This window comes from Zootoca vivipara, chromosome 3, assembly GCF_965207765.1.
Source record: "Zootoca vivipara chromosome 3, rZooViv2.hap1.1, whole genome shotgun sequence".
NCBI lineage: Eukaryota > Metazoa > Chordata > Lepidosauria > Squamata > Lacertidae > Zootoca > Zootoca vivipara.
In genome coordinates, this window is record NC_142586.1 from 87,452,297 (window position 1) to 87,565,601 (window position 113,305).

At 42.3% G+C, this 113,305-nt stretch overlaps 1 protein-coding gene and 1 long non-coding RNA gene across 3 annotated transcripts; both read left to right on the forward strand.

Moving 5' to 3' along the window:
- The first annotated feature begins 10,359 nt into the window (after nucleotides 1-10,359).
- LCLAT1 (lysocardiolipin acyltransferase 1) lies at nucleotides 10,360-97,023 on the forward strand. Of its 2 annotated transcripts, XM_088666615.1 has the most exons (7): nucleotides 10,360-10,582; nucleotides 11,494-11,564; nucleotides 38,357-38,525; nucleotides 43,274-43,472; nucleotides 48,922-49,068; nucleotides 54,283-54,399; nucleotides 94,007-97,023. In XM_088666615.1, exons 3-7 carry the CDS (start codon nucleotides 38,361-38,363, stop codon nucleotides 94,501-94,503), a joined length of 1,125 nt encoding a protein of 374 aa, XP_088522741.1. In that variant the 5' UTR covers nucleotides 10,360-10,582; nucleotides 11,494-11,564; nucleotides 38,357-38,360; the 3' UTR covers nucleotides 94,504-97,023. The 2 variants fall into 2 exon arrangements, with proteins under 2 accessions (XP_088522741.1, XP_034967375.1); XM_035111484.3 differs by lacking the exon at nucleotides 11,494-11,564.
- Nucleotides 97,024-104,424: 7,401 nt separating this feature from the next.
- Nucleotides 104,425-110,950, forward strand: LOC132591831 (uncharacterized). Its single transcript, XR_015949118.1, has 3 exons — nucleotides 104,425-105,067; nucleotides 108,021-108,111; nucleotides 110,046-110,950. It is a non-coding gene; the product is annotated as an uncharacterized LOC132591831 (long non-coding RNA).
- Nucleotides 110,951-113,305: the final 2,355 nt, after the last annotated feature.

The following is a 113,305-nucleotide window of genomic DNA, read 5'->3' on the forward strand; positions in this document are numbered from 1 at the left end:
CTCAGTAACTTTTTGATATTACATGAATGATGGCTAACTTTGATCTTCCTCTTCAGCAAAATGCAGCCATCTGTCCCAGTTGTGTTGTTTTAAGAAAAATAGCATTCACTTCCATTATTTGGAAGTGTTTCAAAAATAATAATAATGAAATTCCAGTATTCAGCTAAGGCTAATGTTACCTTGGGGCATTTTTGGCATGCTTCTGATGTAAATGCATTGTACATGTGGCCAGGAAGAACAACATCTTGTTGCATCATGTAAAAAGAAAACACTGTTTCTTCCCTGATCGCTCATTTCCAATATATATAAGCAGATGGTTGAACAAAGAAGAAAGACCTGACTTGGAACAAAATAATTAAACCCACAAAACAGTGACATGCATGAGACCCAACTTAAAAGCACAAGGTCAAATCATTCTACGATTCCCCTCTTTTAAAATTAAACTCTATATATTATATTTCACTCTTAGAAACCTGACAATATTTTCCTTTTCTTGGATGACCCCAAGTTTTATTTGCGATATACAGTTGTGTTTTCGTCCAGGATTTAGAAAATGTCATTAAATGTCATTTGTATTTTTATTCTTGTTCGGTAAACTGCATACAGATTTTAACTAAGCTGCACGGAAACTGTATAACTTAGCTAAAAAGAAAAAGAAAAGAAATAAGAGGCTAGGCTGGCATGTAACAGCAGCACTGCTTCCTACTTGGTGGAGTGTTGCTTTATTTATTTATTTCACAAAATTTATACACCCCTTACTAGAACAAAAGTCTTCTCAGTTTCCAGTAGACAGTCTAAAATAATCAAAAACACGTTACATAACGTTTTGAAAATATCAAATAAAATCAGTCATATCATGTGCTAAAATTACAGGCCTGGGTAGTCTTGCTGGAATAAAATGGTTCTTAGCCAGCACCGAAAACAATACAGCGAAGGCTTTCTCCATAATCCAGTTAGAACTGGCTAGGGTGTGTTAGTCTGCATGCCTAGTGAGCACGAGCTATGTGGTTTTGTTGGTGTCTGTTGTTCTTGCATGAAGAAAATTGAATAAAGAACATTAACCGTTACTCCTGTTGTTTATTGGCTTTGAGGAGGCTAGTTGGAAGGTCATCTCACAACAGAGAGCGCTCTCCTCCATGCCCAATGGTGAAGATACACGGGCCTGAGGATTGCTCCTGCAGTCTGGCAGAAAACACCCATGGCAAAGCTCTGTGTTTTTCTCCATCCCTGCCCTGACATGGCTGGGAGCCCCAAGCAAGAAACCTTTTGTGGTCCTTCCTCCTGACCAAGAGGGCCCAAGGGCTTGCTTGGGTGGCTGGAGACAGTCCAGAGGAGCCTGGGAGTACACGAGACCATCACTTTACTTACACTATCACAACCTCATACCTTCCAAGCGCCCTGGGGAAAAAGGGACACCCCATTATTATTTTTTGCACGAGATCTTGGCAGCCTTGGTAATCTGCACTGGGGAAGGTGAACATAGGAAGTTGACTTATAACTAGTCAGTCCATTCATTGATCCATTATGATCAGCACTGTCAACAATGACTGGCAGCAGCTTGTAGGCAAGAATCTCCAAGCCCTTCCCAGAGACACCGGGGATTGAACCTGGGACCTTTTCCATGCAAAACATGTGCATCTGCTGCAACGCCCGTCAACTCTTCCTGACTTACCCACTTGAGTGGAAGAGGCAGTGTGGCACCACTGGAACCTTGATGACATTGCCACACACATGTTGACTGATGCCTTTCATTAAGGCTGGCATAAAGGTGTCATTGGCAAGTGACCTTGTGAGCTACTAGGGAGCTACACTGTGGAAGTAGTTGCACGTGCTGCTACATTAGCACAGGTTTCTGCAGCTGTTGAACTTCTGGCTTTGTTGCTGCCCCACCTACACTATACATTTAAAGCAGTGCGATGCCACTTTAAACAGCCATGGCTTCCCCCTAAAGAATCATGAGAATTGTAATTTGTTAAGGGTGTTGTCAGGAGACGCCTATCCCCCCCCCAGAGCTACAATTCCCGAATTCCCTGGTGTTATGTACTGAGCTGAATCCTAGAACAATAGGATTCAGAATCAGCGGGAGCTACCCAATCCAACTCCAGGTGGAAGTGACTCCGCAACCTGATTGGCCTGCTGGAGCAGCCAATCAGGCGGCTGGCAGAAGTGAATCTGCTACCTGATTGGCCTGTAGGAGCAGCCAATCAGGCTGCAGGCAGAAGTCAATCCACAATATAATTGGCCCACAGGTGTAGCCCTGAAGTAGCCAATCACGCAAGGCCCATTGTGTAAATAATGTATATAAGCAGATGGTTTTGGGAAAAGAGCCATTCGTCTTCTCTTCTCCTCCTTGATGACTATGAGCTGAATAAAGAGCATGAAATTCACTCTCGACTCCGAGTATATTTCACTGGCGACGAAGGTGGGATCCTGCTGAGCTGACCGCCACCACGCACAGCACCGCCGCACCGCCACCTGCTGCACCGCTGCATCGCACCGTGCATCCAGGCTTCAGCTCCAGGACCCAAGGAACCCAGAATGGCAACCGACAGCAGCTTCTCGCCATTCAAACCAGCATCAGGAGACTGGGAAGGGTACGCCGCCCGTTTCAACTTCCTCCTGCAAGCGAAAGAAGTCACCAACGATGCCATGAAGAGGGCGACATTCTTCAGCGTCTGTGGAGAGGAGACGTTTGAAATCGCCCGGGCTCTCCTTGCACCTAGAGATGTCGCTACCGTCTCTTACAAAACAATAATGGAACGGCTGAAGGAGCACTTCTCACCACAGCCCTCGGTGGTAGCTTGCCGAAATGCCTTCTACGCAAAGCGGCAAGCCCCAGGGGAAACCATAACTGGGTTTGTGACCTCCCTCCGCCAAGCCGCCCGGTTATGCAACTTCTCAGAGTTGGAGAACATGCTTCGTGACCGCCTCGTCGGTGGCCTGAGGGACGAGATGTTGCAACGACGCCTCTACGCCAAAAAAGACCTCACGTTCCAGATTGCTCTGGAGGAAGCCCTGGCAACCGAAGCCGCCGAGAGGTCAACGCAAGAGGCACGACCGGCCCCGCCATCCCAACCGAGGGTCTACCACGAAGACCTCACCGACGAATCCGAATCTGACAGGGAGGAAGTACACCGAGTACAGCGGCGCACTCAAGCAGCACACACACCACAGCAGCCTCGACGAGAAGGAGGGAACTGTGCAAGCTGCGGGGAGAACCACGAGAGGAGGACCTGTCGTTTCCGCAACGCAGAGTGCAGGCAGTGCAGAAAATTGGGACACATCGCCCGGGTGTGTCGGGCTCGACTCACCCGTCGACAAGCATCAGATGACCGACCCAGGAGCCCCAGGTCACACGGCACCATGCACCAAGGCAACTCGACGGAGATCACGGACTACCAGGTATTCCAGTTGCCCCATCCCAGCACAGAGAAAATTTATATAGAGGTACAGATAGAGGGAGCCCCATGCCGCATGGAGCTGGACACGGGTTCAACTCTATCCATAATCTCGGCCCGAACATTAAGGGAACTGTGCCCTAATGGGGGTCCCAAACTAAGGCCGGCCCCATTCACCCTCCGGGACTTCCAGAAACGTAAGGTCCCTACAATGGGGGTGGGGACCTTCAGGGTGCAATATCGAGGGCGAAAGCAACAATTGGACTTGCTGGTAGTTAAGGGCCCCTACGTTAGCTTACTGGGACTGGCATGGTTTGGACCTCTGGGGCTAGCCGTTACCGGGGTGAACCGCACTAGCTTACAAGTGGACGTGGACGCCATATGCAAAGAGTTTCCAGGGGTTTTCGATGGGGCATTGGGACGATATACAGGACCCCCCATTGCCCTACAGCTAGACCCCGCTGTACGACCCATCAGGCACAAGGCCCGCCGGGTCCCGTTCGCCCTGAAACCCCGCATAGACGAGGAATTGGACCGGCTCGTGGAGCAAGGAGTGCTGGAGCCGGTGCCCAACGCCCCCTGGGAAACTCCAATTGTCACACCCGTCAAGCCTAACGGTTCGGTCCGCATCTGTGCAGACTACAAATGCACCATAAACAAGGCTCTCACGGCCCATGCATACCCAGTGCCAGTGGTCAGCCATGTCCTCGCCACCCTGGCTGGGTCAAAAATCTTTGGCAAACTGGACTTGGCCCAAGCGTATCAACAGTTGCCTGTGGACGAAGCCACAGCAGAGGCTCAGACGATTGTGACGCACAGAGGGGCATTCAGAGTAAAGCGGCTGCAATTTGGCGTTAGCGTGGCACCAGGCATATTCCAGAATCTAATGGACTCTCTCCTTAAAGGGATTCCTGGCGTCACCCCCTTCTTCGATGATGTACTGATCGCCGGGCCCACACCAGAGGAATTTGAGGACCGCCTCCGCTCCGTCCTGCACCGTTTCCAGACGGCGGGCCTCAAGGTGAAGCGGGAAAAGTGTTTACTGGGAGTGCCGCAGGTGGACTTTCTGGGATTTAAGGTGGATGCAGAAGGGGTCCATCCAACCGGTGACAAGGTACGGGCCATTTGTGAGGCCCCAGCGCCCAAGAGCAAGCCCGAACTTCAGTCATTCTTGGGACTATTGAACTTTTACCATGCCTTCCTTCCCCATAAGGCAGCGGTAGCGGAGCCCCTACACAGACTCCTAGATAAAAGGGCCCCTTGGGTGTGGGGCCAGCGACAAAGGGCCGCATTCCAGGCAGTCAAGGACTTGCTCGTCTCGAACTCGGTCTTGGCACACTTCGACGAGAGGCTGCCAGTGGTGCTGGCATGCGACGCCTCTCCCTATGGCATCGGCGCTGTCCTGGGACACCAACTCCCGGATGGAAGAGAGGTGCCGGTGGCATACTTCTCCCAGACGCTTGCTGCAGCCGAACGAAACTACTCACAGATTGACAAGGAGGGTCTGGCAATCGTGAAGGGCGTAAAAAAATTCCATGATTTCTTGTACGGGCGGCCCTTTACCATAGTGACTGACCACAAGCCGTTGCTTGGCCTGTTTGCCCCCGAGAAGCAGACCCCCCAAGTGTTGTCTCCACGTGTCCTCAGGTGGTCAATTTTCCTTGCCGGCTACCAGTATGCACTAATCCACCGCCCTGGGAAGGCGATGGGCCACGCAGACGCACTCAGCAGGCTACCACTACCAGAAACAGGCCCCGACCCAGCGCCTGCGCAAGAGGTTATGACCCTGGAGCTGCTTCCCGACCGACCCATTCAGGCACAAGAAGTTGCGCACCATTCCACAAAAGATAGGGTCATCTCCCGGGGCCTGGACTGGGTGTGGCGAGGATGGCCCAGCAGCAGCCCCGGGCCAGAATTCGCTGGCTACACAAACCGCAAACATGAACTGTCGGCCCACAAGGGGTGCCTGTTATGGGGAAGCAGGGTCGTTGTTCCCCAGCCCCTCCGCAAAAGGGTCCTCACAGCCCTACACGAGACACACCCAGGGGTAGTGAGGATGAAGGCCCTTGCCAGGAGTTATGTGTGGTGGCCGGGGATGGACAGAGAGATAGAGGCCTGGGTCCAACACTGCCAGACCTGCCAAGAATCCCGCCCGGATCCCCCAAGGGCCCCAGTCCAGCCCTGGGAGTCCGCCCGACATCCATGGTCACGCTTGCACGTGGACTTCGCTGGCCCCTTCCAGGGAAAAACATTCTTCATAGTGGTGGATTCCTACACCAAATGGCTGGAGGTCGCACTGGTACCGTCCACTTCTACGGCGGCAGCCATCCGGGTACTACGTAAGCTGTTTGCAACCCACGGGCTCCCTGACACCCTCGTCTCGGACAATGGAACCGCATTCACGTCAGAGGAGTTCCAGACCTTCACAGCGCAGAACGCCATCCGCCACATCCGCTCAGCACCATTCCACCCTGCCACCAATGGCCAAGCGGAGCGCATGGTGCGGACCACCAAGGACAGCCTCCGCCGCATAACACAAGGGGACTGGGAATACCGCCTTGCCGCATTTCTTCTAGCACAGCACAGCACCCCAAGCACAACGATGGGCCGGAGCCCAGCTGAACTACTCATGGGCCGGCGCCTTGCAACTAGACTGGACCGACTTCACCCCGACAGAGCTCAGGATGAGGTAGTGGAGGGGAAAGGCAGGAACCCCCGGACATTTGTGGCCCAGGACCCAGTGTATGCAAAGAATTTTGGGGCAGGCCCAGCATGGGTACCCGCCACAGTCACCAAGGTGACCGGTCCCGTGTCGTACGAGGTACTAACGGAAGGGGGCCAATGTTGGCGCCGCCACTGCGACCAGCTACGGCGACGATTCCCAGGAGGAACCCGGGAGGAGAGCGGGACAGAGGGGTCCCAAGGGGACAGCAGGGCAGTGAGGCCTGTAGAGCGAGAGGGGTGGGCAGGGGAAGCAGAAGCAGTAGGCACAGAGGGGCGCCCCGAGGCTGGAAGGACACCGGAACCAGAGTCACAACCTAGTGGTTCAGTGGCGCCAGACCAGACAGCCCCGGCACAGCCAGCAGCCTCGGAACACGAGCCAGAACCAGAACCCCTGACCAAGGAACACCCCAGGCCACAACGCACACGGAGGCGGCCAGCAGACCTTGGGGACTACGAATGCAACTTCCCGGGCAGGACTGGAACTTAGAGGGGAGGGGTGTTATGTACTGAGCTGAATCCTAGAACAATAGGATTCAGAATCAGCGGGAGCTACCCAATCCAACTCCAGGTGGAAGTGAATCCGCAACCTGATTGGCCTGCTGGAGCAGCCAATCAGGCGGCTGGCAGAAGTGAATCTGCTACCTGATTGGCCTGTAGGAGCAGCCAATCAGGCTGCAGGCAGAAGTCAATCCACAATATAATTGGCCCACAGGTGTAGCCCTGAAGTAGCCAATCACGCAAGGCCCATTGTGTAAATAATGTATATAAGCAGATGGTTTTGGGAAAAGAGCCATTCGTCTTCTCTTCTCCTCCTTGATGACTATGAGCTGAATAAAGAGCATGAAATTCACTCTCGACTCCGAGTATATTTCACCTGGGAAGAGGGACTCATTCATAGCTGTTAAGTATTCCCTTTTCTCGCAAGGAAGCCTATTCAGCATAAGGGAATTTCTCTTTAAAAAAAGGAGAATGTGACAGCTATGGACTGATTGTTAAACCACTCTGGAAACTGTGGCTCATAGCAATCGTCATTTTAGTTGACCCATCGGTTGAAAGCTACCTTATACATCAATATGTATGAATGAAATTGGAACTGCCACAGCTTCTATTCTTTAAATAAAACAAACCAATATTTTGTTTTGAATGCGTATTTCTTTAAACACATTCTATTGTGTCTTTCAATGACAAAAGTCTTTAAAAACTGGTGTTACCTACCATCTCCCCCCACATTCTTCTTTAACCTTTTTGGGATGAAGTCTTCATCCTTAGTATTAGTATAACAAAGCCTTAAGAATTGCACATAAATTCCCAGTCTATCACATCCTTCCTTTTGCTGAATACTGAACATTCTTTTCTTGCCCTAGCTGTTGTCTTTGGCTATAAAAACCGGTCTTTCCATTTTTAAAAAAAATCATGGAGGCTTTAATAGTGTATATATAGTTTCTGAATAAACATTTGCTTTCTATCAAAACAGCTGTTCTCAGTCACTCTACTAATTATTTCAAACTGATTAGTTTATAATCAGTTTTCCAGTATATGTATATGAGTGTTTAACACTCTCCCCAGTACAGATTCAATTAAAAACCAGATTTCCAAAGTATTGTGTAAATAACCTTCAGTGTTAAAATTGTAGTATACTCTGGGCTGAACCTACTATTAGGCAGGCTTAGATAACCTGCCCTGGATGCCAGATTTTGAAGAACCATCCAAGCACAGCAAATAGTCAATAATTGGGTTTAATATAATATATTTTGCCACCATGAGAGAACCTTTTTATTTTCTTCTTTGGGCTCCAAAGTGCCTCAAGCCATTTGTATGATGCCAAGTCAGAGGTGTCTGCATTTCAACTAGTAGGTAAGATAGTTTCTATTTTCACAGTTTTGAACCAGGACTCCCAAATTCCAGCACATTACTTCCTTGGGCCACCAAAACTCTCATTTCTGTAATAAGCCTGCTAGGTAGTGTTCTGGACTCCAAGAGTAACTCCTAGGATCAATTCTGGTGCACTATAAAGCCCTGGTCTCAAAGGGTGCTCCATCACAAAGCTTAGAGTGTGAGGAGTAGGCAGTCAAGCTGGTTTGAAAAATGAAGTATAAACAACTCAGATAAATACTTTAAAACTTCCAAAACCAGGTTTCTCACAATACTGTTTCAACGCGGGAAATTCTACCCAAGCAATCAATGTAACGGATAGTCACCATATCAAAAATTACCACATTAATTAGCTGGGGAGGAATTTTCTACCCCACTCTTCATCTTCCAATTTCAACATTTGATTCTTAAGTGGGAATTTGGAGACAAGCCTCCCGACCCTGCCAAAAGCAGAAATAACATGGCATATATGATGCTCCTCTGGTTAAACAGACTTCACTGGCTATTGCAGAGGCCCCCTTAGAAGGGAAAATTGAAACCAGAAACACAAATCCAGCCATCATGTGGGAGGTGATTAACAGTTTAAATAACCCAGCTGTACATGACCTGTTCAATATGCCAGACACTGTATGAATGTGAATTGGACTCACTGCATTACGACTTCAAAAGTACGGTAGACACTGACCACACTTACAGCCCTCCTGATTCAATCTAGTGATGTCATGAAGGAGGAGGCATATATCCAGGGGACAGCATATAATTGTCCCTATGCTACACTCTACTGAAGATCCAGCAACAAAAGACACCATTTGTTATGCAGCATATCCAATGAACAAGCTAGGTGGTAATGAAAAGAACAGACGTTAGGAGCAATTTGAGTCTAGTGAGCTGCTCATGCTTTCAGATTGGAAACGGCAGGTATGCGTGGGAAGGACAGGACAATAAAATGAACAAATATTTAAAAACAGATGTTAAGGGAATATGGACACCACTCAGGAACACTTACGCTTTGGTTGCTGTAAGAACTATGGATGAATCCGAGTAAAGGCAATGAAGTACCGGATTACTGTTCTTTTATAGTACAAAGGCTGTGTACTGCAGCCCCTTCCCATGTTATTAATCTGGCTCCTCTCTGGTTACAAATGCAAAAACATTCCAGTCAACATGAATCACAGTGTGCAGAAATGGAAAAGGCCTAGCAAGCCTATCACTTAAGCAAAGTAGCATTGCTCTTTGCATGGCTGCACACATGCTCTACAGAATAAATGTTATTGTGTTGCTGTTTTTAATCTTGAACGCTTTAGCATGGGAACCCAAAGTCTATACTCAAAATAGCCATGCAGCTGCCAGTTCAATTGTATAGTCTGCTGCGCAAGCAAAAAAAGAGGACAGCTTCAAGCTCAAGAGTCATAGCACCAGTGTCTGTTGAAGCAGAACATAGAAAACACCGTCCTGGTTTTATATATCAGGGCAAGTGACCAGTGGCATGGCCAAAAGCATGATGATGGTGATCACAATTAATTTATTAATCACCTTCCAAACCACTGTCTCAAAGCAATTTACCCACCAACTAATTAAAAGCAGTTAAAATGCAAAAAACAAATAAATTTAAAACAAGACTTAAACTAGTTGCCACATTTCAATAAATTAAAATCCGGCATAGTTGCTCAGCTATGGGTAATCACCCAAAGTTGTCCACCTTTTCTAGGGTGATAGGCAAGTGCTCTAAGCAATGTGGGGGGCATGTTAACTCTCCACTGGGGTTCTCTCACCAAAGAGTACTTGCCCCAAACTTGGGTCTCGGCTTCCAGGATTTCCAACATGTTGTAAGTTGGACAGCGTTCGCAGATGTCTATCTGAAGGCTAGTTACAAAATTTGGGCCTTTTTCATTTCGAAAAATGTAAGAGGCGGCTTGATAAAATTGTCGAAAGTGTTTTTATTTAATTAAGAAAAACACACCAGTTAAAACAACAACTATTTTTGTGCTGGAGCTTCTCCAGACATTCATACTTCATCCCCTCACACCATTCTCCAGGGATCACCTCTGATCTCTCTCATCCCTATATGTTTCAGGGCATATAAAGTCACAACATTAAAACAGGTAATTTCACGGCACGGGAAAAATCCTTGTTCTTAATAATAACAACAGAGTGCCATGCTTGGGTGGCTAGAGTTTCAGTCGTAAATTGAGCGAGGGAAGGAAAAAGAAAGAAGGTTGGTCCCTTGTCCTTTCATACAGAAGGCAGGCGTTGCTCAAAAAGGGCGCTATCTCTTTAAGAGAATTCGATTTCCCACGCGGGAGCGCGGAGATCACCTTGGCAACCAAAGCTCAGGCGACAGCGGACCGGAAGTGACCCGAGGGGGGGAGTTCGAAGGTCGAAGGTGGCGGCGGGAGAAAGATGGCGCCGGCGAGGGACTTGCCTTTGCATCTTAGCGGCTGGGACCCGCTGATGGGGGTCCTCGGCAGCCTGAGCCGGGGCTGAGGTGCCCGTTGCTGGTGACGCTTCGGAGCGTCGTGAAGGAGCCGCGAGGGCTGAGGCCTCCTCTTCCTCCTCCTCCAGCTGACGCTTCTGGGTCCGCGCATCAGGTGAGCGGAGTGCGGCTGGAGGCGGAGAGGGCTGATCTAGGCTGGGCAACGGCACACCCTGCGGACGGGGGCGGGTCGAAGTGGGGTTGGTGGAGGCGCCGATGCGTGCTCTAAATTTATCCCCTTCCCCGGTACAAAACGGCATTCGTCATTTTCCTACTTCGGTTCCATCTCTTCCTTTTGCTCTCTTGATAGCTCGGTATTGCGCACGTGTGACGTGTTTTCCTTTCCTCAAACCTATAGAAAGTGACGTTTACTTGCATGCTGACGTGTGGGCATAGTGGTGGATTATGGGAAGGGAAATCCAATTCAACCCGTTGGCCGGCTATGACTTCCTGGGGTAGCTTGGCCGCAATTGTCTTCTTGCAGCCCAGTCTGTTTCTTAGTGTGGTTGTGAAATGGAAATGCCAGCTTGAGATCTTTGGAGGAAGGGCGATGAATATAGGTGGGATTAAAATATGTGCTAGTTTTGAGTCCTTCTCTTTCAATTCCAGGTTACAATGGTGTGCTTTAATTATTAAGAAAATTGGGAGGGGTGCCTCATTATGTATGCACTGAGACTCATGCTATACATAATACGTATAGCATTTATAGCATTCTTTAATTAAACTGCCACCTGCCTCAGTTTTCTTACTAATAATGTTTAGCTCAGTTATGACACTGCTTTTGCTGGATGAAGTAGACTGTTGATACTGAGGAAACTAGTCTTTCAGAAGTTTTTGGACCAATTTCCATCAGCCTCAGCTAGGCTGCTCCGATGGTCAGGGACAACACCTGGAGGCCCACAGGTTCTCCAACTCTGCTGTATATTTCTGCTGATGTGCTAAAGTAGCACTCGCTCCCCCATGTACACCTGTGTAAACTCAAGCTCTTACTGATCAGTGTATACTTTTGGATGCTTTTTCTTCTAGGTCCTTAAGTTCCAGCTTATAAAGAAGATGTGTATTCAGAAATAAGTCCTACTGAGTTCTTACTCGAGCAAGTATGTTAGAATTGTTGGTAGCAGTATATAATTAGCTAAAAGGAACTTTCCTGCTTAATGTCTTGAATACTAATGTATATCCATCACTCCCTTCAAAGAGTTCAAGATAGGATATATGGTTCTCCTCCTCATTTTATACTTACTGACATACTGTGTGGTATGTTAAACTGCAAGACTGACTAACCCAAGGTCCTCAAATGAGCTTCATGGTTGAATGGGGGTTCAAACCCCAGGTCCTAAGTCCAACACTCTAGCTATTAGGCTACACTTACTCTCTTTAGGCTCACTTCTTCTGTGATGCCCTTAGCTACCAATCTTTATTAAGCACAGATAAGATGACAGTGTCAAAGGAAAGCATGAAACACTAAAAACATCCCTATCCAGGGCTGTCTTCAGATGTCTTCTAAAAGTCAGTTGTAACTTGTATGATTTCAAAGAGAGGATTTTGTCAATGTGTAAAGTCTGTTCTGTTGAACATACAATTTAATGTTTTTGTAAGGACATACTCAAAATAGAGCTTAATATTGGCTTTCTCACTTTTAACTTGTTAAACTTGTTTAAAATTTGTCTAATTCAAAATCTGATTGTGATTCAATTGAAAGAGTGCATAAAGCAACTATGTATTGTCATTATTAATGTGTTCCATATCATTATCTAAAACTTGCTAGATTCATATCCAGTGGCATGGAATGTTCTTACCTTGATCTTGTTTTGCTGGAAAAGCCTTTGCTAATCTGGTGCCCTCCAGGTGTGCTGTACTACAGCCCATCCCAGATGCTATGCCTGATGTGAATTTTACTTGAAAACATCTATAGGGCACCAGGTTGGCAAAGGTGGTGCTTGAGAGTTTGTGTGCCAGCAAGTGGGTGGTCCCTATTTTATATCTTGATTCTGATGCATCACAGTACTGAGATCATGAGATAAAGCTGGCAGGCCACTTCACAGGCTGGATCTGAGCTGTCAGAGGAATACCAGTTTGTTACTTTTGCTATTCCATTTCAACATTAGATTATAAACAAACCACTTCTGCATATTGCCTTAGGCTTATTAGTATGTCTTCACATTCTGCCCAAGATCCAAAGTCTGTCTATTGGTTAACAAGACATTCTTACTAACTCAACTATGCTTCTCTTCTTTGTTCATTAGCAGTCCATGTGTCAAGGTCTCGTCCAAAGGCAGTTTTTGTTTTGTTTTTACTTTGGGAGAGGACCCAGGTGGCGCTGTGGGTTAAACCACAGAGCCTAGGGCTTGCCGATCAGAAGGTCAGCGGTTCGAATCCCTGCAATGGGGTGAGCTCCCGTTGCTCGGTCCCAGCTCCTGCCAACCTAGCTGTTCGAAAGCACGTCAAAATGCAAGTAGATAAATAGAAACCGCTACAGCGGGAAGGTAAACGGCGTTTCCGTGTGCTGCTCTGGTTCGCCAGAAGTGGCTTTGTCATGCTGGCCACATGACCTGGAAGCTGTACGCCGGCTCCCTCGGCCATTAATGCGAGATGAGCGCGCAACCCCAGAGTCGGTCACGACTGGACCTAATGGTCAGGGGTCCCTTTACCCTTTACCTTTGGAACCTCGGTTTATGAACACCTCGGTTTATGAATTTTCGGTTTATGAACACCGCGGACCCATCTGGAACGGATTAATTCCTTTTCCATTACTTTCAATGGGAAAGTTCGCTTCAGTTTATGAACGCTTCAGTTTATGAACAGACTTCCCCAACCAATTACGCCCATGCTTCAGTTTATGAACGCTTCAGTTTAAGTACTCCGCGGACCCATCTGGAACGGATTAATCCACTTTCCATTACTTTCAATGGGAAAGTTCGCTTCAGTTTATGAACACTTCAGTTTAAGTACCCCGTGGACCGTCTGGAACAGATTAATCCACTTTCCATTACTTTCAATGGGAAAGTTCGCTTCAGTTTATGAACGCTTCAGTTTATGAACAGACTTCCGGAACCAATTGTGTTCATAAACCGAGGTACCACTGTACACACAAATTTACTTTTCCACTGCTTCCATCGATCATAGTTCATCATGGCTACCCCAGAAATTGGGCTTGGGAGTATTGGATTAACAATGGTCACCCTCCCAATGATGCCCTCATTGACATGTAGAAGTTGGTACAGGTCATGGCAAGCCCCATTTGCCTTTGGACTTCTAGCGCTTGTGGATTTGTGGGTACCCTTGTGGTCTTCTACATCCTTGTGGACTAGGTCTGCACCAACTGATGAGACTTTAAATACCTAGATGTCTGCACCACATCTTAAGGTATCAATTTTGTACAGGAGTGATGAGGGAAAATTAAACTACCTCATTTGTCCATCTAGCTTGGTATGAACTTCCACTTGCTACCTAATCCTTTTAAACTACATAGATGCATTGAGGTTTGCAACAGAGACCTGTATACAAAAAAAACATGACCTTGATACAAAGCATCAGTTTTAGAAGCTTGAGAGACCAGGCGTCTAGGTTTGTTTCTTTCAGCTCTGATTATAGTATTTAAGGATCTAAGCACACGTTCTTTCTTAGGGGAATGGTGTTTCAAATAAGATTTCCTATCTGAGTTATGTATTTCCCCAAAATATGCGTGTCTCAATCTTGTCTTTTTCTTGTCAAGCTTTTCAGTTGGGTTTATTATAGCTGTCTGTTGCTGTTTAAAACAGCTGTTTCACATTGCTTCATTGTAACTGTTTTTTAGCATTGTTTTCAAAGTGTTGCTGCTAACATACAGTGGACCCTCGGGTTATGTTACATTTGGGTAACGTATTTTTGCCACATGCGCATGCTCAGAAGCGCTCTGCGTGTGCAGAAGCGCTCTAATGCACCGCGTGTGTGCGCAGAAGTGGTGCCTCTTCTTATGAAATTTTTGGGGTGCGCACAGACCCCTGGAACGAAGTAAATTCATATTCGGAGGGGCCACTGTATTAAGGTAAGGCGGTAATGTAGATGTAGTTATGGGATGAGTGCATTTATAGTTTTGTGTCTTTTCCGATTACTCTCGAATTCCTCTGTTACGGATGTTATATTGCATGTTGTAATCATGTGATTCATACCTAGAAAAATAGTACTAACTTGTTTGTAGGGTTTAGTGTGTATGGTTTGAGAAGTCCAAAAGATACAGGTTGTAACCTAGTATGGAGTTGCATATGTTGCTTAAACTGGACTTAAATGCACATCTTTAGATTGGTATAAACCTATTACCGGTACTCTTTGACTTAAATGAATGACAGTGAGTGATGGCAATACATGGACACATGGTGCTTCCATCTTCTTCACACGTATGAGAAGTTAAATCTGCGTTCACTTTAGAACACTGGTGGCTAACCTGTGACCCTCCAGATGTTGGACTCAACTCCTATCAGCCCCAACCCACATGGCTGGTGTTTAGGGATGAGGCAAGTTGGGGCCTAAGATTAGCCACTGCTGCTTTAGAACCAACCACAGTTCCCATTGCAAACAACCTAAGAAAACAACAAAAACTGGCTTGAGATCCTGGTTTGTCCTCTGCATTTGTACATGACATGGAACTGTGGTTTGATCTTAATTAAAAAGGAAAGCTTTCACTTCTCCTCTTGCACATGGCAGATGAGCTGGGAAAGTTGTTTGTTTTAACATCTTTATATTACTTAATAGAATAATATTTTAAGCACTTTACATAAAAATGGGTTAGTCCCAATGGAAGTAAACCCATTGCAATTAATTGACAAGACTAACTTAGGTCCATTAATTTCAGTGCTCTACTCTGCATGGAATTTAGTTGGATACAGCCCAATTGAAATACAACATGGAATAATATTGTAAAACATAACATTGCATAACACAAAAACTAGTTAAAATGAGATTAAAAACTTAACACAACTGTATACCACATACAAAAACAAATAGTGTTGAAAAGAAAATTAAAGTTCCCAAGTACAGTAGAGCTTGGATAAAAAAGTTTTTAAGGGGTACCTGGCTCAAGAATTCCCTGAGGGAGGGTATTTTGAGGGTGGGTGTGATCACTGAGAAGGCTTGCTTCTGCTTTGTCACCAAGTGGCAATTGACTGATCATGGCATTGATTGGCTGATCTGTTTTCAAGTTGTTGAAGCAGAGGCAGATTTAGGGGAGCGCTATTGGTTCAGTCGCACTGGGCGCAGAGCCTTGGGGGCGCTGCAAATATGATGTAGAATGGAAGGTGAGAGGGAGCCCTGCCCCCCAATTTTGGCATCACACAGGGCGCCACTGAAATTTGAGACTCCAAAGTTTGCCACTGGTTAAGACTTTAAATGTCAACAACCAAACCTTGAATTTGCCTTGGTAGCTAACAGCCAGCCAGTGTAGATTTTTCAGCACCAGTGTTATATATGTGTAAAGCTTGTTAGATTATTCATTCCACTTAGATGCTTATATCTTGGGATGATTTCTGTAGGATATTTATATCAGTCAAGAATTGCAGTCTAAAATAATTCACGGAAAGGATCCATTCTATGTACAAGCAATGTAGAGCTGAAAAAGATAATTGCATATCAGTGCCAGTTTCATCTTGAAGTATTTAGAAATCAATTTTGGTTTCTCATAATTACAGTGTTTGAAGAATCAGGCATCTAAATGGAGGGCAGCATTTTGGAAGACATGTACTTGTTTTTCTAAAGTAGACCGTTTCTGTGGTGACATTTTCCATTCATTTTATAAATAGATGTAAATTTGTAGGAAAACTTTTTTTAAACATGTTCAGATGAGTTTCAGGAACATGCACTGCCAACAGAATCTTGCACATCTCCATGTGTGGAAGAAAGCAGTAAAGAAACTCAATCCCAAAGATACAGAAACACTGTGGGTGGACGGTTCTCATGTTTGGAGAGGTTTTATTCAGGGCTTTTTTTTCAGCCGGAAATTGTCGGAATTCAATTCCAGCACCTGTTAGGTGGGTGCCATTGCCATTCTAAGAGAACAAGGGAGGCATTCGTGGTGAGTTCCAACACCTCTTTTTCTAGAAAAATAGCATTGGAATAATTCATTCATTTATTCATTACATTTACAGTAGAACCTCTACTTACAACTGCCTCCACTTGCTGATGTTCCAAGTTGCAACCATGGCAAACCCGGACGTAAGCGGTGGGTTTGCCACCGTTCGCGCCTGCGCAGAAGTGGCAATCGGTGTTCGCACATGCGCAGACGCAGGCAATCGCAACCTGTGCCTGTGCACAATGGCACCTATCCCAGCGACCCGTTTCGCCATAAGGACAGGCCCCCGGAACGGATTGTCGTCATGAGTAGAGGTTCCACTATATATACAACCTTGATCTTCAAAGGATCTCAAGGTGGTACCCATCTTTCTCCTCCCCACTTCATCCTCATAACAACCCTGTGAGGTGGGTTAGGCTAAGAGAAAATAGTAAATGCTCCCTGGAAAATAGTAAATGCTCTGCAATAATAAACTGAAGGTAGGAATTTGGGGAAGACGTGCAAGAAAATCGTCCAAAACAGTAGGCACAATCCAGAGAGCTTTGTTGGACCCAAGGGAGCTTAATGTTTTTTCTTCTCAAATACCAACCCCCATATAGATTTCTATAGCATTTTGTGCTGTGCAATTGGCTGTTAACAGGGAAAAATCCAACAGACCCCTTGCATAGAGATAATTAGTTGTTTGGATTTTGGTGTATGTGGGTATTTGCAATGTGTTCATGCATATATTGGGCTAGATCCAGAGTTGCTCCTGATGGTGTTCAGATTGTACTGCAGGAAAGGGGCAGCCCAGAAGTTTTCACCAGTTTCTCCTTTGCCCTGCAGGGCTGCTCTGTGGGATTGAAGGACTCTCATGCAGCATGGGGCGTGGTGCTGGGGGCTGCGGAGGGGGGGGGAGAGGAATTGACTAAAATTGCCAACCCACTCCCCCCAGTGGGAAGCCTTCACTGGATCCTACTTCACTCTGTGAATGGAAAGAACCCTTTGTTTGTGAAGGGCAAGAATAGTTCCAGTCCATTCACTGTAACAAAATGCTCAGTTGATAAATATAAATACACTGAACAAATAAAGTAACATGCCTTTCAGGGCTATGGCTTCCCTCCCACACATTATGTCCGGATCTTGAATCCTATTTTCCATTGAAACGTATTTCCTTCTGGTCTCCTGAATTTTGCACTGTGCACCTATCTGAGGAGTTCCTGACCTTGTTGAATATAATGTGATTATGGAAAATAAATGACTGTGAAATATGATATGTGCATGGAAAATGTTTTTTGCATGGTGCCTTAAATGCCAATAATTTGTTTCATTTTTAGGGTGTGGGTTTTGTTTGCAATTTGGTACATTCTTGAATTTTTCATTTTGAATGTTTGAAAATTAGTTTACTAATGAAAAGCAGCATACCCAAAAGATACACTGATAATAGAATCGTAGAATTGTAGAGTTGGAAGGGCCCCCAATAATCATCTAGTGAACCCTCTGCAATGCAGGAATCTCAACTAAAGCATCCATGACAGATAGCCATGCAACCTCTGCTTAAAAACTTCTAATAAAGGAGAGTCCACTACCTTCTGAGAGAATCCCTTCCACTGTCAAACAGATCTTCCTGATGTTTATTCAAAATCTCTTTTGTCTTCTGGGTTTCTAGGGGTTTTCCTGTTGTTATTCTGTCTCTAGAACAGGCATCCCCAAACTTCGGCCCTCCAGATGTTTTGGACTACAATTCCCATCTGCCCCGACCACTGGTCCTCTTAGCTAGGGATCATGGGAGTTGTAGGCCAAAACATCTGGAGGGCCGCAGTTTGGGGATGCCTGCTCTAGAAGCTACAATAAACCTACCATTAAAATTGTGGACTGGTCATTTCTTCATCAGATGGCAAACGGGCAAATTTAGCCCGGGATCAAATACTTTCCCCCCTCACTGTAAGCCATCTACATTCTTGGGAAAAGCCATAATTGAAAAAGTGGTTTAAAGTCCTGTTTGAAAGCATGTACTACACAAACAAAGTGTAAAACATTTAGAAGCCACCACAGAAGTCCAGCTGCAAGCAACACACTTCAAATCATAAAAATAAATGAAAGATTGGAACCAAAATAGAATGTACTGTGGAGTAACAGATGCTGTGGGCATTCTGGAGGCTCCAACTTCCTTATTTGAAAGCATAGCTACCCACTGTTTGGTGTTTTACAAAGCAAATTGTGTACTTGTGGAAGTTCTTCCACATGAACGCTTTACGTTCATTTTTGTTGAGTTTGATCTTATTGTACTTTTCAAATTTATTGAAGGACAATCCGAACATGATGTAACATATTCATTCTTAGGGTCTCCCATGGCTTTTGCATTGCTGTTTAGCAGCTCTGTGTGCTCTTCCCAATTCTCCCCAAAGCTAATGGCATATTTGGAGGGGCATTTGCATTGGAGAAAGGTTAAATGCTCTCTGATAGAGCTGCATACCCTTAATCTTCAAAGCAGCTCCATGGGGCTATTGATTAGCACAGTGGTTTTCAAAGGGTGTGTTGTGCCACACTGGTGTGGCAGCAAGGGATGGCAAGTGTGGCAGTAGGATTCAAGAGCAATCAAAGAAACATTTAAGCATTTCAGTGTAATATAGTATCAAAATAAAAGTATCTGCAGAATATGGATAGATAGCTTTTCAAAATGAGAGCAAGAGCAAGGCTTCTTTGTGTTGATGAGATTTGAGTTGTTTGTCTCTAGTTAGACTTAATATAAATGATAACCCAGCAAAAGCAAGTTCACAAATCTTATTGAGTTTGTGTGTGTGTGTGTGTGTGTGTATGTGTGTATGTGTATGTATGTGTGTGTATATATATGATAAAGTAGTTATGTTCTATGTTATAAATCAAGTAGCGCTAGGAATTGTTTCTTTTTGTTTTCCAATGTGTTTCTTGTTGATTAAAAGTTGGTATGGCACAAGCAAATTTTTATTCTGAAAGTGTGACCCAGAAGAAAAAAGATTGAGAACCACTGGATTGGCAACAGAAAATTGGTATGGCTCCCAGATCGCATTAAATGCTTTTAAAGCTTTGCTCATGCCATGGAATCATTCGTCAGTACATAGTGTTGACTGTAGAAAACAAACAAAAAATGATTTGCATCTATTGTTGTATTGACCCAACACCCAAAGCTAGCCTGTGAATAGCTTAAACACAGATCTCCTTTAGGTCATGCATGAATCTAGACCTAGCCCTTGGTGGTCACAGGATTGTTCAGTCTTATGCTTGGGATTGGCACCACTGCTTGATTCCTGTAACACTGGTTCTGGCACTTGTTTGGGAATATGTTCCAGTCCATTTTGCATATGTTACTATGTGGTAAGGGCTTTGTTCAGCTAGTAATGAGCTCTGGAATTTCAGATGAATATCTTGATATTATGGAAACAACCACATCTTGGCAAAACAGTATGCCTTTGACTGATTCAAATAAAAAGTACAAAATACTGCATTAAGCTCTAGTTTGAAATATGAAGTGCTTCAGCTAAACACTTAAAATGCAAAATATATGTAACATATGTAATATGACCATAGGAAGCGGCCTCATGCCAAGTCAGATTATTTAGTCCTCTAACTCAGCACTGTCTGCACTGACTGGCAGCAACTCTCCAGGGTTTGCAGGCAAGAATCTTTCCCAAGCTTTCTTGGAGAAGTCAGGGATTGGAAATGGAACCTACTGTATGCAAAGCATTCTACCCTGTTATGACCCTTCCCGAATGCATTTCTGAAATAAAATACTGTCGTAATCCTGGAATGGTATGTTTAATTGAATCTTCAGATTGTATTGAAATTCATAGTTTAACAAGCACTTAAAAACAGGGTTTCAGAAAATTGTGGTTGGCCTTGGTAGCCTATCCCCTTTCCTTCCTTCCTTCCTTCCTTTCTTCCTTCCTTTCTTTCTTTCTTTCTTTCTTTCTTTCTTTCTTTCTTTCTTTCTTTCTTTCTTTCTTTCTTTCTTTCTTTCTTTCTTTTTTGAATAGCCAGTGCTGTTTCAGGGCTTTATCTTGGTCAATGAACAACTGAAATTCTTGGGTGATCTCCAGTAGAGTCCATCTGCGAGCAGAATGGACTTCTTGCTTGTGCAGTCCGACTGCTTCTTCCTTTCTTTCCCCTACATGCCCCAAAATTTCTTCCAGACAGCTCTTCAATCCTCTGGAACACATTTTGGAAGCGTTTAGGGAGCTGGAGGTGGGGGGGGGGGAGAGGAGAGAAGACTATTTTCTGAGTGGATTTCATCTCCATCCCCAATTTTTTAAGCTGTCATTAATTTTGTAACTTGGCAGTTTTGCCTTTTTCATTTTTTGCAATAAATCTAATAAAAGCTCAAAAGTATACAACATCTTACATTTTTTGGTATAAAACCTCCAAATGTGGAAAAGTTATGGAGTTGGCCCTTAACTTGCCTCTTTGTAAACGCTTGCTTACAAAAATTAGATTGTAAAAGTGGAGGGGAAACTCCTAAGCTTGCAGAGCTTCTATTATTCAATGTTCTCCAGTTCCTTTCTTTAAAAGATTACCTCTCCTACTACATGCTCTGCTCACTTGCCTGCTGCAGCACTGGAATTTACTAAAATATCAGAGAAATATCTGCCTTATGCAGGACGGGTGGACAGGAAAGCAGTTGCTCTCTCATGCTGCAATAAACATGTTGCAGGAAGACTGCCATTTACAATACTATGTATCATTTTTTTAAAAAAAAAGTGAATGAGAGGGAGATCTGTGCTCTAGTGGTTGAGAGCACTGGCAGGTTGCAGAGGCATTTTAAAAAATGTGGTGTTGTAGCAAAATAAAAATAAAAAATCCTTCCAGTAGCACCTTAGAGACCAACTAAGTTTGTCATAGGTATGAGCTTTCGTGTGCATGCACACTTCTGCATGCACACGGAAGCCCTATGACAAACTTAGTTGGTCTCTAAGGTGCTACTGGAAGGATTTTTATTTTTATTTTGACTGCGTCAGACCAACACGGCTACCTACCTGTGTTGTAGCAAGTATTTCTTTCTATTTTCCTCTCTTCTTGCTGAGAATAAAGAAGTTTGGTATTCTCTCTTCTCGGTAACTCAACCAGACTTCATCATGCCATATAGTTGCTCATTTAAAATTGCACTAGACTTCACTACTCTCCCCTTTGAAATGTCAAGAGATACATTGGGTTTGTTTGGCGATCATCTGTTTGCCTTCTTGAGTACAGAAAATGAGAAGCTGTCTTGAGGTCTCCCTCTTACTGCTATTAAGCTGGTAAATATTTGTGTATCCGTTGCCTAAAAGTAAAAGAAATGAAGCAGATGCAGTGTTAATATACTTGAAAGATTTCAAATACAGGTGACTCCCCACTTATGTGTGGGTTACGTTCTGGGCCCATGTGCACATGTTGTTGTTGTTTAGTCGTTTAGTTGTGTCCGACTTTGTGACCCCATTGACCAGAGCATGCCAGGCACTCCTGTTTTCCACTGTGTCCCCTAGTTTGGTCAAACTCGTGTTGGTAGCTTTGAGAACATTTCCACATACAGTAAGTGAAATGCACGTGAGTGGGGAGACTTATGAGAGCGGGGAAATAGGGTGATTTCTTCTTTTACAACAAAAAAGTTCAGAGCTATTTGGAACTCTTAATAACAAAAACCAACCCATACTGTACCTTTGCCTACAGATTGCCAGAAAGGGCAGAGAACAATATGTCTGAAGCCTGTGGCAGTACAGCTTCCTGCCAGACAGCTGTTGAGAGGGGCAGACGACAGCAGGGCAGCAGTGAGAGCTCCCTCACGCCATTTTAGATCCCATAGGTCCTTCCTTCCTTAAAAAAAAAGCCTTTAAAACATATTTGGGCTCTGGGGAGGATCTCCTTGCAAGCTATGAGGACTTTCCAGCTCTCTCCTATCATTTCCAGCTTTTGTTGTTGTTTAGTCGTTTAGTCGTGTCCGACTCTTCGTGACCCTATGGACCAGAGCACGCCAGGCACTCCTGTCTTCCACTGCCTCCAGCTTTGAATTGATATAAATTGTTAGATTGATTTCCCACTGCTGCACGTTTATGTGGTCACACACGTGTCGATCGCGTGTAAGTCGAAGGATGTCCGTACATGAATTTTCGATACTGTGCAGCTCTAGAAACAATATTTCAGTGGCTTATGCAGATATCAACCTTTTCCCACTTGGTGGTCCAAATGTAGTATGTCCTCCTGTCCACCTAGAATGGGGAGACTTGTGAGTGGTAGAGGAAATCATTTTGTTTCTATCGGGGATTGCAATTTACAGCTTTTTAAAAAGGACTTAAAAGGTGCTGCTGTTCTTTAGTGGTACATTCAGCTACAAATGAATCCTTGTGTATAAACAAAAATTTATAAAGCTTCTTTTAAAAGTCTTGCAATAGACCAGGCCTATGAGGAGGCAGTTGCCGCACTACTAGTTCCATCAAGGGCATTCTTCAATAGGAGCAGTGAGGTGACCACATTCCAAACAGCATTCACAATTGTAATTGTTCACTCACTGAGGATCCTATTTTTCCTGGGGATGTAATTGTTCCTATGCTGAATTTTTCATGGCATTGGGCCTACTGTTTCAACTTGCTATCTCTAGAAAAGCACTTCAGTTTTTGCACTATGTTATCTTGGAAAGAACTCTTTGTGAGTTGCAATAAGTTTCTAAAAAAAATATGTCTAATGATTGCAAGTGACAAGAGGATGGCTTTCTCACAAAAACTTGATTTTCAGAGAACAGAGTGTTGAGCTGTTGAGAACATAAGGTTTAGATTTATTTGCCTTCGAATAAAAGTTTCAAAGAAAACTTGACAAGTATCCACTGTTTCCAATGTTTATATCTGGCAACATTTTCATGCCAGAATGGACATTTCAATTTATAATTTTGTTATCCCACATCAGTGGTTATATCTTGGGTTTCAGGTCCCAAAGCTTAACCTTAAAAATACCTGTTTAAGTAGGAACTCAAGCTAGGCATGGAGCCCTTTCATATGAAAATTGTTTCATTCCTTCATTTAACACTGCAAGGTGGCTCAACACAGAACCTATGCTGAGTACAAATTCTTGTTTTTTCCCAAGGGTTGACTCTTATTAAATGTATATAAACTTCGGTCAAAGCAGAAATGAGATTGAATGAAGACATCAACCTGTTAATGAAATGGATGTGTGCTCATTCATTAGTTTTTGTCGTGTTAGCAATTTGTTGTGATGGTTCATAAAATGGCAAGTACTTATCAGTACTGTAGAATGTTAAATAACTGTCAAATATACTAATAGAAAACTTGACTCTCCAAATGTCACTGCCCAAGGGGGAGGTATTAGCAAGGAATTAGCATGCTCAGAGTACCAACCCCCCAACCCCTTTATGAGGGGGCGGGCGGGCACACTTTTAGTGGCAAGAGACGAAGCCGTAAGTGCCCCATTCAGCATGCTCATTGACAATGCTGACTGGGAGGAACAGGGGGGGGGAAGGAAAGCTAGGGTTGGGGAGAAAAGTAGCCTATAACTGCCTGGAACACAGGAGCACTCTCTGCTGCAACATTTTGTTGCAGACCCCACTTGTCTTACCTGTTCAAACACATCAAAGGAGCCTGAGTTCATCTCTAAATCAGAGGAAAGAATTCTGCTTTCGGTGCATAAGGGGAAAAGTAGCCTAACTGATGCAAAATATGCCTGGCTCTTGAACAGTCCTTTCTATTCATTTTTTCCTTATCAGCGAGGTGAGGTGGTAAAAAATCTCCCTGCTGTTATTTTCATGGAAGATTTTCCATGTCTCAAAATACATTTAAAAAAAAAGCAATGAGCAACATAATGAATGGATGCAGCACCAGGTGGAGAATTTCAAAGTAGTAATTACCCTTTTTTCACGTTAGTAGAGCAAATTGTCCCCTGTAATAGCTAAAATGAGAGCTGGTTCATTCACATCCTGGTGTGCAGATTATGTACACAGGTGCAGGACAAACTCTTAGACTGCAGTCTTTTGCCCACTTACCTGGGAGTAAACTGTATTGACTTCATTTGGACTTAAACCTGTGCAGGATTTCATCTTCTCTGCTTGTAGAGTGTGTGGTGTGATTGAGTGCATACCTGCACACATACTTAACCAATGTGATCTGACTTCTTAGTTGACCTTTTATGGGACTCTGCTTCATGAAGTTATTACAAGACCTCTAGATGCCCCAAACTAGGTATTTAAGAGCATATGGGAAGCAAAGGCAGGAAAAATCAGGCTTTGTAGTTTGGCTGAACTGTGTCGTTCTATTTATGTCGGTTCCAGCTGCATAATTCTTTGGAATATAGTGACGTCAGGAAATTATGACTTTAAAGTAATGACTGGCATTTAATTCTTTAGAATTAACAATTATGTACTTAAAATGTCATGTTTTATATTGAAATAAAAATACATAACATCAGATGTTTGTTCCATACAGTTTTACACTAGAACTTCTACAGGAAATAGTTTTCTGTTCCCCCCAAATAGAACTTTAGCCAACATTATATCTTCAAAAAAGTCAGTGGGATATTATAAAATAACATTTTAGAGCTAGTGTATCCCTCAAGACTAGAATTCCTGCACACTTTTAGTGCCTTAACATCTTACACTGAAAGGAAATTAATTCTTGAAAGAATGCTGTGCACAATCCATTTGAGATAGTTTTGTTAAAGAAATACAAGCAGTCAAGAAAGCTGCAGCCAATGTTGAATTATTACAATAACATTTTAAAGGAAGTTTTCATTATGGGAATTCAAAGTAATGTTTCCAGAACTGGGTTGCAGATTTGATTGGAATGCATCATCATTTGGTAGGCTAAGAGTCTTGCGTTAAATTAAAGGACACTAGATGATCAAAATGTATGAAGGTAGCATGCAGACATCTTTCATTCAAAGCTTTAGCTGGCATTAAAGTCAATGGTGGGAAAGCTTTAGCTCCTGAACTTCTGTGTATCATAGTACGGTTTAAAAGCACAGCAGGCAACCTATGAGTAAATTCCATAAAGATCATTGTTGCAAGTGAAAACTCAATAGACTGGATGTAAATCAAATTACAGTTGTTGCATTTAGATCCCATTGAAATCTGCAAACTTGGTTACCTCACTACACTGCTGAAATAACTGCACAGGCTGCCAGCTAGCTACTAAGCCAGGCATGTCCAAAGTCCATTTCGGGGGCCTAATCCGGCCCGCCAGTCCGTTGGCAGTTAATTTCCTGGGGTAAAATCCTAAAAAACCCTCAACCACTTCAATCCTAAAAAAAGCTCAACAACTTTGGTTGGCCCTTTGGTCGGCCCTCATGGCCCTTCATTTCATTAAATCTGGCCCTCTTTGAAGAAAGTTTGGACACCACTGTAAGCTAAGCTCAACTTTTGTTTTGAGGTACAAAGCCCATTGATGGTAACTGAAAGGACTAAGAGGACTGGCTAGGCTCCATCTTTGTTTCCTGGGCAGCATAAGACTGTACTAGCAAGGTTCTGGTTTCAACCCTGCAAAGTATTCTACATCCCGCTCCTAGTTCACTGTTTGGTGTATGTCAGAAGAAGTGAAACAACTATATCCTATATTAGGCATATAACTAGACGCATCACTGGTTGGAGACAAAGCACGGCCTTTATTTCTTTTACTGACATTTTCTCCCTTCTCTACACGCATGCTCTCTGTTAAAAATAAGTTGTTTCGGAGTTTCAGCATCTATGCTTTTATCTCCTGAGGCAGTCTTTCAACTCCTCTGAGTCCAGGCAGCCTGGGAAATGGTCCTCAAGTTATTCCTCCCCTCTGTTTGTTGTTCAGAATGAAAAATGTCAGTAACATGAACCAAAATAACAAAACGACAAGAAGGTATGCTCAGTCATTGCCAGGGTTTACTGAACAAAAATCCCTTCCTGCCCTCCCCCACCATCAACCATTCTGTAAAAACCGAACAACTTTTCTCTGTCTTCAAAATGTGTTTACTAAGGGTCCTTTCATACATTTACCTTTTAATGAGGAAATAAGTGTAACCAAGCCGCCCTCTGTACCTGTTGGCTTCTGGAAGCAAAGTTTATTTTCCTTTCCAGCTAATACCAGAAGTGCCCCTGAGCACTTCTTTCCCCAACCTTGCCTGATGCTCCTAGAATGAGAGGGTTTCTTAGACTTTCTCCCTCTCACACTCATCCCATATTGGAACTGTTCCCTTCCAATTTCCTGTGGTGGCAACAACAGCTTTTGAGATTAGGCCGACGGGTATGTTTTACCTGTACACAGTTATCTGTGACTGACATCTGTCTGGCATTTCAAGGAATTGTCAAGGAAATAAGATACTACACACTCAGGCAAATGTTTTCCATCACCAGTGTTTTCCACTTACCATTAGGAGGTTTTCTTTTCTGATGTCTAATCTCACTTTACCTTTTCATAGTTTTAAAACAATTTCTTCTTGGTCCATTTTCTGTACTGTTGAATAACTGTTTTGCCCATTTTTTAAAGGAAATATTTAGAGATGCTAAAGACACACTCTTTCTCTTAGAAGTAATTGGAGTTCACCAGGGGATGGAGCAGCCAAAAATACTCCATTCCCTATAATCTGAAGTGGTAGAATCCTGTTTAATGCTGTTTAATGTGCCATTTGGCTCTCATATGAACATTTAAGTATATTAAGCTCTCTACTGAGGGGAGCAGCTTTTACAAAATTTTGTGATCTTCCTGTACAAGTGGCTGTAGCTATATGATGACTTCTTTCCATTATGCCAAGTTCTTGTAAATGTAAATAGGAGGTAAGGTAAAGGTAAAGGGACCCCTGACCATTAGGTCCAGTCGTGACCGACTCTGGGGTTGCGCGCTCATCTCGCATTATTGGCCGAGGGAGCCGGCGTATAGCTTCCAGGTCATGTGGCCAGCATGACAAAGCCGCTTCTGGCAAACCAGAGCAGCACATGGAAACGCTGTTTACCTTCCCGCTGTAGCGGTTCCTATTTATCTACTTGCATTTTGACGTGCTTTCGAACTGCTAGGTTGGCAGGAGCTGTAATAGTCCTCAAAAATCCCTAGTTAAGTTTGATGAGCTAGCTTTCCCAGCTCTTGCAGGTGCCTTTGAGCTGAGGTCATTGTTTTTCCTAGGCATTGGACATTCCAAATTCTCCAAAATTAAATAAATGCACTTTTTCCTGAAAGTGGAACAAGTGATGTCACAAATGCAATGCTCGTGAAATAGAAGATGTTAGTGACCTGCTGGTTCAACATTTTATTGAGGAAAATGCCAAATCTCTAATTGAGGATTGAGCTAAAAAGATGGTTCAATTAAAAATATGGTTATTTTAAACACCAGTTAAGGACAAAACCTTATCCACACCCCATTTAAGAAGACTGTATACTTATATACACTTCATTGCTTATTTTTTTCTTCACTCCAAAGTTGCTGGTTTTTAATGGTGGTTTTTAATTGATTCTTAACCCACTCTTTATGGAATGTTTTAAAAATACAAGATACTTTTCACAATGAATTGGCACTTCAGTTTATCCCTGTTGTTTTTCTCTCCAAGATCATTACAGACAGAGCTGACAGGGAGATATGAAGTGATTTGATTTTTAATGCCGCAGAAATAGACATTGATATTGTTTTCAATTTAAGCTGTGAAGAGATCAAAACCATACCCATATAGTTTAAAAATAACATCCTACTAACCAGGGTTGCCAGGATGCAACCTGTGGAGCAAACATTTAAGTACATTTAATATGCATTTATAAAACAGGAGATGAGCTAAGTACTGGAATTGATGGGAACCACTGAAGGAAACCTGGGGCGCAGGTGGCGCTGTGGATTAAACCACTGAGCCAAGGGCTTGCCAATCAGAAGGTTGGCGGTTCAAATCCCTGTGACGGGGTGAGCTCCCGTTGCTCGGTCCCAGCTCCTGCCAACCTAGCAGTTCGAAAGCACATCAAAGTGCAAGTAGATAAATAGGTACTGCTACAGCGGGAAGGTAAACGGCATTTCTGTGTGCTGCTCTGGTTCGCCAGAAGCGGCTTTGTCATGCTGGCTACATGACCCGGAAGCTGTATGCCGGCTCCCTCGGCCAATAACGCGAGATGAGCACCGCAACCCCAGAGTCGGTCACGACTGGACCTAATGGTCAGGGGTCCCTTTAGCTTTACCTTTACTGAAGGAAACAGACATTAAAAGAAGAAGAAGACAGAATCAGTAACTATGGCTGAGGGTTTTGTTTTTTTAACACCCCCCTCCCCAAATCTTATTTTTTTAAAAGTAAACTTCTCAAATTGTTGCATTTGGAAACAAAATTGCTAGAAAGCATAAAAAGGTTTCTTGTGTCTGTTTAAAAAGGAGCTGCGTTCTTTTCATAGCAAATATGATTGCTGCATGTAAACTAGTGTTACACTAGTGTTTCCCAAGCAAAGCATGTAAGGCACCTGAGGCCCATGTGCAAATTCTGGAACCCTGATAATGCCAGCATCTGTGTGCTTTCTGTGATTCATAAATTTTGCTGTGGAAAAGGCCAAGGTAACACTGGTGTCTTATGTGCCAAACACGTTTGGTGCTTAAAGTTTGGAGCTCCTATCATGCGTGGAAGCATGAAATGTTTAAAAAGGCCCTCTCAAAATAGAGGACGCAATCCATTTCTTCTTTGTAAAATTATCAGTGGAAATTTTACAAATAAACCTTGCATTCCATTACAGATGTTTGTGGTTGTGACTATCCCAACATAATTAAAAACAAAAACAAAACAAAACTGAATCCCTTGGGAGGTAGTATAGTTGCTCTTTTTTGACCAAAGAGCTATTGCATTTATTGCTGTTGAAATGAGCACCATGAGATGGTAGAAATGTAAAGAATAAGTTGAACAGGTTTGTGTCTAGAAAGCTGTGAAGCAGTTACATGGAATTGTTCACACACACACACACACACACACACGAGTAATTAACAAACAGGAACAGTTTTGATGGGAAAGCTACAAGCTGTGGTTGATTAGTTATTCCTCTCTGGACAATTCTTGCTCCTGCTGCTCAAGTCCAGATTGTGTTAGATTTCATGAATAGAAATACAGCTGAGAATAAAAATGAGGCTTCTTTCCATCACTCTATTTATGGAGCAGCTGCTTCACTGTTTGACACCCCTTTTACAGCCATTTCCAAATAACTTACCTGGTGTTCTCAATATGGCTTTTTGGTTTAACACTGAGTTCACTAAGGTCAAATGAGAAGAGGGAGGGAATATTGAGCCATTCATTGTCTTTCTGTGATTTCCTTCCCTTTCAATGTGGGCATTTTGACACTGGAAAAATCAGGTTCCCTACAAAAAAACTTATGACCTTCTTGATCTGTCCTTGGTATTTGAGAATATAATTAATATTTTCTTATATTTTGGGGGGGAAACTCTCTGAAGTAGTTAACAATGTTTTTAATAGAAACACAAATGAAAGGACATAATCCTAAAACAACAACAACCCACTAAAACATCTGTCAAATCTGTCCAACATAATATATAAAACAAGGCAAGAACCAGCTTAACAGCATAAAAATCAATGTTAAGCTACTGCCTGGGGGTGTTGGAAGTATGTACCAAGGGTGCTTTAAGGTCATATTTGTTTTTTTTCTTCCAGAAATCAAGATGCTCCTTCCTTCTTACATGTGTCTTAATAAAACACTTCCTGATTTCCTCAAACTGTTGTTTGCCATGACATCCAAACTGGCAAAACTGTGTGTGACTATCCCTCCAAACCAAGATTACAAATCAGACTCACATTCTAAATCTAGCAGTACGTGCATCACTTCTGTACGAATGATATAAATCAGGGGTCAGCAACCTTTTTCAGCCGTGGGCTGGTCCACCATCCCTCAGACCTTGTGAGCCGAACTATATTTTGAAGGGGGGGGGGGAAACGAACAAATTCCTATGCCCCACAAATAACCCGGAGATGCATTTTAAATAAAAGGACACATTCTACCCATGTAGAAACATGTGATTCCCAGACCGTCCGCAGGCCGGATTGAGAAGGCGATTGGGCCGCATCTGGCCCCCAGGCCTTAGGTTGCCTACCCCGATATAAATCCAGTGACCCATTCCCTTTTTGTCACCACAATTTAATATTTGAAGAACTTGAATGGAAGGGGGAGAGAATTCTGCCCAAATCCTGCTGGGATTGTGATGGGAAGTGATGAAGGCAAAAAAAAGGAATAACGGTCTATGCCCGAATAGATACCGGTACTGTATAAGTTGAGACCAACAGATCAGCAAACTGGTAGTGAAATGACTGTACGTGGATGAAGATAAGTAAAACAAAGAATTAGTGTAACACGATTGTCAGAAAATATAAACTATATTCCATGTCACTAGCATAATTTTTACCCCAAATGTTCAATTCAGGATGTGTCTCACATCTTTCATTGTCTTGCATAATAAGGCAATTAACTATATGAAAACAGTATTTGTCCTAAGTTTCAGAACTGATTTGTCATGTTCACAAAGTTCATAAACCTCAGAAAAGATCATGGGATTAAGTGAACATAAATTTATGCCAAAATAAATCTTGTTACTCTTTTAAGATATCACAAGACTCCTTTGTTCGTTCGTTTAGATGCCGGTTTAGTTCTTGATATCCAGAGAAGCCCAGAAGGGTAAAAAAAACTTCAGCATCTGCTGAGGGGAGTGGATTGAGAGATAACATAGCAAAGTATAAAGAAAGCTGCCTAATGATTATTTCAGTTTTTTAGATACTTAGTGGAGAAAGGTGTGTACAGTATTTGTATTCCTTTGATGATGGTGAGGCCTGAGGTTTTTTTGGGGGGGAGGGTGGAGGTGGGGATTGCAGCTGATTTGAAATTAGGCTTCTAAATTGGATCGATGGTTCTGAAGATTTTTCAGAAGCTGAAAATGGCACTTGAAGGTAGAGGTCAGATTTTGGCTTCTGTGCAGCTGCTTGGACATTTCTTAATTTTAGAAACAGTTAAGACACTTATTTTTAACCAGAAGATAGAAATAAATTTCATATTGTTTCATGTCTTTCATGTGATGCAATTCTTCATGCTTGCATTCTAGTTTACTGTAGAGGCCAAGATCTTGATTAAAAGGTTTTGATTTAGTCCCACTAAACTTTAGAATATGGGAAGAAATCATTTTTGCCACAAACTCACAATAATACTTCTCCATGAATAGTAGTAGTAAAAATAAATATCTGAATATTCTCAAGCTAAAAGAATGGAAAATAGATCATCACAAAGACTAGCACTAGTGAAAATTAGGAATAAGAAATTAATGTCACAGGAAACATTGAGATTACCGGTATGCATATCTTTTGTATATAGAAACCTACCCAGAGAAGATTTGCAAAAAGTTTGAAGTGAAACTTTAAGCATGTGATAAAAGTTAAGTTGACATTAAGGAATTAAAGGATTAGTTTAAGCAGCTACATGGGCGTACCCAGGATCAAAGCTGGGGGGGGCACACCAGCCACGCCCCCAGCCACCTGATTGGCTAGCTGGCAATGATGTGGCCAGGATCCCCCCAGGAGGCATGGTCAACGTCCACGCCCCCCAGAGAAAAGGGGGCCGTTTGCAAGGCAGCACATGGAGCCACCTGCGCTTGCACTCCTGCGTCGCTCACTCCTTTAATGGCAGCGGTGACTAAAATGAGGCAGCAGCAGCAAAGCTGCCTCCGTTGAAGAAAACCTGGACCTGGACCTGGGCTAACTTCAGCCCACACTCTTTTAAGTCACAGCGAGAACAGCACAGAAAGTCCTGTCCCACAATGCTCCACGGCACTTCATTTGCATGTATGCAGCTGCCCCCCCTGCCCCATGCTGGGTACGCCCATGAGCAGCTAGGAACAATGGTGTACTGGTAAATTTTGATGTGTAGGACTTAGAGAGGAAGCTGCTTTATACTGAGTCAAACCATTAGTCCATCTAGCTCAGTATTATCTACACTGATTGGCAGCGGCTTCCATTCCTTAACAGCACAGCCTGGAGATAGATGCCAAGGATTGCACCTGGGTTCCTCTGCATTTAAGAGACATGCATGGTCTACAACTGCTGTTCTACACGTCCCCAAAGGCTCTTTCTAAATATGACAGTCCCATAGCCCATATTCCTAGAGGGAACTGATATACCCTCCACAAGACTTTGAATCAGCTGGCACTCATAGAATACCAAGCTGCAAAAGGTGGGTTTTGTTAGTATGTTGGAATTTGTCTGGGAAGATAAGAACTCAGATCAATGATCAGCCAAGTGACATGACTGCAATCCTGTGCACAGGTATCTGAAAAGCATGTTGAGTTTTAACAAAAGAGCTTGAGTCAGCGGCAATGCAGCCTTTAGCTTTTAATTGGAAATGCAAAGAAAGACAGCTTGCCTTTTCAACTGCTAGAATAAAGTATCCAGCCCCTGCTTGATTATTTTCCTCAGGCTCTGACTTGTTCTGTGCTTATCTGGCACAAATAACAGCAAAACTAAAAGCCTCATTATCACATTGTTCACTTCCCAGAACCAGGGGGGCCTGTTAATTACCCAGGCATTCTAACGGAGTTATTTTTCCCATGTTAGTTTGACTGTAAACACAGGATGCATGAAAGAGCCAATCAGAGAAAGGAACATTGTGATGTATGGAATCATGACATCCATACTGCACACAACATGTTCCCACTAGGTAGATCTGGAGAATGGAAATGAGAATTTCTGTCATCTAATCAGAAATTCTTATAAAATCATTGCAAAATGGTAATTGACACTCTGGAAACTTAAGAAATGGTTAGACTCCTCTGTCTAATTGCTTGTGATGTGAAACCATGACAGTTAATTTGATGCACGTATTGTGAAATGTCTTTTGCATTATTTTTAAAAAGAAAAATACAAGAAATAACAGGTTATACTGATGAATGCAGTAGCATTTGTTTTAGGACACTGGAAGGTTTTTGCACAAACAGGAGCCACGATTGCTATTTCACTTGTTTAAAATCTACCAAAAAATTTCTTTCTCAGTTTTAGAAGACAATGGAGATACTGTTTATTGAATTATAATAAACAAAAATTAAAATGATTTGTTTTGAAGAGATGGGAAAGTACAAACCTGAAATTTGGAGTTGCTGAATGACTAGGGCTGCAGTCCAAACCCCACTAATATGGGAGTAAGTCTTATTTAATTCAGGAGGACTAAGTGGACATGGTTAGGATTGCACTGTCTGGCTGCATTCTTATACTCACCTAGGAGCACACCTCATTGAAATCAAGTAGGCATGTTTAACATTGTACTGTACTGTTAATAGCCTGCTTTGGAAGCTCAGTTCCCAGCTTCCCAATTCATAGTTTAGCAGCCAGGTTAGCAAAGTGTTGTTAAATCAAGGCATCCCATTTCAAATGTAATGACAAACTGCAGTTTCATTAAACCAAGATGCAAGTACTGAGGAAGGAGGTAAAGGACTACAGTACATGCTATTGCAACTTAGGAACTGATACTGACTAGATCTAACAATTTGTTGAAGTTATTTTTGGAAGGTCAATAAATAGTGTAGAATGATTTGGGAATATTTGTACATTAGGGTTTCTATATAGATTAGTATGCTTTTGATGTTCTTAGGAGTTTTGGTTTGAAATATTTTTGTTTCTTTTATGGGATTTTGTTATGTGTGTTTTGTATGTTTATTATAATAATAAACACTGGAATAAAAACGCAACTGTTTTGGAAAGTTACTTTCTATTCTTAGCCAAGAATGTTTAAAATTAACTGAAAAATAAAACAAAATATTTTAGGATTTACTGTCCCCTGTTACCTGGAAACAGAAAATGTTTTTCTCTTGCTATGGCAGCAAGAAAATGTGAATGTACGATAAACCAATAACTTGGAGTTCTGCCACAAAATAGATGAGAAATCTGTTTAGTGCTGCAGTAGAGTTGTATCTCAGAATTTCCAGCCTCTACTTTGACCTAATTCTTCCCCACACTTGATCTTTTTGTAGAAGTGGAAAATTACTTGGAATAAAGCTTTTATATGGTATTTTAGAAGGTTTGCGAACATGTTCCTCTTATAGGAAAAGATGGCTGTTGAGTGCAGGAAAAAAATGTTTCCCTAAGCTGATTAACAAAATAGACCATATTGGGATGGAGTTGCTTTTGTTTTGTTTGGACAAAGTAGTAGCAATGGATTGAATTCAGATTTTGAATGACTACTTCTATTGTGTCATTTAGGAGTGGACATATATTTTTTAATTCCTAAGTAGCCTTAGATTTTGAGAAGCAAGGAGTGGATCATGGAGAACTTTGGGCAACCAAGTATCTGGGTTGAAGCTTTTTATTTAATTCACAGACAGAGACAAAATGACAAAGAGGATGGTAATTTAGTATTTTTCGGTGACAGGAAGGTTTTAAGAATTTATGCTGAAAGCTCACTGAGAGTTTGCACTGTTCCCCAAGTTTACTGAATACATTTTAAGTTGACATGAACCTAAGAAGACTGAGATAATGAAGAGCAGCTACTTTCAACCCAACTGTTGGTGCTTAAAGTTCCTTGTTGTTGTTGTTGGCATCTGTCCCGAGAGACAATGCAGTGCGCCTCCAGGGGTGATTATTCTTACTTGGAGAAGGTGAAATGAGACAGAGTGACTTACTCAGGATCTCACCCTGGCTGTATTCAGAGGCCATGCTTTTACTTCTGAACCTTTGTCAGCTCGCAAACCATCATTTAGGAGGGGCTTGCTTGAAAATTACAGTTTGTGCCAGCTGCTTGCTGTCATACTGTATATTTACTCACCCCACCGCACTATACAGCTCACCCAAAATGGAGATAAATAGAGAAAGAAAGGAGAATGAAGTCCACACAACTACCTTTCTTCTTTTCATTGGAGCATTACAATGGACAAGTACCAATATAGTATGGGATGACTACCAAATTGCAAACCATAAGGTGCTGGTGCGCCACAGAGGTGGGAGTTGCTGCACTTCAAAATATTAAGCATAGTGCTGAGCAGATGGATAATGAAAGTGGCAAGCAACTCTGAACCATGGATTGCCTATTATGCATTTGGAAGCATAAGCCATGATGTCGGTTCTTAACTGATCTTTTGATAAACGGTAGTATATAAATTGAAATGATGATGATGGAAGTGCAAGCCCCCTTGCATCCAGGAGGAGGACTCCTGCCAAGTTTAGTTTCAGCTTCAGATAATCTTGGCTTTGTATTACTGTACTTGTGAACCAGTACTGGTAATTCTGGCTTAAAGCAAACAGTGGTTAGTTTCTAAAACAAGCGAACCTCAAACCATGGGTTAGCTGGAATGTTTTAACTGCTGATTGTGCTTGCACATACAATCACACCTCGGTTTTAGTATGCTTCGGTTTGAGTACTTTCAGTTTAAGTACTTCGCAGACCCATCTGGAACGGATTAATCCACTTCCCATTATTTTCAATGGGAAAGTTCGCTTCAGGTTAAGTACGCTTCAGGTTAAGTACAGACTTCTGGAACCAATTGTGTACTTAAACTGAGGTACCACTGTAATGCTAAGCCATCATGCTTGGCAGAGGAGGACAAGGAAAGTAACATGTGAGCCTGATGCTTTGTTGAGACTTGTCTCCATAATGCTGAACCATGATTTAGTGTTACTGTGTGCATGGACAATAAACTTGTGCATTTCTACCTCCAGTGCAGCTGAGAAGAGGATATCAGAAACTTTTGCTTCCATCTTCCATTTTCAACTATCCATGTCTTCTTGTTATGGCTGAATCTGGAGAAACTGTAGTTAGAGTTAAAGGTAAAGGGACCCCTGACCATTAGGTCCAGTCGTGACCGACTATGGGGTTGCAGCGCTCATCTCGTATTATTGGCCGAGGGAGCCGGCCTCCAGCTTCCAGGTCATGTGGCCAGCATGACAAAGCCACTTCTGGCGAACCAGAGCAGCACACGGAAATGCCGTTTACCTTCCCACTGTAAAAAGGTAAAGGGACCCCTGACCATTAGGTCCAGTCATGACCGACTCTGGGGTTGCACGCTCATCTCGCATTATTGGCCGAGGGAGCCGGCGTATAGCTTCCAGGTCATGTGGCCAGCATGACAAAGCTGCTTCTGGCAAACCAGAGTAGCACATGGAAACGCCATTTACCTTCCCGCTGTAGCGGTTCCTATTTATCTACTTGCATTTTGACGTGCTTTCGAACTGCTAGGTTGGCAGGAGCTGGGACCAAGCAACGGGAGCTCACCCCGTCACAGGGATTCGAACCGCCGACCTTCTGATCAGCAAGCCCTAGGCTCAGTGGTTTAACCACAGCGCCACCTGGGTCCCACAGCGCCACCTGGGTCCCATTCAAAGCGCCAAACTTTGAAATAAGCAAAGTTCAAACCATGATTAAGGACCCTGATCTGTTTAATAAACCATAGTTAGCACTGTGCACAAAAAGCTAAACCACAGTTCAGCATTATGTGTGAACCAAGATGAAGTGGCAGAGGTGGAACTTCATGCTAGTCCTCCCAAATGCAAATTAGGTGGATTGGATAATATTTCCTGTATTGCTTACTAAAAATATTCTCTGGCATTCTGAATGAAAAGCTTGATAGACATAAAGACCCTCTCCTTTATAAGTAGTATGTTTGTGTTTTTTTCTTGCTCTGTTATTTACCCAAACCAAAAGTCACAATTTTAGAAATTTTGTGCTTGTTTGACACAATGTATTTGTTAGATAATTCAGTCACCACTCCTTTGTACTCGTATCTTGATTTGCTGGAGAGAGCCAGGTTTTGCATGTTCATGCTTTCCTGGAACTTGAAAATATATGGGCTCCAATGGCTTTGTGTAATGGGTTGCTTTTCCACTGCTATTCCTCCCCACCTCCACCAAACTGAAAGCACTAGTTTCCTGTCTTGTGTGATTTCTTGCATGTAATTTTAAAGCTGCCTTTTAGAGAGCTCTTCAGAGTTGTGAACAAGAAAAGCCTGTGCTAAGCTCATCTTCTAAACAACCAATTTAATCCTAAATAATGGAAAACTGGCTATTTGCAGATTCTAATTTAGAAAATTAGTGTTTCCATATTTGCTTAATGATAACAAGGTGTCTGCTATGATGGAAAGTTTCCTAGACAATAATTAGTTACTCTTTGGTCCACATTTGCCCAGCAACATTTCTTATTGTATCTAGCACAGTCAATAACAGATCTACATTATGGCTCCAACTGACAGTAGAGCTACTTTGATATTCTTTTCATAATTTATTTTATCTTAATCATATTTATAATTTTATTCTGATTATATCTTAATAGAGATTAGTGATGTATTGTATTCATCCCAGAGTCTGTTGCAATGGTGACTTGGGAATTGATGTAGCATTTTTTCTTATAGAGGGGTCAGTTCTGCAGTAACATGTTCTGCAGTAGAAGGTGAGAAAATGTTAGAGTAAACACAGACAGGGAGATATGCTCCCTTGGACACCCTATTTTGAATTCCCATTAGGCTGAAGGCCAAACTAAATGTTATGCTACCGGTAGTGCCGTACATGATTTATTCAAAAGCTGACTTGGGGGCCAGAGCTGGACCGGTACCTGGAGGGAGCAGGCTTTAACCCCTTGCCTCTGGTATGGCCTCATTCAGAATCGCATATTCTCACCCCCACCTCAGCGTTTCATGTTCCTTTGCTTTTTGAAGTAATTGTTTTATTTAATTATTTTAATTCAATAATTTATACACAGCTTAGCAGCGTAGTTTCTAAGCAGTGTACAGTGAGGTTACAAAGGAGATGCAACTTAAACAAGTTAAAATTTTACCAAAAAAGTTTCCTTTTGTTCTCAAAGTGCCTGTAGTTCAGGGAGGCAGTTTTGAGTACCCTCAATTGAAAAGCTTGGAGAGGAACCAATTCAGGAAGGCATCAACATTGAAGCTGTTTCCATAAACACTTTTCTTTCTCTTTTTCAGAGCCATGGTGTCATGGAAAGGGATTTATTTTGTACTTGCACTATTCTTGGGAAGTTTTTTCGGAAGCATTTTCATGCTTGGCCCCTTGCTGCCATTGATGTTTTTCTCCCCATCTTGGTATCGCTGGATCACTGATCGCGTTGTGGCTACTTGGCTTACACTTCCAGTGGTAAGTTGCTTATATCTGACGTCTTATGAAAAGTCCCAACTGATCAAACCACCCAGTCTTAAAATGCCAAACTTTTTATATTCAATAATTGGACTTAGTTTCAGGTATAGGATTGCAGCCATGCATCACAACCCTGCTCTGTTCAGTAGACCTTATTATCCTAAGTGTACCTACGATTGCAGACATAATCTTCTATGTGCTGTCAGGATAAGCTTCAGAGCTAATGGCAGAGGGTGATGGACAACTGTGTCTAAACTTGAGACAGAGATGGGAGGTGTCTGGACTGGAAAGACTTTGGCAGATGGCCAAAATGACAAACTATAGAGGGGCTAAGGAAGAACAGCTATCAGATAAGTTAACAGTACTCCTTGTTCTGTTCTGGAATGGAAAATTCAATTATAATATTCAGCAGTCTGCTTTATTGTAATGTATCTTTGTTTCTCCATTCTTTGAATGATCCACCTTTAATTATTCATCAACAAGTGGTCATGTTTTTTCCCTTCTTTTCCATGTAAAATATAGTAATTTATTTGAGAGAGAGAAAAAAAGATAGGATTTCCTGGTAAGAATGGTTTGAGATGAACTGCTATGCTTAATAGCTGTAACTCTCAGGTCACTTCTTTCTAGCACATAGTGTCCTCAGCCTAGCAAAGTCACCACCTATTAATCCTAATATATCAGTGTAGTGACAGTGAAGAGTCTTTTAAAAATAATTTGTAAGCTTTAGGTGGTTAGCAGACCAGTAATACATTTTTTTACAAAAATCCCCAGACCTCTTAAATGTTACCTGTATGTTGGTTTCATTGTACTGATGGTGATGGGTTTGTTGTTTTTCTGCTTTTTTAACTGTGGCTTAACAACAACTTTGTTGTTGTTGATTGTCATGATTTTTGTTTGTAAGCTTACTTGAGGGGTAAGGTAACAAGGCAGAGTAGCCATCAAAGCAGTTTCACTGGGAGAATGAATGTGAATGAAGCTTGATTATGGTTGCAGGCCTATCTTACAATATGCAAAATGCTGGCTGACTGTTGAAGGAAGGGAAAACCAGAGGGAATGGAACAGAGTGTCCTGGAAGATCCTGGTTGGCCAGCTGGAACCCTGAACAGGAACACTTCACACTGCAACATTTTGTTGCAGGTCCCACTTGGATTTTAGCGTAACGCTGAAATCAGAATGGAAGAAAATGTATATTTAGGTCTGAAGTGCTCTAGTTCAGCCATCTCATCCCCAGCACTATGTTTATGAACTGTAGTCTCACAGGAACACACGAACACTGCCGTTCAGTGTTTAAAAAACAACAGTGGGGAGTTATAATTGTGGCCTGAGACTGCAGCCCAAAGAATATTAATTTGAAGCCAGCTCCATTGAACTCAGTGGGAACTTGGTGAGACTTTGGAAATAAATCAATGCAGGAACAAACTGTTTTCTTCTGATCATGTATTTGATTCATTTCCTGAATTATCGTAATGCCAGCATTTTTAGATAATCTACCAGGTGTGCCTCCCTCCTGTACAATTCTATGATTCCTACCTTCTTAAAATGGATTTCAAATATCTAATAATACTTCACAGAGGCTATGCATTTAGAGGTTTACATATATTTAGAATCCGTAAATAATCTGTACCATCTAGTAATCACTTTGTTTTCTCTGAGCAGAGCTCTGAAATAAAAATTCTGGCTAAATAAGAAGTAAAATTCAAAAATGTTCATTCTTTTGTTCAAGGCTGATAGCATAATAAAAACCTGTTTTTAATAAGGAACAACCTATTGGCTGATAGTAGAAGTAGTGGAACTTACAAATATGTTCCATGGTATATGTTTCTTTGTCTGCTTTGTCATGTATAAGCCCTGAAGTGACTAATTCTCTAGTTCTCATTTTTTTCATAAGATGATGATGATCTCATTTATATCCCACCTTTCCCCCAAAGAACTCAAGGTGGCGTAAATGTATAGAATTTTAGGTATAGAAACATTGATTTGTACAGTTGGAAGGGACCCTGATGGTCATCTAGTCCAACCCACTGCAATGCAGGAATCTCAACTAGATCACACATGACCACCCAATCTCTGCTTAAAAGCCCCTAAGGAAGGAGAGTCCACCACCTCTCGTGGGAGTCTGTTCCAGTCTCAAACAGCTCTGACTTGAGTCATTTTATCCTCACAACAACCGTGTGAGGTTAATGAGGCTGAGAGGCAGTGAATTGCCCAAGGCCACCCAGTGAGCTTCATGACTGAATGGCTCAGTCCCTAATGCAGCATTCTAATCACAACACCACACAGGTATTACGTATAGACCGATGACACCCGAAAATGCCTCCTGTACCCTGTCTGATCCACTTCCTGTACCCCATGTGATCCAACCATTGGAGGACAAAAGTGGCTTCACATGGGATGGAAAACTCTCCTTTTGTGAAATTCCTAAAGATGCCTTATTTTAAGATTTAAGCTATAGAGTCCAGCAATCTTACCTGTAGCAATGCACAACCTCTATCTATCTATCTATCTATCTATCTATCTATCTATCTATCTATCTATCTATCATCTATCTATCTATCATCTATCTTACTACATTTATGTATTGCAAGAAGCTCAGGGTATGTGGCTCTTCACCCTCTTCATTTATTAGTGTAACAACCCTTTGGGGTAGATTGGATTGAGAGAGAATGGCAGACTGGGGATTTGAATCTGTGTCTCCTCAGTCCTAGTCCATCTGTTGTACCACGATGACCCCACGATGCCTTTAGAATTAGCTTACAGGTGGGGGGCATGAGGGCCACAGTATCCACTGTTTTCCTCTTTGGAGATATACTGCTTCTGGACATGGGGGCTCCAGTTATTACTGATAGGGAAGACTTCCATGGGCAAAAGTGAGGTTGAGAAAGTAGGAATGGTTTTGATGGATGAAGTTGAGCTGGGGAACACTTGCGGTACACACACTTATTGGAGGCACCAGCTACCACTGTGTGTTAATAGTTAATAGTTAAACGTGTTAATGAGCAAAACTATCTCTCTCCCGCCTCGATAGATGGTCAGTCTGAATAGCAGTGCAGAGTTTGCTATGCTTTTATAATGGTTCATTTTTAACCTTGATCAATAATAACATGCCAGTACTGCAGTTAGCTGAGTCATCCATTAATGCTTTATGCTCTTTATATAGTTCATTTCACACAGGGAACTAAAAGCCCTTCACAGAGGTAAGTGACATCTCTGTTGATTAGATGAGACATTGTCTGTCTTATTTCCTTGTTCCTTCATCTTTTCTAATTCTAATGCTGTTTTATATTCCAAACGTCAAGGTTTATTTTGGGTTAGAAGGCTTCACTTTTCCCCTTGGGTAGTTCAGGGAGGAAAATTGGTGTTTTGATTCTATTGTGGGTCTGGGTGCCTCCGTCACCTTTTCTGCCATTGCAATTGGTTGTTTTTAATCATCATCTTTGTATCCCAACCTTTCTCTGAAAGGCTCAGGATTGCATGTCCATAGTTACTTTACTTTATTCTCAAAGCAACTCTGTGATCAGTTAGACAGGAAGAAAGTTATTTCCTCTATAATTTGAAGCTGGATAACCTTAACTGTTCAAATAGTGTAAATACTATTCACTTGCATAGTAATTTTAAAATGTCTTTTCTAAAAACAATTCAAGCTGATGTGCAACTTTTTATATAAAAAAGTCATAACTCATACAAATTATAACAATACAGATAAATAATGTCAGGGGTAGGGAACCTCTGAGTTACAAGCCAATATTGGCCTGTCCCAAAGCCACTTTCCCAAAGCCACTTCCACCCATCCACTGATGACATCATCTGATGGATGGGAAGCTATGGTTAAATGTTGGCTGCATTCCTGTTCCAAGCAAGGAACAGGGGAGCAGCACAGCCGAAGCAGCAGGATTTGACCTCCATGCTTGTGGGCTGATAAATCCTGCTTGGTTTGGCTGGATTCCATGCAGCACCTTCCTGATTGAGAAAGGGGGCTGTGTGGAAACTCCTGCTGAAATGGAGGGGGGCACTGGCCTTGCAAGGTGCTTTGAAGTCCTGACTTTGGGACTACGAAGCACCCTGCAGCTGACATAATAGGGAAGTCAGGTGATTGACAGGTGGGTTGTCCTGCGATGCGTATCATGATCCGCCCATGGAGCCGAAAAGGTTTCCCACGGCTGAGTTAAATGATTCTGTCGTGCAGCAAACCACAACCTGACCAGTCTATGGACAGAAAGAGCAGTGTCGGAAAAAGGCATAAAGAGATTGGTGTGGTATGAGGCTTCCCAGAAGGAGTTATCCAAAGGGTAGATGCTATCAGGCAGGAGATCCCACAGCACAGGCAAATCTTGCTTCATGCATGGAAGGATGAAGGTGTTCATTGTTTGGGGAGATAAATATGACTGCCTTGAATTAAAGTGTCCATTTTCTGCTGCCTTCACCACAACCATAATGGTTCTTCTGAATCATGTGGTTATTTGACACTGCTTCCTATGAGTATGCAAGGTCCACATTTTTTATCCTGCAGTGGTTGCTCTGTAATAGTCCCATTGGTACTGTACAGTTGAATAGTATGCTACTCCTCAAATGCTTTCCCCAAACCATTCTGCTAAATAATTTTTAAAAACTTGGTACATCTCAGAGACATGCACTGGCTACTATAAACCTTTGGTGCAAGATAATGTCTTGATTTATAACATTGTAAATTATTTGTGCTCAGATATTTGCATGTTTTCAAAGTTATGATAAAATCAAATTATTTCTCTTAGGCCTTACTGGAGATTGTATTTGGTGCAAAAGTGGTTATAACAGGTGATGGATTCATCCCCGGAGAAAGAAGTGTCATTATCATGAACCACCGAACGCGAATGGATTGGATGTTCCTATGGAACTGCCTGCTGAGATATAGCTACCTCAGACTTGAAAAAATATGTCTCAAATCTAGCCTCAAAGGCATTCCAGGATTTGGTAGGTCCCCAACATGATAAAAACTTGCTTTTTCGTTTAGCTTTATATGTTGTTGTAATATTTGCTACCTTATACGGTAGTTCAGAATATTTGATTTTAGCTCTGCTGTTTTTATAATGATGGGTTTCATTGTTGTATTTATTATTTTTCGACATTATTGTTAGCTGTCTTAAGGGATCTGTGGAGCCAAGCAGAAAGAGAAAAAAATCCAAAATCTAAATGTAAAACTTTCTATCTGTTAAGCATGTAAACTGCTTTCCAACTCACATAGTCTAAATTAATTTGTTTTCAAAATGTGTCTTAAAATATTACTCTCTTCAAATTAGATGCATATTTGTTTGTGCTGTCTTGTTTTGATGCACAGTAGTCAAACTCTTAGAAGACAAATCCCATTTCTTTTTCTGATAGACATACAAGTTTGGTGGATCAGGGAATGCTGTGGACATAGTGTATTTTGATTTCAGTAAGGCTTTTGACAAAGTCTCCCATGATTCTTGCCGAGAAGCTGGTAAAATGTGGTCTGGATGAGGTAACTGTTAGGTGGATTTGTTGGTCAGCTTGATGACCTTCAGCATACAAATAGACAGGGCCCAGACTAACAAAATAAATTTCAATAGGTTCTATACTTCGGCAGGAAGAACAGCTGCACAAATATACAGTGAGGGACACATGGATTGCCAGTAGTACATGTGAGAAGGTCTCTTGGTGGACCAGAAGCTTAACATGAATCAACAGTGTGATGCAGCAGCAAAAAAGGCTAATGTTTTTCTAGGCTGCATCAACAGAAGTATAGTGTTCTTATCAAGGGAAGTAATAGTACTGCTGTATTCTGCCTTGGTGAGACCCACCTGGAGTAGTGTCTAGTTCTGGGTGCCACAATTTAAGAAGGATATTGACAAGCTAGAACATTTGCAGAGGAGGGCAACCAAGATGATCAAGGGTCTGGAAACCAAGCTGTATGAGGAACAGTTGAAGGAGCTGGGTATGTTTAGCCTGGAAAAGAGGAGGCATAAGAAGTGCTCTGTTGGATCAGACCAAAGGCTGCTTATTTTTTAGCATCCTGTTTCCCATGGTGCCTTTGGAGAAGCTTGTAAGCAAGACCTTTGGGCAGTAGCCTTCTCCCTCTTCCCCCCAGCAACTGTTATTCTGGGGCATGCTCCCTCTCTACCTGGAGGCAGCATATAGCTATCATGAGTAGTCGTCATTTATAACACTATCCTTTTAATTCTTGGTTTAAAAACTTACTAAGAACTTTTATTCTTACCTACTCAGTGCTGAAGATTCTGCTGTTCACAGCTGTGTTCTTTGATGAAATGTGACAGAAAGGAAATAACAAAGAGCCCATTCAGTTGTAAGGAACCATCACCTTTAAAGCCAACAATGCACGCTGGGCTTGGAGCTCTCCTCTCCCTTTTAAACAAACCACAATAGAATCTCTGAAGCTGATGTGTGCCATAATAAACGAAGGTTTATTAGGCCAAGTTCATTACGTCGCAACTGGCCTGTGGAGTGTTCTGCGCTTTCCTTTTGCATTTAGAAGGGGCAGAAAATAAACAGCAACTCTTCAAATGTAGCCATGGCACTGTCAGCCTCAATCAACATGAGAAGTCTCAAGGCATTGTTTGTATTCTCTTTATCTTATATACAGTATATCCTAGTGTGGTGATAATAGATAGTGTGGTACACATACCAATTTTGTAAGGGGCTACGCATGTAGCCTGTGTTGAAACTTTCTAAGCACACAACTGTAGCCCTCCTGGATCAGCTCCAAAGACCTATCTAGTCCAGCCTTCTGTTCCTCATAGTGGCCAGCCCAGGCGCCTATTATGGGAAGCCCACAAGCAAAGATGTTCATTTAGCAAAAGCCGCTCACTTCACTGGTTCACAAAAATATACTTTGTTTTATGTGTACACTTGTAAAAATTAAGTTAACTGGCCACCCTCCTCTATTTAGAGTTTGCCCTTTCAGAAAAGTTCTGATTGTATTTATTGCTTTCACTGACTATTCTACTATTACTTTGATTTCTCAGCTGATACCATCAGAAACTGTTAAGGTACTGGTTGCATTGTGCATACGAATCTTCAGTTTTGTTCTGTTGAATGTATATGCTCTAACAAGCTTTCACTTCTCAAACAAAATTTTCATCAGTTTAATCATACCCCTTTATTGCTAGGTCATCTTTACTCTTTCACCAATTCACCAACTTGTGAAATGTATGGTATGGTACAGTTCACTTACCACTGGTATAACTGTAAGAATGAACAAAGAGTACCTTGGAGAACATTTGCCTTTTTTTCTTTTAATTACTTACCATTCTTAAAACTTAAATTACCCACTAGGGCTTCTGCAAGTAATAAGCGAATACAGTATCAGCAAGGACAGCTTGATGATGATAACTTCAATTTGTTTTGCCAAAATCCTGGAGTTGTATTCAATGCTGCTGCAGTGGATTTCCTCCACTTGTGCATACAAGTGGAGCTTTCTTTTTATGTCCTATCCTTTCCAGCCCCCCTTCTCACATTCTTATAATCAGCTCCAAAGGTTTGGGGATTTCTTCAGAGAAGATTTTGGGGGTGACAGGGAAAGAGAGGAAACAGAGGTACCATTGCACCTCTGAAACTGCACACGGAGAGTTCATTTTCATTCATTCATTCATTCATTCATTCGTTCAATCAGTCAGTCAGTCAGTCAGTCAATCAGCTATTAAATCCTATGTTTGGGGATATAAATCCTTCCAAAAATACATTAACAACATCACAATAACATTAAAATGTAACATTTTATCAGTATCCTTCTCAGTTGGCAATTGATGCTAGATGACTCTGTATGAGGAATGGGAAGATCCAGATTGAGCAAGCTCTTAAGTTGGTCTTTGCCTGCCACTCTCTCTCTTCCTCTCCTGGTGTTCTTTCCACAGCAAAGTGGGAGGTTATACAGTATTAGGGTTTGTGGGTCACAGCTCCTTTCTGTGCAAGTGAAACGCGAGGTTACCAGAGCATGTCCCACTGTGGCCAGTGCAGGAATGGCCACAGCTGATGGGTACTTTTCACCACCAAATTCACCTGAGCCTCAAGTGGTGATAGCACTGGATTTAGGAGTATCCCCAGACTCTGAACCTGCTGCTTATGGATGAATGCAACTCTGGGAATCACTTACCAACAGCACCACCATCTTGTCAAGATTCAACCTCAGTTTATTGCCCCTCATGCATCCCACTGCTGCCTCCAGACACTGGACTACCACCATAGCAGTTTCACCTGGTTTAGATGGTATGGAGAAACACACCTGGGTGTCATTAATGACACTGAGCCCCCGATCCTGTGGTAACCCCACTCAACTTCATATAGATGCTAGATAGCACCAGGGACCAGATGGAACTTTGTCAAACCCCACAGCACAATTGCCAAAGGGCTGAACAGAAGTCACCCAGTGCTACACGCTGGAAGCAGCCCTGAAGGTTGCAGTGGAATCATTATAATATTATGCCTCCATCTCCCAACCACAGAGAGGGTACCATGGCTGATGGCATCAAAACCTGCTGAGAGATTCAGGAGAATCCAGGAGTTGTTCGAGGTGGAAGGCTATGGTGGGATAACTTTTCCAGAAACCTTTCAGTGTTTGCTATTCCCTGATGGCTGCTTCCCTTGAAAAAAAATTAAGATAATAAAATTATCATGTAGTGACGTTGGCAGGTTATTTTTGAATTGGGTTTTTGGTGTACCACACATGTGGAAATACCATGGCATGGCATTAGCTGCATCAGAAAATTGTATGGTTAGACCTTGGTCCTTGCATAATACAGTAATAAAATTGTGGAAAGGGTCAAGTCCACAGCTCCTCCACAGGGAGGCCACCTCTTTCTTTTGAAAGATAGTATTTGAGTAGGGTCAAAGGTTTCTGTTAAGCATAGGCCTTCCATTATCTAAGTGCTGTATAAATAGCTTGTGGTTTGCTTTGTGGACTGGAGGCAATGGACTCTTTAAGTGAGAGTCTGAGCAACAGTGACATGTGATATCTTCCAGCAATTTCATCAAGGGCTGTCAGACTTAATTACTTTAGAGTTATTTATATTATGAGGTAGCTTCGGGAGCATATGTTGGAAAGTGTTCTTTGTAGTGTTATCACTCTTGTAGAATTGTTTACACCAGAAAGATGCATGCCAGATTTATTATTATTATTCTTATTATTTTGGAAGTTTGAGCATTAACCCTGCTCTAAATTCGTGCTGGGAAAGGGGAATAAAATGACTTGTAATAGCTTGTAATCCTGCTTTTTATGCTTTAAATAAGTCTGGTCTCATAAAGGTCTGTGTTGTATGGGAACATTTTGTGAAAAGCGATGGCTTGGAATAATAATTTGAAGGGATCAAAACACAAAGGCCAAAAGTTCAGTTAAAAAAGTGTTCACCTCATCTCCCACAGGTAAACTCAATTCAGGCCAGTGTGTTAAAATCACTAAAATCAACTAATTTGCATATTTTTGCCTGCTAAGCAAATGTGCCAGATGACTCAAGTAAGCAAATCATTTAGTATAAAAATTTTGTTTATACAAAATAGGGGTGGGAGGAAGAAATAATATGTTCCGATTCACATGAAATGTCCATACCTTCCATTTCAAGCTTCAGAAACATCTTAATATAGAGGGGCAAGGAGCTAATGTACTACCTGATTAACTAGAGAGTGGGGTCTTGTCGTCTGGGCAGCCCAGGACCTCCATGCACACAGCCCAGGCTTGTACCCCGGGAGGTCACTTTGGTGCCAGTAATGACTTCACCCTCAGAGACACATTCCATTGTCTCCTGAAGCAGATGGATGCCAACAGCCTTATAGACTGAGAATAAGTAGGCAGACTTGAGGTTGCATGTCAAGTGATGAGACGAGCATCTGGATTAGAGGCGATACTGCATAGCAGAGTTCAAAGAAATAATAGATGCATATTCAACTGAGGTTTTGTTTTGCTGCAACAGTCCTTACTGATGATTAAACTGAACCTTATCTGCATGCAAGTCTTCCTCCATTCATTCATGTCGTTTTTGTTGGATCCTGGCTGTAGAGAAAGGATCAAACAAGGAAGCACTCGCTTTTCCAGAGATGGCTGGTGATGAAAGATGCTAGTGTCCATGGACATAAAGTAGAATTGCAGAGGGATGCTATTGCAATTTTTTTAAAAATAAGATCAAAGCTGTAGCTTTTGTGATAATTTCATCCTTGTCTTCTATCTCGAACTAGTGTTATTTGTTCTGTTACACCATTGTTCACTACGGCATATGCCCTGTTCTTCAAGTATAATTGATTTATTAATCGTTTTCTAAATCCTAAACTTTCTCTAATCCTTTTTAACACAGTGTTACAAAATTTATGTTTGATAATTTGAGAACTTAAGTTATGGATAGGCACAAGCAAGAAATTTCCACCACAGTATTTAAAAGACTCTTCAAAATTGTTCTAGGCTGGGCCATGCAGGTTGCTGCCTTCATTTTTATTCATAGAAGATGGGAAGAAGACAAAAATCATTTTGAAAATATGCTGGATTACTTCTGTGACATTAACGAACCACTGCAGCTTCTCATCTTTCCCGAAGGAACAGATCTGACAGGTACTTTAATTCAGTTCTCTCCCCACCAGTCTTCTCAGGGTAGAAAAAAATTGTGTCACAATTATGTCATTTAAAATGTTACAATTTAAAATGCAAGTTTGACCTGCCACATGTTCAGTGGTGTTTTATCTTGAAAAGTTATGCTTTATGAGACTTTTACAAGTGTTGCTAGTACCCATAGGGTAAGGAGCGTGAGAGCAAATACTGCACATAGTCTGAAGTGGGTTCAAAACGGCCACAACCTTTTTGGGTGTGGCATAGGGCACAGATCAACTGTGGATCATCCTTACTACTACTGTATTTGATAGTATAGCCACCCAGCCCACATTGATCGGGAGTAGCAGAAATTTGAGAAATTTCTAAGGTGTGAACCAGTACGGTTGGCGGTTCTACGACCTGGATGTTGGATGGGTATGGCAGCCCCCAACCCCGACTGGGTTATGAAGTGACATCCAAAGTTTCCTTAAGTGGATTAACTGTTTTTAATGATCTTATGTGTAAGTTGCCTTGAAACAACAGTCTCCCAGTGGAGAGCAGGGAATCCCACAAATGCTTATCTCTGCTATATATCCAGCCCAGTGCTTCCAATGTGTCTATAATGAGACATTGGCCTGGTTTGCATGTCACATGAAGGCCAAGCCATGGTTTAGCACAAATGCACAAGTGTGGAGGTTCACTGATCATTTTGATGCTGTATCATACTGTCTCTGCACTTTCTTCTTATGTAAATCAAATAAAAGTGATTTTTTGTCACTTTCCCCATGTGGAGTGGCCTTCAAAAAGGGAAAAAATGCCATTGCTTTGGGTATAGCCACTGCTTCCTGTTGCTGGTCTGTGGCTCAAAAGTGCACTTTTGGAATGCATTTTATAAATGTCTTTGAAGTGCTGAATGCTTCCGAGTCACATTTATACAATCTGAACATTACTACATTAAATTCAAAATTGTGGAATGCTTTCTCCAAGGTGGCTTGTTTGGTGCCTTCTTCACATATATTTAGGCTCCAGGCAAAAACATTCCTGTACTCTCAGCCCTTTAGCTAAACTAGGGTTGCCATATTTCAAAAAGTGAAAATCTGGGCAGAAATGTTGTTGAGGTTTTTTGGGGGTTTTTTGGCAAAAAAATTGAGCTGACATGGGCTGCCGATTTTCAGAAATTCTGCCTGGACTTTTAAGCTCTCTCTCTCTCTCTCCCCCTCTCCGTGTGTATGTGTGTGTGTGAGAGAGGGAGAGAATACGTGGGTATTGTTTTATATTTTATTATGTTTTGCATTTTTGTGTTTTTATATTGTAAACTGGCCTTTGATCCTCGGATCAAAGGCGGTTTAGAAATGTAATAAATAATGAATAATATTTTCTTAAGGGGTGAACAGACTTACAGCTTTGTTTTTCATTAGAACTCCTAGATCTACCAGCCAGAGTTAGCTGTAATAATAATAATAATAATAATAATAATAATAATAATAATAATATAGTATAGTATGAAATTAAAGAATGTGGTGTCTACGAATGTGGTCAGCAGCAGAAAAGTTACAATTCAGTTTTAGCAGCCTTATTTAGGAAAAGTTACTTTTTTACTATTGTTAAACAACAGGAAATAAAGAAATTCTTGTCAATCTACCACAGAGATGTCCCAGTATACTCCTGTTCATCTAGAGCAGTGGTTCCCAACAGGTGGTCCGGGGACCCCCAGGGGTCCGCGAGCTATGCCAGAGGGGTCCGCAAGATGCTATTAGAATAAAAAATATATTAAATATATTTCGTATGATAACAGATTTTTTGTTTTGGCCGCTTCCTGCATGAGCAGAGTCTAGCGCAAAACTAGAATTAGATAGAGGCAGTAGTTCTGCTGTATGCAGTTAGGTGGCACTTTACAAACACTACTGTTTTGCAAAGAGGCAGTGCGCGCATTCTACTAACGCTCACCTCCCCAAGATGCTTTGCGCGCGTCGGCTTCATTTGTGTGCTACTACACAGGTATCCTGTCTTCTCCATTCCCCTCCCTCCTCCCTGGTGCGCGCTGCCTCTTTGCAAAACAGTAGTGTTTGTAAACAAAGCGTTGTTTTTCGCGGAAACTACAGTTCGCTTAGCTAAAAATGGACCGTTGGTTAAAAAGTGGTTCGTTAAAACGACAAAGGCCTACAGATGAAGAGGAAGATAATGCATTTGATGTTCAAGCAAGTAAGTCAGTGACTCTCGAACCGATCTTGACAGTGTCCATTGAACCTAAATCGTCGGCGTCCCTTGAACCTAACCCTTCCAAGATCAGTGTTAAGCTTACTGGAAAAATCAGATTAGGAATTAGGAATTAGATTTAGGATTAGGAATTAATGGGGGTCCTTGTCACAATAGTGGCTCGATGAGGGGTCCTCGAGAAAATTTTGTTGGGAACCCCTGATCTAGAGATGTCCCAGTATACTCACATTCATTCCTTTGAGGATTTAGTATTGTAGTATTGTCAGTGAACATGGCAAAGAAATATAAGCAAAATTAACAACATGCTGCCCCAAAGAACTTACAGTAAGTTTGACAGTAGGGAAGGGAGCACAAGCTGGAGGGATGGGAGAGGATAATAAAAGAATGGCAGCAGGAAAGAAGGGGCAGACATGCTTGAGAGAGCAGAGCGTATTCCAAGGAACTGAGGGCAAAATTAGAAGAGCAAAAGTCTTGGGGATATACCTGGTGCATTTTAAAAATCAGGTCACAGAGTTTGCGTTAGTGTGAATGAAAATGGGTAGCATCAAGATTGGCATGGTCCGCACAACTAGAAAGAAATTATTTGTCAGCAGAGTTCTGGATAGAAGAGATTGACAGGGGAAAGGGAGGAATTTAACAGTAGTTCAATATGAGAAATTGGATAGAGAAGACACACTTTTGCCAGAAGAAATGGCATTACTTGGTGATAAATTAAATAAAAGCAACAAGAGGAAAGATAACAGAAGAGAGTAAGACCTGAAAAGAAAGATGAGAAGTGCAATCATCTACATACTGAGTTTGGGGTGGCAATATAGGAATAATTTTTTCGCTGCAAGTATTTCTCTCTATGCGTCCTATTCTAGCACTGAAATAGTTGTTTATATACCAAGTGGGGGGTCCTGATGTCCCAGAATTAATCAAGCTGTGAAATAGTTCCAGAAGTTGGTCAGGTTGCTAGGTACTTAAAGACATTTTTTTCTCTTATGTGTCTGAGAGTCACAAAGTTTGATTATTCTTAGATTGTGTTGCCAGGCAAAGTAGTGCTGTGTGACAGCAGGTAACAAGTGGCCTTTCTTCTTCTGTGCGCTCCATCATAAATAGAATGAATAATAAACCAAATGCAAATGTTTGCTCTTTCATATAGCAGCTAGGTTTACACAGGAAGTAAACTGAAATGTGTTCCTGTAAGAAAGACAGCACAGACAGAATACTTTCGAATGACAAAGAATATCATATTCTGGTCAGGTTGTTTTTATTATGAAGTTTCACACTATCCCCTTGCCCCCGGAATGTCAGGATTTTTTGTCACCACTATATATTTCTGTGAAGTTTAAACTCAGTACATTTGAAACATTAAAGATGCAAAAGCATTTCAGTACTCTCCTCCCAGATTTTAATTATTTTGTACATTTTCTTTTTCTTTTATACCATTATTTCAGCAGAACCAAGTATTTTTATGGGCTAATAAAAATATTCATTATTTATTTTATTACTATTTCATAAACTGTATACAACACTTGAATGTTAAAAAACAACAACTCAAAAGCGTTTACAAAGAGAATAAAACAATAAACTTATCAGTAAAAAATCATAAAACAACTCTGTAAATCATTCAAAACATAAAATCAACAATAAACTAAAAAGGTTCAAATATATATCTGCATATTACATGTCTGCGTAAGCTTGGGTAAGAAGAGTGTTTTTAGCAGGGATTGAAAAGCGTACAGAGATGGTGCTTGCCTGAAGTAAATAGGCAGGAAGTTCCCGATTGGAGGCACTGCCACACCAAAATATTTATTTCTTACAAATGCAGAACAGGTATCATGTGGTAACTGTAACAGCGCCAGTTCTGTGAATCAAAGTGGTCAAATATGGGGTATGGTGATCTTGCAGGTAAAATAGCCCCAAGATGTTAACGGCTGTAACTTGTAGTAATTTATTGAACTTGGCCCGGTAGCAAATCGGCAACCCATGCAGATCTCTGGGCACAGGTGTCATTTACTGACAAGGCCTCACTCCTGCCAGCAGCCATGCTGCAACATTCTGCACTAACTGCAACTTCTGGATCGAGTGCAAAGGAATCCCTGCATCATATGACCTCTGTACTCTCTGGAAAAAGGAAGGTAGCGTGATGTGTCCAAAAGGGTATCAAATATGGTTAGGGATGTCGGAGATTTCTAACCCCCCCCCCGACGCGCACACACACAAAATATATGGTTAGACCTAGGAAGAACCTGGTGGAGCTTCATGTGGCAAGAAAGTGAAGACTTCCTGTGTGCACCAGTTTTCAAAGATATAGTGTGTGGTACCTGATCTTTCTCCTAATGCTGTTACCTCTGGCTGCCAGGCATGCTAAATACCCCTAATATTGCCCATCTGCTAGCAGCTCAAACTGGCATACTGTCAAATCTTGGTGCCTGAGAAGGATTTTTTTTTCCTGATCTTGTTGGTTCTAATGCCTTAGCCCCACCTGATTGGTGACCAGTTGCAGCCTGATTGACTATTGATGAAGCCATCTGGAGCAACCAGTGTCTCTTGGGAAATGGAAGCTGCTGGCTAAGGTTACACTTTTTGTGTGTGTTTTTGTCTGACTCTTTATCCACACCTTCCTGTTTTTCTACCTGTTTGCCCCTCCCTCCACGGGAGAACTGAAATAATGTCAAATTGACAGAATGTTTGCCTCTAGTTCCTAGGGCATCATTCTGCAAAAGCCTTCAGATTTGCCCTGAGTTCTGTTATTTGAGGCTGAGTCCTACAGCTCATGGAGGTGCTTGGGGCTAGCTTTGACTCAAAGCTTGGCATCAGCCAACTTTCCCTGACTCTCTGCATAATAAGAACTGAACACGGGGGGGGGGGATACATGTTTATGTAAGAAAGCAAAACAAGAATCATTTCCTGGTGTTATTAATCTCTTATAATCTCCTTTATCCCTTGCTCCACTGATGTGCTCTATGATGCTAAAATGTTCTAAAGCTTAGTCACTACACTGATTTTAGTCAATGTTTTTCATGCTCTTTATAGACTACACCAAAGCCCGCAGTAATGAATTTGCTGAAAAGAATGGACTTCAGAAATACGAGTATGTCTTGCATCCAAGAACTACAGGCTTCACTTTTATAGTGGAACGACTAAGAGACGGTAATGGATCTTTGGATATGCTTTTCTTTTCTTGTCATCTCAAAATAAATAACATTTGGGGAGGAATGTAGCTGAGAACCAATTGCTTTGAGAAGGTTTCTCCCCAAAAAAGAGAGATTTTTTAAAATGGATTCTACAGTCCAAAGAAGAAGAAAATTTGTTACATATTCTGAGTATTGGCCACATTTCTAGTGTATTTAAAAATGAAATAATTTGATGAATGAAGGCATAGGTATTATAGCAAATTAAATTGCTTCCATTCTATACAGTGAATTTTGTATGCTGGTATTGGGAAGCACTTAGATGAGGTTGGCCTTGGGGCAAACTATATATTGCATGAAAATGTTTGTAATGAGGTCCCAACTTCAAGAATTACTATTAATGAAAAACAACCTTAGAGCACTGTGATTTTGAAGGGTGAAGGGGAAGCTTAATGCTCTCCCTTGGGGCAGTTTTTCTACTCAAAATAGCACTGAAGCAGCTGCTTTTCCATGTGGGGTTTGCAAATACATGAGTTTGTCAGCAGTCATCTAACTTGTTTTGTATCAACTGTTAAAGCTCAGTGGATCAATGTATCGTCTGCTTTAACAGTATGCCAGACTCAGGGTTAGAATGACATTGTGTTTCCATTGTCAGGGGAAAATGTGGGATATTAATACATACTATAATCATAATAATCATAACTACTACTACTACTACTACAATTATGGTGTTTTGTTGCACTGAACATTGCAAGAGTTTCAGTTAGCCCACTTTCAGTTAGCCCACTCTTGTGGTTTTTCAGAAAAAGTAAAAGGAAAGAAATTTCAACAGTCAGGCACTGAAAAGCTGATCTTTGTATGTTCTCCGATGCAAATATCAGGGAGGAGTATATCAGTGTTCTTGTGTCCCCTGTCTTACTATTTCATTCTATCTGGTGTGAAATTCAGTCCTAGCATCTTCATGATGAAATGACGCATTTGTCATTCATGGCACTACTTTTTTTTGAAGTGATTCCAGCCTACATAACACATGGAAAGGTTCTGGTTACAGGAAGGCACCACATTGAGCCGCATGAAATGGAAGTCCATCAACCTCACCAAGAAACTTGCCCAGGTACAAACTGACATCCTCTTTCTATCTAAATGCAAAAACCTGGACATTGTACCTAAGGGTCTTAGAATTAAGAACCCTCTTCAATCAACTTATCCCACAGAATATGCCAGAAAACTATGCCACACTTTATCTAAGAAACTGCTGAAACATCTTATCGGCGTTCTGTATTCCAAACAGAAGTTAATAAAGGAGGAACTCTCTGCACTGGAGAACTCCATCAGGAATCACCCGGCCTGGCAGAAGTTCCACAAGGAAAAACAAACCATTTACCACTCTCAACTGGAGTTACTGAAGAACCAGAAAAATAAAAAACTCTGCAACCTTTCCAACCTACAGGCCACCAATCAAAACAAGATCAACAACATTGTCAATCTTTCACAGCAAACACTCAGCCCAGCTGAGGAATCCGTCCTTTCACGGGGACTATCATTCTGCCCTGCCAAATCCCAACACATGATTCAGTTCTGCGGGGACCTGGAAGCATTTTTCCGCCGTTTACGCCTGAAGGAGTATTTTCATCACACACAAGAACAAGACAAAGTAGAACAAACTACATCCCCACAACACAACACCTCTCAACTTACTGGGGAACAACCATCACCCTCCAAACGCATCAATGAACAGAACATTGACCACCAACTACCACCGAAAAGAAGTTACACAAAAAGGGACTCCACATGGACCCCTCCTGATGGACGCAATACCACACTAGATCTGTACATCGAATGCTTCCGCCACAGAATCCAAACGGATGTGACCAGAAAACACCATCGCTTACAACAAAATCTAAACCATGCTGAAAGGAGAGCCATAGAAAATCTCAGGAACAACCCAGACATTATAATTAAAGAGGCAGACAAGGGTGGAGCTGTCGTCATCATGAACAAAACTGATTACATCCAGGAGGCCCACAGACAACTTTCCAATACTGCCTTTTACATGAAATTGGACTCAGACCCCACACAAGCATACAAAAAAGAACTGAACAAGATTATTAAGGAGCTACCCCTACACATCCAAGAACAGATCCTCACAAACACACCAGCGGAACCTCGGCCAGGAACTTTCTATCTTCTACCCAAAATACACAAACCAGGAAACCCAGGACGCCCCATCATCTCAGGTATTGGCACCATTACAGTGGGTGTTTCCGGCTATATGGACTCTGTTCTGAAACCATATGCTATCAGTGCTCCCAGCTACGTACGTGACACCACAGATTTTCTGAGGAAAATACAATATTTGAACAATCTTCCTAACAATACTATACTAGCCACTATGGATGTGGAATCTCTATATACCAACATCCCACACAATGATGGTTTACAAGCCATAAGGAACACCATTTCAGATAAAACCACAGCGGACTTTGCTACCAAACTCTGCCACTTTGTCCTTACCCACAACCACTTCAAATTTGGTGATGACCTGTTCCTCCAGATCAGCGGCACAGCCATGGGCACCCGCATGGCCCCACAGTATGCCAACATCTTCATGGCAGATTTAGAACAACGTTTCCTTAACTCCTACCCACTCAAACCTCTCCTGTACCTGCGATACATTGACGATATTTTTATTATCTGGACACATGGACAACAGACCCTGGAAACCTTCCACCAGACATTCAATGACTTTCACCCCACCATCAACCTAACAATGAACCAATCTATGCAAGAAATACATTTTTTGGACACTACTATAAAAATACAGGATGGACGTATAGACACCACCTTATACAGAAAACCAACTGACCGACAAACATATCTACATGCTTCTAGCTACCATCCCAAACATACCAAACAATCCATCGTATACAGCCAGGCCTTACGTTACAACCGCATCTGTTCCAACTCTACAGACAGAGAATCTCACCTAAGAGATCTACAGCAAACCTTTTTAGAACTAAAATATCCACCTGATGAAGTTAAACAACAGATCAACAGAGCCAGACAGATACCTAGAGAGAACCTGCTGCAAGACAGACCCAAAAAAGAAAATAACAGAACACCACTAGTCATCACATACAGCTCCCAAGCTAAAACAGTACAACGCATCATCAGAGATCTACAGCCTCTCCTGGACAATGACCGCTCCCTTTCTCAAGCTCTGGGAGGAAGACCTTTCATTGCCTACAGACAGCCACCCAATCTTAAACAACTCCTCACCCACAATAATACAACCACCAGACTTAACATGGACACTGGTACCAGAGCCTGCAATAAACCCAGATGCCAACTTTGCTGCCACATACACCCAGACAACACCATTACTGGCCCCAACAACATCCAACATACCATCTCAGGACTATTTAATTGCTCATCCTCTAACATTGTGTATGCCATCAAATGCCAACAGTGCCCTTCAGCTCTCTATATTGGACAAACAGGCCAAACCCTACGCCAAAGGATAAATGGACATAAATCTGACATCAGGAACCAGAAGACAGAAAAACCAGTAGGAGAACACTTCAATCTCCCAGGACATTCTATACAAGATCTCAAAGTAGCTGTCTTACTACAAAAGAATTTCAGAAATAAACTGGAAAGAGAAGTTGCTGAATTGCAACTTATCACCAAGCTCAAAACCATGGAGGGACCTGGTTTGAACAGAGATATCGGGTTCTTATCTCATTATACATGATAAGCGATCTTCAGCCATCTCAACCCTTGCTTTTTCATGCAAAACCATTTGCAGTCGTTTGCGGTCATCAACAGCTATCAGTCAGTCAATCACCCATTTCCACCACCCTTCTGAGTGATCCCCCATCCCCATCCCCACCCCTCCCCACCCCTTCTCTACATAAGTGCCTGGAAACTTCCATTTCACTGTATCTGAAGAAGTGTGCATGCACACGAAAGCTCATACCAAAATAAAAACTTAGTTGGTCTTTAAGGTGCTACTGAAGGAATTTTTTTATTTTACATGGAAAGGTTAATTTTTCTGGCAATAAATCTGTGAGCAAAACCTGACAGGGATAATAAATAGGATGCTATTATAATGCTGGAGGGAGCAAGTGAGCACCAAATAGGATTTGATCTAAAATGCAGACACAGCCTGAGAATGGGGCCTAGTCAGACAACTACTTGGCAGACCATATATTCAGGTCATTTTGTTCAGCCAGTGGGTCTTTTTGCTTTTTTTTAAAGTCCCGGAAGATTATTTTTGTTGAGAGGTTAAATGTATGCATAATAAAGGAATCTTCTGACTGCTTGGCTATGATCACAGATTTCTTTCTACTGCACTATAACAAATAAACTTCAGCAGCTTTTGTAGTGTTGTTGTCAAAAGACACCTGTTCTTATGGTGGACCTCTTGAATTGCCTTTTCACTAGAGGTACGTACTAATTGCATACAGATGACAACAGCAAAAACTAGTGCAATTTGAAATTAAAACCCCTTAACAGCTTTGTTATTTGCATCAAAATGAAAAAAAATAACATTGATGCTACAATAACAAATTCCTCCACTTCCTTGTGTGTGGGGTTTTTTTTTTTTTTGCTTTGTTTTTTTTTGCAGCAAATTCATTTGCTGCCCTTGAAGGTATCTGCTATCACTCACACCTGTCTGAAAGTTGACAGGATTAAGAACATGGGGAAAGTTAATTTTCAGGTTGTTATGGTGAAGTCTTCAATATCATGCCTACATCTTCGCAGACTGTTTTTCCCTTGTGCATGGATGACAACCTTAAATGCCTCATACTTTTCTGTGAATAAATTTTTGGCTCATGGCAGTTTTCCATTCCTCAGGCTGAAATGCATTCCCTTCAGGCATAAGTACATTATTTAGCTCCAAAAATAGGTCAGTGGCGAAGGGGGGAAATGTCATGAGAAGTTTAATTGCTTTTTTAACTTTGCAGAAATTAATTTCATTTGTCAAGAACCTTGATTAATCTGTATTGCAGGCTGTCGTATGAATGAATTACCTGTTATATTATAAATGCCACTGTTATATGAACCGTAAAAATACTATGGAAGAATCTGAATTAATAACCTTCAGAAGAGTGTTGCTCTTTCCTTTTTGTATTAAGCACTGGCAACGGTAAAATGACTGAACCTTACTAGGTCTTTATTTGCTGTGGTTTACATCAGTCTCAAAACCACACTAATATATATTTTCCCTCAGCATAGCTGTCTCTATTTATAAATGCATGACCTCTATAATCAATCACAGCTAAACTTTTGCTGCTGAAGTTTTGATTTCTTGCAGGTATTAGTGGAATTCACAACAAGTACATTCTCGAGGGGGACTGCTCTTGAAGCCACAGCTGCTCCTCCACGTCTGCTTCCAGACATCTTTCCTGTTTGGGTTCCAACACTTTTCTTTTCTTTTTACTACCAATCTCATAGTTCAGAGCTTGTGGACCCTTTACAGTTCTGCAGCTTTTGTCCTGGGTTAAATTAGTTTTCACCTGAGGCAGTTGCAATCTGTGTACAGAATGCTAGAGCTACATCTAGTAGATTCTCACTTGCCCCGTGTGAATTGCTTTTATCCACTGCTTGCTTACAGCAAAAAGTAGAGGAATTGCTTTCCAGAGCTTGTGTGTGTGTGTGTGGTTGTGTGTGTGTGTGTACTCAACTCTTAGCCATTCTCAAATATACTCAGATTTGGATCGCTAGGATGATATGAGAGAACTGGCACCTTTCCATAAATTGGTGATACGACATCTCCTGTGATGGTCTGGGCAACTACAGTGGTTTATTTAGGTGACTGAATTACCTAAGAATGCTGAAGCACACCTGAGATGGTTGTTTGTTCTCAGAGAGCAAACTTTTGTAATTCTGTATGTAAACTGAACCTGTTTTCCTATCTTGAGGATAAACTTAAATATCTTATTAATAGAACTCTAGAAGTGGCTGCTGAATCAGACCATAAGGATTCTGTTTTCACAGTGGCCAAGCAGATGCCTAAAACTAGAGCACAATGGTGCTTTCCCACCTCTGATCTCCAGCAGCCACTATTCAGAGGCACTATCTATTTATAGATAATAACATTTCTATTGGTTTCCTGCTTCTTAATCTAATACTGTAACAGGTTTCTCAAAGCAGCTAACAAAACCAGTTAAGCACATCAAACATTTTAAATACAAAACTCTTTTTAAAAAAGCATCTGAAATAACAAAAAAGTAAGTACAATAGGCCTCTTGTTCTGTCCAAAAGGTAGTGAATAGAACTGGCAATGTACATCTCCTTGTGCAGGGAGTTTGAGGTCCAGATTTTTACTAAAGAAGAGGCCTAGGATTTACATAGCTGCAAGCATGACCATTGAAAGGAGGGGATGATAATCTGGGCCTCCTCTTGACGATCGAGGGCATTGAGAGCATATAGTACCCAAGTCTTGGAGCTTTAAAAGTTTAGCAGCGTCAACCGAGCACAGAAACAATTCAGTCTGTAACACAACTACCCAAGAATAGGTTCTTTGCAAGTCCTTTGGCTTGCCTGCTTCAAAAATCTATGTGCAGCCTCGCTCAGTTGGCTTTCCAAGTGTAGAAGGGGGAAAGATGTTCCCTGGCCAGTAGGCACTGTCTGAAAAAGAAAGTGCAGCATGGGGTCCAGTTAGCACCTCTGAATTGCAAACCTGTTCCTTTAAAATGAGTGTATACCCAGTCCTTTGTCACCTGGCCTACTCCACAACTCTGTTATCTCAGGGTTGAGTTTGTTTATTAGTCCAGTCATCACTTGTTCAGGGGTTCCACTGCTTCACTCTAGTTTGGGGATAGTTAAGTTTTTTATTTATACCCCGCCCTCCCTGGTCAAGACTGGGCTCAGGGCAGCTAACATCAAATATCAAATACATTAAAACACAATCAAACAATTGATTAAAATACATCTTAAAAATTAGAATCAGGATAAAATTAAATGACTGCCCACAAATAACAACCATAGGGGTCAGGAACCTCAAGTATTCATCAGGGCCAGCTATCACATGAGCTGATAAAAGGGCCAAAGAGGTAACTTACAGGGTCCCATAGAGGGGGTCAAAACTGGGCCTTGACCGAAGGCCAGGCAGAACAGCTTCGTCTTGCAGGCCCTGCGGAAGCATGCCAAGTCCTGCAGGGCCCTGGTCTCCTGCGATCCACCTGGTCTCCTGCGATCCACCAGGCTGGGGCCAAAGCCGAAAAGGCCCAGGCCCTGGTTGAGATCAGTTTAACCTTCTTGAGGCCCAGGGCCTCCAAGATATTATTTGCAGACCATAAGGTCCTCTGCGGGGCATACCAGGAGAGGCGGTCCCGTAAGTACAAGGGTCCTAGGCCGTATAGGGCTTTAAAGGTTAAAACCTGCACTTGATCAGAGTCATTGGTTTGGGGATAGTTTGGGGATAGTTAAATGACAGAACCAGGCAGAGGGCCTTCTCGGTAGTGGCACCTGCCCTATGGTACGCCCTTCCAACAGATGTCAAGGCAATAAGCAACTATCTTACTTTTAAAAGACAGCCCTGAAAGCAGCCCTGTTTAGGGAAGTTCTTAAAGGTTTAATGCTGTATTGTATTTTTAATATTCGGCTGGAAGCCGCCCAGAGTGGCTGGGGAAACTCAGCCAGGTGGGTGAGGTATAAATAATAAATTATTATTATTATTATTATTATTATTATTATTATTATTATTATTATTAGTGTTGTTGATGAAAGTAGTTTAAAACGAGCTAAATTTAACTTTTGATTCCTCGGTAATGGCCCAAGACATTTTTTTTGTAAACTGATTCTAAAGGGTTTTTTTAGGTTGTCCTTTAGTAAAACTGTTAGGGTGTCATATTAAGAAAGTGGAAGATAAATCCAAAATTATGCATGGGCTGCAACAGGTAACTAAAGGGCTTAGAGCTAATGAGACATTGGCAGAGATCTGAAGTAACTTTGCCAATACACCTTGCATGGTACTGCTTTGCCTCATATGAACGACTGGACCTGCCTTATTGCAGGGAGAAAAAGGACATGAAGTATGCTTTGCGACATGGCTAGAAGTCCTTTTATCCTGTCCTGCTCTTTTCTTCTACTGTTTACAGCACAAGGAACAGATTTGTGTAAAGAGGAACCATAAAGCAAGGAAGGTAGCAGTCCTAGATTTGGATTCGTTTAGGGATGGATTGTTGAAAATGCTACTTTTACAGCTGATCCCAATAGGCTCAGTGTATGCCGAACCAGAGCTCTTAATAGCATTCTACTTTCCATATAATCATGGAACGAATTGGCTCTGCAGACTGTGCTATTACCAGTGCGCTGGAATTGGTGGTTTGGCACACCACTGCAGTGAAGTAATGCCTTATATTCCATTATGTTATTTAAAGAAACTGAATTACTTGGTATTTACTTGGTATGATATGCCCCGATGAAGACATTTTAGCCATCACAGGTCAATCTGAATGTGACATATGTGGTATGTGACAGTAAAACAAACCAGTCCCACTTAGCGCTTTCTTAGAATGAATGTAATTTAAAGAATTTTGCCCAGGTACTCAGAAATGAGTACGGACTTGTTCTCATAACTCAGTGGTCCTAGTAACTTGCAGAAGAATTTTATTTTCTGTGGTTGCAGGACAGGGTTTATATATAGCAGGAAAGAATGTACTTGTTTTGCCAACGGTTTGAAAACATCTGTTAAAAACTTCCATATGAAAAAACCAGAGAAAAGGGGTTGCATTTTTGTGTGTGTATGTGTGCTTTGCTACAGCATGGAATTTTTGCGCTATTCAGAAAATTGGAGCAATGGGGAAAAGAGGATGCAGCTACAGATAAAGTTAATGCAGCATTCATAGTTACACATCCAAACATATGAAGTAGCTTTTTACAGTGCTGTCAGCACAGACTCACAGCAGCATCCAGGGTTTCAGACAAGGCTCCCTGCCAGCCCTACCGAGAGATGCCTGTAGTTCGATGTGAGGCCTTCTGCTTGCGAAGCAGATGCCCTGCCACTGAGCAACTCTCCCCTTAAACCAGGCTTCCTCAAACTCAGCCCTCCAGATGTTTTGAGACTACAATTCCCATCATCCCTGACCACTGATCCTGCTAGCTAGGGACCATGGGAGTTGTTGGCCAGAAACATATGGAGGGCCGAGTTTGAGGAAGCCTTACTTAAACAAGCCATCCACTAGTCTTCGAATACTGTATTATGAAGAAGTTAGGGGTCATCTCCCTTGTCATTAGTGGCAGGATAAGGGAGGGGGGGCGTTGTTAATGTACAGGGGGGGAGTTTTATACAACTTTCTGTCTGGGTGCAACAGGCTTTGCAATCTTCTCTTACGATAGTAGGGAGATAACGAAAAGATGGTTGGTTGATGTGTTACATTCTCTTGGAGGTGGCTGCAGCTGTAAAAGTTCACTATGCCCAGATTACTGTGGAAATTCAGTGTGTGAAATTTTGAATTTCTTCCCTGCCTGTCTGTGAGCTCTGTAGTCAGTCTTGAAAGATTTCCTTGCATGGGTTGTTAGCAGAGTGATTTACACATACTGCAGATCCAAAGGAACTTTTCACAGAGGATACCTTGTGCCTGCAATCTGAAACTGTGAATTAGGAGCTGTGAACTCTGCTTTCGGAAGATGACTAAAGTTGAATGGTCTCTTCTTAAGTGTAGAGTAGCCAGATGAAAAATGGTACATGTCCCAGATTTAAGGCCATTGTTGTTTTATTCAGAGGAATAGTGGTGTGGCCTTTACTTCAATAAAACAACACTGGCCCCTAGAGGACAATCATGTTAATTTGATATGGTTTTGCTGATACAGTATAGATGCTCAGTATGTGGTCCTCTATAGAGAGTTTGCTCTCTTGTTAATTGGCATAATTCTGAAATGTCAGATTTAAATCTTTTCTTCCCTACATGAGCATTCTCTATATTTTCTGCACATATCCTGAATCTCTAGTTGTTGTTGTTTTGTTATTTATACTGAAACTGATTATAATTAACTTATTATCTCAGCTTCCAGTAGTTGCCTTGTGTCTGCTCTGTATGAGGACTCATTTTCTTCAGCTCTGTTTTTTATTCCCAGAGTTACATATTTTGACCTGTTGTTTTGAGGTGACTCACATTTTTTGGTCTTGATAGTCAATTGCTGGTTTTTACTGAAAAGCTCTTGAAAGCATGGGCATATTTATTTTGGCTGTTGAATGTTGCCATGGGTACTGAAGTTGAAATGTCAAAACACAGGGCAGAGATGCTTGGGAAAAAGTTATAGTGGAGTCAGGACTCCTCTTTAAACAATATATTTACTGAAAAACACAAACAGAAATTCATTACTTTGCCCCTTACAAAACTGTCATATTATTAGAAGCATCATTCTTTTTCCAGACTTATTTTTACCACTCTTGCTAAGATACGTGCAGGCAGGCACACAGGCCCAGACCTAGCCAGTTGCCTTGCTGAATGAACTGAGCTTGTGCAGGAGAGTGCTCTGTACATTGGGGTCCTTGGCAGGATTGGTGTTGTGTGGTCATTTCCTCAGACAGAATCAGTATTATTGGTTGGGGCATTGACAATCGTTTTTTCCTACTAGCATGAAGAGCTGATGAACTGTTAGAGCCCCTAGACTTTGACACTGCAGGCAGGACCACCATATACTGTATTGTGTGCCTTCCCTATAGAAAAGCTTGCATTACTGTCCTTAGTTTGCCAGTGTAATAGGCTAAGATGATGGTCAGGTTGATGGTAACATCCCCCAGTTGAGCAGGTAAGCATAAAATAGCAGCCCTGCTGGATCAGGCCCACGGCCCATCTAGCCCAGCATCCTGTTCTCACAATGGCCAACCAGATGCCCGTGGGAGGCCAGCAAACAGGATTCGAACACAAGTGCACATGGAGAATCTTGCTCCATCCGTGAGTATCAAGCATGTTGCGTGCAAGTACTCTGATAGACAGGCTGACGGTGTCCACCTCTGAATCTTTACCATCCCATTTCTCCCTATCTTTCAGAAAAGGGGAGGCCCGTATCTGACTAGTCAAGCATATATATTTTTTGCAGGCATAAGGTCCCAGGTTCAATCGTGTGTACCTTTGGTTAAAGAATCTCAAGCAGCAGGGCTGCCAAAAACCTCAGCCTGAGGCCTTGGAAGGCCATTACCATTCAGTATATCCAGCTAGATGGACCCAAGTCTCACTTTAGTGTAAGGCAGTTTTATATGCTTAGCAACTTCTTTAAAACGAAACTGTGTAGCACAGAATGTTCTACACCAGGGGTTGTCAACCTGGTCCCTACCTCCCCCTAGTGGGCGTTTCAGGATTCTAGGTGGGCGGTAGAGGGTTCTACGGCACAAGCTGAATCCTCCTTCCATCGAGCACTGGTGGGCGGTAAAAGATGCATTAGTGGGCGGTAGGTATAAAAAGGTTGACTACCCCTGCTCTCTACATCATCAGCACCACAGAAAGCCAACTTTAAGTGGTTTACTTGAATGGATTAAAAATAACACACTGTATTAAAATTGTAGCAGAATGCTTTCCCATAATTAATGCCATGATGTCTCCTTCCTAGAATTAGTAAAAATGTGAAAGTGCTCCTCAGGGCAATTGGAGCTGTGCATTCCAGCTTTAGATTGTCACAATACAGTGGTACCTCCGGTTATGAACTTTATTCATTCTGGAGGTCCGTTCTTAACCCGAAACTGTTCTTAACCTGAGGCGCACTTTTGCTAATAGGGCCTCCCGCCACCAACATGCCGCTGGCGCGTGACTTCTGCTTGCATCCCGGGGCAAAGTTCGCTACCCGGAACACCTACTTCCGGGTTAGCGGAGCTCGTTATCCGAAGCGTTCATAAGGAGGACGGTACGTAACCCGAGGTTTGACTGTACTACAAAATAGGCATGGATCAGAAACATTTCAGCTCTGTACAACCATATAAACGATCACCACAGCTTTGTGGTATTCCCCACTGACATTGCATTTAGCAATCCCATCTTTAAGTTATTTTTTAATTAACTTAAAAAATAGTAGCATAATCGAGAAGCCTATAAAGGCCCTCTTAAAGTAAGTTTAATTTTGTCATGGTATATGCATTCTGCTGGCCCAATGTAAAAAATCCAGTCCACTGTGAAATTGAATAATAATGGCATAGCAATATTTTTAAATAAGCCATGAATAGTAGACCCGGTTGGTTGGAGGACGCTAGAGACAATAAGTGAGCTAAGCCTTCAACTGAGCTTTAAGAAGACTTAATATTGTAGTGATCACCATGGGAGGCAGAGAATGCCAGTCCCGCCGCAAGTAGGAATATCGTCTTACAGAATATATCATATTAAAAGAGGTTTGGTGAGTTGGCTCCCTTCTAATCAATAAACAAAGGGCCCCGCCCCAAAGAGCTTGGCTGCCAGAGACAATAATTCCATCCTCTCCATCTTAGTGTCTAATTCTGTCCGTTAATTATCATCATGGGTATACTGCATTCAGGGAGTCGAGTTCTGTAGCTCATTAGCCTGCCAAGAACCACCAGCTTCTGCAAAACCACATTGCTTTCGTCTGCTTTCTGCATAGCTGACAAAGCAGAATGTATTTGCTGGAACCAACCAAGTTTATCCACATAATTGTGAGAAGCCGAGCTGGTGTTAACAGGCCCACCTCATTTGTTCAAACTTTCCAAGAAAGCAGATCATTACGGAAAAATAAGAAGAGCCAAATCATCTCGGATCTTTGTCAGTATTTTAAGTCTCCTGAAATTTTATAATCCCTCTAGCTAATGCTTTAAAAAAAAACAAAAACACCAGCCCCCAAAGAAGCAGCTTACATTTAGCTAAAACCAACTAGTTGAGTATAACTTTCTGGTTCAGAACATATTTTTGAATAAGAGTGCTAAAAATAATCCATTGTAAACTGCATCCACTTGAGAGGGCTCGTTTATCCTTACAGCACAGAATAAAAAAGTGGGGCATTAACAGCCATAGACTTCTTAGCCTGTAAATATGATGAAATGTTAAAAGCAACCAATTATTTTCTAACCACCATGTATATTCTTAGTTGTGAGCAACATTCATTGTAATGCTAATGAAAACCTTTTTTCTTTAACTAAAGTACTTGGAGGATATCCTGCCTCTGTTGCATTATTAATACTGCCAAACCACTGGAAAACTAAGTGCAAATGCCAATCCACTTAGTGCTATCATTCGGCTCAAAAAAACTTTCCATTTTAAACTATATAGCATGTGTAGAAAAGCAAAAGCAGAATGAAATATACATGTACTTTTTCAGTAGCTCGTTGTCAGTCTTGGAGGAAAAGAGTGCAGTCAACATGCTCACATTTAACATTGTTTCCTCTTAATATAGTTTTTTTTAAAAAAAAAATAAGACAATACTGGCAAAATAGCCTTAAAAAAATTATAGCAGTTGTATATTCTGCCGGTTTTACACATGATTTTCAACACAAACAAATTATAATCCCTCTAATACCAAATTTAGGTAATCTGATACCACTCACTTTAAATACAAGATAGTGATGTTTGCATATTTAAGAGATTCCATGTTGAACAGAAGTATATTTGTTTGTTTTAATTTTGTTTCGTTCTACAAACAAATATAGCTATACAGTGACTTACACTGGCTTCCCAGAACACTGGGGATTTTCTACCATGAAATATTAAGGGTGTCAGTTTTGGGAGGGGGAATTGAGAGAAGATGGAATTGACCTATTTGAGTCACTCACAGCTTATTGTTAGGGGTCTGGGTGTGTCTTCTTCTTCTTTGGCGATCACTCGTAGCCGAGTAAGATTGTCTTCCATAAACACGGTTTTAACAATGGGTCCGTAAGTGACTGTGGAGGCCAATTCTGGACCCACATGTCCTTCCACCATGGGGACATTGGTTTCCAGGCAGAAGTTGATCACAGTGTGGATTTGCCAAGTGTGCCTTCCTCTTTTCCTCTTAGCACGTTTCTCCATTGCATCCTGAGATTGAGTTTCTTCAAAGCCCATGACACCTTTGGTAAAGGCTGTTCTCCAACTGGAGCACTCGCAGGCCAGGGTTTCCCAGTTGTCAGTGTTTATACTACATTTTTTAAGATTTGCCTTGAGACAGTCTTTAAACCTCTTTTGTTGACCACCAGCATTACGCTTTCCATTTTTAAGTTCGGAGTAGAGTAGTTGCTTTGGAAGACGATCATCAGGCATCCGCACAACATGACCAGTCCAACGAAGTTGGTGTTGGAAGAATCATTGCTTCAACACTTCTTCCAGTACACTGATATTAGTTCGCCTGTCTTCCCAAGTGATGTGTAAATTTTTCCGGAGACACCGCTGATGGAATCTTTCGAGGAGTTGGAGATGGCGTTTATAAGTGGTCCATGTTTCACAAGCATATAGTAAGGTTGGTAGTACAATAGCTTTGTAAACAAGCATTTTGGTTTCCCTGTGGATGTCCCGGTCCTCAAACGCTCTGCACTTCAATGTGTACCATGATGTTAAAAACAAAACAAAACCCTCCTCTCCCTGTCTTATGTAGGGATGTTTCTGGAGGAAGAAAGGGAAAAGAAGGGGACTGCTCTTCCCCAGTCTTTATATAACTAAAGTACAGGATCTGTGCCTGTAGGCAACCACAGACTTAATTCATTTCCTGTTGGGGTCCTAGGGGCACCCTGGTGTCCGCCAAGGTACGGCCTACCCAATTTTTAATTTTTTTAAAAAATAATAATTTTGAAGGGTTGCTTGCACTTTATTTGTTTATTCAGGGTGCTTTGTCAGACTGGGGTCTGACCATTCATTGCCAGTCCTCCTGTGAATTTGGGGTTTTGTGGTGCCCACAACAATTTCTTACATTTTCATAAAGGATGAGAGTCATATAGTGTCACCTACTGGAAAAAATTACACGAAAGGCATAAGTCTTAGCTGTTTGTGCATTGGTGTCCTTCGCAGCCCTTGATGGCAGGGACATTGTGTAACTGTTTCTGTAACAATGAAATGTACCTTTCTATTTACTTTAAGTGTGTTGCTTAGGAAAAGTACAGTATATCAAAACAGGAGAAGGCAGAAGAAGAATTGCATCTCACCTATTAAATGGAAACTTGCCGTTATATACGATCATCTTCAGTTTCACTGCTTGAGCTCAGTAAGAGTTCCAGGAACTAATTATTCAGCTATGGCTGGTGACATGGAAATATATTAAATATACATAGATGGTTACCCATGAATACTTTATTTATACTAAAGGGACATCATAGTTTATTTTTATGAGCACTGCACAGGGTTTATAGTGGAAAAATAATACACAAAAGTGAATTGCAAAGCCGTCCTATATTTTTACATGATTCAAAGGAACCAGTATGTCCAAATATGAGGCTTAGGATACTTTACTTTTGCTTTATACATTTTATTTCAGACTTGGTTTTTTGTTATGTTATGCATATGTATTAAGGTAAGACACAAGTGACTTGTAATTTGCTTAGATTCAAATTCATCCTACATAGTGGGTTTCAAGGCAGAAGGAGTAAAATGGTGAAAAATGCCTCCCTGCCCCCTTCCAGAATCCCAACTAGATCAGCCCTTTGATTTTTAGAAGACATCTGAAGGCAGCCCTGTTTAGGGAAGTTTTTTAATGTTTGATGTTTTATTGTGTTTTTAATATTCTGTTGGAAGCCATCAGCTGAGTATGTCTAAATCTGGTCAGTGCCAGAATTGGGGACCACCTTTGCATGCCATCATGAGCTCTGGGATGTAATAAGGTGGGATATAAATGTACTAAATATATTTTAAGCATAAATTTTGATTACAGGGTCAGGGAGCCAGTGCATTCAAATGACTTCAGTGTGTCCCCCTTTGGCTCTGTCTTCTGCATTCTGAGCACGAGAAGTATATGACCCTGAGACCTGTTCCTGATCTCACAATACTTTATAGCTATGAAGTTTGCTGTATGGGCATTGAGGAAAAACCCTGATTGGGAGAAAAACTGGTGAGCTTTGTTGCAGGAACCAAATTTCTCTCTGAAGCTCCTTTTATCTGGTTTTAACTGCAGCTACCCACATTGTTGGCATTCAGCAACTGCTCTGGCATGCTGAGCGAGCTTGCCAGGAATCCAAACATTTATAGTGTGGTAGGAGAAAATAATACTTTTTTTTACACTGGAATTAAATAATAGGCTTCAAACTTTGCTATTTCTAAATTGCTAGTACCATGTCAGTATAATTTATTATAAATATACAACATGAGGCTGTTGAATATAGCTTTCTTTCCTTCTCTTTATCAAATCAGCTTCTTTTATAGCCTCCCACTTAAGAAAAACATCACGCTGACCTTAGCCTTACTGTGATGTAAATGTTATGATTCTTAAAATTCTTTAGGTTCAGACTGTTCAGGCTTATTCCTTAATCTCCGCTTGAGGTTGCTCTCAGGAATAGCACATGTTGCGTAAGCTACTTTTTCCTGCATTTGTTCTATTAAAACCGATGGCCTTTAGGTCACTTGTGTTTTTCATTCATGGTGTGTTATATCATATAGTAATGTTAAGTGTGCCCTAAGAAATATGTGCTATGGAAGTGAGAAAATAGCAGCAGTAATGCCTGGGGAGGAGGGTGCTGCTGAGAATGAAGGCAACATGTGCTGCCTTTGGACGAGAAAAGAGCCATTCAAAGGAGTTGTCGGTGGAACTGTAAGGTAAGTTGGTGTTATGGATATAACCTTCAGCTACGTGGCAAATTTTCAGTCTCAATAAATGTTCAGCTGTTTATTTAGGAAGCAGTGCTGTAAGCCACTCGTGCTCTTAAGAACCATTAAAATGTCTTGAAGTTATTGCCGTAGCTCTTAGGAGAATTACATCCCCCATGGCAGTACAGATGTGGGGAGGGAACTTATAGCCCAGAAGTTATTGAGCCAGAAGTGGCCTGTGAAATCTTCCGAAGCCCCACCCTACCAAAGAGCCTCTTGTTCACTTCTCATCAGTTTCCAACCTATCAGCTGTGTTTCGTCGCAAACACGCCCTCAGCTGATCAGAGAAAAACGGTAGAGGAAAGGCAGGTACAGCTGCAGAGTCCCATTGGACAGCTGTATCTGTCTTCCTCATCTGCTGCAGCAGCAGCTCTGTCCCACCTCCACCACCTCATCCACACATCCTTTATGAACAGTTAGGGAGAGGAGACTCCTGCAAGCTGGCATCTCAGAATGAGAGACCAAAAGATTTGGGAGTGGGAGGGTTGTAAATGTCACAGCACCTGCAAGTCCTGGAAATGCGGGGAGGGTAGATTCATAAAGGCTGAAGTGAGAGAGACTAAAGCTTTTAAACAATAGCATAATTTAAGGAACCTTTAAAAATGTAGATTACCACCCCAATTGGCATGTGGATGTGCTGCACACTTCTGTGGATGTTGGTTTTAAAACCATTTTTAATAATATCAACTTTCCTTCTACTTTGCTTTGTTCAGAATTAATTCTGGCTTTTTGGAGTGTGTTTTCCCCTCTATGTGGTTGAGAACAGTTGAAAGGAGCAGTATTTTTCATTCATAGTGTGCAATATCATGTTGCATTGTTAAGCAGAGATCTCAGGTGTGACCCTTTCTCCCTGCCACCTGTTCCCTTTGAATGCCTACAAAGCCTCCTTATAGCTTGGTATAATGGGCTTGTGCATGAGATGGACACCAGCACTGGAGACAGAATGAGCTATTAACCAAGATTACCTATTAAAGGGATCTTTCCACAAGGGACTACTGATAGGCTATGATCTGGACCAATGGAATCAAGAAAGGAGATTCTGATGAAACATCAGGAAGAACTTTCTGACAGCATGAGCGATTCAACAGTGGAGCACACTCCCTTGGGAGGTGGTAGACTCTCCTTCCTTAGAGGTTTTTAAGCAGAGGTTGGATAGCCATCTATCATGGATGCTTTAGTTGAGATTCCTGCATTGCAGGGGATCAGACTAGATGACCCTCAGGGTCCCTTCCCACTCTACAGGTCTATGATTCTCTCCCTCTCCCCTTTCAGAACCTTTCTCGAAGCAGCTGCCACTACATAGGCCTACCACAGAACAGTACAAGGTCTCCAACAGTTAGGGTCTTTGACAGTTAATGTTCTGGCATCAACAGAGGTCACGAAAATATTTGGCAATGCGCAAAAGTTAAACAGGCAGACACAGACAGACAGACAGACAGAGAGCTTTTCTCCACAGGTTGTTTTGGCAAAAATTGAAGCAGGGTAGTTTTTATTCTGAATCACTTAACCCAGAACATTTTTGGCTCTAGCCCCTTTTGGTTCCAGTGCTACCTACCGCTGGCATGCAGGCTCAGAAACGTTACTCTCAGAGGTAACTCTAAAGCTGTGGAAACAGTTCCCTCTCCCTGCTGCAGTTTTTGAGCCCCAGTGAACTGATAATCAGCACATCAGAAAAGGGAGGAAGGAACAGAGAATCTTATATTCACACCACTTTTTACCAGAGATAAAAAAAATTTTTGGAGAGCTGCAGAGACAGGGGGAGGGAAACAATGAATTATTCTCCAGCTTGGTTTTTGATCCAAACCACAGAATAATTCAGGGTTTCTAAAAGCTCACTTTTCATTAAGTCCAAAGTTTGTCTGAGCCAGGTTTGGGAGAACATTCCCACTAACACTGCTATACTTTTCATAGTGAGCTTCATGCAGCCCCAAACAGACTGATTACTTATTTAAACTAGTGTACACATCTAAGAAACTCACCAGTGAAACATTGCCAGGGGTGAATAACTGTGGAGCTGAATAGGAAGCAAGATTGAAAGTTCAAGAAATGTTATTTCTTGTAGTTGAGGAAGTACTCTCAGGGCTGAGTCCGTACCGGGAAAGACTGCAGGTGTATATTACCTTTTCATTTCAAATGTAGAAAGCTGAAGGCAGTGATCAAACTTAAAACATTTGAAAGTTTTAATGAGAATGATTTCAAAATAAAGAGTAACACATTTATGGGCAGGAAAGAATTTTTGAATATAACAATGCTTATATATTGTGAGAAGTATTGTATAATGAAAGAAATGATCTATGGAAGTTGGAATTCCTGGTTAATGAAGCCTTTAGAAACAGTGTCACTAAATACTTAACAGGAATAAAATAAAATAAAAAAATCCTTCCAGTAGCACCGTATGGTTGGCAAGGGGTAATGATCTCTAAAGTGCCTTCCTACTGATTCAGTTGTGTGCCAGCACAAAAGAGTAAAATAAATCAAATGTTCTGTTCTCTGGGACTATTATCCAGCCATTTAAAAACATTTAGACCAGAAGTAATAAGCAAACAACACATTTCAAAGGATACTTGTTAATTAAGTGCTGTGTACTGGGCGTGAACATGAACACAGAGGCACTTCTGATAATAGATTGATTTGTACTGCAAGGTACTTCACAAACACCACACAATCTTTTTCAAGAAAAAGGGAGATGTTTGATCTTCACGGTCTGTCTGAACTGAGTTTTTACTATGTATGAATATGTATGAATACTGAATACATATTGAGTTTTCAGTATGTATTAATTTAACACTTTTCATACACAGAAGAGTGCTCCAAAGCAACTTAAGGCATGAAATACATTAAAACTCAATATAAAGTAATAAAACACAATACATAAATGTGCCTCCACCGGAATATTTATAAAAGGACAAATTTTACCCACCCAACTCAAAGTCAAGTAGTATAAATAGTCAAGGGTATTTTTTAGCCTGGTACCTAGATGCACAATCGTGATTACTGGAAATTGTTTAAACTGAAGGATCAGACTGATTTTAAAAATGGCTTGGAACCAAGTGGCAGAACTGTGACCTGACCAGTCAGCCACTTGTACTGAAAGAAATAAACGATAATGGAGAGAAATAAGGGATCATGGGTTAAAAGCGATAGTAGGACAAAAGTATTGTGCCTCTCACAAATATGTAAGCCCGCGGGGAAGAGATGAAATTTAAGCTATTTTGTTTTCTACACCTTGCTTTGCTTAGTTCTTATTTACATCCTTCTAAGAAAACGTGGGTGGCGCTGTGCGTTAAACCACAAAGTGCAAGTAGATAAATAGGTACTACTCCAGTGGGAAGGTAAACGGTGTTTCCGTGCGCTGCTCTGGTTTGCCAGAAGCGGCTTAGTCATGCTGGCGACATGACCCAGAAGCTGTATGCCGGCTTCCTCAGCCAATAAAGTGAGATGAGCACCGCAAACCCAGAGTTGTCCATGACTGGACCTAATGGTCAGGGGTCCCTTTACCTTTAAGAAAACTACAGAGCTTGTGCATTATGTATGTCTTCTCTGATTTTTTATACCTTAAAAGGCTTTTTTTTCCCATTCAACCATTGCTTGCTTCATTTGGACTGATTCCTACAGGATTACACTTTGAGCCTTCTCACTGCATTGACAAATTGGAAAATACTGCCCTAGAACATAGGTTACCAAAAAAGGGTTTTGTTGACAGAGCCAAGGGGGTAAAATTAGCACATGTTCGTTTTATTAAATTTATGGCTTCAAAATACTCAACTTAGTATTTTGCAGGAAAGCCAACTGACCCCCATCTTGCTTGTGCTGATGGGTTTTAGAATGCATGCCAAATACTTTCAGAATTACATATTTCAGGAACTGTTACTGCCTTTTAGAAACTTGAAAATGGCTTTCTCGTTTTCTACTTTTTCTCCAGCATCTTGGTTTGGTCTGTGATTCACTAAAAAAGTTTCCTTTAATCACTTCAGTTACTTTGAAAGTGGTATTTCCTATACATATGATTAATTTCTTCAGTGTGGCCTTACATTCTTTATTAGTAAAATACCTGGTTTTATTTTTAAACCAACCTTTATTTAATAAAACTGGGTGGTTTTAGAACCATAGAAAATATTGATATTATTCCTTCTATAATGGCAGAAATATCTTTAGGGGTGAAAGAATGTAAAATGTTTGTTTTCAGAATACAATCCTGCTGATTTAGTAACAGTTTTTGTTCTGTACAGAGTGGGAAAAATAGCTTCCAAGAGAGAGATGATGTCATTCTTCTCTGTAGGAATTTTAACCGTATTAAATATTAAACTTAGCTTCAGTATTTCATCCTCTGAATATCAACAGTGTTTGTAATTTTGGTGAATCATTCTTAACACCGACATTCTGCAGGGTAATGTTATCATCCAAATTTGTTTACAAAGTCTAAATTTATGATCCCGAGAGGTTTACTTTCTGTATTCTAATTTATGGGTAAATTGCTTTGTAGTTTAAAAATGCTGTGATTAAAAAAAGCAGCTATGTTTTCAGATGGGCTAATAGTATTTTCTCACAGCTTATACTAGTGTTGCTGAAAACTCATGCCTTATACTGTTAAGTGGATCTAGTCCAATGCTGTCTACCTTTGGGTGGCAGAGGATTCTTACAGAGGTCTTACTGTATTTGCTCTTTGAGATCCTTTTAAAGTGGAGGTGCAGGGAATTGGAAACACACACAAAAGGATATGACCCCAACTTCTGAAGATGAACTGAAATGCTGAGTTGGGTGAGAACAAAAAAATAATAGTAAATACTCCCAAATAGCATGAGAAAATAAAACACAACTTTAATCCCACAAAAGCATGTTGAAATGTAAGAAGGGTACAAATAAAAATGCTGTCCAGGTCAAGGCCTGACCAATGTGACTTACAATAAATAAATTAAGCCTATGTCTGAGGTCTCCCTCAGTGATCAAAATATTTTTAACAATGCCTTTCCTTCCCTCAGAGACCACCTTCCCAGTGATTCCCCAGCCCCATTGCCTTAAAAGCACAAACTTTTAATGAAAAACATTTGGGGAAAGCCGCCTTGTCCCTACTGACTCAGCCATAGACCAATGCACACCCTAAATTGTTGTTTTTAATTCCCTAATGGCTTCTTTAATAACCAGTACAGTGTAGTGGCATCAATGCCACATGATCTTAATTTTGGTCTAAGGTAGCCTTTGCCAACTTGTAGCTCCAAACATCTGGAGGGCACCAACACCCAGCATTTCTGACTACTGGCCACTGATGGGAACTGTAGTCCAAAATGTCTTAATTTGCTAGGGCACCAAGTTGGCAAAAGCTATTATAGCACGATAACCACTTTCCAGACAGCTGCTGCCGTTGAGTTAATCAAATCAAATGTGTGAGTAAGAATGCAGAGACTTCGGTATTTCACATTGCATACAATTCTCTCTTAGCCTGGGTCTACTGCTTCATTTGAATGTATGAAGTTATCTCGAATACTACCAGGCCATCAGTCCATGTAGCCCAGCTTTCCCCAACTTTGTGGCCCAATATACTACTAGATTGCAACCCCATCACTCCAGCCAACATGGCCAGTCATTGGGGTGATTCACAACATAAAAATACAAGATAAAAAGCACGAAATACATAACAAACCAACAAACCAGTATCCCTCCCTCTTCCCACTCAACCCCCCTCAAACACATTAAAAACACGTAATCTGAGAGGGCCAAGGTTGGGTAATAATAATCTAGTTTATCAGAGTCTACTTAGAGTAGCAGTACTTCTCAAAAATCTTAGGAAGAGGTCTCTCTCAGCCTTGTTGAGATCTTTTAGCCCAGGCATCCCCAAACTGCGGCCCTCCAGATGTTTTGGCCTACAACTCCCATGATCCCTAGCTAACAGGACCAGTGGTCAGGGATGATGGGAATTGTAGTCCAAAACCTCTGGAGGGCCGAAGTTTGGGATGCCTGTTTTAGCCTGAGATCCTAGAGACTGAAACAACAGGGAGTAGTCACTGAGTTATACATACTTTCCTTTATAGGTAAGTAAGAAGTTGGCCACTATATATAAGAACAAATAGATTGAGATGAATTTGTGTTTAGGGATGCTGAGATGGTCTGGTACACATACTGCTGTATAACATTTCTGTACATTTTTAAAGTATAAAAATGTGGGGCTGGTGTGAGGGGAAGAAAGCCCTGTCGTTTCCTTGTTGCTTTCTGTGCCGAAGTATTTTAAATCAAGCTTTTTATTGTGCTTACGTTTGAACAGGCTACTAACCAGCCTAGGCATGTTTGCACACAGCAGTGTCTTCTCATTTAAATTCAATCACAGTCACAAAACAAGCCTGGCTTAGACTAGCTGAGGATATAAACTTCATTTTCATCTCATTAGGCCACCTGGAAGCAGCAATCAGTGAGTAGTCCTGACGTCAATGGTCTCTCTGCTTCATTAAAATGTTAATTTCATGGCTTTAATTCCTTTTGTAAAACGTGCTGCTGTGGGACACTCTGATGATTCTCCCCTCAACCCCCAACTAGACTGATCTCCATGCCATATTTCTTTTTATTGCCGATGGGATTTTTCCTCCTGCTATATTTTTTTAGTTCTCTAAGAGGACATTGAGGACATTGGGCACATGTAAATATTTCTTGAAACAAGGAGTCCGTTTAAAAGCTTAAGAAGCTCATGAATTAATCATGTCATAGCTATCTAGGTTATATTGTTCTTTCACTATTTTGAAATGATCACAACTTTGATAAGTATTTTACCCAGCATTGGATCACTGAAATAAATTTACTATAAAAAGATCCTATGTGAACCATTTCTATACCAAGAATATTATTGGAAACCTTCTCTATGTGTGCATTGTTTGTTACTACCTCTAAAAGGTAAAGGGACCCCCTAACCGTTAGGTCCAGTTGCGAACGACTTTGGGGTTGCGGCGCTCATCTCGCTTTACTGGCTGAGGGAGCCGGCGTACTTCCGGGTCATGTGGCCAGCATAACTAAGCCGCTTCTGGTGATCCAGAGCAGTGCACAAAAACGGTATTTACCTTCCTGCCAGAGCGGTACCTATTTATCTACTTGCACTTTGACGTGCTTTTGAACTGCTAGGTTGACAGCAGCAGGGACCGAGCAATGGGAGCACACCCCATCGCGGGGATTCGAACCGCCGACCTTCTGATCGGCAAGCCCAAGAGGCTCTGTGGTTTAACCCACAGACCTCTAAACTCACACAAATATTATCAAAATTCTGTTTTAATGTCATCAGGTGTAAAGTGCAAAGCAGCCATGAGTGTTTCATGGTCCAGGAGCATTTCTCAAACACCTCTTAAAATGTATAACCACCTAGTGGTGATTCTAGAAAGGTATATTATTAAGAAAGGTTAGAATATAGAAACATAGAATCTTAGAGTTAGAAGAGACCCCAAGGGTGATCTAGTCCAACCCCCTGCAATGTAGGGATCTCAGCTAAAGCATCCATGACAGACAGCTATCCAACCTCTGTTTAAAAACCTCCAAGGACTCTACCACCTCTCATCAGACTCTGTTCCACTGCTGAGCAGCTCATACTCTCAGAAAGCTTTTCCAAATGTTGTTGTTGGTGTTCATTGTTGGTGAACCTGCCGACACTTCTCACACCTTAATGCAGAAAGTATTTTTTATTTTCTTAAGTATAAATTATCAGCATAAAAAAGAGTTGTAATTGTGGGGGCTTTGTGGAGATTTTATAAAACTATGATTTTAACATCAATTTTTACCTTTCATTCTGGAGTGAATATTCTCCCTTTCATTTAAGGCTTCATTTGCTTCTGTAGTAGTTTCTTCAGAAAATAAAACTTTTCCCAGTTCTTGATCAAACCAACCATGGAAAAATTTAGCTGGAAAATGATGTGAAGGCACTTTTGAACCTACTCTAAATGAAACCACCGAAATATCATGAGGAAAGTCATATGAATATGACTTTAGTGAAACTGACTTCCTGTATAAAAGAAGGGATTTTTTAAAGCCAGGATTTGCGTTTTTGTGTGTGTTTTGTTTTAAGATTGGACTGGAATCTGACCAACTTTATTTCACCTTGGGAGGTTGTTGTTTTTGATGATGATGATGAGAATCATCATCATCATCACATGTCCATTATGCTTATATGCACAAGTATGTAACTTTTTCATATTCCCTCCTCTCTTGTTCCATGTTTACAGTCCTACTGTGTTTGGAATTCTACACATTCTAATAATACATTAATTGAATGAATGGGCATTCATGATAAAGAGGAAAAACAACAACCATGGAATAAACTTTGGAGGCAGATTAACTGAAAATGGCAGCTGAAACAATACAGCTTTCAGTGGGCAAGGAGGTGGTCTGTTGAACCTCTCTAGAAAGAGTCTGGGTTCCATGATGAAAATGGCCCCCACCTAATCTCTGCCATCTGAAACTCTGTCAGAGGACGGTTAACAAAAAGGGCCTCAGAAAAAGTTATCGAGCAAGTTTGCATATGAAGCGGCAGTTTCTGATGTACCAAACTGTTTCCATCTTGTTATAAATAAAATTTATTTAGTTTAAAATGGGAAAATATGCTAGAAAACATATCCCTTTATCCAACTGAGAGGGGGTGTGGAAATCAAGGCTTAACAAAAATGCTGGCTTGGATCCTAATATAAACAAACAAGGAATTCTAGGCAAGGAGAATTCCTAGTCCCTTCCTCTTCTCAGCCTCCCCCACTCCTGGTCCCACAGTGTTCAAAAACCAGGGGCCGACCTTTCAGAGAGGTTGTTCTGACGCCTACCTCGAGTGAAATTCAATTTTGGCATCCCATCTCTGCAACATCTCTGCACATCTCTGCTCTGTTTCCTGCTTGGCAGGGGGCTGGACTGGATGGCCCTTGTGGTCTCTTCCAACTCTATGATTCTATGATTCTAATAGGCTTCTGCTTTTGTAAGCGAGAGTTCCCCTTCCTCCTCTTCCCACCTGCAGCTCCCAACACATCCCCAAATCTGCTCTAGGGGGTTGGGGAACCTGCAGCGCAGATGGGGGGGGGGAGAGGAAGTCCCACTGTGCCCACTGATGATCTCAGATTTAGGGCGGGGTGATGGAATTAGAGTCATTTCCCCTTAATAAATATTGAAATGTGCATTGGTAGGCAGCAACATCCTCTTTAGTAAAAATACAACTGGACTCACTTTCAGTGCATCCTAATTCTGTCTGTCTCTCTCCTTTATATGATTGCATTTTTAAATGGCCTAGCACAGCCAGTGAAAAACAATTGTACTAAATAAATCATATGTGCTACAAAGCAATATATCACAATTAGAAATCCATTATAGTTTAATTAGGCATTCCATTATTAAATTGATGTATTTGGCTTCCTCCAGGTCTCTGGCTAATCCTGAAACAAATTCTTCTTTGTGGATAAATATTAGTCAGTCATAATTAAGGAGTGTTTATTGCAGCCGAGACTTTTAATTAAATCCCTTTCTGATTAAGATGGCTCCCTGAGTACTGGGTTTATTGAACTTAATAAGATTTGTCCACTTGTGTATTGTGGCATGGCAGAAACTGTTTCAGTGCCAGCAGATTAGCAGCTATAAGATCGTTTCTCCTCCTGTCCACTCATGGATTTAAACACCTGTCATTTTGAAAACTATATATAAGCTGCAGTCTGATCTACCACTTTATATTATAAGGCTTGCAGGCTGTTCACATAGTGATATATATAAAAACTATAATGACTGCATAGGAAAGTTAATGTTGCCGCATCTTTAACACTAAGTGGTTTTTAAAAGAGCCCCTCTTCTGCCAATCAGGGATCTGGGTGCACGTTGAAAGACAAATACTTTATCCTTCTGAAACTGGTTTCCTTCAGAGGCACATAGGTGAGCTTGTTTGCGTATGATGCTCATCAAGCTCTGCTGGGAACGTTCACTTACTAACACAACTTATTTGAATAGTTCTAATGAAACAGCAAGAAATTTAGGCAGAGCATTAACTGCTTGAAGGAGCATGGGCCAAATTCTGTCTGATTTGATTTAAATAACTAAGGAAAGAGCTTAAGAGATTGATTAAACTCCAAAATTAGTCATCTTAGATTGGATGACAAGTTAATGCCTTACAATTAGTTGTATTTTCAAATGGTTTTGACAGAAAACGTGTAAGATGAAGCATTATGAAGCAAAGGAGAACAATCAGTTACGCCACAGTTTACATGGTAGGTGAAAAAAGAAAAGTTTTTAAATCTGCCAATGGCTTCTTTCCAATAATTGCTCATTAAGCAGTTTGGCAGTTTGTATCATTCCAGTAAAGCCAGTATATGTTGTGTCTTGGGAGGGATAAAAGTCACAAAATAAAAACAAAAACACCCATAAGGAGCTATTTCATGAGTTATGCAGTCATTTTTAGAGCTTACTTGAACCCAATTCCCCCAAATGAAGCCTAAGTGCTTGAAGTTCATTAGAAAAAATCCAGTGTTCCTAGTTTAAACTTATTGTCAAACTTACCCCTTTTTATCTCCACTGGAACAGCACCATTCTAAAGACCCACTGATCTAATGGAGCTAGTTGCATGGCTCTTTGGATCCTGGCTAATGTTAATAGCATTGCTGTTCACAGTAAAGCTCTCTGAATTAAAAACTGTTTTGTTATTTTGTTTGCTGCAGCTAATCTGTCATATTAGTGAATATTGTAAATGCATTGGTTCTTAACTTTATAGCTGTTTCCCTAAGCTACCAAGGGCCAGAAGGGTCCTTCATGATGTCTGAGATACAGTTGTGAAGATCACTGAGCAGCTACAGAGAACTCTCTAGTGGTTGAGTTGGGGCACTGATGAAAAATGCAGAAATTATTTTTTGCATGGTGTATCTGGCAGCAACAAAATCTTACCTGCATATCTGGTTGAGGTGTGTGGGGGGGGGGGTATGTCCCATTTTACAATGAGACTTCCAAGTGTGAGTTCTCTTTGAATAAGATTTTGGGATGACCTCTAATTACAAAAGCAGATACTCAAGCCTTCTTATGAGTAACAAAGGAGACTGGTTTGTCAGGCAATGTTAACTCTTGTTATTATCTACACATTAGCTCACTTAAAACAAAAAAACAAAAACACTTGAACTGTCCATAATTCAGGACATGTTAAATGAGATAATCCACTTTATTGTAAAAACTAGGAGTATGCACTACCATCAAGATTTGGTTCAGATCTGGATTTGCTCCCTTGGGAAGCAGCCCACTTCATCCCAAAATGTGTTTTGGCCTACCCCATTCAACTCTGGTTCCAGAATCAACTTCATGAATCCCCTTCGTGAAAAATGAAGCTCTTCACCTAAGCCAGTCTGCCTGCAGGAAAAATTTCCTCCTTGACGCTGAGAACAAATCACTGATTGATGTCCATAGGAACGTTGCAGATAGAGGCCTCCTTCAATGAAGAAAATCACAAAAGTTATAACTATATACAGTGGTACCTTGGTTCTCGAACTTAATCTGTTCTGGGAGTCCATTCAAAAACTAAGGTGTGGCTTCTGATTGGCTGCAGGAGATTCCTCTACTCAAGAGGAAGCCACATAGGACGTTCGGCTTCAGAAAAACGTTCGCAAACCAGAACACTCATTTCTGGGTTTGGGGCATTCGAGAGCCGATTTGTTCGGCAACTAAGCTGTTCGGGAACCAAGGTTCCACTGTACAAAGAATGGCGGGTGGGGAAGTTAGAAATTCCTGACCCACACAGGAAAGGCCTGCTGCCTCAACTCCACATAGAGCTGCAAGTCGGGGAACCTGGACATTCAGCAACCTGAAAACTATTGTCAAATACGTGGCATGCTGGATTTGATTGCAGCAATAGGCCTTCACTCCTGGAATTTAATGGTTCACGCAAGCAGACTAATTTCATGAACAGGGTAATGATGAGGCAAATTCATGGGTTTTTCACAGAACAGGAGGGATTTTGTGTGAGGGAATGACTCTGTTGTTACGCTGATCATATGAGCTAAAGGTTTTGTTCTTTTTAGATGAGGTGCGGGACATGGGCCTATTGTCAAAACTCATTCTCTGAATCTTAGAACAGGGCTATTTCAGCCCAAGTGACACATTCACTTCTGGTCAGAGGCGCCAAGTTGTGTGAGGAGTGCATGTGTGTGTGTGTGATGTTACACATGCGACACAACTGTTTCAGACGCTGTGTGGCCGGGGGCAACCTCCAGACAAGGTGCTCCAAGCCACACTGCCTCCTGTGGTGTGCTCCTGCCAGGCTGTGTGGCAACGTTCTGCTAGACTGTGCCAGTCCACACTGCATCTCCCAGTGCTGCGCGGCCTGGGGCAACCTCCAGCCAGGCTGTTTGGCATCTCCCAAGGAGGTATAGCGGGGAAAACATAAGAGGAGGGGGGAGGGTGGGCTCAGCCTGTTCCAACCCCTCAAGATTGGTGGCGTTTGGTCCCATCCCAAGAGACTTTGGGGGAGCTGGCACCTATGCATCTTGTCAGCCTCTCAGGGGTTGTATGCCAGGGGTAGACAGGGACAGAGGCAAAAGTAGGCAGAGCACCACAGGTAAATTTTACCCTTCTATAACAGGCTAATTTCTACACACGCTGGTAGGCATTTCTCTATCCTCCACTCAGACAAGCAGGCAAGAGTCAGCAGAGTTTAAGGACACATTCCAGCTTTGCAGAAACACTTGAGATGTGAAGGAGAGCTAATGAGAAGCGGAGTTACTTGGGGTGAGTGTGGAAGGTTGGATGAAGAGACCTCAGTCCTGAGCTTCCCTGCCTCTGTCAAAGAAGAATTAATGCTCAGATGCAGGCAAGGGATCATGATTTAATATCCAAAATCAGTTTAAATAATAATAATGTGTGCATTCAGGGACAGCAGCACACATGCAAGTTCTCCACATGGCATGGATTTACGCATTTGCTTCGACGCCAGTACCGTAAGTGTTTCACACAGTCCATTGTACACTGAAGTGAAGGGCGTGGTTGCTTATGTATATGTATACATGTGGATTGATGCTGCCAAAGAGCTCTAACTTATGTATACATGTGGATTGATGCTGCCAAAGAGCTCTAACTTTGACCATGCACCACTTATTTTACGTCCCATAACTGTGTTAACAGCGATGGCTGTGAGAGCATGTCTACATAGATTCAAAATTATGTGGTCCTGAGAAGGGAACAAGTTTGCATAATTGGGAGAAATGTGCATTTGTGAAGCCTGTAAACTGAGTTAGATAAACAGAGTCCATGAGTCAGTTCTGCCTGGTCATCCCGAAGAGGCTGAAAATAACTTGTTTTTCCACCCTTTTGACCTTCTCCTATCCCACTTTTTGTATGTTGTCTGTGCTTTATTTATAGCTCATTCGCTTTGTAATTCATAGAATAGCACTTCAGAAGCTGCAGGAGAAAGAGAAGCATTGCTATGAAGGCTAAAATGCAGCTGCCAGGTTGGCACTAGGATGAATGCAGTCCCTTAGTTAGAATATTACACATCACAACAGCTGATTTTGTCCTGTTGCCCACATCCTTTATGTGCCCAGCCTTTGCTCTTCAGTGAATCCTTTCTCAGCACACAAAAGGCAGCCTTCAAAGGACAGTTGTATTTTTGGGGGGGGGGCAGTTGACATTGCATGAACTTTGGAGCAAATGAAGGGCTTTTCTGCACAAATAATGCCTCAAATGCATGTTATCCTGGATGCAATAAGCTTGAAAGCCCTTATCTCGTATCTCATAAGAGAGGAAGAAGAATAACTATGCAATGGTCCACTTCTTTTTAAACAATGTAGGTAGCGTCAGCACTGGAAAGGAAAAGCCTCTCAAGAACTTTAGACACAAAAGCCTAAAGTGTAGGGGTGGGGAACGGGTTGACCCCCAGATGTTGTTGCCCTCCATGCCAATCAGCATGGCACATGCAGCAACAGCTGGAGGGCCACAGTTTACCCACCCCTACCCTAAAGGGTGGGACAGAATACAGTGGAACCTTGGGTAGCGGATGTAATCCATGACGGAGGCACGTCCACAACCCGCAGCATTCATAACCTGCAGCGCTGTGTCTCCGCACGCGTGTGGCGCAATGTGGCGCTTCTGCGCATGCATAAGCATCGAAACCCGGAAGTAACCCTTTCTGGTACTTCCGGGTTTCCTGCGGTCCGCAACCTGAAAACAAGTAACCCAAAGGGTTTGACTAAAGTTGCATAGGATTGGGGTGCATTAAAAAGGGGGGGGGGAAACCATTAGCAATCTGGCCAGGGTTACAAATTTTCAGGACATAGGTGGCAGATCTCTTGTCATGTAAAGAAAGGCTGGGAGATAATAAGGGCCCTGTTGAACTTTTTGCTGCTATCTGGTAAAGTTGCTTCTTGTTGCAAAGGCAGGAGTGCACAATGACATTCTTAGGCGCACATTTAGGATTCTTTCCTTGCCTCACAGTTGGCCTTTGACAGAGGTTTCATCAGCTTTTGGCAGTTAGATTTTGTTCTGGCAAGATGCCAGGAGTACAGTGCAACCTCATTCGTCTGTATGGCCTGCAAGACACCCAAACCCTTTTGATAAACATGCAATTGAGAAGGCAAAAGTGCTATTTATTTTCCATGCAGATTCATTTACATAGCTTGCCAGAAGGGACACATCACAGCTTTCGATAGCTAGACTTTCCTGACAACCAGAATGTTTACCCTGTATAATATTCAGTAGCATCACTATGGTATCGTTAAAGGCAGATTGAATGATTGGGTTTTAATCCTGCAAATTGTGTCTTTGCTCTATGAACAGGCGTATCATAGACTGAAGAGGAGATAGTAATGAGCTAGATGCTTAAGAGTTTGTTTCACCCAGGTTTCTTTAAAACTGTTGTTGTTGTTTAGTCGTTTAGTCGTGTCCGACTCTTCGTGACCCCATGGACCAGAGCACGCCAGGCACTCCTGTCTTCCACTGCCTCCCGCAGTTTGGTCAAACTCATGTTCGTAGCTTCGAGAACACTGTCCAACCATCTCGTCCTCTGTCGTCCCCTTCTCCTAGTGCCCTCCATCTTTCCCAACATCAAGGTCTTTTCCAAGGATTCTTCTCTTCTCATGAGGTGGCCAAAGTATTGGAGCCTCAGCTTCACGATCTGTTCTTCCAGTGAGCACTCAGGGCTGATTTCCTACATTTTCTTTAAACCTACATTCTCATATAATTATAGAGCTAGAAGGTACCACGAGGGTCATCTAGTCCAGGGGTTGGCAACCTAAGGCCCGTGGGCCAGATGTGGCCCAATCGCCTTCTCAATCCGGCCCACGGACGGTCCGGGAATCAGCGTGTTTTTACATGAGTAGAATGTGTCCTTTTATTTAAAATGCCTCTCTGGGTTATTTGTGGGGCCTGCCTGGTGTTTTTACATGAGTAGAATGTGTGCTTTTATTAAAAATCCATCTCTGGGTTATTTGTGGGGTATAGGAATACATTCACACACATCCCAATATAGTCCGGCCCACCACATAGTCTGAGGGACGGTGGACCAGCCCACGGCTGAAAAAGGTTGCTGACCCCTGATCCAGTCCAACTCGCTGCAGTGCATGAATATTTCCCCCAACATGGGTCTCGAACCCATGACCCTGAGATTAAGTCTCATTCTCTACCAACTGAGCTATCTGGTTGCTGTGTAACATTATTTTTGTTATTACTGAAATGCTGTTTGAAGTATATGCCCCCTTTACCGATTTTGTTTCCCAAAAAAACTACAGGTTGTGGCTTCTGCTTGCATTGTTCACCAACCTCATCTACCCCCTTCACCCCACCCCACCCCATTGCCAACCCCCCCTTTACAACTCACCCCAAACCCCTCCTCCCCATCCCCTCGCATCTCACCTGGTCCCCCTTTCCATCTCGCTCACAAGTCACCCACCCCTCCCCCACCAGATTGCCCAACCCCCTCCTCATAGGTCATCCGCCCCCCAAAAAGTCCTGCATCACCAGCTATGCTTCGCACCCTCAAGTGTGTTGGCCTGGCTTGAATGCATCCTTCAAGTGTTATGTTTCTTGCTTGCATGGATGGATGAAGAGATGAAGGGCAGGGGGAGGGGTGGAAACCTCCAACTTTTGCGCATCTAGAATGTACCCAACTATACAAAGGTAAAAGTCATATCCATGGCTCTGCCCAAACTGGCATGTAGCTTCTGGGAAGATTGCCAGCTGTAGCCCTTGGGCTGACAAACTCTCCTGGTTTAGGCAAAGAGAACAGCCAGCTTGGTGATCCATGTGGAAGGCATATGCTGCCCTGGATTCCACCTCAATAAACCGGTTGCAATGTCATTTTGACCATTCCAAGTCTTAACTTCTGCTTCCCAAGATCTTTGCAGACAAACCTACACTCCATACTACATCGTTTGGATTTTTTCACCCACTGGTGTGTGTGTGTGTGTGTGTGTTTGTTTATCCACCTCACAAGATTAATGCTGTGTTCTTTTCATAAACCAAGTAGAGAAAAGCTTAAGAGCTTGATATGTGCCAAGGATGAATAATTTCCCATGATAGTAAGATAGAAATTTAACCAATGAAGTTAAATTTGTGTGAATTCAGGCAAGATGCTTTTAATAAAAGGAGAATTTTAAAAATCCAATGCGATAAAAGTGACTTTAGGTTTGCTTTTGAAAATGCATTTAACTGAAGACAGTGATTTATTAGGGAAGCTTTTACTTTAGTCACAAGCTTAGTTAGAGTTTTGGGAGTTGCCTTTTGCTGGCCTCAGACATAATGCCTAAAAACAATTAGCTTTGCATTGTAATTATTGAGAGGAAGATGTGACGTCTGTAGATCCTGAAATATGAGCAACTTTAAGTGAAATGCAAATAGGTCTAAAGAAATATTAATAGAAAGGAGCCAGACAATAATGTTTTCTGGATTGTCTTTTGTTTAGTTACTTCTATGTAGCTGGAGCCAGTGCCCATTTTAGTGCTTTATCTTTATTAAGAATTGTTATGCATGAGTTCCTATTAGTTTGCCAGCAGTGGAATACTGATGCTTCTGTTTTCTGAGCTGCTCTGTTCTTAGAAGTGTGCTAACTCCAGATACAAAGAGCCGCCTTCTGCTTAGTACATTCGTTTAGAGGGTAGATCCATTCAATTAAAACAAAAAAATAAAAAAATTCATTCCAGTAGCACCTTAGAGACCAACTAAGTTTGTCATTGGTATGAGCTTTCATGTGCGTGCACACTTACTTCTTCAGATATTAATATTCTTCAGATAATAATTCTATTAAATTATTAAGACTGCATTAGTCAAGATTATGTTAGAACAGGCAAGATTTTTCACTTCATTTTTGTAAAAATTTTACAAACTTTTTACAAATAAAGAAATGGTTTAGAGTCTTTAGACAGATGATTTGAATGATGTGTTCAGTCCCAAGCTGGAGAAACAGTGGTCCAAGGAAAGGAAGCGTCAGTGAAATTCAGGTTACCAACCAATATATGAAATCCCTGTTATTAATAGATTGTGGGAGACATTGTGCTAAAGAAGAGATTGTACTTTTTATGCTATATGACATTATGCTAAAGAAGAAAGAGATTTTACATTTTATTCTTTACCTTATGACACATACTTAGTAATGACATTATTTGGCTTGCCCCTACTATAGTGTGGGAAGTTCATCAAGTAATAATAGCAGGAGGTACAACGCAGTTCATAATCTGGTTATACTAGGGAGGGAGGGAGGGAGGGAGGGAGGGAGGGAGGGAGGAAGGAAGGAAGGAAAGAAAAGAAAGAAAGAAAGAAAGAAAGAAAGAAAGAAAGAAAGAAAGAAAGAAAGAAAGAAAGAAAGAAAGAATTTTCAATGTACTATAGTGGTAGAGAAAGTACAAAGCAAATATTCTGGAAATCAAATATATTGGTGAAATCTTATGCATGTTTACTCAGAAGGATTCAGTGGGACTTTGTATGAGGTAAATGTATAAAGCAACGTGGCCTTAAAGAGTTGCACTGAGGACAAGCTAGTATGATCTCTATTCTGCACGAGTTTTAGGTTGTGCGTTCTGTTTCCTTAACAAGTAGATCTTGTTTAACTGAATATTCTGAATCTGCAGGGGAATGCGGACAGGGCTTTTTTCAGCTGGAACTTGCTGGAATTCAGTTCCAGCACCTCTCAGGTGGGCACCATTGCCATTATAAGAGAACAAGGGAGGCGTTTGTGGTGAATTCCGGCACCACTTCTTCTCTAGAAAAATAGCACTTGATATGGATAACAAAGAGCCTTTCTTGTGAGACAGATCTTAGGACGTTTCAGACATACTTGAAAACTGTTTTCGTTCTCACTCAAGGCATCCTTACAGCTCCTGCTGCTAAGGCTCATTTACATTTTCTTAGTTTTCAAATGAAGGCTTATCGTGCTTTGAAAATTCATGCAGGCTGTTGCAGGAGAGGGCACAGCCCCACTTGTTGGGTCAAGAAAGTATGCAGGTGTATGCTATTCATGTTGGATGGAGGACCAATCATTCATTCCAGGTGCTCTCATAAGTGACATCCAAAGCACATGAAGCTTGACAAATCAGTTGTAATTTCCTTTCCTTGCATTGACCTCAGTCAAACTCAACAGTGGTTTTCCTGCAGTTTTGAAAGTGTAGTAAAAAGTCATGCAGAACCACAAAGCAGTCTCGCTGGTGATTTTAGCAGCCTAGATCTCCATGTCTAGAGGCTAACATATTTTCTTCAGATGTACCGTAAGGAGGCTCTTTGAAAGCTGCCTGCCATACTTGAGTATAGATTTCAGCTTGTAGCAGAGTGGTAGCACCAGAAAAAATATGTGAAGTGCACAGAAGGAGCACTGTATGTTTTGGAGAAGAATGGGAAGGGACCTTCTTCACATTTTAGATTTTTGAAAGAGATTCGCTTTAACACTTCCATCCTTGACATTTTCTCTAAAGTATTTCCAATGGATTTTTGATGAAATGTCAAGTAACTTTGCTCAAAGTTGAAGCTTTACTTTAATTTATAGTTTATAATTTGTGTGTGAAAACTTGCTTTCCTTCAACTAACCACAGGGACCTAGCAAGGAGGGTGAGGGGTATTTGCAATCCATGAAACACAACTTTTGTGAGCCAACTGGGAATCATGCACACAGAGGCTGAAACAGACCCGGAGAAGATGTTAAGACCGCCAGTCGTCAGTTACTTTTATTATTCCTTATATAACACAACACCAGCTGCATGCCGGGTACTGTACAATGTGCAGAAATGGCATGGCCCATGGTCCAAAAGGGTAGAATCTATGTTAGTTCAGCAAGACAGAGGAAAAATGAATCAATGTCAGGGATTTCTGGTGACAGAAGGAGCCTATGACATGGGGGACCAGTGTGGCGCCCTCTAGATCACGGGTGTCAAACACAAGGCCCGGGGGCCAAATCCGGCCCGCCAGACCTCGTCATGTGGCCCGCCGAGCGCCCCAGCCAGCGGGACCCAGCAGTGGGACCTTGCTGCTGAAGCGCCGTGCCAACAAAGCGCCGACAAACAGCTGGGGCCGGGGAAATGCTTTTTGCCCCTGGGTCCCTTCGCGCTCTTTTCTGGCGCTGAATCAAGGCGGCGACCCCCCTCCCTTTCTTTCTTCCTCTCTCTCGTTCTTATTCTTTCTTTCCCTCTCCTTCCTTCCTTCTTTATCTCTGTCTTATCTCCCTCTTTCTTTTTCTTTCCTTCTTTATTCCTTCTTTCCTACTCTTCTTTCTCTCACCTCTTTCCTTCCTCTCTCCCTCCTGCTCCCTCTTTTCTTTCTTCCTTCCTTCCTTCCTTCCTTCCTTCCTTCCTTCCGTCCTTCCCAACTTTCTTCCTCTCCCTCATTCTTATTCTTTCTTTCCCTCTACTTCCTTCCTTCTTTCTCCCTTTCCGTCTTCTCTCCCTCTTTCTTTTTCTTTCCTTCTTTATTCTCTTCCTTATTTCCTACTCTTCTTTCTCTCCCCTCTTTCCTTCCTTCCTTCCTTTTTATTTATTTATTTTAAAAATGAACTTTATTGAAAATCTGATTAAAAAGTACAAACATAAAACTCATCCACACACTTGGAATATTAATAATATGAAAAATACAAAATAATAATAGAAAATAAATCTCAGATTAGCAATATCCACAAATTAAATTACATTAATTTCCATCCCTCCTAGTTGACTTCTCCTCATCTCTCTCTCAGGTTCCTTAAATGCTATATACCATTACTGCTTCCCCATATATCAACCAATATATACCTTAAAGTGATTTATAAATAGAAATACATCAGTTATCATCTTTATCATGTTTAATTCAATCTATGTTATTCAATACAAGAACTAAAAATAAACCCAGGACTTTACTGTGGGGCACTGCTTCCTTCCTTCCTTCCTTCCTTCCTTCCTTCCTTCCTTCCTTCCTTCCTTCCTTCCTCTCTCCCTCCCACTCCCTCTTTTCTTTCTTCCTTCCTTCCTTCCTTCCTCCCCTCCCTCTCCGTCTCCGTCTCCCTCTCCCTCTCCTCAGAAACATAGGATGCTGCTTTATACTTCTGGCCCTTAAACCCTGGAACCAGGAGAGCAGCTCCAGTGAGTCAACCTCAGCCAGTCCCTTTGGTGAAGGGTGGTGGCTCACTGGCAGAACATCTGTCCTGCATGCAGAAGGACCCCAGCATCTCCAGGTACTAGTAGCTCTGCAAAGGTCCTGCATGAAACCCTAGCGAGCCTCCACCACCCAGTGCAGTTACCAAAAATCATTTTTCAATAAATTGTACAATAATTGTACATTTGAATATCTACTTGCCATTATTCTGACTATGTTTCTGCTTTCAGAGCTAGTTATTACTTACATTATTACAAAAAACAGTAATAATTGAATGCAGTGACAATAATTTATGATAATAAAGAGTGGACACATAGTCCTACAGATACAACCGGCCCTTTGAGGGTGACCAAACTGCTGATGCGGCCCCCGATGAATTTGAGTTTGACACCCCTGCTCTAGATGTTTTAACTAGAGCTCTAGTCATCCCTGACCATTGGCCATGATGGATGGGGCTGATGGAAATGATCCAAAACATCTGGAGGACACCACATTGGCTACTTCCGGGCCATAACATCTGACAGAATGATAAAGTAAGGTGGAAATAAAATCCTATGCTAAGAGTGGCTGTGCCAGCATATAAATGTTTAGAACCGGGTCATAGCAAAAGTATGCAGTCATAATACTGCAAAGCATATACTCCCATTAGTATTGCAACAGTGTTGTGATGACATGGGAGAGGTATGCCGATGGAAATATTTGACAAAAAATGCCAAAGAGCAGAATTTTGAAAGCAGAGAGAGAGAGAGATATATTTTATACCCAACTATGCAACATGTTGCCCATTTCCAGTATGTGTACATCTATAACAACAACAAAAGCCCTCCTGAAGCAGCCGGCCTGCATTTCCAAACAACCATTGTTTTAAATCTCTTAACGCAGTCAGCTCTACCCCAGCCAGCAGACTGAAGTTGTAAAAGGAAATACAAAATAAATTAATGTGCTGCCACAGCTTAAATATCCAGTTAGTGTGGCACCCACATCGGATTAGGCAAGCTAACTTTAGATTGCAATAAATAATGTCGTATTGCTACTGTATTTATTATTTATTTAACTTATTCATCTTTTTGAATGAAAAGTAACTCAAACCACTTTTAAAAAATCTGGGACACTGTTAAGGCAAGAAAGTAGTGCACTGTGTTAGAGCTGGCATTGGTGCACATATGCAGAGCGTAAATAATACAGTAGACCACTTTCCATCTTAAAAGTAAGCAGCAATAGAAGATACATAGATGACTTAGCTTGCAGTCCTAACAATGTCTACTCCAAAGTAAGTTGTATTGAATTCAGTGGGACTTACCCCTTAACAAGTGGGGTGAAAATTGCAGACTTCGCTTTCCCTGTGTTCAGGCATAAACTGGCCATTATTTATTTGCACGGTTTGTGGGGGGTTTTCCCCCTGAGAAGCAAGGAACAAAGTTGTTTTTGTGGTACAAAGCTACTCTTTTGTGTTTTCGTTTCTGCTACTGTTGCAGCAAAGGTGGGTGGGAGGTTTCTGCTGTGGGTGCTTATGGGCAACAGTCCACACCAGTCAGGATGAGGGCATGGGTAGACTAGAGATGGAGGTGAACGATTTCCTCATAAGCCACAGGGTGAAAAAGTCTGTTGGCACAGAGCAGGGCCCTGTTTGGTTGAGAGAGCAGGGGAAGTGAGTGGGGTGCTCCAACTGAGAGATGGAGGTGAGAACTGTTGCTTAGGCCATTGGCTTGTTTTAGTCAGTTGGATGCCCTGTTTTCTTTACCCAGGTATCAGGTTAAATTGGAAATTCTAGTTGTTATTCTCATTGCTGTTTAGCTTTGTTTTATGATGGAGTTGTTGATGTGTTTGTTTCTTATTCAAACTTTTATGGATCTAGATCAGGCTTCCTCAACCTCGGCCCTCCAGATGTTTTTGACCTACAACTCCCATGAGCCCTAGCTAGCAGGGCCCAGTGGTCAGGGATGATGGGAATTGTAGTCCCAAAACATCTGGAGGGGCGAGGTTGAGGAAGCCTGATGTAGATTATTTGTATAGTTTATTTGGAGGGGTATATGGTTTCTGTTATTTTATTTCATTTTTGTTCACTCTGGGACTGAAATATTCCCTGAAGAACAGGTTACAAAAAATACACTGAGCAAAAAAAGTAATAATAATACAAATTTAATTTGTTGAACATTGGTTGAATTTTTGGAATTAAATAGATAAGATTTTCAAAAGTTCTTTTGATTGAAGAGAAGAAAACAAATGGCAAAACATAATCTTAAAGGTTTGTGGCCTATTTTTCTGGACCTAGAAGACAGAAAATGACATTTTATAATGGATCTCTTAGATTTTTAGGTGATTCTGGTTTCAGTTGTTCACAGTATCTAATCAGTGCTCAGTTCGATTGAATACTGACTCTGGCTGTATTCATAGTCTTTATCTATTTCCTCCTAGGCAACAACCTTGATGCTATCCATGACATAACAGTGGCATATCCTCAAAACATTCCTCAAACCGAGAAGCATCTTCTGTATGGAAACTTCCCAAAGGAAATTCATTTTCACGTCCAGAGATATCCAGTACAGTCTCTGCCAACCTCTCGGGAAGAAATGCAACTCTGGTGTCAGAAGCGCTGGGAAGAAAAGGAAGAAAGGCTTCGTTTGTTTTATGAAGGCAAAAAATACTTTGATGCAACAGGAAGAAGCAAAATTCCACCCTGTAAATCTGAGTTCAGGGTCATGGTTGTTAAGTGCATTTCACTCTTTTACTGGACATCTTTCACGCTGGCTATGTTTGTGCTGCTATACTTGTACAGCTTTGTGCGGTGGTATTTTGTGATTCTTGTTGTCATTTTTGTTATGCAACAAAAAGCATTTGGTGGGCTTGAATTGTTGGAACTTGCATGTCATCGGTTTTATAGTAAAAAATTACACAACTCAGAAAGAGATTAAATTTGGTGTATATTGTGGGGAGGGTGGTTAAGTTTGTGGACATTTTTCAGATGTGCCACAGGGTTTGCAAAAGTGGGAGATTTTGCATGAGAATCATTGGTCTGTCTTAATGCTGTGGTTGGTTAAAACACTGTGCACTTATATTGTAAAAGGAGAAAGAACAGTTATGTGATTTTTTTAATTTTTGAATGTATCTTCAGAGTGTCTCTCTTTGGCAGCTAGCATATACAATGTCTCTGCAAAATAATTTGCCAACCAATCACATTTTATAGCTCTTGAGCCTTTCAGGATCTATAAATAGCTGAGCAAATTGTGCTAAAAGCAGTGGCCTGTGATCCCTACATGGCCTTGCCATAAATAAATTGTGAAATTTGAAAGTCCTCACTCATTACATGCTCCATATTGGCCTTTCTTTAGCTCTTTTCCCCTTTCCCTTTCTGAGAGAATCATCCTTAGTATCAGCAAATTTTCTGACCTGCAGAATGAGAAAACAAAAGATCTTAATTTGGGTCTATTCTGTTATACTCCATTTTTATACGGCTGTTCTGTCTGTTGATTAAACTGTTACAACTTGTACACCTCAGTTTTTAAACAAGCTTTGAAACAAGTTTTGAACATGTACTTTGAAACCGGTTTCAATGAAAATCAATTGAGTTGATCTTGAGGTAAATATTATGGCAAAGGACTTTCATGAAGTTTCAACAAATATTTTGTCAGCAGCCCACCTAAGGCTGGCTGTATTGAAGTCCCGTGAATGGTTGTTATATGTTCAGATAAGTAGGCAATCTCATGTTTGAAACTGGATTAGCCTACAACATGAACACATACCAAACCATCCACAAGGTAGGAAACAGGGAGCCAGCACATAACATGGTTGTTCAACGCCAACAAAGCATCTTTTTGCCCACACAATCAGAATTACCAGTTACATTTTTTATTTTATTTTTTAAAAAATCTCCCATTTGGATTGTGATGAAACATGAGAAAAGTTAAGATTTTTTGTTGTTTGCTTGTTTGCTTTAATAATGTGTTTTTAGATCACAAATGGCACATGTAGATATGCTCACCTCACGAAGATTCACATGATAAGTGTCAATAGCTGGATCCCCCCTCATTTCCTATCCAGGTGCTGAGAGTATAAAGAGAGTGGCACATTGGATTTGCAATTAAGGAAATCATACAGATGTACAGGACTTGAATGTTTGAAAAAGATGATGGGTTTTTCTTTCACACAGTGTGTTAGAAGCATGAGGGAATGTGTTTCAGTATTACTGTGAAAATTTTCACCTCCTTGATTATGTGAGAGAATATTTTTATTTTTTGTTTCACTGCTCAGTTCTACTGGCCAACATTTGGAAGCCCCAGCCACTAGGAACACTTTACCTGCTGAGGTTAAAGCAGCATCCTATAGATGGCAATTGAACTTGAAGCATCATGTCCACAGTCACTCCACCCACCCCAGTGTAACTCCCCTACAGCAAGAAACACACAACTGAAAAATGACTCCTAGAATGCCAAACAGAGGACTCTCACAGTGCCACCTACCCTTTGCTCCAGAAAGTCCTTTGCATAGGACCACTTCCCAGTAAAAGGGGATGCCTGAAAAACTAGGGAGCCAGCAAGCTAGGACAAACAAACACCTATCCACCAGGCAGGTTGTCAGGCACCTGGCAGGCCGTGACATGTGGCTGTTGGACCTTCTGTGGTCTTGGAAGGTCACCATTCTCAGTGTCTCAGACACTCTGGTTTATATGCTTGATTCATTAACTTCCTGTTTTCTAGAGCACCTGTTACCTTTGCTTTTGACATAAAAATAAACGGGGGGCGCTGTCATTCAAAATACCAGATTGGGGAAAGCTTTCTGGCAGGAAGAAACCGATCTCTATTCAGTGGAGGGAAGGGGGACCTGTGACCCTCCAGATATTGTTGGACTACAAATCCCAATATCCCTAACTGCCGGCTGTGTTGACTGGGACTTGTGGGAATTATAGGACTGGCTACATGTTGGCTGCCCCTTCCCTATTCACTCTCTTGGCCACTCTGGAAATAACCCCACACTTGTTAAGAAGCAAGTTCCCTACTCTCTCTAGTGACTTGAGATTACATACCGGTATGTCCCTTGAAATGTCCTCGCTTAGTTATACGTCATCTCTGTTGACTAAGCACTCCCCCGCCCCCAGCACTTTTTCTTAGAATTACAGTGAACTCTTTTTATGGACTGTATTCGTCATCAAATGGTTATAGCTGACCAAGTTCCCTTCCCTGCACTGAATATAATTAGTAATTCATTGTTGATCTCATTAAGTGTCATGTCTGCTTCCATGTCTTCGTTCAAACCTTGTTGCTTCTGCAATGCATTTTTATAGGTTCATTTTATAAATAAATTGTATTAAGAGACAACGGGGTTGCAAAAGGTCTCCAGACTAGCCTTCGTTTTCAGGTTTTACCAAACTGTTAGAATGTTTTAGCCACAAACGAACAAACCTATTCTACAGCAACAATAAAAGAATTTCAAATGCTCATTGGTGTTATTGTATTCCTTGGTATAATATCCATGGTGAATTAGTCCCTTTTTCATAAAACGAAGACATTGCTTCTGTCTGCAGCCTTTTACTGAGAGATTGATTTACTATTAAGGCATCCAATCTCAAAGGCTCAAAGAGGTTGTGATGTTGCATTGTAGCGGAATAATAACAGCAGACCAATTCAAATAGGGTGAGAACATGGGATAAGAAAAGCCTGCCGGATCATACCTGTAGCCCAGCTAGTCCAACCTCCTCTTCTCCCAGAAACCAACCAGATACCTATGGGAAGCCAACAAGCAGGACCTAAGCACAACAGCACTGTCCCCTCCTGTCATTTTCTGCAACTAGTATTCAGAAGCATAGCACCTCCAGCTGTGCAGGGAGAACATATCCATCATGGTTCATCAACCCATCAACAGCCTTATCCTCCATCAATTTGTCTAAGCATCTTTTAAAGCCAGACAAGTTGGTGGCCATTGCTTTCCCTTGCGGGAATGAATTGCATAGTTTTAACTGCATGCTTTGTGAAAAAGTAATTTGTTTTGTCTAGCCTGTATTTCCAACATGGAGCCACACTGGATGTCTCTGAGTTCTGGTCTAATGAGAGAGAGAGAGGAAAACTTCCCTAACTACTTTCTCCATACCATGCTCTTGCCAAAATCATTCTTGGGTCGGCATACTCCAGGACTATTCAGGCATTATCAATTGCATTATCAGGCTTACAAAAAAAAATATGTTTAAAATGAATATGTTGAGAGCATTTTAGCAGTTCAAAAGAAAGGTTCAGAAATGTATTTTTCTGTTGACAGTTTAAATCACAGATTAATACAGAAACAAGATGGGTGAATATATGAAAAAGTGACACAGACTGCAAATGGACTGATTTGCACAATAGCTCTGTAAAATGGGTGATTACCCAACTGCATTCATCAAAATTACTGTGTGTCTCCTATTTGCTTCCTCAATGTTCACAACAGACCCGGAGGCCTTTTAAGCTGAAGAAGACTCTAAACAAGTTTTCAGCTAAATGGCACAACATTGTCAGTCAATATTTCCCGTGCTATTCAGTTCCAATGTTTGGTCTTTGATGCAGTTTGAGTGTAGTTTTTCTTCTTTGGATGACCTTGCTGAGGCAAGATGGTGTGCACAACATACACAACTTTGCTAGGCAGTGACAGGGATGCAGCTAATAATTTTCATTCCTGAGGCTTAAAAATGCATCCTCTGTTTTTTCTCCATTCAGTATAATGGAGACAAAGTGGTATTACAATTTGAGTTTCGCGTTAGGTGTGAAATCATCATAAGCCATAAGTAATTTATGTCTTTTTCCTTGTAGATTTTTCACTACCATTGTTTCCAGTGGAAGTGGAAATAATCGCATAAGTGCCAGTGTTTGGCATAGTTTCACCTTTGCTCTGGGGGCATGTTTAGGAAATGAGGGGGGAGGGGAGGCTTTAGATCTGGCAGATCCAAAGTCTCCCCTTGGATGAAACGGGGCTGCATTTAGAACACAAGAGCCCAGCCTGGAACAGGCCAAGGGCACACCTGGTCCAACCTTCTGTTCCCACAGTGGGCAACTAAATGCCTATCGGAAACCTGCAAGTTGGACATGAAGGCGGCAGCATTCTCCCATGCATATCCCCCAACAACTGCCTCTGACCCTGGAGGTAGTAGGCAGCCATCATAACTAGCAACCATTGACTGATTTGTTCATCTGTGAATTTGTATATCCCCCTTTTTAAAAGCGTTCCAAATTGGGGGCTGTGGCGTTCGCACAGAGCCCCCGGTCGTTCCACCATACCTGCTAAGTTGCTGTCAGAGAAATAAGGGACCGGGTTGGAAATAGCAGACCGGAAGTAGTGCTGCCGCCATTTTGGAACTGGGCGGAGCATGCTCAGAAGTGACTTTTGATGCTGCTTTGCCCAGTTCCAAAATGGCTGCCGCGCCAGAATAAACCGGAAAAAAACCGTTTTTTCAGCTAGGAACAGCTGGAAAAACGGGGATTTCCTGGAGAAAACGCGAGACTTGGCAGCTATGTGTTCCACGGACTATAGACCCTGCACCACCACAGCTTATCTCTTCCACTGCCACCACTGGCTTTTGCCCAGTAATATATTCAGACTCAGCCAGGTTGTAATGTATTAACAAAGATTGCAGTTTATTGTGAACGCAAAGAAGTAGTTTAAAATACTTCGAAACACTGCAATCCGATTCACTCTCTGTGCCCCCTCTGTCAACTCACTCTGACTCCTATGCCTCCCACCCACAAGAAACCAACCGAACTCACTGCCAAAACCCCTGTGTTGAACCTTAAACACAGTTAGGCTCCGCCCCTGGGCTTTCCTATTGGTCAGCCTATTAACCCTTTCTCTCTCTCCCCCAGTATGACATCTCCATAATGAGTGAGCAAACGCCACAGGGGCATAGGAGCCAATGCCCAGGAGCCCAATAAACTAAGACCCACTGAGTTCAATAGGATTTATTCTCTGGTATGTTCCTGATAATTCTCTCAGTTTCCGTTGTTGTTGTTGTTATATTCCACCTTACTTCTTGACAGGGACTCAGGCAGCTTACGGCTAAAATTTTATTTCATTCCATTTATCTGTGGAAGGTGTTGCACACAATCCCTTCCCTCGGACATTTTTTCTTCACAACAATCCTGTGAGGTAGGTCCAGTAGAGAGGCTGTGATTAGTTCAAGCTGAGAGGTGGAGGTATGTATATGATGTAGATGTGTGCGGCAAGATCAGACATTGGAGAAGCTTCCTGATGTAGAATAGAACACCCCCATTTTCATCTGAGAAATGCTAGAGGGGAGGCTGCTGCCTGGGGTGAGGGAAGAACTAACTTCATTAACTTTTGGGGTCACAGCACTTTTGGGATCCATGAGAATGGAGGCAGTATGCCTCTGAATGCCTGTTGCTGGGAATCACAAGTGAGAAGCAGTTGTGCTCAGATCCATTTTGGGGGGCTTCCTATAGACTACCACTGTGAGAACAGTATGTTGATCCAGCAGGCTGTTCTTACGTTCTTAAAACATGATGCTATATCATCTGGTTCAAATGTAAGGCTCCATCCAGAATCTATCGTCAACCAATTCACCTGGAAACAAGTACCACAGATTTCAGTGGAATTTGTTTCCCAAACAAAGTTATATGATCCTTAGGCCAGACAATACCTTGGTTGGAATACCATTCAGATGGAACAGAACAGGCCATTTTGATCTCAGCTGCATTAAGCACGGAAATCCTTGAGCAATTAAAGTGAACAAATCAGGGAGACGAAACAGCCCCAGAAGGAGCTTCGGCTAGGGAAAGCTGTGTACATGGGGAGCTGTGAGGTTCCCCTAACTGTGTCCCTATATTACATTTAAGCTCAGTCAATCAGCTTATAGAATTCATGGTCTGGTTCCAGACTTAAGCTCTCTCAATGATGCACAGGGCAGTTAGATTACTTGGAACCTGGAGTTCTTCCAGGGACAACTGAAATTACTGAGTCATTAATTAGGTAAATGTGACAGGAAGTCACAAAAAGACTAAGATACTGAAACAATTTAAAACAACAAGAAGAAGGAGAAGGTGAAGCATCATTTTTCACTTGTGACGTAAGTACTTTGTACATGTGCCCAACACAAATAGGAGGTTGCTCACCAGACTGGGTAAGAAGCGAAATCAAAACACATCTATATTTATCAAGGTTGCATAACATGTGGATCTAAGGTCAATTCAGGAACTGCTAGTGTCATAGGTGGAGTCAGCAAAGCTGATGGCCTAAAAATGAGCATATATTTAGCTGACAGGCTGTCACAGGGTTGTCTGTGTGAGAAAAATGGGCCCTTTAATAACCACAATGCTCTGCTTTCTTCGGGCCCCTCCAGATGTCATGTTCATTGAGCAGTCATCATGATTTGCTTATTCAGAGGTTAGGTCTTTCTTAGCATTTGTTCTGATTTATGGCATAGTCCAGGCATCCCCAAACTGCGGGCCTCCAGATGTTTTGGCCTACAACTCTCATGATCCCTACCTAACAGTCCCAGTGGTCAGGAATGATGGGAATTATAGTCCAAAACATCTGGAGGGCCGAAGTTTGGGGATGCCTGGCATAGTCATATGAGCAAAATGTCCCCCATTCCCTTGCCCCTGGAGCTTCTAAGCTCTTGGCCACTCTACCCCTCACAAGATCCCATGGGGCAACATTGCTTCCTGAAGGCTCTTGCAAGTATAGAATGACCAGCCAACATGCTTAAGTCTAATTAATGTATGAAGGGGTTGAGACAATAGAGTAAGCTTAACTCGCTTTGGGAGGGTCTAGGTCAGGCATGTCAAACCTGCGGCCCTCCAGATACTTTGGACTACAATTCCCATCTTTCCCCCCACTGGTCCTGCTAGCTAGGGATCATGGGAGTTGTAGGACAAAACATCTGGAGGGGCGCAGGTTTGACATGCCTGGTCTAGGTGATCAAGACTTCGTTCCCTTTCAGTCTACCTGAGAAGCTCAACATGTGAGGAGGTCTGAGCTGGCTGCTGTGTCTGAGACCACATGATTCTTACAAGCCACTCTTGAGCTGCTATATCATTAATTTAGGAACATTCAGTACCTTAGCAGTGATGGGGAATGGTGTTGACTCACCTCCTATTGTAAGGAACGATCACTGAAAACATACATGAAGCACTTTGACCACTTAGGAAACAGCAAAAGAGAAATGCTACGGGCGGCTATTATCAGATCCTTGGCTGGGCTTTCTCTTTACTTTTCATGTCATATAAAAATGTCATGTTAATACGTGGTAATTCAATAGTTGCTCAGGCCAGACATAAAGCAAATGCAAGGAGCCATGTTTGTCGAGAAAACATCAAAGATCTATATTATTCAATGCATATGGTGCTCTTTGTCGCTGTTTTTATTTTTATTGGCCTGTTCTTCTTAATTTTATTGATTATTTGACTTACTGCCCTTGAGACACCTTGTAAAAGTTTACCATAAATGTATTTATGGGGTATGAATACATCAAATAAAATAAATATGTGGCTAATGTATTCCTGCTTACTTTGGCTTTAAAAACAACAACCCGTATCCTTGAACAGTGATATATATTAGGATTATTGTGTGGGCAAGGAGTGGGCATTAGAGCAGGGTATTGCCTGAAGTACAAAGAGCATCAGGGTGACTTGGGGAAGGGTTTCACGTTTCCAAATGGGAAATTGCATCCAATTTTTGCACAAAAAGAAAAGGTAAAATATTTCCCTTTTTGTTGTTGCTTTAAAAAAAATAAAAGTTTAAAGTTGTGTTGCCTGTAAACTCCCGTATGCACCTATCCAAAGTTGAGGAAAATATTTTAAGGGTTTTCAAAAGTAATTACAAATTGATGGACCTCAGTTGCAGCCCGTGGGGTGGGGTGGAACCACAATGCCACCCTCCCGTCCCCAGCAATAATGCATCTTACCTAGATGGGGCTGTGGTGAGGCAGGGCAGTGGTGGGAGTCAGGACATTGGTGGAACCAATCTAGCGCTACCTCTACTGCCATTGAACAACCCTGATGTCCTCTAGATAAGTCGGCTGATGCTAATCATGGTTGTAGTCCAAAACATCTGGAGGGTGTTGTTGTTGTTTAGTCGTGTCTGACTCTTCGTGACCCCATGGACCAGAGCACGCCAGGCACTCCTGTCTTCATCTGGAGAGTGTACAGGTAAAGGGACCCCTGACCAGTCACGGACGACTCTGGGGTTGTGGCGCTCATCTCACTTTACTGGCCAAGGGAGCCAGCGTACAGCTTCCGGGTCATGTGGCCAGCATAACTAAGCCACTTCTGGCAAACAGTGCATGGAAACGTCGCTTACCTTCCCGCCGGAACGGTACCTATTTATCTACTTGCACTTTGACATGCTTTCGAACTGCTAGGTTGGCAGGAGCTGGGACCGAACAACGGGAGCTCACCCCGTCGTGGGGATTCAAACCGCCAACCACCAGGTTGGAAAAGGCTGCTGTAGTCATTAAACTGAACTGACTACCCCGTGTATTATGAGGAAGGGCCATAGCTCAGTGGTAGAGGATCTTTGCATGAAGAAGGTTCTAGGTTCAATCGCTAGGTAGGACTGAGATAGAGCCCTGTCTGAAATTCTGGGGAGCAGCTGACAGTCAGTATAGCAGACTGACTAAGACAGCTTCCTAGCTTCCTGCTACCATGCCAAGCCTGGCCTTCGCAATTTTTGGCACTATGGGCAAAACATTAAAATGACAAAACTTGTGAGCATTTCCTGAGCAACCATTTAGAAATACGACTCAGTATCACAAGTTTGTTAATAGGAAAGACAGCACTTTCTCCTTACTCCATTTTAGCCCTCACTCCTCCCCATTGACTCCTTGCTATTGACTCAGATACTGGCAAACCATATGGAAAGCTACTGCATAGTAAAAAAAGATGTATATGACCAGAAGACAGATCAGATAATCAGTGCACTTCAGAAATTAATTTTTATAATAAAATTTATTTTTTAAAATGATACCTCCGAATAAAGAGGGAATGACGCATTGCGCAACTTAGTAACGTCTACCGAAAGCCGCTGACATTTCAAATGTGTTCATAATAGGAGTTAAGAGCCCTGAAGGATTTCTCCTATGAAACTTCCCCACGTTGGGGGGGGGGAAAAGAACCTTTAAAATGCACAGCAGATATGCGTGACCCTCTCTTGGTAATTCCTACAGCCATCTCAACTCAAGAGCCACTTCACTAAATTCAACATCATTTCGGTCCCAAGGGATTAGCTGTGAATATATCTTGGTGTGTGTAGTTATTCAAAGACATTTAGACTGGCTTATTATCAAATTCAACATGGCACTAGCAATTTAAACCATCTTGACTACTCACTGCTTGAAGCCTATTTTGAGAGAGTGAAGAGGGCCAACAATATATGGCTGTGGCATTCCAATGCCGTTCTCAGCCTTCAGCTTTCCCCCTCCACTTCATGGTGTTTTCTGAAGCAGGTTGGGGTGTTTAAGTTTAGAGAAAAGGTGAGTAAGAAGTGACACAATTGAAGTTTATAAAAATTATGCATGGCATAGAGAAAGTGGGTAGAGAAAAGTTTTTGTCCCTGTCATTATAACACTAGAATGAATGAATGAATGAATGAATCTTTATTTGCATCAGCCATTGGCCATAGCAATAAAACAACAATACGATATACAAAGAATAGAAATAAAAAGTCAATAATATAAAATACATTTTAGGGTTTTGAATCAAGAGTCAAATAGTGGATCTTAGTCTGATTGCCCCAGTTAAAAACCTTGCAACTGAAATAACACTAGAGCTCAGGCCCAGGGTGTGTGCAAAAATCATGCCTCTTCACTCTGGCTCTGAGCGGCTAAGAGCCCACCTGCCTGTCCGTGTCATTCCCAGGCCACTCCTCTGTGTCAGGGACTGGACTGAGGGGGACGAGACTGAATCTTCCAGAGAAGAGGAAGGCAGTATTGAATTACAGCAGTGGTTTGAGGAAGGTCACAGCTCAGAGACAGGCAAACAGAAGATGTGGAAGGTGTTGGGAGAAGAGAAGGGGGAGGCAGAGGCAGAACAGCCAGCTGAGACGTTATCACTGGAGAGCGTTTCTGACCCCCCCTTCTCCCAGAATCCGACATGCATTGCAAGTGGAAGAGCAAAGGACTCAGAGACAGTTAGCCCCTGGCGGCCACCGTAAGGGGAAGTGCTGTTGCTAATAAGAGGGAGGGGAGGAGCTCAGTTGGAGCAATGCCATTAACCTAAGGGGCAGCGCACAGAGGCCTCTTGCTGTGAATACTGAAGACTTGGTAAGAGCTTCCCGTCTACTTCCTTGGCTGTCTGCCGTGAGGGGGGGAGGATCAGAATTCACTGAAACCTGACACTCTGCTGCTCTGGACACCCAACATCTCCTTGTCAAGGGACAGGGGGACACAATGATACCGCTTCTTGCCAGGGAAGCAAGGGAGCCTATGAATCATAGAATCATAGAATCATAGAGTTGGAAGAGACCACAAGGGCCATCCAGTCCAACCCCTTGCCAAGCTTTTGGGTAAGATTTACTGTGTTTCTATTTAAATTGTGACAATGATTTCTAACCTTGCATCTCTGCCTATACAGTGGTACCTCGGTTTAAGTACACAATTGGTTCTGGAAGTCTGTACTTAACCTGAAGCGTACTTAACCTGAAGCGAACTTTCCCATTGAAAGTAATGGAAAGTGGATTAATCCGTTCCAGACAGGTCCGTGGAGTACTCAACCTGAAGCGTACGTTACCCGAAGTATGAGTGTAATTGGTTCTGGAAGTCCGTACTTAAACAGAAGCGTACTTAACCTGAAGTGGACTAATCCGTTCCAGATGGGCCACGGAGTACTTAAACTGAAAATACTCAAACCGAAGCATACTTAAACCGAGGTATGACTGTAAACTAGCCCATGCAGGTTCTTTGCCAATCTCTGTCCCCTCTTGTCCTCTTTTTTTTGGGGGGGGGGTGACATGTATGCGGCCTGCGGCGGAGCTTCATGCTCCGCCACTGGGGGCAGAGAGCAGGCGTGCTGCCCCCAGGGACGTGGCACGCGTTTGGGGGTGGGACGCACCGTGCGCAGGGGCGGGGCGCGTGTTTTGGGGTGGGCCGGGCAGCCGTGATGGAGCCCCTGGGATTGCGCCGCTCGGAGCGGACCGCCCCCACCGCCCCTATCTTCCTACGCCCCTGTATGTGGCCATCCTACAGAAGGAAGGCCCACCTTGACAAAGATGTCAAACTTTTTGCATTACACAGCAAAGTGACGCCGTTCTAGCATATTTATGCATATTTATGCAATGGGACACATCTCAGTGCAATGGAATAAAAATAACAATCAAGTGTCACTTATGAATTAATAACAGAAGAAAAACTATGCTGGAGCTAGTCCAACACCCTGCTTCCCACAGCAGTCAACCCTTTGGAAAGACCGCAGGCAAGGACTGATGCCAACAGCCTGCTTTGCCCCCATCCACCCAATCTACTGGGATTCTGTGGCATGCGGTCTATAAGCATCAAGTTTCCAGCCCCCCCCCCACAAGCTGGTGTCTTCCAGATGTTGTTGGACTTGCACAGCCAAGAGCCAGGGATGGTGGGAATTGCATCCAGCAGCATCGTAAGAACCACACACCACCCCCAATTTAAGGCTTCATCCATGGACTCACCAAGAGTCCTTTAGTAGCTCAGTCACCCAGGAGGTAAAAGCGGCGGTGTCAGGGGGAAGTGGCCCAGATTATTTTAAAAGTGGTTGTGGTGGCAGAGAAAGTGGAGATGCTAGGTGAGGGAAGGGGGGGAAGGGGGAAATGGCTGGCAAGTGTGAAGGAAGGGAAAGAGAGTGGGGAAAGTGACCAGCAAGTGCGGGGATGGGAGTGCCTCTAAGTGGTTGTGTGAAACAGCAGTTCTGTGGGAGCGTGTGACTGTGACAAGCTTATCACTTGAGCAGCATGGAAGCTAAGGCCAGGGAGTATATTGCCTCCACTCCTGACAGAGCCGTTGAGGGAATGGTCAGGGCAGTAGCCTCTGGTTTCCCTGAGGCTACTGAAGGCCAGGCATGCCCTGAGGGGAGGCAGAAGCCAGGAAGCCCAGCCCAGGTCCCTTGTATACCATCAGCCTGAGGGCACTCTGTCACTCTGCATTTTAATATCGTTTATTGGTTTTAGCATTTTAAAGTAATAAAATGCCTTGTGAGAGCCTTGGCAGAGGGGCAGTATATGAATGCAGAGAATAATAATAATAATAATAATAATAATAATAATAATAATAATTTATTATTTATACTCCACCCATCTAGTGAGGTTTCCCCAGGCACTCTGGGCATCTTCCAACGAAATATTAAAATACAATGATCTGTTAAACATTAAAAGCTTCCCTAAACAGGGCTGCCTTCGGATGTCTTCTAAACAAGCATCTCCTTTATTTTCTCCAGGATATTTTTCTCCAGACAGTTTGAAAAAGAGAGTGGCCTAAGTGCTGGAGAAAATGGCACTGCTAGTCTAGTTCAGCATCCTCAGTGGCATCAGCTGGGCAATAAGGCTAAACAGAGCCCTCTTACCCTGGTTTAATCCTGCACCAAAATGAAGTCCGGGGTGATGTGGCTACTGACAGAGTAGAAATGGGATGCACCTCACCATGGCAATGAAAGGAAAGCCAAGAGTAAACAACAACACCATGCCAGGCCTCCTGTAGGCTTATTATTTCTCAGAGAACCTCATTTATTTGGAGGAAAGATCTTTCATTTTCTTGGCAGAGTTCTCTGGGTCCCTGTTTTGCCGCCATTTCTCTCCCTGGAGAAGCGAGCCGTCGCACAGAGGCTGCTTCTCCGTCTCGCTCTCCACCCCTTTCCCGCTGCCTTCATTCTTTCCCAGCATGAAATTGCAAAGACTGTTTCTTCCCGGCTCTGCCTGATGAAATTGCTTTTTATTTTTGTACACCGAGATACAAAAGATCCCCCTTTATCGCTCGCCTGCAGCTCCCCGTCTCCTGATTAAGCGACTCTGCTCATCAAGCGCGCCTGACAGGCGACCAGTCATAGGAAGTAGTCTCCCTATGAATAGGCAGCTGAGCCTTGGGTTTCATTCTCCAGCAGGAGGCGGCGAAGGGGAAAGGTCTCCTCCATTAGTGGGCATCTGTCTTCCTGAGAAAAACAACAGCGCCCCTCCTATTCCATTTCATTACAAAGAAGTTGGGAAGAGAGAGGCTGCTTTCACCCAAGCCCTGCGACAACTGGAAGAGTTTATCCTAGGATAAAGAAAATTTGAAAAAATGCAGCTCCTCTGCTGATTTCACTTGATGTTTACACTCCGAGTCATACAGCATCAAGTTCTGACCCAAACTAGCCCTCCAAAATAGAGAGACTGTGATTGCTCTTGTATGTACAGTTGTGTGTGGCCATCACAATGTCAATGATGTCGATACGACCTTCAGTGATATGTTCGTCATTGATGATCCACATGATCTTTCAGTATTTTATTTTTGTGTTTTTAGGTGAAGGGGAATATAGAAATAACAACAGCAGCAATGGTGACGGAATAGCTCACTACTAAATTCGGTCCAGCTTATCACATACTTCCTGCCGGTGAGTGACTGAATCATAGATTCATAGAATCATGGATCAGAGTTGGAAGGGGCCATGAGGGTCATTTAGTCCAAACCCCTGCAGTGCAGGAATCTTTTGCCACTGTGGGGGCTCAAGGCCACAACCATTAGATTAACTGAATTGACTGGAGAGCTATTAAATCACTCTTAAAGGTAAAGGTAAAGGGACCCCTGACCATTAGGTCCAGTCGTGACCGACTCTGGGGTTGCGCACTCATCTCGCATTATTGGCCGAGGGAGCCGGCGTATAGCTTCTGGGTCATGTGGCCAGCATGACAAAGCCGCTTCTGGCAAACCAGAGCAGCACATGGAAACGCCGTTTATCTTCCCGCTGTAGCGGTTCCTATTTATCTACTTGCATTTTGACATGCTTTCGAACTGCTAGGTTGGCAGGAGCTGGGACTGAGCAACGGGAGCTCACCCCGTCACAGGGATTCGAACCACCGACCTTCTGATCAGCAAGCCCTAGGCTCAGTGGTTTAACCCACAGTGCCACCTGTGTCCCACCACAGTGCCACCAATTGTTTAGGGGTACTCTCATTTTGGCTGCTACCCCTCATCCTTTTCCTCTTCCTCCCCGCTAACCCTCTCCCAACCCCCGGACGAGGGAATCGAGGTGGCTGCGGCACTGAGAGGACAGGAAGGGCGATGGCGGGGTTGGCTTGAGTGAGAAGGGGTGAGTGCTCGCTGGCTGGCTCTAGCCTGCCAAGAGGAGGAGGAGCATCATTGCCTCCACCGCAGCTGCTCTAGACTCTCATCCCTGGGCACCGGCAGGGAGTTCCAGTCTGTGCTGCTACTGCAGAAACAGCTGGCATGTCGGTCCATCTGTTGGTCGGTTGGGGCAACACAAAATGTTTAGGGGTACGCATATCCCTGAGTACCCTCAGAAAAAAGCACTGCTCAACCTAGCAGTTCGAAAGCACATCAAAATGCAAGTAGATAAATAGGAACCGCTACAGCGGGAAGGTAAATGGCGTTTCCATGTGCTGCTCTGGTTTGCCAGAAGCGGCTTTGTCATGCTGGCCACATGACCTGGAAGCTATACGCCGGCTCCCTCGGCCAATAATGCGAGATGAGCGCGCAACCCCAGAGTCGGTCACGACTGGACCTAATGGTCAGGGGTCCCTTTACCTTTACCTTATTAATGGAACAGTGAACATAAGCCACTTAGCGACCCTCCAGAGTTGGAGAAGTGGAACTGGTTCGTGAATATAAATTATGGGGTTTGTGTGAGTCTTACAGTCATCATGAGGGACCCAAAAAGGTAATGTGCACCCTACCCCATATCTGATGTGCACAACACCATGCAAATGTGGCCTGGGACACAGCAGGGCAGGAGGCTGATCTCACTGCATTTTAAGTCACCAGTGTGAACATCCTACAAGTGTTCGCCTCTCCAGCTTTGTGATTTCTTCTCAGTCATTCAGCAAAAGCACAAAAACTCCTGCACTGTCTCCTTCAGAGGAAACTTCCCCGTTTTTCAGCAAAGGGGAAAGGAACAGATTCTGTGCATTGACTTTTGTACAAACCTTGGGTGATGCTGGGCAAGGCACAGACGACTTCTCCACCTACATCTGTTCCTGTCCCCTTTTGATAATGCTTTGATGAATGAATATTGAAATTGATAGATCAAAGAAGGGAACGTACTAAAATTCAATTGAAAGAGATGAAAATAACATTATGCATCATTTGAGGCAGCCAGAGATGTCACAACAGAAAATGAATGTAGAAAAATAAGGCTATTTTTCCCTCCTCCTAAGGAGCTTGCATTAGAATGTGCCAGGCTTATTATTCAGTAGAAATGTATTGATTTTGCTTGACTAATTGGGCCACTCATATTAAATATAATCTCAGAAATGTAATCTTTGCCATTCCTTTAAATGTCAACCTCGTTTGGTTGCCTATGCTTGCTAGGATGGCCGCTCTGAAAGGAAGATGAAATAATCGTTTTCTAGCAGCTGTGGTGGCCCCTGAACTCTCAGAAAGCCTAAGGATGCAACCGCGTGGCTGTGTGGAAGGAGACAGGCAGGCATCCACTTGACCTCTGTGCCTACTGTCATCTTGGGCCTGTTCTGACGCCCAACGTTGTCCACCCTGCAGATGGCAGTACTTGTGGGACCACCACCACTGCAGAAGTATCTGAAGAAGTGTGCATGCACACGAAAGCTCATACCAATAACAAACTTACCTAGTTGGTCTCTAAGGTGCTACTGGAAGGAATTTTTTTATTTTGTTTCCACTAGAGAAGCGCGATGGTGGGATTTGGACTTGGAGCCTGTTAAAATGAAGAAGTGTGTTCTGGAAAGGAAATATCTGCTTCTTCAAGATGCTTCCACCCACATACTGTTGAACAACTGGTCACAAATTTAATGGACATCTTCGTTTACATAAATAGTGGCTGCCTCTTCGTGAAGGTTCTTCCAGGAAGTTTTCGATGGAGAAGAGCAACAAGTTGGGAACCATGTTAGGAATAAAGGAAACTGTCAAGTCAGAGGTCACATATTGCTGGAAGAACAGTCTAGCAATCAAGGATGACTTTGTGGCAGAATCAATAACTCTCTTGGCAGACTGCACTGTGCATCGTAGACCAACAAGACAAAGATTTGTTCAACAGCTGGTAGAAGGTGTTTGCAGCACACACTGCAACTAACTCTGTTTTGTTCTTTTCTGCTTTGTTCTGAAAAAAAAACTTTAATGAAAATGATTAACATAATTTTCCAATGAATCAGACAGTGTCCACACATTCACAGAGTGGCTGTACTGTTGTGGTCAATTGTACTCCTTTGGAAGCAATAAATATAACACATTTTGCAACTATCTGCCAGGGGAGAGTTCTTTTTCCCCTACTGCCATCTGTATGGATATTTTTCCAAGCCTTTTGAGCTCTAATGGAGCTCCCCCTCCCACAAGTCACTGGCTTTGCTGCCCTTTGAAGCACTTGCAGCCCAATCCCAGATGTGCTTCTTTGGCAAAGACACAGTCACAAATCTCCTCTTGGGACCCATTGAGTATACTGGGACTTCAATCCTGGTAAATATGTGCTGGAATGCAACCTTGGGAGGTCAGAGGGCTATGACCATCTTGACAACATTTTCTCTTTCCCCCAAAGTAGAAAACATTTCTGTTTGCTTCCTTGCTGGGTGGTACAAGTTTGGGTGGTCCATGGTGGTTGTGTTTAGTTTCGGGACTGATGTAACTGGAGTTTTCTGTTGCTGCTGCTTCAGATTAAAAACCTTGGTATTTGGGCAGTGTTCGGACCCATCCCACTCTCTATCCTACTGTCTCTGGGTTATGGTCCAACTAGACCAGCATCCTGTTCTCACAGTAGCCAACCAGATGCCCATGAAAAGTCCCAAAGCAGGACCTGAGTGCAACAACACTCTCCCCACTTGTGATTCCCAGCAACTGGCATTCAGAGGCATCCTGCCTCCAACAGTGGAGGTAGAGTATAGCCATCATGGCTAGTAGCCACCAGAGGCAGATTTAGGGCAGTACAACCAGTTTTGCCACACTGGGCGCCAAGCCTAGGGGGCGCTGCAGGGCATCACAACTATTGCATAGTGAATTGAGCAGAACAGAAGGCAAGGGGGTGCTGAATTTTGGCCTCTCACAGGTCACTGCTGAAATTTGAAAGAGCAAAGTCTGCCCCTGTATCCATTGATAGGCATATTCTCCATGAAACAAATGGTTGCAATCTTTCCCCCAGAAATACAAAGCGGGTGGTAGAGAAACTAAAGCAGCAACTGTTTGGCAAGCCCAGCCTTGTGTGTGTGTGTGTGTGTGTGTGTGTGTGTGTGGTGGTGGGGAACAGACTGCAAAAGAGAAATAAATATAGATAGAATATGTGCTTGCGAAGCTTTTATGTAATGCCAGCAATTTCCCCTTCCTGTTCTGGGAAAAAAGAGGAGGCAAGACTCTGTGATGCAGGCCGGGCTTTGCGCTTTCAATCGACTGAGTCAAATGCCATCCAATTACAAAGAGCCGCACAGAGATCTAAAGGACACGTAATGACAGTGTTCTATCCTTCCCTGGTGGTGGGAAAGAGAGGGAAAATTGTACCAGGGTTTAGATGGGACTTTGATAGTAGTTATTAATGGAGATTTAAGGGATATTTTTAAACCACAAAGCACAGGTGCAACACTAAACATGCATCCACTGGCAAGGGGGTAGCATGTTTTCACTTTCTCCCCCCCCCCCCACCGTCACTGTGGCTCCTCTGAGATGAGACAATACCTGCTAGGTAGACTGAAATGATAAATGGGGTTATGAGCATAAATAAATAAAAATCAGTGAAGTTTCTTCTTGCAGATAATGTCATGCTAAATAAACATTCCAACAGCATCACTCTTACAAAATGTAAAACTGAAAAAGAGCTGCTTGCTAGAGAGAGAGAGAGAGAGAGAGAGAGAGAGAGAGAGAGAGTCAGACAGACAAACAGACAGACAGACAGACAGACAGACAGACAGATGTGAGGGAGGGGTGTCTCTATGCTGTTTTGAGGACCCAGAAGACTTTGGGGCATCTGCCCAATTGCCTTGTATCAGGAACAGTGGGCATAGCCAACTGCTTCCCATTGCTCCATGCAGCAGTGGTCCTTATCGTGCTGTAAAACATGGTTCACCACATGGATCAGTCAGTTTTCTCTATAGCTTCACAGGTGGGCCAGGGCTGGTAGTGTTCTGAGACAAAGCTCTTGGTCCAACAAAGGTAGCTCAGGGAGAAGAGTGTCAGCACCCTTTTACACCGAGGTGGAGCCTCTATCTCCTGGGCCTGGTGAGCTAGGCATTGGAATTCCACCCTCTGTTCATCTGCAGCAGTGGCACCCACTCCTCCTTTGACAAGCATTCACTGTGCACAGAAAATAAGTCGACTTGGTTCTCCCTTCCAGAGTCCCTGGTTTGAGACTCTTGGTGCTTTACCAGATAGCTCCAAAAGAAAGTTCTGTGGTGCCATGGAGCTAATCACCCAATCGGCGTGGCAAACTGTTCCATACAATTGTGTTGCAATACACCATGAGATGGCCTCTATTTAATTGTTTGTTGCTCTTCTCACTAATGGTGCTCACGGGTTTCTTATATGTGAGGATGACTCGGCTGGACTAGGTGGACCTTTGGCCTGGTCCAGCAGATATTTCCTCGTTTCCTTATGTGTGATGCCCAAGTAGGTAAATATGA

What these genes read in the sequence shown, in the direction of transcription:
- LCLAT1 (XM_088666615.1), top strand. Translation starts at nt 38,361, where the DNA reads ATGGTGTCATGGAAAGGGATTTATTTTGTACTTGCACTATTCTTGGGA. An exon ending in CGAAGGAACAGATCTGACAG is followed by an intron (nt 49,069 to 54,282) that starts GTACTTTAATTC and finishes TGCTCTTTATAG; the next exon opens with ACTACACCAAAGCCCGCAGT. An exon ending in AGTGGAACGACTAAGAGACG is followed by an intron (nt 54,400 to 94,006) that starts GTAATGGATCTT and finishes ATTTCCTCCTAG; the next exon opens with GCAACAACCTTGATGCTATC.